The sequence below is a fragment of the Acomys russatus genome, chromosome 22 (assembly GCF_903995435.1).
Source record: "Acomys russatus chromosome 22, mAcoRus1.1, whole genome shotgun sequence".
NCBI classification, from domain to species: domain Eukaryota; kingdom Metazoa; phylum Chordata; class Mammalia; order Rodentia; family Muridae; genus Acomys; species Acomys russatus.
The window spans coordinates 30,106,889-30,251,067 of NC_067158.1; the positions used below are offsets into that span (position 1 = coordinate 30,106,889).

Here is a 144,179-nt window from a genome sequence, read left to right on the forward strand (position 1 = left end):
AGGGGGAGTCCTCAGGAGCCACAGAGAGTCAGCTTGCCTATCCCATGATGAGGAGCAACAGTAAAAAAGTACAGCCTACAACCCAGGAACTGCACACTCAATGACAGCAAATCTGTTGGTCCTTCTATGAGGTCCATGCTATGGTGCCAGGAATGTGGTAGAGTTGTGGGAGGCTGGGAGCTTGAAGAAAACGGGGAGTCACAGAAAAGATGTACTTTCTTCACTCCAGGTGAAGTCTGTGTGGAGGCCCACACAGACTATTAGGCAGGCACCCTGGCACACCCATGCCTTGGCACACCTGCAGCCTGCACACCTGTACCCTGCACACAAGCCACTTGGAGGTGAAGGCAAAAGTTCTAGTAAAGGCCCTTGTCTTCCACATATTTATGCAGAATCACACAAAAGTGGCACACTGCCCAAAACAGTTATGTAACAGATGACATCGCTCTTTTCTTAGGGTTCATGGGATGTCTGTTAACTGTCATTTGTGATAGCTCATGCCCCACTGCCCCTAAGGCTATCAGCCATGTTTTAGGTGTCTTTCATCAGACCCATATCAGTATTGTGTTGTCCAAATATAAACTGGCCCTTACAGGCCTCCGTTCCTTCGGGCTTTCCAGCTTCCAGGACATGAGTACTGTGAGCTTCCTGGAAGAAGTGTGTTCTGTTCCGGCAGCCTGACCTAAGCCCCACAAGCTGCACTTAGGCACAGGAAAACTGGGATGACTGATGATATTTTTCTAGGGATGTTGAACAGAATAGTAGAGCAAACTGATAAGAACAAAACAAAACAACAAATACAACAACAAAAACCCTGAAAAAGTATACAGTTATCATAGAAATGAAGTTAATACTGTAACTTTGCAATTCCACCCCTCCCTATTTTTGTATGTGTTTCTGCTTCTCAGTTGAAGGTGAAACATTCTAATATCCTTTTTAAAATGCTAATCTCTGGTCCTGTATAAAACGTGTAAGAGAAAGAGTTCTGGCTGAGGTCGGGGATTAGGAGTTGCCTCTGTACTGCATAGTGAGGGAGTGGGGATAACACAAATGAAACACATCTGCGGAGTGAAGCGAGGTCTGGCGAATTGAGGTGAGAGGACAGACAGCTCAGAGGGCAGAGAAGAGGAAGGCCACGTGACTCCAGGAGGGGTGGGGAAGGAAAGCCAGGGACTGGAATTTGGACCCTAGTGCCCCTATCAGGTGGCTTATTACTGCCTGATTCCAGCTCCAAGTGATCTGACACCCTCTTCTTGCTTCCAAGGGTCCCTGTGGACATATCCATACTTACACCATGCACATATACATGAATAATAAAATAAATCATAGTGGAAAAAAAGCTTCATCTTGAAGGAAGGGCAGGCCACACAGATGGAGAGGGCCGGCAGTGCTGCAGGGCCAACCCCAGTTCTCTCAAGGGAAAGGTCAGCATGGAAAGTTTTATGTCGTCATAATCCTGTGCTATGGCCAGTGGCCCATCTTGAGGAGAAACTTGTTGAAAACAGATCTAGAATATATTCACAAGTCAAGAGAACCCGAAGTCACTGTGTCATAGCTTCAGGGAGAGATGGAGGGCCTGACACTGTTAAGCCAATAAATATAGATAGATAGATAGATAGATAGATAGATAGATAGATAGATAGATAGTGCAAGTGGCAGGAGATTTGGCTGTCAGCAAAGCAGCTCCACCCCAAGTGGTTAGGAGCTGGGAATAACTTTGGACTTTAATAACCCTAAGCCTAATGCCAAGGCATAGACCAACCTTGGGGGCGGGGGACTTACCTGCTGTGGAGTCTTGGCACTCTCAGCTTCTGAAGAACTGGCTCTCTCTCCCTTTCCTGGAGGGAAGCAGGTGTGCACGCCCCATCCCAGGGCTATCTTGCTTTCCTTGTGTCTGAGGTATCTGGGAAACTTTCCCCAGGTAGAGGTTTAACCTCCACAGGGTGGACCTGCCGAACTCTCTTTTACACAAGAACGGGGCAGGTGTGTGTCTGTGTGTCCTGAATTGAAGACAGTTCTGTCTAGCATAGGCTTGGTGCCACTGCAGATCAGAGAAACGTGAGGTGGGCTCACAAACCCAAGCTTACTTGGTTTTGTTGGTACAACATTTTTTTTTTTTTTTTCCCTGAGTGGTAATAAGGAGTGAACCCTTGAGAGTTAGGTCACTTACTAAGAAAATCCTGAAATAAAACTGGAAGAGACAGCCAAGCCAACATATATGCAAATGTCAACAAACAGGCAAAAGAAACTCAAAAACAAAAGAAAGAAAAAAGCAAGGCAAGGAGACGCCTACAGAAGATAGAACTCCTTAATTAATTGAACTCTGTGATACTCTGGATGCAATGCCAAAAGTTCACTTGTAAAACTGGCCAATGACTTTTAAGAGGACACAAATCCTAAGCAGGTAAAGAAATCAATTCAAGAATTAGAGAAGAAAGCCATCAAGTATGATGTGAAGGGGAACAAGATGGTAGAGAAAGTCAGCAACATGAATGAGAAAGTAAGAAAAGGGAGGAGAGAAAGAAAAGCAAGAGTTTGAGAAAAAGAAACAGAAACACTGGAAATGAAAAATCCAATGAATTAAATACATTAAAAAAAAAAAAAAAAAAAGACCAAAGCCAAAAAACCCACAGACAGAATTCTGCCTAAAAATGAGCAAGCTTGGATACTTAGCCAAACTCTGCCAAGACAGGGTAAAGAAGTCCTCAATGGTTCCTGCCTCACAAATACGTCTGTTGGATATATTGGGCCAGAAGGCTGAAGATGATGCTCCAATGTTTAGAGAGTTTTGGGTGACTGTTCAGGCAGCAAACTATCTCTATCATTTTTTTTTCTCTCATTTTGGAAGCTGCTAACCTGCACTTCCAGTTCACTCAAGTAATTGTTTCATTCCTTCTCAAGTGTCTGATGGCGTTGAAGACCAGATAGTATAGTGTTAGAATTAACCTTGGCTATTTAGGGGTTAAGATGTTTTTAGGTCTAGATAGAGGTTTTAGTTTGACAGAGATGAGATATGACAGATATTGAGTCTCACTTAGAGTTTTGGAATCACCAAGATAGGATGTTTAGGTTTATAATTAAGCTTAGTTGTTTAGGGGTTAAGATATTTTTAGGTCTAGATAGATGTTTTAAGTTGATAGAGATGAGATATGACAGATAGCGATTTATACTCAGAGTTTAAGACTCACCAAGATAGGAAAAATGCTTTCTTCAAGGCTCCCAAATACAAGTAGCGAGAACACTATGAATTTAACATTAATGTACATTAATTCCTGATTGTTTTGTGGTTCTTCTTGCTGTATGTAGTTTATTTTATATATGTGCAATAATGTAAACATGTGTAAAAATATTAAAAGAAAAAAAAGCTTCTAAACTGAATTAAGGGATATGTTAAGAGGCTATACAGAGAAACCCTGTCTCAAAAACCAAACCAGACAAACAACCCAAGAAACCAAAGCCAAATCAAACCAACTCAAAGAAAAACAAAACATGGTCCCTGCCCCCCTCCCCCAAATCCAACAAAAACAAACAAAAACCCAAAGAACCTGAAGATACCAGAAAATGAAAAGACCTTCCAGGCCAATGAATTGGCAGAATCTGTTAGTAAAAGGGATCTGCACATCCAAGTCAATCCTCATTAGAATCTCGAGAGCTTCTTTCATAGAACTACCAAAACAAAATCCTAACATCGATATGGAGCACAAAAGGCCTCAAATAGCCAAAGCAATCCCAAGAAGAAAGGACAGAGATAAAGGCCTCACGATACTCAACCTCAAATTACTTTAGAGCCACATTAACAGAAGACCTGGTATTGGCACCAGAAGACAATGGTAACAGGATAGAGGACTGGAAAATAACTCCACACAGCCACAGCCTCTGATAAAGACATTAAAGACATGCATTTGTGAAAAGACAACCTCTTCAAGGAAAAGGCCTAAGCAAGGACTTTCTAAACAGGAAATCCCAAGAACTAGATTACATGAAATAAAAAAAAAAAAAACAAAAAAACAAAACAAAAAAAAAAACCACACACAGAAACTCCTGCATAGCGAAGGAAACATTCAACAGGTGGAAGAGACAATCTGTACCCGCTGACAGGAGATTAAGATTAGAATCTATGGAGAATTCCAACGCCCCCAAATCCAACCAATAAATAGGCTAGTGATTCAGACAGTTCTCAACAGAAGACATACAAAAGGGCAGGGAATATTTCAAAATAATGTTCAACACCTCTGCCATTAGAGAAATGCAAATCAAAGCCACACCAAGATCCCATCTCCTGTCAGAATGGAGATCATTCGGAAAAAAAAAAAAAATGCAAGTGGAGACAAAGGAACCCTTATACAAACTGTTGCCACCAAAGTGGAAATCGGCATGGAGGTTCCTCAGATATTTAGAAAACTACCATGCAATCCAGCTATCCCGTCTTGGACGTATACAAGAGACAAAACTGCCATGTTTACTGATGCATTCTTAACAGCCAAGACACGGAACCAACAGATGAGCGGCTCAAGAAATGTGTGGTAGGTCACATACAGGTTTCATTCAACCATGAAGGATGAAGTCACGCCATCCGAAGGAAAATGAATGAAACCAGACATCATAGTGAGTGAAACAGGCCAGACTCAAATGTTACTTTTTCTATCAGAAGAGGAATCTAGTAACGTATGAGTGTGTGTGCGTGTTTATGACCTGAAGGCAGAAGGACTTATGGGGGAGGAACAGGGCAGCAAGAGGGTGGGCTGGTGGAGCTATGGGGTGGTCAATGTGAGCAAAGCAGAATGCTACATATGTATGTGGGCATGTCATAAAGCTATTTGTGCAATTAAAGATCACTGAGGTACTTTTACAATATAAAGTGCTCATTTAATTTCAGATGAATTTGATTAGACGTCTATGGAGAAGGGATGACAGGGCATTGCTGGCACAGCCATTTCATTGGGACGCAGAGGAAGTAATATGACATTTAAAAATATTAAATTTGCACTTGGCAGTGCTTCTGCATATTCCTTCTTGTTTGCAATTTTTTCTCCTTTTCCAGCTTTTATTTTGCAATCTACCGTTTTTTAAAAAACTATAGTCCAGCTGGGCATAGTGGTGCATGCCTTTAGTCCTAGCACCGAGGAAGCAGAGACAGGCGGATTGCTGTGCATTTGAGGCCAGCCTGGTTTACAAAGAAGCCCAGGACAGCCAAGGCTACACAGAGAAACCCTGTCTCGAAAAACCAAAAAACCAAACAAAACATAACAAAAAAATCTATAGTCCAAATAAAGGAAATCAATTATAAAATGTCATTGGCCTGACACTATTCAATCTCTACTATATTTTCAAACAAATTACTCCAGTAAATGAGGATGACATGTTCACATTAATGCCAATTTTCCTTTAATGTGTCCAGTGTCTATGTCCTTTCATCAAAATTCAGTGTGGTTTGACCAACAAATTTACAGATGCTTAAGGAACATCAAACAGCCTAGAAATACTGACAGCTTCATGACGCATTAGAGGGTCTCTGATGGAAACCCTCTTATACTTCAGGGTCAGTATTAACTGACTTGTTCTTAACTTTGAAATGGGCCCAGAACACAGATCCATTGTAGATCAATACCAATACGAACTGCATATACATGTGGGGATGGCCCATATTGAAGCCAGGACTAGCTAGTCCTGCGTGCTAGAGAAACAATGAAAATCTACTTGCAATGGCCTTTTGTGAGGATCCATATAGAAAATAATCTGGGCTTACATTCTTGTGGAAAAGATGACTGCAAACCTTAAGACTGAGAGGTGTTTACACTGCTTATTTTGCCCACTGTGATATGCAGGTTTACTTTTAATAATTTAACATGAAAGACCCTGACTTTAAGGTAGAGAAGTATTTTAAAAATAAAATGGGAAACGAACAACCTTCTTGAGAGGTTAGACATACTGCAAGGTGCAGCACCCACCCCAAAGGCCACCAGGCAGGACAGGAAAGTTGCCACTGCTGTTCAAAGCAATACTTTTTGTAAATTTAAGCCAAACAGTAGCATGGGCTCACATCAGGGTTTGTATGACTTAGGTAGAAAACCCAAAGAGAATTTCTTTTTCTTTATGGCTTTCTTTTTCGGAGTCTAGCTTCCTCCCTCCGCCCCTTCAAGTTTGTAACAGTTTAATAGTAAAATGACCAACATATCTGGCTATTTACAGAAAATTCATGTCTAATAGCGACTAGCAGAGACATCATTTCATTAGTGTCAGGGGAGTGCAGAGGAGGGCAATACAGATCTTCAACTTTGTTGAAGTTCCCTCTTCCCCACGTCTTAACCAAGTTAAAAAGATTTAACATTCATAATAGCAAATGTATAGGCGTAAATGACAACGTATGCCCATCTGTGTGTGGATGGTCCAGGAGGTTGCTACATCCTTGGAGCTTCAGTTGTGCCTATGGTAGCCATTTAAGATGGAAGCACTGTGAAACAACTTCCACAATGTGAAACACTTTAGTGTTTTGATCAAATTGCTTTTGGCTGTAATTCAAAGATTTAGCATCAAAATTGAAAACTGAAAACATAACAGATTCCTAACTTATAAAAGGGAACTTAATAATCTGAGCATCCTGAAAAGACTTTAAAGGTACTGGCAAAGCAATCATAAATGACATCACCTTTTCTTGTTACTGACAGGTGGCCTCACACTGCCTTGTTTTTCCTAGGCATGCCATCTCATCTCAAACTGTCTGAGGTGGGAGCCATCAAAGTGAACAAATGAATGAGGGAACCCTCCAGAGGACGACCACCCATGCAAACTAGGTAATGAATTTGTTAGCAAGATTGTTGAATGGCAGTACTTTTTTCCCTCCTCACTTGGTCAATGCTTACCTCAAGCTCAATTTTCCCTGGGACAAGGAGAGGAATGAGATTAGGAATACTTTTAAAATAGCATAGTCCTTCTCAGTTTTATGTGGGAACAGGTTCAAGGGCTGTTAATTTTGACCAAAGATATCAGTACTGTGACACAGCCACCACCTCAGTGAAGTTGCCTGACAGAACTTTCTCATCTCATATCCCCTCCTTGAGAGGTGCATGGGCCACTGGGCATGGTAGGAAATCTGCAATGCCGTTCAAACGCTTGTGAAGTGGAGCCAAGCAGAAGGACCATGTGGGTTCACATCAGGGTGTGCACATCTGGCAAGGTGTTTAACACTCTGGTATAAACCAATGCCTGCACTGTGTGCAATGTATTCAGATCATTAGTGCAAGCAAGGCTTTGCACTCCACAGCCACCGTGCTTACTACCTGAAATGAGAGAGCAGGGAAGACCTTAAAAGTTGCTTTATTTAAACAAAATTGATGCCAACTTTTCTATCTATATACAAACGTGATTCTGAACCAGAGCAGCAGACACACAAACTGTTCACACAGGAACTGTAACGCTTGACATGTTAAGACCAAGTTTTGTTTCTGCTCATAAAGACATTCACAGATTCAAAAGTCATTCTGAAGGCTGAACAACACCACCATACCTTCATCTTCCGGGGTGGCTTATGGAAGTTCTAAAGGAAAGGGAAACGGAACTTTGGAGGGTCAATATATCTTGTTTAAGTTTAGTTAACAATGTGTGGCCCATGATAGGGGGCTCACAAAATGTCTTGGGTTACAGATAAAATCTGAATAAAATATAATCTATTGAGAGGACACTTAAGAGTCAGGGGCTTAAAAAAAATTTTTTTTAAAAACTTCTACTTGCCTGTATCATAAATATAAGATGGTCCTTTTATTTTTGGTCCCCCAAAGTAAGAAAAACTAGCTTAAAAAATAAGTTTAAAATAATTTTATAAGTACTATCAACAAAATGTAGTGACTAGAGATCCTTCAAAGTTAAAGTAAGACTACGGAAGTACCCCATTTCTGTTTTCCTTCCAATCTATTAGAAATGGGGTCCTTCCACACACCCACCTACACGGTAAGCTATGTGTAAGCTCTGTGTTTGAAAAGTCAGTCACTTTCACTTTTCCCATGCTTAGGACTTCCAGGAGCCCTTTGAGTTCCTCAACAAGGTTTGTAGTTCTGAAACCGGCCCCCAAGGATTCGCTACATATTCTGCTCACTAACTCCAGCTCTATACAGGTACTAGTTGTTCTAGATAATACTTGAAAACTGCTGCTGCTGCAGAGTGTAAATATTCTGTTGACACTGATCTGTGGCAGCTAGAGGCCCAGCCATTGGGGACAGGGTGGGGAGGACGGGACTGTGCAGCAGTGAGGTAGAAAAGGAGTGGATCCTATAGCCCCTCATGCCACATTACATGAGACTCGAGTTTGAGATGGAGGGTACCAGTCTGCACCATAGATCAGACCTCAGAACGCTCTGCAATACAGAGCCAGCGAGCACCAGGCATGACTAGATGCTACAATACAATGACCCACAAGGGTTGTCTACTCCCGTCTGCTCATAGGAATCAGGTCCCACCACTTACTGTGCTTTCATTTTCTAAAAATGAGATGAAACCATTGTAAAAATGTTCTTTCAAAATAAATTATTTCTAGAATATAAAAGCTTTATATTTCCCCAGCTCATGTATCATTATAAAATAGGAAATCAGAAAATTAGCAGTTGCAATTTGCATATGGTAAAAAATATTTATATGTGTACACATATATACACATATATAAAAATGCAACTTTTAAATTAAAATTATCAATTAAGAAACTGACCAGGTATTGAATTGTACCTAAGAAAAGCCAAGTATTTATAATGAAAACAAACTTGAAAGGAGTACAATCCCAACTGGGAGAGGATACGCTAAGACTTGCCATGTGACAAGGCAAAGTCAGGATGCCTGACTACGACGTAGATTAGAAGTCACTGGTACCATTTTCCAATCCAACCACCCCCCTTCCCCCGTTCTGCTCACAGCATTCATTGCTAAGCCCCTAAGAATGGACAGTCTCAAAGAGGGCTGGCCTGTGACTCAGCCACCTGTGCTTGGCATGGTCAGCGTCCACTGCCTTAGCTGCCCTTGTCCAGGAAGCCCTACCCATGCAGAAGATAGGCTTTCTCCTAATGTGCAGAAGTGCCTCGTAGATTGCTAGGTCTTGACACCTCTTAGTAGAGAGGAAGTCCTTCCGGCAAAGGTAAGCAAGAGAGAGCAGAGTATCTGTGGCCAAACTAGGAGCTGCCTGTTCCTCGCACTGAACACAGGGGTAGTGTTCCTAAAGCCTCCACAGACAAGTGGGGTTCTCTTTCCATGCTGTTGACTCCTGCGGTTGCTAGTGTTCATGAGGAAAATGTTTGCACAGACTATGTTCGTCCCCAGGAGGACCTTATCAGAAAGAGGAAAAGGGAGACCACACCTGGCCTGGGGAGCAGCCCTATGATCCTACGCTCAAGAGTGTGGTGGCATCCCTGGAGGCTCTGCATGGGTCCCCAGGTGAAAACCAGCCACGGAAGACCCTTCACAGTGGGCTTTCATGTCCGCCTAGAATGGCACCACCAAGGCTTTTGCTTTAATGAATCTGTTCCTTGATGTTTTAAAACAGTCATTTATATTTGATGCAGAGAACTGACTTGATTTTACATATTTTCCCTTCTTTACCTAAAACAAAAACCAATTACATATTCCCTATCCAACTATTACCAATCAAGTTATTTTAAAAGCAAGCAAAAAGCTAAATATGGAAAATTTGTCTCGTCTTTTCCTAACACCTGTTGCTGATACACAGCCAGTGTGGCCCTGCAGAACACTGCTAGTACTTGGAGGGGGAGGGGCCGAGCAATCTAACCAACAGGAAGACAACCCATCAAGTAGAAAAATGTAACTTCTATTATGTACCAAATACTCTGGGAGAGTCAAAGCACAAGTGGGTGTGTGCACTAGGACAGGCTTAGCTCTTCAACAGAATCTGCCTGAGAAACCTGCCACCCACAAACCTACCCCTCTAAATGGATTATGAAAGATGTGTCTACTCCTGAAAAATAAGCGCTAAGCAAGAAAGACCTCGGATTACATCCTTCCAACAGAAAGCACTAGAATTTCAGGGGCCTCCCACCTCTCCTGGTCCAGCCACAGAGCTCAGGTAAAGAAGGGGCTCTCAACCCTATGGTGACTCTGGGGAATAAGAACCCCCTTTCATCTACGGCACTGAGGGTCTAGGGTGTGACCCTAAGCCAGGAAAACTAGGAGAAAACCCAAACTTCAAAGACCCAATTTTACTCATTTGCCCTTTGAAGAAAGGACATCCCAGTCTCTGGTGGCCTCTATCAAATGCCGCTGGCCGTGACTCATCCATTCTTCCTGGTCTTCATAGAGGCGCCCGCAGAACCAACACTTAAATACACACTGGGCAGGGTCATCCGGCAATGAGCCCACCACCTGGTAGTTGTTTTTATGAACCTTTTTCAGTTTCATTTTCAACATCATCTGCCTCTTCATGTGGTTGGCTTCCTCTGCATTCTGGTAGGTGAGCCGCATATGGTGCCGGCGAATACCCAGCTGACACCTAGTCCTCTCAGACAGGACAACCTTGAGGACGTTGCCTTTGTATTTGTTGATCACCTTCATCACATTGGTCACTTCAGGAGAGTCGACATCGGGATGGTTTAACACAATGACTGGCTGGTTCCGACGGGGACATTTGATCAACTGATCCGGTTTGGCAGCGATTAGTCGCAACTGTCTTGTAACCTGAAAAAAGGAAGGGTCTTTGAAACAGCGGCTGGGATCAGCCTGCATCTTGTTTTTCTTCTTGGCTGAGCTCACTTGCTTAGTCTTATTCTTGCTTATAGTTAGGTTTCTAGAAATTGGCCTTCCTTGCCTGCTGCAGTCGCTGCTTCCTGGCTGTGTGCTGTACACGGGGACAATTTTCTTAGGGGTGGTACTGTAGAGTGTGTCCTCCTTTTTCAGTTTGGGCCGGAGAGATGTCTCGAGACTTGGGGAGAGGTCTGCTGGCCCACGTTTGCAGGTCAAAGGCTGGGAGCCTGAGCCTGTCCGTTTCATAGAGCAGAATGGAAGTGGTTCTGCTTCGCTGCAGGGTATGCTGACCGGTGTGTCACAGGTAGCCTCTATGATGTGAGCATCTTCAGAGGAGTTAAGGACCCTCAACACAGCCCCTTTGGGGATCAGCACTGGAGTAGCAACAGGAGTCTTTCTGGTCACTCTGCTTTCCATTTTCCTGTCCTCACCACTGACAAACTGGGGACAGATTTGCTGTTGAGCAAGCTGCCCAATGCCAGTAACACTGCCCTCGTTCTGAGGTTTTTGGAGAGGACTCACAGAAGGGCCAGGGCCAGTAAAGGACACACTCATTTCTTGAACAGCCCTGGGAGTTGCTTTTGAAGTCAGGTTGGGTGCCTGGCCTATGGAACGTCGCTGAGCACTATTGGCAGACAAAGAGGAAGGCTTGCCGCAAGACTCAATTAACTGTGCTATCTTTCTGCGCAGCAGTTCAATGGACTTTATTTTTGTCGTCGAACTATTCCATTTAATGCCCTCTGGCACATTTTCAGATCCAGAGCTCAGAGAAAATACTGAAGAGATGACTGGGCCTTCAAATGCGTTCCCTGTCTTCTCAGAATTCTGCACAGGTTGATCCCCAGGCTGTTGGGGTCTCAGTTTATCTCCCCCAGTCATGTTTATGTGTAAATACTCTTGTTTCTGTGCAGAGGAAACCTGGCCTGCATTTCCCACTGCCTTGTTTTCTACCTGCTTGTCTTCCAGCTTCCTGTCAGAAGAAACCATTGTTTCCGGATGACTAATCCTATTCAGGGCCGCTTCAAAGTCATTCTCACCTACAGGCAGTAAGCCCCTCTCCCCACAGAAGGACACCTTCGCAGGCAATGAGGCAAGAGGAAGGAGCTGCTGGGAGTCACTGCGGGAACCCCGGCCATCTTCAGCAAGAGAAACAGCCACTTTACTCAAGAAAGGATTTGCTGTGGCTCCTGGACCACAAGAAACACTGTTTGGCACAGAGGCTGGAGAATGACCTTTTAAGGCAACAGAAGGAAGGGCTCTGGGTGGACACAAACTGTGGGTTTTCTGCAAATCTTTAATGGTACCAGAACAGAGGAAAGAGTCTTGATGACTGTGCACACCAGAATCGGGCATGAAGAGATTGCAAGACTTTACCCACTTCACATTTCTAAGCTGTTTCTGAACCAAAGAGTGCAGCCGGTCAAGGCCCACAAACTCTCCAGTACTCCCTTCTGCCGCCAGTGACCTCACGGCTTCTGTGGAAAGCATTTTTTTCTGTCCCCCTGAGGCCTTCTCAGTCGTCACACACTCAGAAGGAACCCCATCTCTGCCCGCTTCGAGGCGGGAGTTTTCTTCCAACGGAAACAGTTTAAGCACAAGCTGCTGTGTGCCATTGACGACCTTCACATCCATCAACTGCGCTAGACAGTTGGTGGGGACCACCAGCTCCGAGGGTGCCACAATGGTCAGCGGCATACCTGGTTGCACAGGCTCCTTGGAGGGGGACAGCACTTCCACCTCAACATTCCTATTCCCCACCAGGCTCACCTCGCTTGGCTCGGACAAGGTCATTTTGTTGGGAATGCACACCACGTCCTTTTGATGCTTCTTCAGCTCAGGCAACAACATCCCATTGTGCGCCTTGTCTCTGTGTGCATGGAGAGAGAACCGAGACAGCTGGTCTGACAGCCTGTTTTGGAAGGCAGCCCTGGGACTGGGGGCCTTTGAGAGTTCCATGCTCTGCTTGGAGATGTTGGTTCTCTTGGGCTCCAGTTTGGTCACAGTCTTGAGTGGCCGTTTGGCACCAGCCCTCTCGTGGACCCTCCTCCTGTGCTTGACGATGTAGTCGTTGCGAATGGCACCGTAATCACAGTACTCACACCGATAGGGGAAGATGCCAGTGTGCTTCACCAGGTGCCTCTGGAACTCCCCCTTCGTGTAGGAGATGTAGCTGCAGTGGGAACAGATGAACTTGATCTCCTCATGCTGCAGTGTGTGCTTTCTGTACTGCAGCGGGTCCTTTGTGGAGAAGCGACATTTATCACAGTAGTATTTGCCCGGCTTGAAGTTCCTAACCTTAAATTTATTTACGGGACTCGAGATGGCGTCCGTCTCATTTCTAACATGAGCTGCACTGGGGTTACCGTTTGCAAAATGCAGCTGGGCGGGCCCCGCTCGAAGGCTGCATTTGAAGCAGATGAAAGCATCTTCCTTCTGGCTCTGCCCAAGGCCCTTCCTCAGGTCCTGAGGCGGGATCTTGTGAACAGTTTTGCACTGTATGCAAGTAGCAATGGTCATTGTGGCAGCCTCGGCCTCTGAGCCTTGGTACAAGAGGGTTTGTGCTTCCTGCCTATCTGGCCGAGTTGCTCTATTAGAATTAGGCTGTTTGGGAGACATGGTCAAGGGACTGGGTCCACCATTCACTTGCGTGGTATACAGCTGTTCTCCAATATCCTTCATCTTCTTTATCTGCATACCCACATGGCCAACTGAAAACCAGAAAGATGTCACTCGGTGAAATTCTCCGCAGACATCCTTCCATACACCCAGTGACTGGTGGAGCAGCAGGCACTTCTCATATGTGAATGACTAACAATCAATCACATTTTGTGTCCTTTCACAGGAAATATGAGAGCCACAGTATGACCGCTTTCAATTCTGTTTCCAGGCCAACACTACAAGAAAAAAACCATACAGATTAGTACAGGGGCTCAAGGGTTAGCTAAGCTACCACTGCTTCCGCTGTATTGTAACGGCTCAGTGGGAACTTCCCACAGAATCCCCACACATGTGAAACTACTATGCTGCAGCAACAACACACAGCCACATTGGCAAGCCTAAACTAAAGAACAATCTCTAGCGCAGGCACTTAGAAATCTCCACTCTAGGCCAACTGTGAGCCTGAGCTACCTGGAGGAAGAACATCAGCTCAGGGTCACCTTGGACAGGGGAACGCTTTGTTTAATTGACCTAAGTACATCCCAACAACTTTATAAGTAGCTTCATATGAGCCTCACAAAAACATCATGACGACACTGCCAACTCAGTTTTCATGTGCCAGTTACCACCAAGTGGTGGAGCCAGGGCTTAAGGTCAGTCATTCACACGTGCACCTGAATTATGCCACGTCTCACTCACACACTCACTTTGCTTCCACAAATGTTGAGACGCCAACAACACTGACTCAAACAGTGATTTCTTTATCATCTTCAGGGGCCTCCATCAAGTGCTAGGCGCCCTCTTGGTGAGCTGGAGGGCACTGACCAAGAGATGGCTCACTGGGTAAATACAACTGGTGCCAACACTGACGGCCTGGGCTCCACGCCTAGAACCCACATGGTAGAGAGAAGAGAACGCATTCCTGAGAGCTGTTTCTGACTGCCACACATGCCCACTGGCAGGTGTACATATGCAATGGTTTTAAGCATGGACAGACCACTGCCTTCCCCTTATGAAGCCACATTTGGGGGAGTGGGTCAATCATTTAGTTGTCAAATGCTAATTAAAACAAAACAAGACAAGACACCCAAACTGGTAAAGAAATATCAAGAAGCAAAGTGAAGGACAGGAAAAGCGCATGTGAGGAGGCTTCAGAGCTGGGTGGAGAGAAGACATCCAGACCTGTGGCAGCCAGGGACCAAGTTCTACGGGGTTCCAGAAAAAGGGTGTCTCAAGCAGAGAGAAGGCAAGATCTGTAGGAAACGGGCTTGGAGCACTTGGAGAATCAGCAATGGGGAGGTGGGGCTGCAGAATGGTCAAAATGGAGCCGGGTGTCGTGGCGCATGCCTTTAATCTCAGCACTATGGAGGCAGAGGCAGTCAGATCTCTGTGAGTTCAAGGCCAGTCTGGCCTACAAAGTGAGTCCAGGACAGAGAAACCCTGTCTTGAAAAACCAAAACAACAACAACAACCAGAATGGTCAACATGGGACACAGGACAATAGCTTCTCCTGTACATGTGACAGAGAGATGGGAAAGAGAGTGGGTCAACAGAATGACAGGCTCTGATTTACATCTCAACGACAGCATCCAGCTGACCTAGGAGGACTAGAGCCTGCAAAGCTGTGGGCCACGGTGCCTTGGATTAGAACAGGAGAAGAAACATGCAGCTTTGAAAAACAACATAGATCCCACACATAAGGACAAGCCAGGATGACACCTGCAGTCCTCTCTTTCCTGCCCAGCTCTGGTGAATGATGGTCATGTACACCCAAAGCAACTACCAGCATGTAGTCAAGCCCCTGTACCAGACGGCATCAAGGAGACAAAGGCCTTGGGGGCTGCAAGTGCTGTCTGAACCCTCCAAAGTCAAGCGTCTATGTATGCCAGAGGACCATGTCTTGCATAGGATACATGAATGCTCCCAAGTGGCAGCAGAGGCCAGCCTTCTGATTCCACTTTACTCTGGTGTAGATGTAAAGAGGCCTGTCAGGCATCAGTTGGGGAAGCAGACATACTCTTTCCTTTCCGGATCTGTAAACTGGCACATGTGAAAGGAGACAGGACCCCTAGAGCTCCTGCTATATACAAAGCAACCTCAAGGAGTGACCTATGTGTATCTGTTTTCTCGTCTACAGGGCAGAAGCCTGGACCAGGTGTCTAAGCCTGAGGCTGTTGGTCTCTGAAGTCAGACTTTATAATTTGAGAACCTGAGTATCTCCAACATGTTTCCCCCAGCAGTTTCATGCAGATGCCATCAACTGTAAGTAAGGTCCAGAGAAGCCACAGGGCCATAGAACGCAGAGGCTGAAGTCAGGGCATACAGCTCACATCCAATGGTCCTGAAGCTTGAGGGACCTAACAGCCACGTAAACACCGTAAACACCGACATTCCTGGGATGCATTCCCTCTCAGGAGAGATGGAGGGCTGTTAAAACAGCTTTGGTTAAGGCACCAGGTAGCCCTGACAACAGCCTGCAGGCAGGTGAAATTGCTAGCTTCCGGATCTATTCAAGTCCTTTGAACAACCCCACCTTCGACACAGTGGCTACTCTAAGCTCCCAAACCCTTTCCTCTTCAGGCAGAATTTTGTTTTCATTGTCAACAACTCAGCCTGAAGTAAACAAAGCAAAACAAACAAACAACAACAACAAAACCCCCAGCTTTCCTGTAACTTACCTTCTATTCAGACTTGCCTGTAAACAAAGGACTTTGTCGACAGGCCAACAAAGGACTTTGTTGATGGGCCAGGCCAAAGATCTGCATCCAGTCGCTATGGCAAGGTCTACTCTCATCTGCCAGCCTCATAACCTTACAGCGTGGGTAGCAGTGGTGCTGGGTGCGCTAATTTAAGCACAAGTTGCCCCACACAACTTGGCTATTAATGGTTTCAATGCAGCACCTCATTGCACGAACATTAGCTAACTGGTTAGTGAAGGACCCCACTTGCAAAGCTTCCTTCAGTGGAAGAACCACACCAACCAGAATTACATTTATACACGGTCAGTTTTTCATATCTTCACAGCCTCAAAGATTCAAGAAGGAAAACGGTCTTTCCATGTTCTTGCCTAGTCCTTTCACTTGGAGGCTCTCAATACTTTTAAACTTTAAATAGATTTAGCACGTAGGCTCATGACCATCAGGAAGAAGCAGAGAGCACCCCTAGACAATCAGGCCAGTACCAAGTGGCTGAGGAGCAAGAGAGTCCTGTGATACCATCTGTGCAAAACCATCTGGGCAGTTAGTTACGTACATTCCCCAACTTTCAAGGGGGTTATGACCCACCATACACTGAAGTGTAACACAAATTTAACACAACCTGGCCTACAGCACAGCACAATATAGCACAGCCCACTTTTAATTAAGAACGCTTGCTTACATTAGCTGGCACACAGCTAGACAGTTTATAAGACAATAACCACGTTATTTCATTTTTGAATACGGTTCATGGCACAGTACTGCTGGCTTACACTTGTGACAACATGGTTGGCCACGAGCTCCAGGTCACAGCTGCTGCGCAACATCACCACAGTGCTGTGCACGTGGCCAGCCTGGTTAAGAGGTCAAGAAACAAACTCAGAAGAAGTATGGTTCCTGTTGAGTGCACCCCCACATGTACAGTGTCATGAAGTCAGAGTCTTAGGGGGAGCTATCCGAAGTTGGGAACAACTTGTATTTTAAATTAGGAATCTTTGAGAACAAGTCTGGATGTGAGATTTGAGACTGATCAGTACACGTCCTAGTAGAGAGAAGACAGACATCTAGGCTGTAGGCCATTTCATTTTAACCTGGCCTTGGTACAATACCTCTGCTTCCCACTCATGGTGGACAAGAGGGGGGGGGGGTTCTTTACAATTCTAGCTGACCATTGCTACCTGTGTAGCAGGTGCAGGGCAGAACACAGCTCCAGTGTGAATACCCCAAGGAAAAGGTAAGTGGGAGCAGAGCATGGGCAAAGGGCAGTGGGTGGGACGGACATGAGATCACTTCTCAGGTACTGCCAACGCCCCTGAGTGATAGCTTCCTTCCTTGCACACACAGGTCCTTCATTTGGCTCACACTCAACTACCTGTTAAGCTGAATCTTTTCAGCAAGTTACTATCAATGGCCTGAAGGCCAAGGATGCCATAAGGCATTGTTGACAGAGGGTATACATGGACGCACTTCATGTGGAGGGCACCTAAGATATCAGTGGCAGAGTTCACTGACCTCCAAAGGCACAGCTCCTAGGGCACGATGTCAGTCAGTTTTTCCTCTCAGATAGCTCAGTACTGCTAACTTAATGGCCCAGTGGGAGAGCCATTTAACATTAAGTTGTCTGTTTCCCATAATAAATGGCTTAGCAGCATATAGAATTATCTATAGCAAAAGCCAAAGATGACAGTCATGTACCAATGTATAGGGACAATTCTGTGCACCACAAACTTGCTCTCGGCACTGAGGTAGGGTAGGAGTTATTTGCATGCACTATGGGTAAGGTTAAAAAAAATTTTTTTTTGAGCTCACTTATATTGATTTCTTACATATTTATTGCAGGAACACAAAGGGGGGTGGAATTTAACTTGAGGATCCAGTTCACTGAGAACTAGTCAAGGACATGAAAGTTTGTATTCATCACTAAGAAGGAAGCATATGGCTTCCTAATGCTTATTAGTGTTCAACAGATCAGAAAGGGCCAAGTAAGACTAGGTCTCATGTTATCATTATAGAAACAATGCGGGGGTTTTAAACAGCAGTGCCGGCACTTGTTAGTGCGTGACCTGGGGCACACTGCTCCCTGGCCTACACCACAGGGTTGGCAGTAAGGGTACCTGCTATAATGCAAGTGAAAGGGGTTGGGAAAGCAGGTGGCTCACCAGGTCATACTAAATGTTATTTTCCTTTTTTTTTTGTTTCTGTTTTTGTTTTGTTTTTTTCGAGACAGGGTTTCTCTGTCCTGGACTTGCTTTCTAGACCAGGCTGGCCTCGAACTCAGAGAGATCTGCTTGCCTCTGTGAGTCACCTCACCCAGCTGCTACTTTTGTAATGAAATTATGCCAAGCATAGGTTCCTCAGCTGCCTGACCGTGTTTCCAGAACACAGCTGAATCTAACTTTCAACTCAACACTGTTTGGGTGCACAGTCAAGAGTGACCCAGGTAGAAACTATGCATCGGTTTCGGTGGTACCAGAGCAGTCATCACCACAGGACAGACACTGCTGGATACACACTACTCTTGCTTTCATGTGTCAGCTACTTAACCAGGCTACCTTTCCCCATCCCCATTTGTGACAGCTCAGCCACACCATGAAACAGGCGTACAGCAAATGTCTCCTCTAGATGTCAGTGAGAAAAGAATGTGGCTGGACACTGTGTCATACCCATTGCTGCACATGACAGACGACTGGCTATATCTTTTTTGATCAGGACGCAAACTCATACAGCTCTTTTTTTTAGGCATGCTGATCCAGGACTCCTCCCTTTGCTGAGGCTCCACCCACATTCATCACTGGGGCAGGGATTCTGCTTAGGAACCCAAGAAGAACAAAGGAATATGCTGGAAGATTCACCCTTCATTGGCTGGGTCCTTTGGCAAGTGATTTCTCTCCTTTTCACTGCCAGGCAAGGGACAGTGTGCCCCTCACAAACTGTATGTATGCATTCCTTCTGTTTATGGCTTGTCTCATCTGCCCCCTCAGTGAACCCTTTAAACTCCATATAAGCCCGTAATGGTTAGAGGTATGTAGATGTAAGACTGGATGCGGAAGACACCACCATTACGCTTATTAACAGCATATCATCTTCCAGACCTTTAAGTAAAACAACGCCCGGCAAGTACTTCAACAATCACAAATCAGAACTGAGCAGATGGAAAAGCAGGCCTACACAGGTGCTGTCAACCGTGTGGTGGACTCTTCATGCCGAACCACCTTGTACTCAGGAATGATTAAGGCTGGCTGCCGCCTTGATGACAAGAAGCATGTCCAAATGCCACTGGAGAGCACATCGTCCCTGGGGTCCCACTGTCTTCAGAAAGCAGGTGTATAGCTAGGGCAACAGACCAGACGGTCTGTCTGTCTGCTTTCTCGGTGACTGCAATTTAAGAGCGCAGAGCACAGGACTTTGGAAAACCAGGGACAAAGGTCAAAGGGCAGGTGGGTCTTTGGCTTGCTACATAGCTAGCAATGTGATTTTAGACTTAGCTTAGCCTGAGTTTCTGCAGTTGTAAAAAGGGATAATTTACCACATGGCTGATGTGGGGATGAAAGAAAAGGAAAAAATGACAACCCTTTTGGTAAGACTCCTTTAAATGTGGAGTCCACCAGTAAAGCTCCACTGAGAAGTAGAAACTGTAAAAAAAAACACAAAACAAAACACACAGAGGGCTTGCTCAGAAGCTAGGAGCCCCTGGGTATCCTTCCCAACAGTTTATGAGAAAAGAAATAGTAAGACTAGGGCTAGAGTCTTTCAAGTTCAAGGTTTGTAGTTTAAATGTGAAAAAGAAAACAATTAATGAGAAAATACACTTATTAGCATTACACACACACACACACACACACACACGGGGCATTACAAAAAATTCAGCCTTGAAACATTCAAAGGGCTCTAAGGTCTCTAAAGATGAACACATTTTTGTATTTCCTTCCTTCCCTTTTTGGCCTCAGAGGGATGGGGTGGGGGTGGGGGACCCAAATTTGTAGAATTGATAATTTAAAAAGAGAGAAATCTTTCCTTCTCCATGGGGATCCATTGGCTTTGCCTGCATTAAGGCAAATATGGTCTAGATAAGCCCACAGTGTTTAAAGGAAATTACTTTAGGGCTTTGAAAATGCAGCTGCCAGGGCCCTATTCCTCAAAGAGTAGGATTTAATTAAGGTAGTGGCAGGGGTGGGGCAGAATCCAGACACGAGTTTACAAGGCTTCAAAAATGATTCTAATATGCAACTCAGGTTGCAAACCACCTGAATGACGGGCGCAGGAAAAGTTAGGGACAGCAAGCAAAACCTTGTCCCTTTATAGACCTCACAGTGGAGGTGGGGCTAGGTCAGAGTAGTGAGGTGCCTAAACACATATGAGTCAATGCTTTGCACCTGCCCAGCAGCAAGACCTTGGGGACACTGAGGTCTCTGTGAGGTGTGGATCTTAGCAATCTGAAATTTGAACGCTCCTCTTCTCCTGCCACAGTGTTTGGGCATGGCCAACTATAGACGAGGACTCTGCTAGTCCACCCCTATATGAGATGCTGTTCTGACTGGAGCCAGAAGTAAATGGGCAAATTCAATGTGGGTCTGTTATCAGGAAGCCAACCAGGGTGCTCCCAGTGGCTGGCCGCTTGCCGATGTTACAGTACCTTGGCCCTCCTCGTCAGGAAGGGTGCCTGTAGGAGCAGGCTCATATGTTCCTGGATGCGTTTCGAAACACAACTTCAATTACCTGAGATGGTATGTGGCTTTTATAGGTCACACTGAGGTGGAAACGGTGCTGGGCAGCATCCAGTTAAAACTCTGTCCTGTGAGCTGAGGACACAGCCAGGATCCTTAACCTCTTGGGCATGGTTCTTCCCAGGCCCAGAAGTCAAGAGTGTGGCAAGTCTCTGTGGCTCTTTCTCTCTCTTCTTTCAGCTCTTATTAGCCACTGTGGACCACAGGTCTCAGAGCCTCAGGCCGTGGTGTAGACATTTATGCTCAGAAGCCAAGGGTGCCGACAATAGGCCTGCAACAGAGTCAGACACTTGGATGTAAGTCTGGGATCTACAAGCTGTGGTCTTTTGGATACACACATATATATATATTTTGACAAACCTTTAAAACATTTCCCAGTGGCAGCCAGTCTAAGCTTAAGAAGGAAGGGTTTCCAGGAACCCTGTGACCTAAATGAAACGGATGGCTCCTTTCTTGGGGTAGGGAATGTCATCAAATCCTTCCCAGGCAATCCTGTGCCTATGACTCCCACCGTGCACGTCTGGATTAGATGGTCTACAGCCACGTTTTTACCAGTGGCAGCAGCATGCAGGGGGTGGGAGGGATCAAAGGCAGTTTAGGGACAATCAAGGCCGGGAAAATCCTCACTGGAAAGGATCCAGCTGACCACTGTAACAGCAGACTTGGTCACGAAAGGCCCGCCACTGGACTGGCTCAGAGGATAAGGGGATGGGTGAAGAAAATGGCGGCCTTCGCAGTGACAATTGTTAACCTGTTCTTTGTTCTGCCTCTTGCACAAACACTGTCCCAGACCCTCTTACTTAAAGGCAAATAGACAAGAAAGGAAATACAGGCTTCTTTAAGTAGGCTTAAAAATGAGTGATAATTTCGGGAGAAAGGCATAGAGAAGACAAAGCTCTCTTTTACTCTTTCATAGCCACCAGCACAACAAGGCTGGACGTATCGAATGTCCTTGTCAGGGCTAACACATCAATCCAAGATAAAAACACATTTTTAATAAATGCATGTCTTGGATAAAGGTAATGCTTACAATAAAAAAAAAAAAAGCTGAATATGGCACTTCAAGCATATAAATACTTTCTGGGCTTCCAGAATCCTCGGCAAAGCCATGCTCTCCTGCATAGCCCTGGACTAGGCTTAACTTTGTGTGTGTGACTCAGAGGGACAGAGACACCTTCCCAAGCTGGCTGGCTGCTCTTCTGTAGCTAAGTGTTGCAGGCCGCTGGCACTCAAGGAATTTTCTTCTTGGGTGATTTCAACTCTCAACTTAAGGTGTAATGTTTTAAGGCCTCAAACACAATACTGAGTTTGGGTTGGTAGGCTACTTTTCAGTTAGGACAATATACTTGATGTTTCACTTTTTTATGATAAATATCGTCCATATCCTATTTATTAATGGCCGAAGTGATTTAAATGGGTATGCTAAATACCCAACAAACATAAAGGGGGGGGGTTTCAATATTCTCTATCTTTTTGTTTTCCCTTTTCGGGACATTAACTTCGCATTGGTTCTTTCCCCTCTTCTGCACCCTTTCCCTAGGGTTAATCTGCACCACCCCTTCAATTCTTGTCATCAAGATCAAACTGAAAGGCTGGGATGGAGCTATCCCACAAAAGGTGACATCAACTCCATCCCACACAGGATTAGGTCCTCTGTGGACAGGCTCACCCCGACACCCGTTCCAAAGACAATGCCAGCGTGGTCCTCAAGTTTATTGTTGGCGCGCTCGCAGGGATGCACGCTCTCCCGGGCGAGGCCAGGGCGCCGCACAGCGCTGAGCGAGGCGCGGGTGCGAGTGCTCGCACCATTACGTCCCCTGGGGGCCGGCCAGTCGCAGATGGGGTGTCTTCCAAACGCTGAAAGCCAAAGCCGCGTCAAGCGGCCTCAGAGGCCGAGAGGCTTTAAAAATGGCCTCCTGACGACACTTCCTGCTTGGGGCCGAGGCATCATTTAAAAAGCCGGCTCAACCGCCCGGCGCGCTGAGTCGCGGGGCTAAGCCGGCGCTGCACAAAGGCCGCAGGGTGGGCCGTGGGTCTCCGACCTAACCAGCCTAGCCCGACGGGAGGCGCCTCAGCACGGAGGCGCGCACGCGGGACCGTGGAGCCACACCCAGCCGCGCCCTCCCGGATCCCACACCGTCTCGCCCCGCCACTCACCGGGACGCCGCGGCACCTCACTGTCCCAGATCCCAGAGGACCGACAGGCATCTACAACGCCGGCACCGCCCGCAGATCGCCGCCGCCGCGCCCGCTGTAGGTCCCTACCCGGGGGGGCGGAGCCGGGCCGGCGGCGCGCGTGCGCAGTGCGGCACGACTGCAGCGGAGAGGCGGGCGCCTGAGGTTGCCCCTTCACTGCTCCTGGGTTGTGGGCTCTGAGCTGGGGTCTTGAACAGAGGTGTTCACAACCACTGGGTGCAGAGCCTGCATCTCTCTGTCCTGCACGCTCCGCAGGCTCCTCTGCCTGGCCCGTATTGTGTCCTGCTGAGGTTGGATTTGGTGCTTGCCCTCAAGGAGCTTGAAGTTCTGCAGCAAGTAAATGAAGCGACAACAAAGGCGCTCAAGAATTCAGTCATTCAACAGCTTCTTGGAGCATCCTAGTGCAGGAGATGGGCCTGCAGCCCTAGTTTTGGATACAGCCAGCTGCTGGGCCTTGGCCATCGAAGCTCCGACTCAGTCCTTTCTAAAGCTAAGGAAGATCATATTTGAAGTCTCAGGCCCCATCTAGCGCATGTTGTGACAGTCAGAGCAGAAAAGGGATTGATGGCGGGGCAGTCATCAGATGCTATGTGGGAGTTTGTGTCTGCCTCCGGAGTTTCAATAATGTCTGCGGGTAAATGGCCCTTGTCCACACAGGCACACGCCTACAGTCTACGAGATAAAAGACAGCCTCAAATCCTCTCACTCAGAGGGATGGCCCTAAAGTATGTCACTCTGATGCTGCTCCTCACACAATAAAACTGTCCCCCTCACCCCCCAGCAAGGAGAGATGGTGGCATAGGGCAGCACCACTGTGAAGTACAGACCCTCCATGACAACAGCCAGAAGTTACCGCAGAAGCTCTAGAAAGAAAAGCCAGTTCTTTCCCCTAGGTGTTTGAGGTTAGCTCCTAGATATTGGCAAGATGCTGGGAGGATGATACAGGGCTTTGGCAAAATCTAATCTGGATGAATGGAGTTTGAGAAGAGCAGGTGGCCACAGTGGGCAGGCCCCCAGTCCGCAAAGGGGCTGGTGCTGGAGATAGAAAGTCGGGAAGAGAGCAAGTCTTTGTCCTCTGTGAGGCAATGCATTGGACCACACCCTGATAAGGGAGCTACCTGCTCCTGTTCCATCACCCCCCCCCCCTCCCTCTGGCTAAGTAAACTAAGGGATTTATTCTCAGGGAAAAACAAAATAAAATAAAAACAACAACAAAAACCCAAATGGGTTCAGAGTTCCAAGTCTCCCTTAAGAGTAGGCTAATGATGAGCAGAAGATTGAGAACGTATTCTGGTCAAGTCTGAGGACCTCTAGTGACACAAGGAACCACACTCAGGAAAATCAGTTATGCACTGGAGAACCAGAAGTCTAAGTGCCATGTTTCCTTAACATTCCCACCCATACATCACAGCCCCACCTTCTTTAGCCACATGGAACTGATAGAAGGTTGTCTAGACACTTCCCTGGGTTACTATAGGCCTGCTGCCTAGCCTGCCTGAGCCTTGGTTTCTCACATAAAATTTGGTCAACACTAGAACCTTCCCCACATGTAGAGGAATGCTAATTCAGAACATGGTTGTTGTGGCAGGAGAGCACATCCAAAGACCTTCTAGGTCTATGGGATCCAGCTGGAAAGAGAAAAAAGATCACAACCAAAGATCTTCTAGGTCTGTGTGATCCGGGTGGAATGCAAACACACCTTTAATCCAGGAGACAGAGGCAAACAGATCCGAGTTCAAGGCCAGCCTGGTATAGAGCAAGTTTCAGGTAAAGAAAAGCTTAGGTCCTGTTGTGGTGGCACACATCTTTAATCCCAAACAATGAAGGTCAAGTTAGCTTGTAGAAGGAAGCACCCATGTTTGAAAGTGATATCTAATTGAGTGGCAGAAAAGGTGATGAATCAGAGATCTGACAGAATAGGATATGCCCAACTCCCACAAGAAGAGAGGGAAAGGGAAGCTATTTAAGTGGCAGTTTTACCAGGGCAGTAATAGATAGGTTACAGAGAGAGAAACTCAGATGAAGATGGAACAAGCGAGAAAATGAGAAGAAGCCAGAAGAATAAAGCAGATTGCTGAGTTAGTTTGAGGCCAAGCAGAGCAATTCTGGCCCTAGAGAGAAGCCAGATTAAATAAATCAGCTGGAAGAAGAGTTTGAGCCAGTCTGGGCTAGAACAGCTGGGTTGAGCCAGCCAGCCCAGAGCTCAGAAAGAACAAGTAAGGCTGAGCTCATTAAGCAGTAAGTCTCAGAGGCTGAAAACATTCTAGGCCTAGGTTAGACTGTACAGAGACTAGAGGCTTCCAGGACCAGGTCTACATTAGCAGAAGGAGGCAGTAAGCCTCCCAGACAACAATTGAAACAGACGCGAATAAAAGTTAGTTTTTACATCCACAGGCAGCTGTCTGTGTTTAACAAGATAAGAGTCTAGACCAGCAGTTTTCAACCTGTGGATTATGACCTGTATGCCAGGTATTTACATTGCAATTTATAACAGTAGTAGCAAAATTACAGTTATGAAGTAGTAATGAAATAATTTTATGGTGAGAGGTCAAAACATAAGAAACTGTATTAACGAGTCACAGCATTAGGAAGGTTGAGAACCACTGGTTTATACTGTCATAGTCTCTGGCAGTTGAGAAGGGTCCGTAAACTCTCCCAATTCTCAGACACCCCAGTGTAGTAATGTAAAGTGGTTTCCAGAGGGTCTGGAGAAGGAACACTTGCAGCTTGGGAAAGGGCCAGGCTGGGACATAGGCTTCATGAAAGCATGAAAGTGGAAGTGTTGCTCCTCAAGGGTCTTTTGATGGGGAGCAAGATGAGTTAATCAGAAATTCTAAGCTGCGTCCTTACGATGCTGCCACTCACACTGTCTCCCCTACCCTATTCTCCACTCTCTAGAATAATTTGCCCAAGATCTTTTTTTTTTGTTCAAGATCCCTTCTGGGCTTGGGCGGTGCTGGTACACGCCTTTAATCCCAGCACTGGGAAGGCAGAGGCAGGCGGAATTCCAGGACATCCAGGGCTACACAGAGAAACCCTGTCTCGAAAAATAAAGACAAAACAAAACAAAAAAATCCCTTCTGATGTGGACTGAATTATGTTCTATAGAAAGATGCCAAAGCCCTCTGCCGTGTTTCCTGTGAATGTGGCCTCATTGGGAAATAGTCCTTATGCACAAAACCATATTAAACTGAGGTCATTAGGGTGGGCCCTTGAACAATATGGCAGATGTCCTTGGAAGAAGAGAAAATGAGAAGCCAGGAAAGACATAGTTACACGGGAGACAGCATTGAAAACAGGCAGAGACTGGGGTAACGGCTAAATAGTCAATCAAAACCAGCAGGGGCCATCAGCTGCGGCAAAAGCTTTGGAGGGAGCATGGCCGGGGCTGACAGTTTGAGCCTATCAGATTTGTTTGTTTTGTTTGAGACAAGGTGTCTATGTAGCCCTAGCTAGCCTGGAATTCAATGTGTAGACCAGGCTGGCCTCCAACCTAGAGGAACCCCCTCTTGCCTCTGCCTCTCAAGTGCTGGGATTAGAGGTGAGCGCCACCGCAGCCTCCTGCTTCTAACCTGCAGAAATGCTAAACAGATTTCTGTCCCACAAGCCTTCAGAACCGAGCAGCTGCCCTGGCTTGTAAGAGAGCTGTGAATGAACCAGTCTGGCTGCTAAGAGCTCAGAACTTCAGCCGGAGGAGGTTGGCCTTCCCTCAGGCGACATCCCCTTTGGGCAGGGTCTTGGCCACAGAAAACTGTACAGTAGTGCTCTGGGCCAAGGGGGAAACAAGATTGGGTAGTCGGACTGGAAAGAGTGCAAAGCAGGAGGAGGGATGACAGTGGGGCGCTAGAAGGCTCCCTGAAGGGCGATATCTGGTGGTCTGCAGATGAAAAGAGCCTTCTGCGGCAGGGGGACCATGTAGGAAGGCTCTGAAAAGGAGAGCAGGAGTTGTGGGTGTTTGGGGAAGAGAAGAAGAACAGTGCAGATTTAGATCTTTCGAGCACTTAAAAGTTCTGCCTTCAGGAGTTCTTTTTTGAACTCTGCTAAGAACACGTAGACCAAAAAGACGCCTATCCATGAGCCTTTGCGTCCTGTCAGCCTTGCCCTAGCTCTCTATCCCTTTACTACACACCGCACCAGCTGGTTTAAATTTCTCTAGTGGCCGCTAACACTCCCGGACTAACTCTCCAATGTCCCTTAGGAAAGAGCCAGTCTCTTGCACACAGGCCACAGTGTTCACAGTAGCGTTCTCATGCAGACACTATAAATCTCAGATGTTTTAAGACTGCATAAATCAAAAAGACCCACAGGAGCAACCTGCCCCACGTTTTTCAGACATTTCACACATTTCTAGTAGTTTCTTCCTGTCCAAGTTTGCTCACCTGTGAAAGACACAAAGCTCTTTTTGCCCAGGGTCCTCAAGTTGGCACATTACAGACCGAGGGCTCAATCTTATTGGCTATTCTCGAAGTCAATCGCGAGACAAGGGCAACAGACTCTGTAGGCTTTGTTCCCAGCTGTGTGACCCAGGGCAAGTTACCTCGAGTCTCTTTGATGCTGTTCCCAGGAGCAGATTTCCCTTGGGGATGTCCAGGCGCCGGGTGTGTGGACCACCTTCCTGCCGCCCTCTCGCACTGGGCCTTGGGGCTCCAGTCTCTTTGAGTGTACCCAAAGGCGCAACTCCTGTAGCTGCTGGAGCGTGCAGTGATAGTCGCATCGGGCATGCGCGGCGGGTGGAAGAGGAGACACGGCGCGTTGCAGTACCGGCAGAGGCCTGGGTTGTCGCCGCGGAGTCAGCGCTCCTGATTGCAAACTGTAGGGCTCCAAGCAGTAGAGCTCCATCCGCGGCGCATCTGGCTGCTTCGCTGCCACCTGCTGCGCAGATCCGAGCCCGTGATCCCTCGTATCTTCTCCTAAGTCTGAGCCGGGGAAGAGCCGCATGGCTTTATTTTCTTTACAAGGTCCTTCGAGCTGAGCATGTTTCGCTTGGGGATAATCCAGGACGCTCCTTGGAGCTCTTTTGGCATTCTCCGAGACCCAGGTTGGCATGCAAAGAGCATGGGATGAGTTCTTGATCTGCTGCCTCTGGGCTGTCAGCTCCTGGAAGATTAGGTCCATTTTGTTCCCGGAAGCCTCAGGATATACCACAGTGAAGGACACAGTGGCTTCCAGGGCAGGGATGCCAAAGCATGAGCATTCCTTTGACCTACGGTATGTGAAACGCTGTAGGTGACAGGGGCCCTCCTTGGATAGATACTGAGGCAGGTGCAGGTCCAGAAGGCAAGGAGAGTGAACGCAGGGGGTGGTGGTGGAGGTGGTGTTTATAGAAACCTAGTGAAATCTGTCCACACCATGGGCACAAGTTAGCACAGTCACATGAGGCTAGGGTTGTAGAGATTCAGGATCTGGGGGAACTCTGGGCCACGGCTATAGGGAAGATCTAGGCTCATCTCCAGGCTTTCTCTCACTGGTCATCGGTCCTTCTACAGAGCTAGTGGGCTAAGTCAGTCTTCTGCCTATCAGTCTTTCCTGCAATTTTAGGAATAGGCCCATGTGAGCCTCTCGAGTCAGTTCATTTTTTCTTTTTCTTTTTTTGAGACAGGGTCTCTCTGTGTACACTGGACTCGCTTTGTAGACCAGGCTGGCCTCGAACCCACAGCAATCCGCCTGCCTCTGCCTCCCGAGTGCTGGGACTAAAGGCGTGCGCCACCAGGCCTGGCTCGAGTCAGTTCTTACTCTCCCCTCCTCACTATGTAGGTTCGCTTTCCTGCTGGCTCCTCTCTGCACTACTGGACACCAGACTTACACTCCTGCTACCCGGCCCCCAGGGCTCTGACGTGCTTCACCTTTGACCTTCCAACCCTAACATCACTTTCTCAGAGGCTTTTCTACACCTTCATTCTGTCCTGTCCCCGACATCACATCCTGTGTTCCATGTTACTCATGACTGTTAACCGCCCATTTTCCTGTTTTTTTTTTCTCCTCCTCTTCCTCCTCCACAAAATAAGTCACCCCTGATCTTGCTTACCATCAGAGGGCCAGTATCTGAGTAGGAAGGCCTGAAACTTCATAGGATAGGGATCTCCCAAATTGAATCACCCTTTATAAATTTGGAAAAAAAAAAAAAAAAAAAAAAAAAGAATACAGTTTAAGGCACCAGAGCATGCCCATATTTGGAATTCCAGGTCAGAACCTGACCTCTGAGACCAGATTTGATTTTGTCATCTTTAGAGTTTCTTGTCTGAGGAAATGGTTTTCTCCATCAGGTTACCATGAGGATGAGATGGGCAAACTTTTGTAGAAAACTCTCAAGGGTGCCGCTATTGAGAGCTGAACATGGTCTCAGTATTGCCAGACTACAGGAACCAATACTCTCCAGATCTTGGTTGTTTAAAAAGACAAAGGTTTATTTTTCCAGTTACACTCCCTACCCACCGTGAATTGACTGAAGATACGGCTTGTTAATCTTTCATTCGGCAACAGGGCTGACCAAGTAAGCAGCCACTGGTTGATGTGTGGCCAGCTGCTGGGACAGAGGAATGAATCTGCCTTTACGGAATATTCTCACATTAATTGGCCACAGCCAGGCACATGACCACATTAATCTGTAAGGAAGGAATGGAGAATTTTAGCTCCTTACATTGAGCATTCCCACGTCTCTTTGTGAATACCATGAGGTGAACAAACCAGTGCCAACCCCAGGGAAGACGATTATACACAGATGACTTGGCCTGGAGTTTTTCCTTGCTCTTGGGTGTAGCCCAGTTCTGCCCTGATTGCAGAATGTATATGTTGGTGAACAGGTCCTATGGCGTTCCCAAATAGTAATTTCATGTGCTGGACAGTACTGATAGCAGGAGCCTCAAGACCAAACATAACATTTATCTTGCTCAACTTTCATATACCAAACTCCATGGCTGGCATGTTATTTATTGAATGCTTTGTGGACTGTCCTGCAAATATCTTTTATGGCAGTAGAATTTATCTTTTTCATTTATTGGAAGCCCCTAGAAAACAATGTCCTAGGGTTACCACGCCTGTGATAAAACACCATGAACTTTGGAGGAAAGGGTTTATTCGGCTATACTTCCGTAGCACTGTTCATCATGGAAGGAAGTCAAGACAGGAACTCTAGCAGGGCAGGAACCTGGAGGCAGGAGCTGGTGCAGAGGCTATGGAAGGGGTGCTGCTCACTGGCTTGCTTCCCATGGCTTGCTCAGCCTGCCTTCTTATAGAATCCAGGCCCATCATCTTAGGGCACCACCCATAATAATGGGCTCAGACCTTCCCCATCAATCACTAATTAAGAAAATACCTTACAAATGGATCTTATGGAGGCATTTAAAAAATGATTTATATATTAAATATGCATTGGTGTTTTGCCTGCATGTGTGTTGGTGTGAGGATGTCAGATCCCCAGAACTGGAGTTACAGACAGTTGTAAGCTGCCATGTGGGTGCTGGGACTTGAACCTGGGTTCTCTGGAAGAACAGCCACTGCTCTTAACTGCTATGCCTTCTCTCCAACTATTGAGACATTTTTATCCGTTGAAGTTCTCTCCTTTCAGATAACCCTAGCTTCTGTCAAGTTGACGTACGACTAGCCAGCACAAACTATTTTGAACCGTTCATTTATTTACAGAGGCCAGAAGGATGACAGCATTGTTCCCTCAGAAACAGGCTGGAGAATGGCTTTGGAAGAGAAACTGGCTCTGCTGAGGAGAGTAGGATTGAAGGCCTTGGTAGCTGGAAATGGAGGAGGGGCGCTCTCACTTCCCATCCTGAAACTGAGTGTCTTAACTTCTTGTGCAAAGCAGTTCCTTGGGATTTGAGGCTCATAAAACTTAAAGAGGGAAGGCCAGGGGCTAAAGATGTGATGGAGGAAAAGAAAGTCTACACAGGGGACAGAAGGATGTTCTGTGGTTAAGTTCCCAGGTTTTGTCGTCACAGACTTTTCAGACTACACTTCGTATAAGACCTTTTCAGTTTTGACCTGATAAAATTTAGTGTTTATGATTATGCTGCAAGCTACCAAGTTTCTTTCAGTGACCCAGTGTCCACGCTCCTCTTTGCCTCTAATGGAACCCCATGGCCAGCTATTTTTGAAAACCCTGTGAACGAGAACCAGTTGCCAAAGGTGGGATTTACTGAGGCAAAGAGATTCACTACTGTTTTCTAGGGCCTTAGAGACTAGTAGGATAGATCACTCCAGCTTGAGGCAGCAGGAGTTGCTTCATATACACTAGATACACTAGAACTAACTGTGGCCAGCCAGAGCCCTTCCAAAGACTATTAACATACCAATGGCTCCTTAAGAAACAGCCTGGGACTCCTAGGGGACTGAACTGACAATCTGGGAGCCTGAGTAGGTCTGATCTAGGTCCTCTGCATACATGTTACAGTTGTCCCTAACAGTGGGAAGCAGGCTGTTTCTGACTCTTGTCTGCTTTGGGGGCCTTTTTCCTCCTACTGGGTTGCTTCACTGATAGGAGTGGATGCGCTTCGTCTTATTGTAACTTCTTGTGCCATGTTTGGTTGATGTCCCTGAGAGGCCTGCCCTTTTCTGAAGGGAAATGGAAGAGGACAGGATCTGGGGGAGGGGGGGTGGTGGGACGAAGGACTGGAAGGAGAGGAAGGAGTGGAAACTGTGGTTGGTATATAATAGAAGAGAGAAGAATAAATTTAAAGGAAGGAAGGAAGAAAGCAAGGGACTCTCACGCTTGGGTAAGCCAAGATGGCAGTTCCTGTGTTCCAAGCTGCTCTGCAGGATCGGAGGAGCTGAGAGTCCTGTAGAGCTATGGGAGTCAGAGGCAGCTGAGCCAGACCCAGGGACCTCCTGATAACTCCTGTGGAGTCCGTGGATGAAGACTATTTCATGGAGCACCTGTTCACCCTTACCAAAGTCCCAGAGCCATCAAAGCATAAACATTATCCCACTCCTAGTGGGTGGCAGCCTCCCAGGGATCCCCTTCCCAGCATGCCCTACTTTGCTTGCCACTCCCAGGTCTACAACATCCCTGTCTACAAGGACATCACACATGGCAACCTACAGATGACCACGATTTGGAAGGTGGAAGGGGACATCTGGGCACTACAGAAGGATGTGGAAGAATTTTTGAGCCCTGCCTCTGGTTGCCGTTGGTGCAGTGTGATCAGAAGAAGTCGGAGAAAGACACCTGTAACCCACCCTTCGAATCAAGGGCTACTTTGATGAACAGCTTAAAGCCTGGCTTCTTGAGAAAGGCTTCGGAGGCCTGATGATCAGCCCGTGTGGCAGTGGCCTCCACAGACTGGCATCCAGAGAGGAAGTTGGAGTCTCTGGAATGGGATACAAAGAAAGGGGTGTAGTATCCAGGGCTAAAGGGCTGTGTGATCAGGACTTGCTTTCATAAGGGGGAAAAAGAACTCTATGTCTAAGTGTCCACTTGGGGAGAGCTGTCCAACACGGGAGTCCACAAGCAATAGTCAAGCTAGCAAGGGAGACATTAACTGTTGTCCCTTTATGTGCTGTTGTGGTGGAAGTTTTGGGTTCTCAGTTATGTAAACATGCTTTTGTTTTTAATCCCCGGTGTGGGATATGAGATTGACCACAGCAGCAGACTATTTGCCTCATCCAGCTCTGAGAAGGGCGTGGTCTTTGCCGGCTGCAGTTTAATTCTGAGGACTCTTGAGAAAGGAACGAGTGCCAGAGCCTAAAGAGAGAGATTGGGAGGGTGGGGTGGTCATTCGAGGAAGAAGAATGCTGCTGCTACCCCCAGCTGCTTCTGGTTACTGTTGGTGCAATATGATGAGAAGAAGCCGGAGATATCCTCAAAGGAAGACTAGACTTGCCCCCAAGGAATGCCGACCCTAAACATCAGGAAGCAGCCAAAGAGAACTATGTCTTCTCCCCACCAACCTTTCTGTCCTACATGGTGTTGGGTGTTGGAAAGGATTGGGGTGGAGAAGGGAGAAAGAGAAATAAGAAACCAAAATAAAATAGGTTGTAAAAATAAATAAATAAGGAAAGAAAATAAAAGAAAGAAAGAAAAAAAGGAAGGAAGGAAGGATGAAAGATAGAGGACCAGCCCTGGGGTGTCACAACGCTACTGCATTGTTTTAAGGGCTTTGTTTATCCTATAGAGTTTGTAATGTGCCCAGTGGGCAGATAGGTAATGCTCACATCCAAGATGGCTGTGGTCACACCAAGCTGCATCCTCATCCTGCATAGAAGGGCACCAGCACCCTTTGGACCACTGTAAATTATCAGAAGTCTGCCCACCACCCACCAAACATAATTGGTCCCAGAAACAGTGAAAGCAGAGTCCTGCTCCTGCCTCTGGATCTGTATCTTTCTTCCTGGACTCTTCTCCAGTTTCGTGCTTAGTACATAGCTTCTCAGAATGAAAGGCTAAAGGGCAGTCTTACTGGAAGCGAGACACAATCATGTGGCTGAGTTCTAGTGAGTAGGGAGTAAATGTAGTGCTCTTAAAAGAATAGGCATGCGTTGTTTTACTTTCTCCATCTTGCTGCCTTGAATAAAGGGATGAAGAGGTACGTGATAGCTGGATCTGGAACAGACACCACAGACCGTGAAGTGCCATTTCAGTTGGTGAGGATGGCAGAGCTACAGGGTAGAGGGAACCTGGGCCTCCTGCTAATCACGGAGTTACTATAATTTAGGTTGATTGCCACTTGCCATGCACTGATTACCTCCTTACAACTTCCTTCAGAGGGACATAAACTGCTATTTTGTGTAAAGTTGTGAACAAGGGAACTTACACGTTCATTTTGCATAGCCCCTGAAATTTGTGGACCCATTAACAACTGAAGATATATTTTGGGCATGAGTTGATTTTTTTTTTTCCTCATTAACATTTTCTGTACCAATTGGGAAGTCTTTGACAATTCCAGGACACTTCATACCTGAAAAATTCACTCCTCTCAGCTACTAATAGTGAACATTGCCTCTGCATTTACATTGGAAAGGGTTAGGAGTGCACACCTGCCATCCCAAGGTCCGGGGGGGGGGGGGCTACCAGAATCCACATGCAGTGGACACTACACGTATAGAATAAGGCATGAACATGGCAGAGCAAGGACTAGCTTTATGCTATCTTTGCTGTAGGTTTTAGAATGAAGCACCCTGTCTAGATTTTACTGTTTAGTTCCCTACTGTTTAGTTCGTCTCTGTTTTGCACAGCTGTGGTATCAGCTAAGACAATGCCACCAACAATACACAGAGAATAGCAAATCAAATCTTTTAATGAATGATCCCATCTATCAGGAGGCTGTTGACAGGGGAACCCAGCAGTGGCTAGCTAGAGGTATGAGGCCCCACCCCAGTTACAGGTTCCGCTGTCTTTGGTATAGCAGTACTGTCCTCGGGCCAGGGGCAGCAGCCCTGCCAGCTCTACCAGCACAAAAAGCAGAGGCCTGTATATCGCTTGGTAATGAGGGACATTTGCTAGACATCTTATAAATGCTTTTTCCCTCCTAGGTCACCGAACAGCACAGCATCGCTATGCTTCAGTTAGGACCAGAACTGGCATCACGTGCTGGAGCCTGGTGTAATCCACAAGACTCTGTGCTCTCCTCTCGTTGTCACAACATTCTCAGTACTTTTGGGACATGGGGCTCTATTTTTGCTTTGCCCCGGAGCCTACACTTTCTGTATCCAACTCTCACTAAGATGGCCTTGGACTGGAGATGGGGACACCCTTGAAGAACATGAGAAGAAGTGGATGGTTGGCCATGGTGGCAATAGTTTCCCACAGCTTTTGAAGATAGGAGGTTGGCTGGGTCCAATAAAAACTGATTACAAGGGCACATTTCAAGGAGATGCGCTGTGGTAGCAGCACTTGGAAAGTGCAGAGACTCATCAGACCCCACAGGGAACACTCATGTGGAGCTTTCAAATAGGCTAAGAGGTGGTTGAACAAGAGGGAGAACTCAGAGAGGTTAGAAATTTCCAGAAGGAGCTCTCAGGGCTCTGTTTAGTCACACAGCTCTGGAGTCACCATCAGACTGTGAACCACCAAAATCCATGAGAGGCGCTCTGCTCTCAGGGGATAACTCCCTCGTGAGTTTAGGAGGTCATGCTGGCGAACGGCAGCGTTAATGACAAAATTCTCCTAGTTATTTGCACTGGGACCTAAGCAGATAAAAAAGCCATAACCAAAAAGGTCTGAGTGAAACATGAATAAAACCTGCTCCCCAGGCGAGCTGTGCAGGTGACGTTGCATGATACCGATTATATGAGATAAAAGGCAATTCATGCCCCAACAGTCTTCACTTCTGTGCAATTTTAATCCATTAAATAGGAGCAGTACTTATTTTTCTATATAAATTCTCCAATTTCAGCTCTTAGTTTAACACTTCTGAATCTTATAAGAAATTTGGATATGATTTTAGACTTCAGTTTCGAGACGAAGTTGAGTTTTTCCAAATTTTACTGATTCTTTCTTAGAAGTTCTAGAGGGCTAGTAGCAGAAAGCTTGCTCTAGGTCCTAGTTTGATCCATGGTAACACACACACACACACACACACACACACACACACACACACACACACACACACACGCGTGTGCACGCGCACGCGTGCCACAGTGGCACATGTCTGTATGCTTGTAATCTTAGCACTTGTGAATGGGAGGCAGGGGGATTAGGAGTTCAAGACCAGCCTGGACTACGTGAGACCCTGTCTCAAGTAAACAAACAGGGAAAATGCTAGCTATGTTGTCAAAAGACAAGGGGGAAATGAGCTAAGATTTTGGTTTCTGTGTACATGGTTGCGTGTTGTGTGGGCGTAATATGTGAATGCACACATGTGTATACAAGTTTTCTCACTCACATGGATACATTCAGAAGCCTGAGGTTGACATGCAGAGGTCTTTCCTCAGTTGCTTTTCCATCTTATTTTTTGGAGACAGGGTCTCCCAACTGAACCAGAAACTAGCTGTTTTGGCCAGGTGGGCTGGCCAGTGAGTCCTGGGATCTTCCTGACTCTAATCCTCAGAGCTGAGCTGAGGCACAGTGCACACCATTTAAATAGCTCTACATTTATTATCTCACTGTTACTTTTGTGATAAGCACACCTTAAATTTACTTATTGAAGGGATAATAATTGAGATGTAATCTGAATAATTATTTAAATAAAAAATTTAACAAAACCCATAAAAACAAAACAAAACAAAAAAACCTATCTGGTCTTCAACCCCATCAGAAACTTGAGAAGGAATAAAACTTAATTACCTGAGTATACAGGGAGTACAGGATACAGCTTCCCAAATGAGAAGATGACAGAGACAGTTTGCTGCCTGAACAGTCACCCAAAACTCTCTATAACATAGGACCATCATCTTTGCCCAATATATCTGACAGACATATTTATGAGGCACCAACTATTGAGCACTTGCTTAACCTGTCTTGGCAGATTTTGGCCATTGACTTTGCCTGCATCCAAAATTGACCATTTTTAGGCAAAATTCTGTCTGTAGTAGAACCGAGGACATTTTGTCTAGTGGCTTTTTTGCCACATTTGAAGCCATTTCCATAAGGAGGTTCTTTGATGCTCATCATCTTTCTTTGAGGTAGGCTGAGTGTTGCCAGAAGTTAACCTGTCTCAATGTCAATGAGTCTTTAAAATAATAAAAACATGCTTAAATGCCAAAAGAAAAGAAAAGAAAATTCCCAGTATAGCCCAATTTAACTATAGCGTACATGTTATAAACACTAGGTCTCTAATTTGTTCTTCTTCATATCTGATTGTTTATTTGGTTAAATTTACCTATTTCTTTCCACTCTGCCCCCAGATGTTAGTAACTTCTTCACTTCATCTCCTCTTGGGTTTTTTCCTCCATCTTTTGTCTATTTCACCACTCCCTTCTATTTAAGAAGCTACATGGAGATGCTATTATGTGGTAGTTTTAGGCTTTTTCTACAGTTTTGGACTTTTTTCACTTTGAAGCTTATTATAGTTAGCATGAACCCCCAGGTTCACCTATTTAGTGCCAAGTGGCAGGGTCTCTTTAAAAAAATGTTGCATTTTAGCTAATTTTATTTCTAATCTAATTTTATTTCTGTTGTTGTGAGAGGAGAAAGGGATTATTTTAGTTCACAATTCCAGGTTACATTCCATGATAGCAGGGAAGTCAAGGTGGCAAACTTTAAAACAGCTGGTCACATCACATCCATATTTGGAAACAGATAGAAATGAATGCATGCATGCTTACTTAAATGCTTGCTTGCTTTGATTGTGCTCAGCTTGATTTCTCTTTATGCTTACACAGTTCAGTTAGCTAGTAAGTGGTGTCACACATGCAGGGCTGGGTCTTCTCATATTAATTAACTTAATAAGACTGTTCCCCATAGAAATGCCTATAGGCAAGCCAGACATGGTGATGCACACCTGTAATCCCAGCACTCTGGGAGGCAGAGGTTGGTGGATCTCTGTGAGTTTGAGGCCAGCCTTGTCTACAAAGTGAGTCCAGGACAGTCAAGGCCACACAGAGAAACCCTCTCTCAAAAAGAAGTGGAGGAGGAGGAGGAATAAGAAGAAGAAGATGAAGAAGAAGAAGAAGAAGAAGAAGAAGAAGAAGAAGAAGAAGAAGAAGAAGAAGAAGAAGAAGAAGAAGAAGAAGAAGAAGAAGAAGGAGAAGAAGAAATATCTATGGGCCAACTTGATGTAGACAATCCTTCATTGAGACTCTCTTCTCAGGTGATTTTAAGTTGTGTTAAGTTGATATATTACAAAGCATATATATATTTCTCAGCACTGCTTCCCCCCCCCCCCCCACTGATTGTGGCTCCCATATACTGGCTATTAAGAATAGATGAACATGGAATACAAAAATCTTTATGAGATGGTGTTATCATCTCCATTGATTATACACACAGAAGAAATACAGCTGAGTCATGTGAATTCTACTTTTTACTTCTTTAAAAGTTTCTATACTGTTTTCCATAGTGGCTACGGTGGCCTACATCCCCATCAACCATGCAGAGGGAAAAACATTTATTATCTGTTGTCCTTTTGGTCATAGTCTTCCTAGGGAATATGGAGTGGCATTCGCAGTGGTTCGAGTGTGCTTCCTCATAGCCAGCAGTATAGAGTGCCTTTTCATGCATCCATGGCCACCTGTACATCTTCACTTAAGAAACTTCTTTTGTCCATTTTTCAGTTTGTTTACATTTCTGAGTTGAGAGGACTTTTTATAATCTTAGATATTAACTCCATATCAGACAGCTTTTTTAGAACATTTTTCCCAATCGATAGGATACCCACTTTGAATTGTGCATAATAATCTAGTATAGTACTATGTTGCTTTAATATAAAAAATTAGCTAGATATACATTCTAGGGCATTGTTCTCCTATAAGCACAGGATAACTTCATACCCTTCTTCAAGATGTGTATGATTACATAACATACTACCATAGGTCTAGGAACATGGGTACAATCTGCAAAACCCTATTAAAATAGACACATGATTCTGCAGCATGGGTAAATTCCTGTTAATTTAACCAATCTTCTGTTGTTGTTTGTTTGCTTGCTTTTTGAGAAATAGTTTATTTTACATAGCTTTGGCTGTCCCGGAACTCCTTATGTAGACCAGGCTGGCCTTGAACTCACAGAGATCCGCCTGTCTCTGCTTCCTGAGTACTGAGACTAAAGCAACACCATACCCAGTCTTTAATTAAACTTTCCTTAGTAGATTTTACTTATGTGTTTCCATGGGCAGGTAACACTTTAATGAACACTTGTGATGGCCTGTCTTCATTGTCAACCTGATTGCAATTAGAATCACCTGGGAGACACATCTCTAGGTATTTCTGTGAGGGTGTTTTCAGAGAGGTTTGACATAGGAAGGAAGGTCTACCCTAAACGTGTGGAGCATCATCCCATGGGCTGGAGGCCCAGAATGAATGATGAGGAAAAGAGAGAAAGCCGGAGGAGCACTGCATTCTCTCTGCTTCCTGATTGGACACAGCGTGGCCAGCGCACTCATGACCCCTACCGTCATGATTTCTCTGCCATGAGATGGACTTCACTCCTTGAACCACAAGTCCAAACCTTTCTCTTGGAAGTTGCTTTTTGTCATATGTGGTCTCTGTGATGAGGAAAGTAACTGAAACATCACTCTTTGTATTCTTCCTACTTCTGTAACTATGATTTTAATTTTATACAGCCTAATTTTATGAACTAACTTTTCAGAAGTAGAAAGAGGATCTATATCTATATCTATCTATCTATCTATCTATCTATCTATCTATCTATCTATCTATCTATCTGTATCTCTGTGGGTGTAACTTTTGGTTTGAAGGTTTTGTAGGTAGATTGGTGGTCCCCTCCCACCACTATAGGTCTTGCCTGACTAGAAAGTGGCCTCCTATATCTTGTGTCCCCTGCTGCTAGGAGGCTCAGCTACAGAGACCTCCCCATATCTTCCCTGTAGCCTACCCTGTTGCAGGTCTCTGGCTTGTCTCAGTGATGACCCCACCTTCAGTTTCCCTTTTCTCTCCAGGCCCTCAAAATTGCCATACCCACTCTCCCTACATCTGATACCACCCCCCCATTTCCACCCCCACACCCTCTCCTACCCAGTTCCCTCTCTACTTCCTCTTCTATTGTCTATTCTATTTCCTTATCTAAGTGAGATCCAAGAAGGACCACCCTTGGGCCCTCCTTGTTAGTTGCAATAATTCTAATGTCCACTGTTAGGATAAATTTATACAGCCTACCATCTTACCCATCTTCCACTCCCCAACCCGTCTCCTTAACTTCTTGACACTTGTTGGGTGAATGCCAGTAGAGCCATTGCTGCTTTAACAGGCATGTCCCTGATCACCCTGAACTTGTGCTTGCTGCATCTGTCCATGAACAGCAGGCTTTCCTGGTTTCTCCTGGCTCCCTCCCCACCCCCCGACACCCCTCCCCAAGACAAGGTCTCTCTGTGTTAGCCTTGGCTGCCCTGGACTCGCACTGTAGACCAGGTTGGCTTCGAACTCACAGTGAACCGCCTGCCTCTGCCTCCCAAGTGCTGGGATTAAAGGCGTGCGCCACCACGCCCAGTCTTTTCTAGCTTTTATCAGGGCTTCTTCATAGAAAGGACACTGTCTTCTCTTCCCCATCTTTGGCAGTCAGTCATTCCCGACATGTTTATTTAAATTAAACCTCTCCTCCTTCTGAAATGTAATACTGTTTAGCACATACTCAGTTTCCTGTTTGTGGATTTTATACTACTTTTTAGTTACAGTGGCTTTGTATTTTAAATTTTTTTCAAAGCTGGGCATAGTAGCACATACCTTTAATCCCAGCACTCGGGAGGCAGAAGCAGGTGAATCTCTGGGAGTTCAAGGCCTGCCTGATTATATAGTGAATTTCAGAACAGCCAGAACTACATAGTAAGACCCTGCCTTGGAGGAGATGTTCTAACACAGCATTGGCTTGTACCCCATTTGCCAACAGTCTCTTTCATACTGCCATTTTTCTTGGAGATTTTTTGATATTTAATTCTCTATAGGAAACATGATGTTTTTACCTTTTCAAGCTGAAGGACTGCTGATTTGCTCTAGCATTTTCTTTAATTACTGCTGTGTTATCATTTTCAGTGACTTTTAATTCTCAGGAAGGAGAGCAGCCACCGAGAACTGCTAAAGATAGGCAGGGTGTTCCAGTGCGCTTGGTACAAGGGTCAGGAAAAAGAGGCTGCAGGGCAGCAGAGAATCCATTTGTCTCTAAACTATAAGGTGTGACATGCCCAGCTCCAATCCTTTCATCTCTCAGCAACCCTGTGCCTAGCACCAAAGCTGCCTGCAGACTCTACCCTTTGGGAACAAATCCCATACCCATCCTTAGTAGGGTTTTTTGGCACTTGAGGGGAGAACGCATGGTTTGCAGCTGTTGGATGGCACATTCTTATGTGCCTGGGGAAGCTCTCAGGTTTGGAGTTCAAAGGGTGGAGGCGGGGATGGCACCGAGGCAAGAGATTATTAGAGGAGTCACTAATGCAATAGGTAGACAGATGGTGGCACACAGGCTCTGAACAGGGTTCAGGCCCATGAGGCAGTGTGGTGGGGGTGGGTTCCTTCTTAGAGGCCTCTGGGGAAGGTTCTCTGCCAGGTGGTTCGTGCATAGTGCAGGCTGTCCCTGACTCCTGGAGACAATGGAGGGACTCTGATTTATTTATGTGCTCATCTAATTATGATTGTTATTATACTGGTCTCATAAAGAGAGTGCAGAACTCATTTCCCTTCTCTCTCTCTCTTTCTCTCTCTCTCTCAAATTGATAAGATTTGTCTTGGTCTAGAGTACAGCTTTTGTGGCAAAGCTTCTTTTTCTTTTTCCCCCTTGCTTCACTTTGAATATCTACATTTCTTCTTCTATTTATTCTGTCTGTGAAACTGCAGTTTTCCACTTGGCTAGTTTACCTGCGTTTCTGATACTCCTGTCTTGTGCCATTAGCATCTGTGGAATCTGTTATGTTGTCTCTTCTTTTGTTCTGTTAGTAGGTTGCCTTTGGTTGCTTGTTTATTTTGAAAGGGTTGCCAGCATTTAGGCTAACTAACACTATTGGCCTCATTTCTTTAAAATTTTATTTAATTCTGCTCCTTATTTTTAATTTTTTTTCCTTTGTGCTTAGTTTATGTTTCTTTGTAGTTTGTGGTAAAAAGTATGTTGCTTAATGGTAGGGTACTCTTTGCTATTGTGTACAGTTAAAGCTATAAATTCTTGCCTTCTTTCTTTCCTTTTTTTTTTAAATATGGAATTATCCATAAATTTGCATATCTTTCTTGTGCAGAGTCCATGCTAATCTTCTCTGTCTTATTCCAGTTCTGGCCGGTGGGCACCCAAAGTGAACACAGCTACGAATTCTTACATTAAATCTTCATGTAAAAGGTTGTCACATCCCTTAAATTTTGGAGTGTAACATTTGCTCTGCTGTAACATATTTTTAATGTTCTTTTTAAAATTTTTCCTTTGCCTATAAATAATAAAGAAATGTATTGCTTTATTTATAAACAGTTGAAGAATTTTTCTACCTAGATTGGCTTCTAATTTAGTTTTCTCCCCCCAAAGAAAATAATTTGTGGGTTTTTCTTTTTCTGTAGGATTTTAAACTTTACTGAGATTGCTTTAGGTCTCAGAGGATGGTCCCTTTGGTGCCTTGGTCTGTGTGGAATAGGGGAATATATGCACTCTGTAACTGTCTCAGGAATGAGTTGGTAAATGACACTTAGACCTCAGTGATTGATAGTGATGGAAACAATTCCTACGTCCTTACCATTTTCATTTTCTCACCTAATTGTTTTGTGTGTTAAGATTTCCAACTCTCATGGTGATTTTTGCCTATTTTTCCTCCTGGGTTTCATTCTAGGTGGCTGTTGACTTAGGCAGCATTCTGACTTTCCATGACATGTCTTTTCTCTCTTGGGGATGTGTAGTATGGTTCTCTGTGTCTTCTGCAGTTTCCTGCATCTTTCTCTTATGCTCTTTACTTTTCTTTTTCTGGGTTGCAGCGTTTCTTTCACAGTGGAAGCTTTCTCCCAAGTGTGTGGCCCTTCATGTTTAAAAAGCAGGGCATAGGAAGGTAGACTGAAGCTGGTCTGTGCGTGAGGTTTCCCTGCAGCCCAGTGGGAGGGGTCTGGTTCTGCCACCATAGACCAGCTGTGTCAGGACCTGCATCAGGACTGAGTTCTCTTGGCTCGTGGTTGAAATTCTTTTAGTCTTCCCAGGAGGCCAGTGTTTACGAGGGGTTGGTGCAGCAGACACAGGGAGGATAACTTTTACTAAGCCCTACTGTCCAGCACAGTTGCAGCTGAATCTTACAGGCCTAATTTGAAGCATTCCCTGAAGCTGTTTCCTTTTAGTGGCCATCATAGCTAGGGTGGCTGAGTTAACCTTTGACCCTTGTTAAGGAAGTGTTAGTCATAATGGGCTCTTAAGATTGTAGATGAAACTCTTTTTACCCTTACTCCTTTACCTGCATTTAATGGCAAGTCATTATGTCAAACTTCCTAGTCCTTTCACATTTTTGTTTTGTAAACCACCTTATATTTTTCTTAGTTTTACTGCTTTTTGGCCAGTGGTTCTCAACCTGTGGGTCGCGACCCTTCTGGGGACTAATGATTCTTTCACAGGGGTCGCATATCAGATATCCTACATATCAGATATTTACATTATGATTCATAACAGTAGCAAAATTACTGTTATAAAATAGTGAAACAATTTTGCAGTTGTGGGGGTCACTATAACATAAGAAACTGGATTAAAAGGTCATGGCATTAGGAAGGTTGAGAACCACTGGGCTAGGCTAACACTGATAACTGTTCTGACAACCCTACACTCAGCAAGGCTGCATGGCTTAACTTTCAGGCCTGGAGGTTTGTGTGTGTGTGTGTGTGTGTGTGTGTGTGTGTGTGTGTTTTCTCTGAGTTGTTTATGCCCTTTGTATATACATGTCATATTGTTTAATTGCCTTTTGGCTTTGCCTGACTTTTGCAAACATTTGCAATTTTGATGTAATGAATCTATCAATCTTTTTCCCTTTATGATTTATGTTTTCATCTTGCTGAAGAGTGCCTTCTCTATCCCAAAGTCATAAAAATTACTAGATGAGAATACAGGACTCAATTCCAACTTTGCTTGCAGCTATTTGATTTATATAGAAAATATTTTGTTATGACTTGAAGGAGAGACATAATTACAGTTTTTTTTTTTTCCTGGTCAAAGAGTCAGTTTCCCTAGAACTATTTAATGACTCACCTGTTCCTTCCCTGAGGATGCTGCTTCTGTTGTCGTCATCTAACCCCTCCCCCCACCAACACATGGCCTTTGCTTGGCTCCCCAAAGCTTAGAATAGTGTTCTTGGGATATAAGGTCCCCACATGGACTAAGCACTTTCCTAATTCTAGGGGTACCCTTCAAGCCCTTGCCTGAACCATTTTTGCAAATCTTCCCTGGCCACACCTCCCATGAGTCTGCTCCCTCTAACCAGGACAGGGACAGACAAGGAAAGGTCTTACAAATCTATTATTCTGTCTTGCTTGAATTTGTTAGTTTGTATACTTCTTTTTAAAAGATTGCTTTGTAGAAAAGTATAGCTGAAGGGGGGTGGGGAGCAAACAAACAAGACACATTTAATGTGTGCATATGGATATACTTGAAAGCATGCATACATTTCTGAAACCATGACCACAATCAAGGTAATAAACATGTCAATGACTCCCAACCCCTGCCCCCAGCCCTCCCTCCTTTCGTAGTAAGAATATTTAACATTTATAGTCTTTTAGGTGTGTAATACATTATTATTGACCACAGGTATGTGGTAAAGTACATCTCTACAGTTATTCATGTATACAACTAAAACTTTATACACATCACTGTGTGCGTTGTCCATCCATTTCATCCCATGTTGTTGCCTGTAGCCAAGTTTCTTTATTATGGCAGTAGAATACTTCCTTCTGAGGACTTAGGACACCTCCTTCTGACATATGTTTTTCTCCAGTGATGAACATTTAGTCTGACTTTTGTTTGTTTGTTTTGCTTTTTTGAGACAGGGTTTCCTCTGTGTAACAGCCTTGGCTGTCCTAGATTCACTCTGTAGACCAGGCTGGCTTTGAACTCATAAACATCCACCTGTGTGTGTCACTATACCTGGTGACAGGTGATTCTTAACAATACCAAAATCCATTCTGTATTCAGCAATCTGTTGGTACAGAAATTTGGTTTTAATCTTTGCTGCTGTGAACAATTTCTAGTCAAACACAGAACTGAAGACAGATCTTCAAGGTTCTCCCTTCAGTACTTACAGATAGGCACTCAGGAGTTACCCTGCTGACTCTAAGGGTATTTCTCTTTTCAGTGTTTGGGGAGACTCTACTGTCTTTTATCAGCAGGTCAAGTTCCCCGCTGACCTAACTCCCTTGCTAATCATTTTATTTTGGATAATTCAGCAACAATTTGCCTGGCTCTGAGCTGTGAGTCACATGGCTTGTGCTGTTCTCATCTTTATCCCTAGAATCTAGCACAGTACTCTCACACCAAGAGTTGTTCTAGAACTATTTCTCAACTTTGTCCTAAGTATGATTTCCAAAGTGCTGCAGGGGCAGAAACCCATGGAACAAAGAAAAACAAACAATGCCTTGAATCCCACTCTTCACTCAGTTTCAGAGACAGTAATAACATCAGGTTATAGATTTGCTTTCATTTAAGTTAGCAAACTGTAAACTTCAAATAGTAAAAGACAGATGGGCTGAGCTGGAGCACATATTGTGAAGGCCAAAACAATAGCTGTATGGGCATAATGTAAATCTTATATAGTATTGGCTATCTTTACAAATTGTCTGTGTTCACACACATGATGATAACTATATCTGACAATGAATGAAGTTTGGCCTTTTCATCATAATTAGAATGGATTCAATTTCATATAGCTATAATGTAGTTTCTTTCTTCTCCCCCAACTCCAACCTTTCTCTCCACAAAGAAGTTTCCTCTCAACTAAGTTGGTGAAATATTTCCTGGTTTAGGTACTTTTTGAAGTGACTTTAAAGGAGTTTTCTTGAAATATATAACATTATCCTCACCCCAAAGATCTCAACGCTATATTAACACAGAGATGCAAAAGAGTAATGGGAAACCAACTTGGAGTGCCTATCTATCTGGGCCCTTGTCTGTTTCTCTCACTCACTCCAATGTCTCTAGCATCTACAGAAGCACCTAGCAACCACGGCACATACAGCATGCAGTTACAGCGATGACAATGACACATGATAACTGGATGAGACCTAGATTCAGACTTTATGTATATATGGTTCGGAATAAATCTCTGGGACACACAGGTGCTATAATCAGACAAAGATGAAATTCCACGTCCTTCTGAGACTAGGCGTCAAGTGGCATTTTAAAAAACGGAAAATGAGATAATAGTTGGAAAGATCAAATCACTAGTGTGCTATCCACCACTGAAGGGATCTGATAAAATCAGTAAACAGAGAACAGAAGAACTGGACTTACCAGCCCCTGACTTAGTCACAAATATATCATCATTAGCTCTAGCCAAAGTGTTAGAAGTAGCTATTGTTAAGAATGAAATACATTTAATTTTCATATGCTATTCTTTCTTCATCTATTGCACGCAAAACACCATTATTGTCACAGACACTGAAAATAGTAAACACAGGAGTGTTGACCAGCAATTCAGTGGCCAAGTCCCTGGCAAGTACTTTTTGTGTCTGTCTGTCATCGAACTCAAGGCTCAGATATCCGGTCAGGTCAACGAGTTGGCATGGGGAGGCACCAGTCCTGGCCTTTTCTGCTCAGCATGACGCTTTAGTCCATGGGCAAACTCTGGTCTGGATTGTATTACAGAACGGATGTGACTCTCCAGGGATGTGGCTCAGCCTTACAAGGTTTCTGCTGTCCCTTTTCCTCTTCTCACAGGTGGCAGCAGGAAGCACAGTCCCATCTCCTCTGCTCATCCCCCTTTGTCTAGCTCTAGGAGGTGCTTTGCCATCAGCTCCTGTCCATCTGATGCACTGCTTCTCCTTGGCCTTGTGAAGGAGCCCACCAAGCAGGTGTCTGTGGACAGATGCCAAGAGCCCTCCAGGAGAGCACCTTGTTTGCCATTTTATAGAAGAGACAATCCTGGGAATTGCTTGGTCTGTGTTCACTTCTCTCTCTCTCTCTCTCTCTCTCTCTCTCTCTCTCTCTCTCACACACACACACACACACACACACGTGGTTTTATATAATCCAGGCTGTCCTTGAACTTGCTATGTAGCCAAGGATGACCTTGAGAATCTGATCCTCCCACCTCTACCTCCCACGTGCAGAGGTTATAGGCGTGGTGTACCACTACAGGGCTGGGGATTTAACCTAGGGCTCACTATGCATTCTACCAACTTAACTACACCTGTCTTCTGTCTGGTTTTATTTCTTCATGAAAACTCAAATTGCATAAATGCTCCATGAATCTTACATGCGGTGTTTGCTGATAATTGAAGTCATGGCATATGGCCTGCGTATTTATTTCAATGGCACCTCATTTGGTGAACTTAATGTACTGTAAGAGTTTAAGGTAGATAAATATGCATTTTAAAGCCTCTCCCCTTCCTTTCTTTCTTTCCTGCCTCCCTGCAGCCCTCCTCTAGGTCAATTTAAATATTCTAGAGTGGACAATATATCTTGAATGAAGCAGTGACACAGAGCAGGCAGAATGGTTTGTGGTCCAGGCTCGCTGCTTTGAATGCCCACTGCCTTATCTGCATTATGAAGTAGAAACACATGCAAATCGTCTCTCCTGAGAAGAGACAACACTATGATGTGTTGTGCTGCTGTGAGCATCAGTACCCATCTGAGGACAGCTTTCCTCTCAGTGGAAATGTACCATTAAAATATTCAAAATGTTTTCACTGTTGCTCACACGAATGCTTGCTTTATGGCTGGGATGAGCCAGTAGTCTCTGACTTCCACTGAAGTCATCGTTCGCAGAGGAGGCTGAAGTTTGGGCCTGTGGCCTCTTCATGTCATAGTCCACATATTTCTGCTCTGTCTCCATGCTGGAATTCTTCCTCACACCACACCTTATCCCTGTAATTGAATTTCTAGGATTACAGACAAGTAGAGCTAACTATTCACTACCATTGTCAGCATCTAGGACCATCCAAATATTAGCGTCCTCGGCCAAGAGGTTACGAAATACAGTCAGCCTGATGTCCTGAACAGAGCAGCACTTTGGGGGATCTCCTGCCAGCTGCAAACACTGAAGCTGTCAGATCTTGTCACATTAGCTACTCATCACTAATATATGACAGCCACAGCTGTAGTTTTTTTCTGTTTAGAAAATACTTCTTAAAAGCTAGGTTTACTTTGTGCAGGTTATAAGTATTTCTTCCACGACTTAAGCTTTCAAGTCATAATCAAGCTCTCATGTTCCATTACAGAATACTTTTCTTTTTTTTTTACAGTCAAAAAGTCATCCTTTGAAGACACAGAAAATAATAATTTGAGATAAATGCAGATGACAGAAGCACTGAGTCCGCTGAGCTGAGGATGAGACAAAGCTCCGGCTACTAACGTGGAAACATCTGGCTGGCCTACTTACTCATGGAGAGCCTGGCTGGAGTACTGAGTCAGGAAGTGCCTGGTGAGAGGCAGAGTCTGCGTGAGGTAGCACTGTTCCTTGTGCACTCCAGCCTTGTCTTTCCCATCTATTAGGACAATGGGAAAATACTTGTAGTGTTCGATGATGTCTTCCACAGAATCAAACATCTGAAACATAGGAAGCAAAGTGAACACTTGTGAACACATCTGCTGCCTCTAAGGCGCGGTGGACCACTTTCATAAGCTTGACATAGAGAGATGTGCTAGAAGGTGATACAGATGCTATTGTTTTGAGATAGAGTCTCACCCTGTAGCTCAGCCTGGCCGGGTACCCACTCTGTAGCCCAGACGGGCCTTGAACTTGCAGCCGTCCTCTTTGCCTCAGCCTCCCTCAGGAGGCTTAGCACTGTAGGCGTCAGCTACCATGGCTGCCTGTTTCACTTTGTTTTGAGGATGTAGCAAGCAAGCGATTGTAGGCTGAGCAACAAGCACAAGGAGATGATAAGGGGGAACCAAAGTACTTGTGGACAACAAGTGAGCCTCACGGTAGCTCTTGAGATTCATGTCCTAAGAGTTTGCCCAGGTTAGACCACCTAGCTCAAAACCCTCCCTGCTCCATCACTGCCTTCCTACTCCATGCCTTGTATGGATTATGTGTGAGGTCACTGGAAATAAAGGCCGTGAGTTTAAAGCCTGGCTGTCCTGCCATCTACTAGCTGTGCGACCTGAGGCCAACTTCTTGTACTCAGTTTCTCTGTGTACAAAGGACAGCATTTGGAAGAAAGCCTTCCCCACATTTCAGCACACAGCGGGGAGGGGGCGGGGAAGAGGTGGGGGAAGGGGAGGGCAGAGAGGAGGCAGTAGATATGAAACCTTTGGAGGAAAGGGAGGTTTTGAATTTCACATCCAATTTCAAACTAAGGATTTTCTTCCTTTTTGCTTACAGTCAACAAAGCAGCCAATGCAGAGAACCTTTCTGTGCAGAGCTTGTCCATTGAATGGGTTCACAGCCAGCTAAGGGAGATCTCTTTCCTGGCAAGTAATCAGTCTGATGCCAACAGGCCTACTACCTGGGTACTTTCTATGAAACTACAGTATTAGGGAAGCGAGGCAGGTGCAATGAGCCACTCTCCCGTCCCATTCTTAGCATTGCTAGTGCTGTACCCACAGCTGCAGTGCCGCCTGAAAAGGCCGGGACAAGAGCCTGTAATTAAGCTCCTATTTTTATCTTAGATTTCCCCCCAGGAGAACAGCAAATGTCAAGTGTCCTAGTATTAGATACTAAAGTCTGTATAAATCTTTTGTGTCTGTGCAAACTGTAGACAGCAGTTTCTTTTCTTTCTTTTTTTTTCCTTGTTAGAAAAGCAGAAGGAGAGAGGAAGGGAGGGAGGGAGAGAGGGAGGGAGGGAGAGAGGGAGGGAGGGAAAGAGAGACAGAGAAAGAAAAGGATAAAGAAGAAGACAGGGAAGGTGAGAAAGAAACCTCCAGGTTATTGTCAATCTGTCTTTTAGTCGTAAAAGCTTACATTGTCAGGTAAGCATCTACCATCATTTTTAGAAGCTCACAGCTTCTCAGGGGTTTGTGTTGAGAGGTGTGGGTACCCACAGAATGGTTGCTGGTCCACTCTATCCTGAGCTAAATGTTGTACCTTCAATATATTCATATTTGTGACCTAGACTCTATGCCCATTACACTATGTGTTGAAAGCTTCAGTACCATTTTATTTGGTAAAATATACTCTTGAGGGGCTGGGGAGATGGCTCAGAGGTTAAGAGCACAGACTGCTCTTCCAAAGGTCCTGAGTTCAATTCCCGGCAACCACGTGGTGGCTCACAACCATCTATAATGTAACCTGATTGCATCTTCTGGCATGCAGGTGTTCATGTAGACCACTGTATGAATAATAAACAAATACATCATAAAAAAAATATACCCTTGAAGGAAGGAGCTCATCCCAGGTTATCATCAGGAGGCGGACGGGTCCTCGACATAGTCATGCGTCAGTGAGAGAGTCTAATCAGAGAGAAACCTGTGTTTCCCATGAGGTGGACTGCCCAACTCAACGACCTCCCAGGTTTTTGTTTGAGGACACATGGCTTTGCTTGCCCTTTGTGCTGGCAAGAATGGCAGACAGGTAGGTAGACCCTTCCCTGGATCTGGCCCAGGTGCTTCTTATAAAGCCCATGTGGTATAGTCCTTGCTTTTGCGTGAAGTACATAGGCTCAAGGAAAGGGCTTTCCAGTGTCAGTTCAGGTGAGATCAGATGCTTCATAAGCACCTGACGTTGTGTCCCTGCCATGGTATTTTCATGATGTCATTTCACACTCAGATAGCACCTGTGAGTTAGGAGATACTGTCTTCCCATGCAGTATGATGCTCACCAGATAGAAGAAACTGAGAGAAAATGAATACTATCCCCAGAAGCCCTCTTCCTCATCATGTGCTTCCTGATGAAGAGGCCAATGATGCTGTCTGAGCGCAGGTGGCAGAGCTGGGCCTCGGCTTGCACTATAGCATAGATTTCTGAATCTGATTTTTCTGATTCTCTTAACGATGTGCTGTTCCTCAGTATGGCAGAAGGGTTGGACTATGGAAGGCACATGGGGACCATCTCATTCTTACTGCAGGGCTCAGTGCCTTCCAACAACACTGGGAAGGGTCTCTGTAGGTTGTGGTTTTTCACAAGATGCCTGGAGCCAGTAAGCGCCAAGTAGATGTTGCCTGTTCTCAACCTGCAGTGCTTAGGGGTTGTCACCAGGCAGGATAGGTTCTATGTAAAAGTCAAGGTGTTCAAAAGGGGAGTAAATCCCAGTACTGCCGTTTGTTTACCATTTCTGTACTTCACGCTCATCATCCATAAAATGCAGATGAGCAGATGAGAGCAGCACCTGCCTCACAGGGTAGTTCCGAGAGAAAACTCAGTGTACCCATGGTGCCTGTGCATAGGGCATGTATACAAATGTTCAACAGATACATGAAAAGGAGGACTCATGTTTGGAGGGTGCAAAGCATAGAATTATGGGCTCACACAGAAATGGGTTTTTAAAAGTAGGCATCGGTTTCCAGTTAATTGTAAGAGCTTGTGGAGATTCTGATGGTGGGGGTCTATAGGTGGCGTCAGTTGACAGCTCTTTATTTCCAAGGCAGCCATGGAGGGCTCATGAGCTGATAAGATGCAATTAGAGTGTAACTACAGAGTTACTGTGCAGCCTCTGGCATGCTGGAAACAGAGCTGAGGCCTTAGCACAGGCTCTGCTTCTCCCCAGTAAATGGCACTTGATAACACGTCCATCCCAGAGATGCTTCGAGGACCAAGAGAAAGAGAGAGAGCAAATTACAAATTACCCGGTAGAAGGAAGGCCTGGGAGTAGTTATTTCCTAGTTCTATAAGGGAAGGACACCAGGAAGCCCAAGCATGTAAAAATCATAGAGTGGTTGTTGTTTGTTTGTTTTTAAGATGAAAAAATTCTATGAGCTAGAAGAAGATTTTGAAGGATACAGTGAACTTGAGCTGGCTGGTCCCTTCACCATAGTACTCTATCTGCATGGGGCTGCACCTAGCTAATGAGACGACTCACTAATAAATACACACACACACACACACACACACACACACACACACACACACACACACACGTAATAATTATGGCAGAATCTGTCCCTGTCTGTCTCAGGTTTGTTCATTTGCATGCTAGTCATCATACAAACAAGCTGGCCACTTGCCCCTTTAGTTTTATGCAGTGCCTTTGGAATGTGGCTGTGTCTTGCCACTTTTGTGTTCACCTATTTACCCGCTCAGTTCACACACCTGGGGCTGAGGAAAGGCTGGGGGACTGTTCTCACTGTCTATCTTAGTTACAACCTCGTTGCCCTGATTAAATACCTGTCCCCCCAAAAGCATTTCTTTCTTTCTTTCTTTCTTTCTTTCTTTCTTTCTTTCTTTCTTTCTTTCTTTCTTCCTAAGAAGCTGGTCCTGTTGGATTAGAGCTTACCTATAATGTCATTTAACCTGAAGGACATCTGTAAAGGCTCTATTTCCAAATGTAGTCCCATGGTGAATGCCTTGGACTTCAGACTTCATCTTGTAAATCTGGGATAGGAGACACGCACTCTACCCATGTCCCCCACCAAGAGATGAAACAGTGATCTGGAGCTGTTGAATGCCTGTCACTGAATAACATGGGTTGAGATCCTCAGACCTTGCACTTGAGATCAAAGGCCAGAGGGGTGGAGGGGTATGCCGGAGCTCACATCCTTAGTAGATGGCGATGTATAATAGATTTCCTTCTTCCCCATTTTCCCACTTATTTTTCATCCAAAAAAGCCTGGGAGTACAGCCTCTGCTTACTTCCTCCAGCTCTGGCCATTTGCTTAATTTTCTAAGACTCAGAGCTTCTGTGCCTCTGAGATAGGAATGACCACATCAAAAGGTTGTTGTGGGCTGAAGCGGTACGATGCACACAGAACAGACCTGGAATATGTATTCTGTTGAAACATCTCCTAAATTTACTGATTAATGTTTAATTCATTTTTTTTGTAGTACTATAGATTGAACCTAGTACCTCACACAGTAGGCAACCACCGAGTCACATATTCAAGCCTGCTTTTACCTTTCATTTAAGACAGGGTCAAGGCGGGCGTGGTGGCACACGCTTTTAGTTAGTGCCAGCACTCGGGAGGCAGAGGCAGGCGGATCTCTGTGAGTTCGAGGCCAGCCTGGTCTACAAAGTGAGTCCAGGACAGCCAAGGCTAGTAGTCTTGAACCAGTGCTCTTCATCCTAAATATGTGGGATTATTGGGCTGTGCTACCAGGCCCAGCAGCTCACAGATTTGCCACTAGATGGCCTCGCATCAGTACACCTGTACCGAGAATGGGACCTTATTGTAGCACCGAAGCTACTGCTGAACACACACACTCATTTGGAAGACCCAATCCTGTGGATAAATGGATGACACTCGATTTCAGAACTACCTGTAGGCGAACATGGGGAGGTAGGAGAATAGGGCGTCAGCATGGCCTAGGAGAAGGCCTCCACCGGGCAGAAAGCAGTTGCTCCCTTCTCAACAGGTTCCTCTAACAGGTTTAAGAGGCCGAGGGGCATTCAGTGGCATGGTGGACTGCTGGCTTGGTGAACTGAACCCAGCATGACGTGTACCATGAGGGCCTGTAAAGAGGACCATAGCAGTGTCTTTCTTCCTGTCCTGTGTTCACTGGGAGTGTGTAGACATGGTGTAGTATCTCCCGAACTCTGTGTTTCTTTTTTACTTATAGCCAAGGAAAGGGTAGTGGTTAGATTGCACCTACCTCATTTCCTCTGCGTCCCGTGCCCAGGGCAAACTGCTGACTGCTCTCAAGGAAACGAATTTTCACATTGTAGACTTTGTTCCCATAAAACACCGCCAAAACGTACGGTTCTGCCTTGGATTTGGTGGAACAATCTCGGACCAAAAAAGTACCATCCTAAAGCGAAAGGGATCATGGTTATCTTCTCAGATGTGCAAGGACCTTGGCCTTAAGGTGATGTGCGATTCCTATGTGGATTTAGTTTTTGGCAACTCAGCTGTACATTCCATTTAACTCTGAGCTTTGCTGAGTGTCTGTCGGGGTTAGGATATGAAGTGTCCCCTCAAGAGGCTTATGTGTTAGCTGGTGGTGATAAAGGGAGGCAATCTTTATTATTATTTTTTTTTTAAATTACAAACAAAACAAAGCAAAACCAGAAATTGTCTCATGATATTTTGAGTAAGTTGACAATTTTATGTTGGCCTGCATTCATAGCTGTTCTTGGTCACATGTGGTCAGCTGGACAGTTGGCAAGTGACAAACCTGAAAAGCCAAATGCCAAGTCTAGCCCTTTAAGCATGGTAGCTTCTGTCTCATCACAGGTGATGAGGATCTATCTGCAACTTTCTCTGCCTAAAGAATTCATGCAGTAGGAAAGGGCTTACAACTCCAGTGCCGAACATTGCCAGAGATCAGGAGAAGGGGACGAGGGCCAAGAATTGGAGCCAAACTGGGGGTTTATCATCTTAAACTCTGCAACGCACTTGTCAAAATAAATCTGGGAAATCTTTCATTTAAGTTAAATTAGCTCTCATAAATGGCAAACACATTCTGACAAAAGTGATGCAAACAGAAAAGGAAGTTACAGCCTCTCAGCTTAGACAGCGTGACTCCGTGTCTTAGGAGGATACAGCCTAGGTGCAAGGTGAGGAAGGTGGCATCTGAGGAGCACCAAGCCTTGCTTGCCACAGTGATGCCAGCACAGTTCACATGTGGGCTTCTGCATCTCAGTCCTCGAAGGTTGTTTGTTGATGAAAGCCCAGCTGTGTGAGTGTGGTAGTGCACTGGGTCCTGATTACCTTGTCTGGAGCCTACCATTACCACTTCTCATCCAACACAGCAGAGGCCAGACATGTTTGAGGCCCGACAGTAGAAGGGACAGAGATCCTGGGGCAGGGGACCAGCTAACCACCCTAAATCTTTACCCTACTGCAAAGAACTGTCATGGTAGCTAGAGACAGCTGAGACTCGGTGAAATGAATATTAATGTCTCTGTTGTGACCGAGACCCTGGCCTTAGCACACACACATACAAACATAGACACACCCCAGTCTAGGGGATGGGGTAGTTCCAATTATTCCTGGTAGGGTCAGGATGGTTTGTTAGCCATCTCCTTAGTCTTCAAATGCTGGGGTTAACGAGGTAACGTGAAATTAGTAACAAAAATAAAGTCATTCTTGTATGGTCTTGGAGGTTGGAAGTCTAATGTGGATCTCACTGGGCTAGGACCAGCAGGGGAGGACGGAGTCTGTGTGTATGACTCTGCTGGTCCCTAGAGGTCACCAGAATTCCTGGCTTGTCGTGCCCTCACCATTCTGACCTTACTTCCACAATCACATCTGTTCTCTGGTATCCCTTCCTTCCTCTTCTCGGGAATCCTAAGGGGTACCCTCCCCATTGCAAGGTCCCCAACTTAACCAATATGCTAAGCCCCCTTTTCCTGTAGAAAATGGTTCATCCACAGGTTCTAGGATTAGGACATGGAAATCCTGTGTGTGGGGAACGGCATGAGTGGTTATCATAGCAACTGATGGAATGATTTAATTTTTTACATTAATTCTGAGTTTTTTTATATATGTTGGAGACCTATCATTTATTCATAAATTAACTGACTCACTTGTATTGTATTTTCATATTTAGCAGTGGTCTGGCTGAGGATTTAGTGGTCCTTAAGGCATAGAAGCTTTCTGTTATTTCTAAGCAACCCAATATAGACCTTTGCCTAGCAGAGTGGTCACCCAGTAGTCACTTGCTTTGTGATGAAGGCTGCAGCAGTCATTTGATTTGGTTACAGATATTCAAGTTCTTCTCTCTTTTACTCCCATGGTAGGTCGGAACCTCCCCGTTCGAACTTAGCTTTGGCCTCAGAATTTGGTCAAGGAAGAGATAAAGTCTGTTACTTCTGGGGAGATGTGTGAAGAGCCAGAGTGTAAAAGTGGATGCACACCATGGACATAGGGCCTCACATAGGCCAACAAATCTATCTTGAATCTGGTATGCAGTGAAGAAATAGTATCTTGGGATTAATGGCGGAGATCTTGGGGGTGTGCGTTACTGTAGCATGACCTATCATACACTGGATTGCAGCACCCATGACCCCTGCTGTGCTCTCGAAGAACTAAGACATAGCAATTCAACTGTACCGTAGGTGCACGTTTAGTAAGGAGATGGAATTTGAAGAGAGTAGGGGAACCACTGTCCGTTGTGACCACTGCACCCCAGATACCACATGCGATTGCCCAGTGGCTCCCTTAGCACTGACATCTCTAAGAACTAATTTTTACTTTTATGAATAAAGACTCAACAACTAACCTTGTTTAGGAACTTGGGAAAGTTGCTTATCTAATAAATGACAAAAACCAAGTCCTAGGTCTGAAACCATTTTACATCTCTCTGCATTTTAAGACAACTGGTCCACAATTTCATTTAGTGTTCTTTCTTTAAAGTTTTCCTGGAGGTAACTAGAAACCATACCCTATTATCCCTTCTTATTCCTTTCTTCTCCCATGGAACCCCTTCTTCCCACGTTCCCTACTGTGTGTGCCGGCATGCAGAACCGCACAGGATGGCCACAGGAACAATGCAGGTCATTACCTTTCTCTCTCTCATTAACACCTCTTCCACAGCCTGGCGACTGCATTCTCCAATGTACCATTCATACCGCTGGACATCCTATGGTACAAGCCCAATGAGGAATATTTTAGCATCAAAGGGAGGTATTCATTACGGACTAATTAATTCAAATTCTAGTTATGTTCCACCCATGTCCAATCACAGACTAATTGATAGACAGTCAGCAAAGAACATTTTGTTCTGGGACCTGGAAATGCCCACTGATGCCAAGAGAAGATGGACACAGAAAAAGCAGCTACAGCTGGGGATTCTGGGGCTGATAGGGATTAAAAAAAAAAAAAAGTGGTCACTGGGAGTGGCCAGAAACTGCCCATCAGTTAGGAAAAGTCCATCATTTGACTCTTAGGAAGCATAAGCCCTCCATATGTCAACGATTTTATTTAATTTTTTTTTTAGACACGGTGTCACATCACAGGCTGGCCTTGAACTCACTATACATCTGAGGATGACCCAGAACTTCCTATCCTCTTGAGTGCTGGGATTACACTCAGCTCTCAGTGGCGTCTGCCTATGCATCTAGTGAGGTTTATTAAGGATGTGTGTAGACTGTGACATTGTGCTGTGCTGGTCACTGTAAAACTAGTGGTCAGAGCAGCCTGCTGCAGCCCTGTCCCTGTGTGTGTGTGTGTGTGTGTGTGTGTGTGTGTGTGTGTGTGTGTGTGTGTCTCCTCCTGGGGTCGTGTGGTAAAACCAAGACTGTAAGTGTAACTTGGATGGCTTTCTCCTGTATCACACTTACTTGCCCGAATGTCTGACAAGCAGTTTTAGTTATTTCTATTGTAAAAGTACCTTAAGAGGGGAAGGCAGGGCAGCGAGAACTGTGTGATGTGTGGAGAACAGGCTGTGCTCTGCTGCTCTAAGATACTCCACGTTGTGTGGGCAAGTGTCTTTCAGACTGTCACTCCCCGGGCAACTTCACTTTACAAAGCAAAGTTGGGTCTGCTTTGAGGAAGGATTTGATGACTCTGCTCCTTGCTGTGCGCATGGACGCCACCACCTGTCCAGCACCAACATGAGGCATACACAGCTTGTTCCTACCTGTAGACCTGCCAAAAGTTGATTGGGAAGACCAGACCAGGAAAGGGTGCACTGCTCTCACTTGGACCCTGCCAAAGGAGGGACTCCTAAAGCTGTGACTGACAGCCCCCAGCGACTTACCATCTGACTATGGATGCCTGCCCCAAGAGACAACAGACAAGGGACTGCCAACTGAGCCAGTGTTCCAGCTCAGCTCAGTCCCACTATTTGCTTCTCACTCAGTTGCCATGGTCTGTTTGTCAGAACTTGGACCTAAAGCTCACCGTGGTGTCCTAGGCAGCTGGCTTGCCTCTGTTGCTCAGTGCTAAGCTGCCCTCTTGGGTCTGTGGCAGCTCTCCAACTGTGTTCCTTAGTGTGTCACTTGCACTGACTCCCTGCACACAAATCAATTCTTGGCCTCCACTGGGGCCTCTTTGAACTCTGTGACCTCTTTAATCCTTTGTCACCCCCTACTAGTTTATGACATTGGGCTGGAGAGATGGCTCAGAGGTTAAGCGCACTGACTGCTCTTCCAAAGGTCCTGAGTTCAATTCCCAGCAACCACATGGTGGCTCACAACCATCTATAATGTGATCTAATGCCCTCTTCCAGCCTGCAGGCATACATACAGGCAAAGCACTGGATACATCATAAATAAATAAATAAATTAAAAATTGTAATCCAAGTGTTAATATCAGTCATTCATTCACATTGGAATAAAAGAATTGGGGGTACCAATGAGCAATCAAGGGAAATCAGGACCACTTGGTAAATAGGAGCCAATGAAACTGACATAGCTTATGAGTTCATTACTCAGTGAGTTCTGGCCCTGTAATCTGCTCATTGAGTTACCAGGGTCACAATGTTGGGTCGCACCTCTCCAAGACCCTTCCTTAGTCAGTACCTCACCTTCCCCACACTATTTCTCTGGACCATTCATGATGCACAATGCTCATTCAACCAGAATGTATAGACAAGTGTAGCAGAGGCTCAGGGAGACAAAATCTGCCACATAGTTGGCAAGAAGCAGAGACATGCATCAAGTTTTGAGTTTCTCATTGCAGTCTCTGGTCTTCCCAGCACCACCATCCAGTGATGGGCACAAGTGAGCATGGTCTGGCCAGCATGCTCTGGTTCCTACCTACCTGCTGCCTCACTTCCTTTCAAACCATCTCATATCATGGGCCTGGCCAGTCAGACATATCTACTATTACAACACACACACACACACACACACACACACACACACACACACACACACACACACACCAGCTACCCTGAGCTAGGCACTTCTTAGAATCAACCCTCTAGTCTCTGACATTCATCTCAGGCCACGATGCCTGACAAAGAGTTCAACACAAAGGAAAACACAATGTATGCAACCACAGGGGTGCATCTCAAAAGCATTGTGCTCAGTGAAACAAAGCCAGGAACAAAAGAGCCTCTCTCTGGCTCTGTTTAGAAAGGATTCTAGGAAGGGCACAGGGTAAGGGTGGAAATGGAAGATGCTATCTGGGGCCTGAGGTGGGCAGGAAGGACGCTGCTGCGGTGTCGTGGAAATGTGTTTCCTGAACCAGGTTAGTAGCTAGCCTGGCGTTTTCATTTGTCAAAAGCCACGAGACTGTACATAACACTTGCAGTTTCTGATATTTATTGCATGTGAAGAATGTCTTAAGTAGTTCTTTTGTTTTGTAAACACAAACACTGAACCTAAAACTCTTATCTTGTCTGAAGCCTCCTTTGTAACAAGTCTCTTTACTTTATTCCTTGAAGTAGAGGAACTTGTTACAAAGGAGGCTTCAAACAAGCTAAGAGTTTTGAAGTGCTGGGATGGACCAGACCCCTACCCTAGGCAAAGCTCAGGCAGGCTCCCAGGAAGAAAGTGTCTGAGAACTCAGCTCCCTGCCAGGGTATCAGCCTGCTGATCACTGTGCTCACTGTGGTAGCAGCTCTGGGCCTCCTGGCCAGTCCTGGGCTTGGGAGGGTTCAGCCATGGTCAGCTTCCTTTACTCACTCATATGTTGTTCAAGGTGGAAGATGCTTTAAATCAGCGGTTCTCAACCTTCCTAATGCTGAGACCCTTTAATACCGTTCCTCATGTTGTGATGACTCCCAGCCATAAACTTGTACTGTTGTTACTTCTTAACTGTAATTTTGCCACTGTTACGACTTATAACGCAGATATTTGATATGTGATCCCCAAAGGGGTCATGACCCATGGGTTGAGAATCACCGCCTTAGATGCTGTAGCTAGGGCCTTCTTGAACTATCTCAAGATGTGGTACTGAGGGGTATATGGTGTAGGTTAGTGCTTGAGCAAAGGCCTTGGAGGCCACTGGGTGACAATGAGGAGGAGCTCATCTTTAGTCCTTTCTTGTCCTGTGAGTGTCCACAGGGCACTGTGCTGGTGTTAGCTGGTGTTAGCACCAGCATTTGTAGTCATCCCTGAACAGAAGACATGAGGCCTTTACTCTGGGAGCCTTTAGCAGGCTGGGGGTCCTGCTATGCCTTTTAAAACTCACAATAGAATATACACAGCATAAAAAGCCACCATTTTAGCGACGTTTGATGTGTAACTCATCACATTAAATGCATTTATATTGCTTTAAAACCACTGCCATTATCCATGTCCAGGAGTTTTTCCATCTCTCAAACTGAAACTCTGTGCTCACTAAATAACAGCTCTCCATTACTGTCTTCTCCTTTCTAGTCCTGGGGAGCTACCTTGGTACCTGATGTCTCTGTAGACCTGGCTGTTCTGGGAACCATGCGCAGCAGGATATGTTTGTCCTTTAGTGTCTTACTTCACCTAGCATCATGGTTTTGAAGTTTATCCATGCACAACACATTTTAATGAATGTGTGTGTGTGTGTGTGTATGTGTGATATTTTGTTTATCTCTCTGTCTGCAAATGCATACCTGTGCTCTTCCTACCTTTTGACTATCGTAAATAATGTCATAAACACAAGTATTCAAATCCTGCTAGGTTCTTCTCTTTCTTCCTAAGTTCTCTTGGGGATATGCCCAATAGTACAATATGGTAATTAGTTTCCACTTTACTATTTTGTCTGTGATCTGGAATACTGCTTTAAGAAATCATTAGCATAGCAATGCAAAGTGAAAGCAGTCACTTTACAGAACATTTCACAGACATTGTTATAGAGAGTATTTAGGTCTGTCATAAGTCATAAGATTTATTGAGCTGGACAGGCATTGGTGGCACACATCATTAATCCCAGCACTCAGGATGGGGAGGCAGGTGGATCTCTATGAATTTGAGGTCAGCCTGGCCCACAAAGTGAGTCCAGAACAGACAAGGCTACACATAGAGAATCCCTGTCTTGAAAAACAAACGAACAAACAAACAAACAAGAAATATTAGTTGAACTGTTGAAAATGGATCACCCTGATCTAGTCCAGGTGTTTCCTATTCCCATGGGAAAGGAAGTCAGGTTCTGGGAGGACTTTGGTCTCATGTAGATGTTGAGCGAGTGCTCAAGAATGCTAAAGCTTGTGAGAGTCACAGAGTGAAAAACATTCAGGTGCATGCAAAGGAGAAATGGTAAAGGATCCTAAAGTCGACAGGAGGAATGGGGGAGCTGTTAGAGAGTTAGGTAGGGGCTAATTATAAGGCCAACCAAGACATTTAAGATACAATGCGAATTACAAGGAATTGATCAGAGATCCAGATGTTTCGTGTACAAACCTTGAGAAGCTCTGGAGGAGGACACTCGTAAGACGAACCCTTACCATCTTTTTTGGTGCTGTAAGTAATGCTACAAGCGATGGAGGGAGGGGCAGATAAGACACACAGGAAACTCACTCTCCTTAGAGGATACCATGGGTGCAAGATGGACTGAGCAGCGGTTGAATGAATGGAGCCGATTTTAGGGAGAGATCAGGAAACACATGAAGGATAAATAAAGCTCTCTTCTCTATCAGGGTTCTTGTCTCCTCACTCTGACTGATACATATAATTAGTGCTCAAGAAATGGCTGCCAGCCTCAACTGAAGTTGAAATGTGATGTGTGCCTCTTTCAATGGGAATTAAACATTAACACTAAAATTCCAGCTAAATCATCCCTAAAACTTAACAAATACAAGTCTAAATTTCTCTCAATTACCTCCCCTCCCCCATAGTTAATAAACAGAGAATTCTGAGAATCTGGAAAACATGCAAGTCGAAAATCTGGTGAAAGGGCAAGGAAGTATGAGACAACAAAAGCTTTTGGAAACATTAAAACCCAAACATTTGTCATTGTATGGGAAAATAATTAGTGGCAACCACAATGATTTGCCTTTGGGCATTCTCAGCAAGCTCTCACTGGATGCCAAAAACAGCCAGAAGGACTTGCAAAGAAACTCCTGCCTCACCTTCTCTTCAGGCTTCGTGGGAACCGGTTTCCTCCTCGCATTGGCATTTTCACAGGGCAGCACATGATGGTGACCGTGGCTGGCTGCAGCCTGGGATCTCTGAGGAGGACCATGTTGCCTGATGCCTGTATGGTCTGGGAAGAGATCACACTTAAATGCAGTTGCATCACTGTCCCAGCCTGTCTCTCCTTCATCACACAGCTGGGCCCACCACTTCTGCCTGTCTGTGGCCATCTTTGTGGTCGAGACAACACCCTCTCACTGGGGACTGTAGTGTCCCTTGCACTATTCCCCTTCCACATTCACCCTCCCTGCTCTTTCTCCACAGGGAATCTGGAATGATCTTCCCAAACTGCAACTGTGTGGCTGGGAGATGGCTCAATACATAAACAAACAAACAAACAACGCTTGCCTTACAAGTGTGATGAACTGAGTTCAAACCCTCAGGACCCAGGGAAAAACCAGAGGCTACTGGGCAGCTGTAATCCCAGCATCCCTACCAGGAAATGGTAGGCAGACAGGAGAATCTCCAGAAGCTTGCAGGATAGCCACCTTGGTAAAAGAAAACCTCAAAGACCCTGTCTCAAATAAGGTGGAAGGTGAGGACCAACCTCTGCGTGGACACAGACATGCACACGCGCATGCACACACATACACACACACATACACACATTCACACACATAGACATTCACACACTCATACACACACTCACACACATTCACACACACACTCACACACACAGACATTCACACACACACACTCACATACACTCACACATATTCACACACACACACACACACACACAGAGAGAGAGAGAGAGAGAGAGAGAGAGAGAGAGAGAGAGAGAGAGAGAGAAGCTAAACTATGGCTTAGCTACTCATCCTCTCTAGAAATCCTTCTATGTTTACCCACCCCACCCTCAAAATAAAAATCGCTTCTCTTCTGTTTTCAAGGCTCCAAACTTCATCTTTTATTTCTCCATCTTTGTTGTATCCTTCCCCCATCACCCATTCCAACCTGGCTGTAGTGAACTCTTCTCAGTTTCTTAAACCTACGATGATCATTTCTAACTCAGGAAATATCATTAAGAAACTCCAAGCATTAGCTTAGGAAAGTGAAATATCATTTCCTTTTAACCTGGAAAAGCAACTGATGGAGAAGCCGTGGTAATTCCGACTTGGATATTTGACAGATATTTTATCTGAAGTAAATACATTTAAAAATCATTTCATGTTGCCAATCATAAATTTAAACCATGAAGGTATAAGTTTAGAAGCTGGGGAAATTTGCTTCGGACACAATAGTGTCCTCATAGACTTTTCTCGTGAAATTGGTGGTTAAACTTGCAAATATAATATAAGAATATTATATAATGACAAATTTTTGTGGTTGGGATGGTAACTTGATCCCCAAAGCATGTGTGTTGAAGGTTTGATGCCCAGCTTGGGATGCTCTTGAGAGCTGGTGAGGATTTTAGGAGTTGAACCCTAGTTGGAGAGAGTCCAGTTAGTGGGGATGTGCTCATGAACTGGATGTTGGGGCTGTGAACACCCTCTGTACTCCAGGCAAGCCTTGCGTCTGCAGTCCTCCTGCTGAGAAGCCGGGACTGCTAAGGCCGACGCAGAAGGCTGATTGTGTAGAATCTAAATTGCATTTGGAATGCTAAGTTAATTTCACCCACCAATTTATGATCCTAAGAACAAGGAGACAGCTGGAGAGTTCCCTCCCAAAATATTAGTTGATAAATAATAAAATTTAACCTTGAAATGGTACAGAATCTGTACTGCTAAAGTCTTTCTATTTTTTAGGAGCTGTTTGGACAGAGAATGTGACTTTCAGCTATTTTAAGTATCTATTTAAAATGCTAAGTAAACAAGAGGAGAATAATTTTGAGACGTATACCTCCCAGACAACAGGAAAACATGAGGCGTAAAGAAGAGGTGGATCCAGCACAGAGCGGGAAGAAAACCAACAAGTTAGTGAAAAGTTGAGCAGTTAAGAGACACAAAATGAAACAAAAGTAGACCCAAGTATCAGTAGTCACAATAAAGATCAATGGTGGTAACAGAGCACTTAAAAGTCAGACACAAGTTGTCTTAAAATCCCAGGGGTTGTGCTGATCACATATCCAGAATCTAAGGTCACAGGGACCCTGCACAGTGCAGTCTTAAGAGAAAGCTTACAACCTTTATTAGAGAGAAGAACATTGGCTTAAAACTTTGATGGAGGTTATGCTAGAGCAGAGTGGTGGCAGGTATTATTGAAATCACAGTGACTATCTTTCCACTGTGGCTCAAAGCAGTAAGCCCCGAGTTGAGAGAGGAAATCAGCGCTGTCAGCATTTCCTATTACTCAGTTTGTGCTTTGTGCCCAATAGAACTCTGAGATTATGAATTTTTCATGATGTTATGGCAACTGATTCATTATCGCTCAACCCTGTATGCCTTCCTTAAATATTTAAAAAGTCCTATTTTTAAAAAGAGCATTTGGCAATAATTATGCATTTGTAGTCTGTTTGCAGAACTGGGTTAAATGAAACAACTCAAATTTGCCACACAATTTTCTCCCGAATGCCACCGCTTTGTATCTGTGTCAGATGATGAGTGAATGGATGAACCATTCTAAGCACGCTGTCTGTGTCCCGCTACAGGGAGTCATAGGTCTTACTCCCTCAGAATGAGAGCAGCTAAGCATCTAGAGCCCTACCTACATGAGACATTGCATTTAAGGTTGATCATCCCACAAAGCCTGGACAAAGGAGGGTGACAATAGTGAAGATGTTGGTGCAAGGTCAATAGAAGAGTTTTTGGGGGCGTCCCGCTCAAACTAAGGCACCAGCCAAGGACAATACAGGAGGTAAACTTTAAACCCCTTCCCAGATCTAGCCAATGGTCAGAATATTCTCCACAGTTGAGTGGAGAGTGTGATACGACTTTCTCACGTAGTCTGGTGCCTCACATTTGACCATGTCCCCTGGAGGGGGAGACCTGGTGGCACTCAGAGGAAGGACAGCAAGTAGCCAAGAAGAGACTTGATACCCTATGAGAATATATAGGGGGACGTAATCCCCCTCAGGAACAGTCATAGGGGAGGGGAATAATGGGAAAATGGGGGGGGGGGAGGAATGGGAGGATACAAGGGATGGGATAAACATTGAGATGTAACAAGAATAAATTAATAAAAAAAAAAGAAAAAAAGAGAGAGAGAGAGAAAAAAAGAAGACACAAGCTTTTAAAGGAAAAAAAAAAAGAGTTTTTGGGGTAAGTGGTTGACACCTCAAGATGAAAAACAGCCTGATTAATAAGGTTTGGGGTAAAGCTGTACTGCTGCCAACAATTTCTAGTGCTTTAAAGTTCTTACGTAGCTACATGTCTTGGTACGAACTCTGATCCTTCAGCTAGAGGGTGCTAAGTTGGGAGTGCTGTAATTATCAGCATAAAAATTGCTGCACACCCTCTGTTGTCACTTATAGTGCAGCACTTGAAAATCAGGCATCATGTCGGTACTTATTAGAAGATGTTAACTTACATTTAAATACGATTAAGAATTAATTTTGTAGGAATAAAAGCTATATGTATGTTTTCAAAACAAAAAATAAACAAAAAATCATTCATACTTTCAAATCTTGGTGGATAATAAAACTCTCTTCTAGTAGATACATATAACACACATATAATCTGTTTACCTGGATTTTTTATAGTTTAGCTTGAGTAAGTTTGTCAATACATTCCGATTGTGTTTATCTCTAAGCACACTACCCAGAAACAAACTAAATGTATCCAAGGTTTTTTTCCCCATTTGTAGATAAAAGTAATGATGCCAGCATCTACAGAGATAGGGATCTCACTATGAAGCTCACCCCCTTAAGGCATCTGTAGGAATCCCAGCCTGGGAATGAATCCCACTGAACTGAGAATCCATGAGTGCAGATGACACACCGTCACCTGCACATGTCACTCTGCTAAGTCTGAAGAAACAGAGATGAAATTCCACTCAGCTGACTCAATATTCACCTAGAAGGGTCAGTGGAAAACAGGATGCAGCGCATATGCAGTGTGGGACAGGATGCACTGCAATTGCGCTGCTCTGGCTTTAGGGATTTTGAGTACTGATCATGCGTCTAGTGGGTGCTTGTTGGTGGAAAGAGAAAATAATGGAGGCAAAACATCTCCTCTGTCCCCTTGAGGCTTTCTTAAGAAGCCTAGCTTCCTCGGTGATGTCCTTTGTCCCCCAGCAGCCTACGTAGCCCCTTCTGGCACTATGAAAGCTAAACAGCAGGGAGGAAGCCAAAAACATTTTTTTCTGAGATGTTTTCCTTAGCATTATTTCATTTATGTGTGTTTATATTTTGCCTGCTTCTGTGTCTGCACACCAATCATGTCCCGGACTCCTGGTGGTCATGGCCATTCGCTCAACACTGCGGTTCCAGACTGTGCTTGCTTTGCTTTGCATCCAGGCATGCTTTGATCTTTAAGATCAGGGCTCTCTGATCTGCTCTGAGTTATGAGTCTCTCTAACCCTGAAGCAAACTTTCAAAACCCAAAGGTAAGCCTTTTCTGGCCCTGGCCATCCCACATGGACACTCTCCCATCCCACTCTCCACATGCATGCCACAAACCCTCTCACCTTTACATCCCTGAATCTGACCTTCAGCATGCCTGTCACTGACATTTGAGTTCTAGGGCAGGAAGGAGGCCAGGAGCTAATTACCGCTCTCTTTGACCATTCAAGCCAGGTGTGTAGCAGCTCTCATCCTAATATTTAGGAGGTAGAGACAGGAGGATCAGGAGTTTGGGTCAGCTTAGGCTACATAGTGAGTTCAAGACCACTCTGAACTACATGAGACCCTGCCTCAAAGAAGGAAAAAAAATCCCCTTTGTGGGAGAGTCTCATTATCAATGCATTGAAGAAAATAAACTTATCAACTGGGCCTTAGCTGTTTCAATGTAGGGCAAAATGAAGTGAGGCATGATGGGAAGCAGGCAGGTGGCTCTGAAGCTCACTGATGTCATTTATGGAAGAGAAAAGGGGGAACAAAAAAAAAAAAAAAAGGAAGGAAGGATATTAAAATAGGGATGTGTCAGCCAGGCGCCGTGGTGTACGCCTATAATCCCAGCACCTTGGGGGACAGAGGCAGGAATATCTATGCAAGTTCGAGACCAGCCTGGTCTACAAAGTGAATCCAGGACAACCAAGGCTACATGGAGAAACCTTGTTTTGAAAAACAAACAAACACATGAAAAACAAACAAAAAATAAGGGTGTGTCAAGAAGAAGTAGACGACTGAGTGTGCCTGTGTGCTGTATTGTACTGACACTAACATATGACATCTTATTTACATTCTATCAGCGGGAGAGTGAAGGCCAATGGGTTAACTGGACTTTGTGGCCCTACTGAAGAGAGAGAGGCAGAGCTGGGCCCAGGGCAGTGGTTAAGCTCTCAATTTCTCCACTGTACCCTATGTCGTCTGCTGCTCTTAGTCCCAAACTCATTTCTGGCTCAACGGAGAGACCTGAATGCAACATTTCCATGCTGCACAGAGTAGTCAAGAGGACAAATGAACATGAGACAAATGGCACTGATAAAGCCAAGAGCCACTGGGCAGGCACAGATCTGTGTCTCTATTCAGCCTCATGTGCAGATCTGTTAGCCTTTTGAGTTTTACGTCACGATCACTAAGGGGAATTATTTAGTTATTAAGGTCATTTATTTTTCATTTTACAGATCTCTTGTCTTGAGATAAATCTGTATTACACGCAACGTGTTGGAGAAAATTGTCTACAATTGTTGGAGAAGATGGAGAGCACAGAGTACTCATGAGCTGTGGGTGACAACTGGATGGATCCACCTCCCTTCCGGCGAAGACCAGCTGTAGTATGCTCTTACCAGTTTAATAACTAACTGCTATATCTACTTTGCAAATACACCTGAGGCAGCTAAAAAGACATATGTCTTAAGACCCAGATATTTCTCTTTTAGAAAGAGCTGAGTGTATTGTACTTCTGGGAAGACGTAGATACTATGGTTTATAACAATAAGGCTTATAAGAGAACTATTTCATCATGAGTTGAAACAAAAATTAAGTTATGTCACGTAAACACAAATGAAATACTATTAGCCAGTGGAAATGACACAATCATAATTGCACACCTCAGCTCAGTGGCTCCACCAACATCAAGTCACCGTGTGGGATGCTCCCAGAGTGCTGGCTTACCTGTTTGTATCACGATTCTTACCTACAGTGAAGCCCTTACCTCTGGCTTGTATACTGTGCTTTCCTGGTACATGGGAAGAGCTGAAGAAAATGTCAGAATTGGTATGTCAGCATCCTGTGACAGACAAACATCCCACTATGGGCGAAGTTAATGGCAACTAAAGTGACATTGATAAAACACTCCTATTTTACTGAACTTGTTCAAAGAACTGTCAGTTTTCTATATAGAAAAAGGTTGACTTTTCTGCCCCTCTCCCAAGTCTGGCAAGTATTAGACACGGAATTAAGGGACTAGTGGGCACAATGTTTCCCTTCGTCATTTCTGTGAGAACATGCCATGACTCTGTGCTTTGTTACACTGAGTGTAGTTTGCCTCACAGCATCTGTGCATCAGGGCCTCATATTCTATAGGCCTTCTAGCAGTGGAGAGTCAGGTATGGATGGGGGGAGGAGCATAGATATCCACAGCTTTTGAGAATGTGGGCTGGATGGGAAAATAATCCAGGAGACCATAAGGAACTCCACACACAAAAGTGGGGATTAGGAGCCGGGCATGGTGGTGCATGCCTGTAATCCCAGCACTCAGGAGGCAGAGGTAGGTGGATCTCTGTGAGTTCAAGGTTCAAGCTGGTGTACAAAGTGAGTCCAGGACAGCCAAAGGTTACACAAAGAAACCCTGTCTTGAGGAAGAAGGAGGAGGAGGAGGAGGAGGAGGAGGAGGAGGAGGAGGAGGAGGAAAGAAAGAAAGAAAGAAAGAAAGAAAGAAAGAAAGAAAAAAGAAAAAAAATGAGGATTACAGAAACAGAACGAGGCGGTCCAAATTTCTAACTACAAAAGTGGTGCAGGCAGGACTGCTCACCCACGTCTGTACTGTGCACCTTACTCTAATGTCCTACTTCGCTTTGTGTTACAGTCAGCGCCAATGTAAGCTCCAGGTGCTAATAGAATTTCATCTAATTACACGAACCATGCTATATCCCAAGGATTGTGCTATTGACAGGAGCCTCTGGGCTAATTAAAAGCAACTTGACCTTTTCCTGGTGCCAGTGAAATCAAATGCATACACATTGGCTTTTTGCTGTTTCCACAGAAGCCCAAGGACCTTACAGTTGGCTTTATAATGGAAACTTCTATCAGGTTATCTGAAGATCAGACAGTGCCAGCATCACTGGTTACATGCCTGACACCCAAACTCTTGACTGCCAAAGCCCACATCCCCTTGCAAGGAGCCAGTGGATCACTTCTCTTAAATGTCTGAGGAAAAAAAAGTGAGCCACTACATTTCTCTCTGATTTTAAAGATTTGTAGGGAATGCTAAAAGAGGCGGAATGTCCTTCCAGAATATTTTAGGCATTGAGCACAGTTCATAAAGGACCACACAAAATCCTAAAACAACTAAAACCGACATAAAAGTGATGACTCGTGTAACAGAAGTGTTGTGCACATTTAAATGAGTTTGGGGGACATAGAATGAAGGAGACCTAGTTTCCGCTTAGTGGGGAGGAGTTTATGCAGGGAAGCCGTGACTTCAGTGAATCTTAATGGACCTGACAGATGTCCCAGAAAAGGCATACAGTGTCAGCACCCATAGAGGTGACAGGTCGCACAGGTGGAATTGCTCAGACTGTAAAGGATAGGGAAGCACATTTGGGGAAAGCGGGATAGCATTGTGGGAAAGCTCAGAGGCAAGAAGCCATAGGCCATTCTGCAAAAGCCCAGGAAGGAGTTCCCACATGGACGGGATGGGATGGTGCTCTCTGTGTAAGCAGAAAGGTGTTGCAGTAGTCTTGGCAAGAGTTGATGGGGTTAGTCTATGCAGAGGCTGGGAGGAGAAACAGGTATATCCAAGATATGTCTGGAGATAGAATTTTTGAGTTAGAAAGGGGTTGGAGGGGAAGCATGGCAATGCGAGAGAGAACTTCTCATTGAAGGGCTGGGAAAGTCTGGGAATGGCATGAGGAATAGGAATGGAGTTACTTTGTGATGCCTGGCAGGTCTCTAAAGGGAAGGGCCTACTGAATAATTGGATGCACAGGTCTAGAGCCACGCAAGGGGACTTGGTCAGGAGATGGGAACTTGGGAACCATTGACACTGGGCGGGGGGCAGGGGGGATGGGGGGAGGGATGACATTTGACACCGAGACAAATGAGATTCAGGCCTTCCGTGACTGAGGGGGGGCGGTCATAAAATGAGCTCAGAAATACCACCAGCATTTAGGGCTTTACTGGGAGATAAGTCCAAGAAGAAGACTTAGGAGAGCCAGCTAATTAAGAGAACAATTAAAGTTAGGTTTTGTGTAATAAGTCAAGCAAACAAGTAAGCTGAAACCACAGGAGGTAACTACCACAGGTAGAGGCCACATGGAAATGTGTGTTATCCTCTCAACGAAGTGTGACTTTCCCTCCAATTAGAAAATTGCAGTAAGAAAGACTATTGGGTCAAATTGTGATTTTATATAGCAAATAGCTTCCTGAGAGCTATAGAACAATGGCTTCTGGTCTCTGATGGCCAAAGAACGCAAAGTTACTGAAGGTATAAAATAGGACACATTAGAAAATGGACAGGGGCCAGGCATGGTGGCATACCCTTTAATCCCAGCACTCGGAAGGCAGAAGCAGGTGGACCTCTGTGAGTTCGAGGCCAGCCTGGTTTACAAAGTGAGTCCAGGACAGCCAGGGGTTGTTACACAGAGAAATTCTATCTCGAAAAACAAACAAACAAACAAACAAACAAACAAACAAACAATAAAGAGGCAGGGGAAGGGAATGGGGCTTGTGATGCTCTAAGGTTTGCAGCCTGGGAATTGTACAGTGAGAAGAGACATCTATTAGGCTCTTGCAATGTTCCAGGCTCTGTTTTAAGCTTGGAGACCAACAGCATACAAGTCACACTGTTTACCAGTGGTGACATCTGTCAGTCTAATAGCTCCCACCTAACAGCCCTTATCTTCTACCACTAATGTGGACACTTCCAGTTAGATATTTATTATAAATCTCAACTATGGGTGTGCAGCATGAGAGCCATGATTGTTGGGCAGAATTGTTAGAATCACATTGTTAGGACTCCGGGCTTCAGGGTTGCCCTTAACTTGAGTGGTCAAGGACTCTGTCTCTCTGGACTTCATTTTTTTTACCATCAGAGGAATGGGTGGAGTGATGTCTTGGGTTCAGTGTGGTTCTAACTTTGGATGTGTTGGGTAAAAATAAGTTTTCCACACATGGAGAGAAGTGGATACAGGGGACAGTAGACAGAGGAATGGATGTGCAGATAAACTTCTGAGAGGGATAGTGTGGGGGCAGGAGGATGTTTGATGAGGGTGTGGTGTGTAAGGGAAAGGGGCTGAGAGTCAAGATCACAGCTGTTAGCTAGAGCTGCATAGCAGCAACTTACAGGCAAAGAAACTTGGCTTGGAAAAACCACTACTAATTTACATAGAGTAGGCTTGGTCAAGGAATCGCCTTTGTTTCTTCCTCAGTGAAGTTGACGGTGCCACAATCCACTGATCAGGGGAGTACATCGTTAGGAGTAATTATATCAACACCTGCTCACCCACAATGCACTGTTCAAATGTGTCTGGGGGCTTTGATGCAGTCATGAGCTGAGAACAGCTAGAGGTGACCTACTTTTCCGGCAAGACTGATCAGCATTCATCCCATTCGGTTCATATTCATTTTCACACCCCCTTGTTTGACTGTGACATCCATTCATTTATAAATAGCCAAAAGACTACTTGTAAATATATAAATGCTATTTAATAAATTTATATTTACTAAATTATTAGATACTGTGGCAGATGAAGCTGCCCATGCTTTCCTTGAGACCTATCTCTGGGCTTCAGAGTAGAAGGTCAAACACTTCCTGTACCTTAGATGTCTTGTGTGTCGCTGTCTAAGGTCTAAGGGGACACATGTCTGCTGATCTGAGACCTACCAGGTATTCCTGCCTCCTTACCTGGCGATGGCATGCGGACTCTTCTGAGTGTTCTGGTTTGGTGATGGGTGAAAATGTTCTGGCTTTGCCTGGTGATGAGAGCCTGGAAAGCATGACATGCTTGGGTCAGATTGCACAGTGACTACAATGCGGGCTCTCAGGAGTTCACTGGGAGGGCTATAATTTAAGTAATCTCATCATTATTAGGGGGATTTTGGAAACTATAAACTCATATAGTCTAAAGCTCTCTCCAACCCCAGGAACACCTTCTGGAAGCTGTAAAAATTGCATGGATTTTTTTACAATCTAGAGCACCCATGACTGGATTTTTCCTGGAAATACAGACTATTACATCAGAAGGCATTGTAGGGGTTATTATAGATGAATTAGTTTAAAGAGACTTTGGCTTTATCATACACTCATTCACTCATTCATTCATTTGTGGGTTCATTCATACAATTCACCACTTACAGCATACTTGCTGACCACTTCCAGGATGGGTTCTCTGCTAGAACCTGGAGTTACAGTAGGGAAGACAGATGGAACTCTTAAATAGAAGGAGACAGCAAGCAAACAGAGCAGGAAGAACGATTTGGACAGAATGAGTGACATAAAGAAAATAAAGAATGCTTTAGGATGCTGGGTTGACCTTGTGTGGCTAATGAGGGCCTTTCGAGAATTGTCTAGTGAGTGACATCCTGATGAGGAGAGCGTTAAACCAAAGAAATGCTGTGGAGGCTTCAGGGTCTAGGGATGCCCACTGCCTGCACAAGCCACTTGTGCTCTCATTCCCATCCTGTGATAGAACCACTGAGCTTCCAAGGTTCTGACGGAGGCCAGCAGGTACCAACTGGCTACAAACAGGGATCCATTTTCTCCACGTTTCCTCCTTGATCATCGTTCTAAGTAAGTTTAAGTGTGTCAACTTCACCCATCCTTCCATCATCTGAAGGAAGAGCCTCAGCCAAGGAATTGCCTACATCAGATTAGTCTCTGTTCACATCCTTAGGGGAATTATCTCTTGCTTGTTTATTAATGCAGGTGGGCCCTGTCCACTGAAGGCAGCCCCATGACCAGGCAGGTAAGACTGGGCTACCTAAAAAAGCTAACTAGATATAGCCTGGGGTGGGTGTGGTCAACAAGTAGCCTTTCTCCATGGTTCTTGCCTCCAGATTCCTGCCTTGCTTTTCTGCCCTGATTCCCTCAATGGGTGACTATGAGCTTGAAGTGTGAGCTCAGTAGCGCCTGCTCTCCCCACCGCAAGTTGCTTTTGGCCAGAATGTTTAGGCACAGCACTAGAAGCCACCAAGTGGAAAATCACCAAGTTCAGCCATGCCTCCACACTGGAGTTACTCAGCATGCTCTTCCTACTTTTCATCATGGATAGATTTTTAAGCAGCCGTCACTACTTATGAAGGACACAGAATCTACTCCGATGCGAGGCCCGTAAAGCACTTTTCGTTGTGATGGTGAGCCATAAAGCTGTGCAAACATGCATGCACTGACTGCCCTGTTTTAATTTGAGTTGTTAACTCTACAGTCCGCCCAAAGCTGATCACAGACTGAATACCTCTGATTGAAGGAACTGTGATTCCTTGAAATGGCATTTGAGTCGGTGATAGGTCCATTAGCCACATACCCATACAAGTCATTTCTTGTCATCAATAGCCACCTGGAGCATCTGCCCCTCTGGAGCTTAATAGTGCCACCACACTGTTACATTACTAAAAAGCCTGCTGTCTGGATGTCTTTGTACACCAAGATCCACCATAGGTTTCATTCGGTTTTACAATTACTTCAGTTCGCTAATAAATCCCCAGTTCTCTATCAGAGAACTGAATGGGTTCCTCTTCCATGTGTTTTAACTTCTTCAAAGCATATGGCAGAGCTGACTTGAGACCCACACAGGAAATACAACTCAGACCCACATAGTTTTATTGCAACTAGACACAAGCTGGAGGGAACCTCCGTTGAGAAGGTGTCCTCCACAAAATTGGCCTTTGGGGCATTTTCTTGATTCATGGTTGATGTTTAATGTAGGAGGGGACAGCTCACTGTGGGACGTGTCACTCCTGGACTGGTGGCCCTGGGAGCCATAAGAAAGCAGGCTGAGCAAACCACTAGGAACAAACCAATAAGCAGCCCCCCTTCATGGCCTCTGTATCCACTCCTGCCTCCAGGTTCCTGCCTTGTTTGAGTTCCTGTCCTGACTTCCCTCAGGAATAGAGTATGACCTGAGAGTTTTAAGCTGAAATAAACCCTTTCGTCCCCAAGGTGTTTATGGCCATGGTGTTTCATCATAGCCATAGAAAACCTAACTAAGACACAGGGTGAGTTGGAAAGAGGTCACAGAATCCAAGTTCATTGCTCCTTCATTGAGCAGCATTGTGTTTTGCTAACTCTCTGGGGCATGGGGCTGGCCTTTTGAATGATAAATCATCACTTCAAACTAATGGGAAACAGGAATTTAAAGGAGGGCATGAAGACATGTGAGCTGCTCGGTGCCCTGCTGCTTAACAAGGTCTGGATTGAGTGTGTCTGCATCCGGAACACCAACAGCGTGCACATGTGTGTGTATGAGGGCATGTGCATGGGGGACATTGGCCTCAGAGACACACCAAGGGTTTTTCAAGGACAGTGGACAGCAGTGCATCTGCCTTGTGGCAGGAGGTTACTGTGTGGCTTCTTTTGGTTAATGCATGTAGATAAAGATACTGTTCTGCTCTAAATTTTAATTGTTCTCCTTACAATAGAAGATGTTGGAATAGCCTACAAAGTCTTACAGTCATCTGGATGACATCATCACATATCATCCCCCACCTCCATCCCAGGCATCAGACCCTCAATTTCCATACAATGCTAACCCTACAGAGCTAGACACAGAACCCAGTGTGATAGTATTGGGGTAAGAAAACCAATGTAAACACTTACCTTCTTCTGCTCCAGGTACCTGTGTTGGATTAAAAAGGATAACAGTGAATGGCTTCACAAAGCAGAAAATTGAACCTAACATCAGGTGTATTGGGAATTTTGTTGATAGAGTTTGGGGGAAATTTTTGTTAGTACAGACTTTTAAGGAGATGGGCAAATACTTTCCTAACAGACTACATAAAAACCAGGGTTTTATCTTCTGTATATAATGTAACAAATAATATAAGTGGCCAATGGTATTAAAAGTTGATTTGACTACTAGAGAAATATTTGCTCATAGTAATCAAAAGTCTTTAAATATTCTTATTTGAACAACAGTCTTGGTGAGACACATTTTCTGAGAAACCAAATCTGGCCAAGCTGCAAGCATGTTCCTTCCATCCCAGAGCATTTGAGGATATTGTCTGCAGACCCAGATAAGAAGAAGTGCTTCCCCCAGGAGCTAACAGTGTTTGCTGTGCAAGTGTGAGAACCCTATCGCTCTTGTGAATGTGGGGGCATGGCTGCATGTATCTGTAACTGCAGAGATGTGGGAGCAGGGAGCCAAGATAGGCAGATCCTGACAGCCCTCCAGCAAGCTGGCCTTCCTGAACTTCAGCGTGTGAGAGAGATCTTAAAGGACTAAGACAGACAGAAAAAGATGCTTAACGTCTTCCTCAGGCCTTCACATGCACATACGTGGGCTTGCACATCCACACATAGCTGTACAGCCCGCCCCCCCACATGCACACAGGAATGGTTAACTTTGGTGTTATATGTGGTTACTAAGATATTATGCAGGCATAGCAGATAATCCACATAAAAAATGAAATAAGGTTGGGTGCAGTGACACATGCCGGTAATCCAGCACACAGGGAGGCAGAGGCAGGCAGATCTCTGTGGGTTCAAGGCCAGGCTGGCCTACAAAGTGAGTCCAGGACAGCCAAGGCTATACAGAGAAACCCTGTCTCAAAACATAACATAACAAAACAAAACAAAACACAAAAGCCAACCAACCACCACCATCACCAACAACAAAACAAAAACAACCCCCCCCCCAAAACAAAAAACAAAACAAAACAAAACAAAAAACCCAAAAAGAATGGAATAAGCGTACATGATTCACAGGTTGCACGGGGCTTTGTTTTAAATGTATATATACCTGTGAGTTTGAAGAAAGACTGTAAAGTAATAGAGGTCATGTTTGAGTACAAAGCTAAGATTTCTTTAATTTTTGAAATTTTCATTTAAAAAAGCAAATGGAAATTTTTTTTTAAAAAAGACACAGTTATTCTTTTTCCAGACATTTTCTTTCTCTTTCTTTGATATAAAGTGGTAGACCTGGAGGCTGGAGAGACGGCTCAGAGGTTAAGAGCACCGACTGCTCTTCCAGAGGTCCTGAGTTCAATTCCCAGCAACCACATCGTAGCTCACAGCCATTTATAACGTGATCTGCTACCCTCTTCTGGCTTGCAGGTGTAACATGCAGGCAAGCAGTCTATGCAAAATAATAAATAAATAAATCTTAAAAAAAAAAAAAAGTGGTAGACTTCCTGAGTGCGATGAAGAATCTACACATTCATTGGGCTTGCATTCTGACCACACACACACACACACACACACACACACACACACACACACACACACACACACAATCTAAGTATAAACAAATCATACTTTTTGTGGCCATAAGGAAGATTTATTATACCTTTCATCAAGATTTCAAATGGCCATGAAATCTAGAAATACTAAGCATCGCTGTTTTACGAAGAGCTGGGGCTCTCTGACCTGGTTCCCAGAGTCAGCCTAATGGAGTCAGAGCTGACCTTGAGCCCAACTCTCTTGATTCATGTCGACTTTGGAGACAAGAAACCCTTAGCAGCAATTTGCTTAGAGAGGCATCCTGTGTGTCTTGTCTGAAGCTAACCAGCTGAAGGCCCTTTTGTTTTAAAGATCTCAGCACCCCCAGGCTCCTGGAATGAGCCTATGTGTATTATGGATGGCAAATCAAAGCTAATCCACAGGCCAGATATAAAGGGTAATGAATCCATTCTAAATGAGGGGTTTGAAAGTCTCCCCACTGAGGCTTCCCCAGCAGTTGAAAGCGTTCAGTCTGATACAGCAGGAATTCTCAGGCTTGTCAAAGGTAAGGGGAAGGAGGCTAGCAAACACTGAGAGAAGGCCACTTCAGGGAAAGCAGTTGCTTTATTTTGTTGGGGCCCAGCTGATTGCTTTGCTTGAGGGCTCTGAATTCCAAATCAAATACAATTAGAAAACCACACTGAAATCTCTCTGGTTCTGCTGAAACTTTTTCCTCCCCTGTTAGCAAACACATGCGAGCGATATAAAAGTGTTTCCTGGTCGTCCCCCTCTCCCCTCTTTCTTTCCTATTTAACCTTTAAAAACTTATTTTTCACTGTCTCTGCCTTTTTCAGGCAGAGTCACAGCTGGAGGAGTAGATCTGGATGGTGGGATTTCAGGGCAAGGTCCTCTCCTCTGCGGGCTGGCTCCTCCCCTTGCTTTCTTTGCTGAGGATTTTGTGACAAGCACACGGGGTCCAGTGTGCAGTGACTTGGACAACTAGAAGTTTCATGTGAGAGCTTGAGTCAGCTCAGGTAGCCTGCACTTAATTTCTGCTGGAGTATATTCTTCTCGACACCACCTAGTCAAGCAGGGCCTTAGTGCCCACATGCATGGCCTGTGCCCTTTCTGGAGGGCATTTTGTTTTTGTTTTTTGTTTTTTGTTTTTTCCATACTGGAGGAGAAAAGGTCTCCAGTTGCTGTGCACACAAAAATAGGCAAAGAGCCTGGTAAAATGTAAGCGTCTGGCTGTGAGGATGATACCAAATTCTAGTGGAAGGAAAAAAAAATTACAAAGAAAGTAGGCAGCCTCCTCCCCCAGGGCCGCACTTGAGCTCCCCCATGCTCCCCACTACAGTGATCAGAATCTTGCTGGTTACAGAGATAATGCACACAATTCCCCCTTTGTTACACAAAATAGCTACTTACCTCACTGAAGTCTTTTGAGCTGATCTGCCTGAAAGGGAAAAAAAAAAAAAAAAAAAAAAAAAAAAGATATAAAGTGTTAAATAAAAGGCAATTTATCATGAGCAAGATAAAATCATTCTGAACCTTATAACCCTTTGACTACATTTTTATGGCCAAATTAACAGCCCATAGTCCAGTATGATATTCATCACTGTCCTATAAGACAAAACCAGGCTATTTTTCTTGTAATCTTCTAAGGGAGAGGAGAAGTGCTAAGCCAGTATGGCAGCCAGTAAGCAGAAGCACATGGGCATGCTCGCTTCTCATCCCCTCATTCTCCCTGACACATGAGCTTCCTTAGACTTCTGCTTAGCCAGCTCTCAGGTTTTCACTTGGAGAAAGACTCTTAAATACAGAGTTGTCAGAGGCACCTAGATCCCAGGAAGGCCAGAGAAAGAATGCAGGCGATGAAGAACGAATGAGACAAAAGAAAAGCCAAGGTGAAACTGAACAGGAAGGAGAGAGTGCAACAGGGTTGGATAAGATGCAGAGCGTTCAACATGTGGAGAAGCCTTCAGTACTCATTCGTGTGTGCGTACGTGCGTGCGTGTGTGTGTGCACGCGCGCGCACGCACACACACAGGTGTTTGCAAGTGTGCACGCGTGCATGAACACATGCGTGGTTTACACACGTGTGCTTGTACACGTGGAGTCCAGGGCTTGGCAGTGGGGTCTTCCCCTATCACTTCTCTGCCTTATCTTTTTTAAAATTAATTTTTATTTTTTATTAATTTATTCATATTACATCTCAATTGTTAGCCCGTCCTTTGTATCTTCCCTTTCCTCCCTCCCTCCTGCTTTCCCTCTACTCCCCTCCCCTATGTCTGTGACTGAGGGGGACCTCTTCCCCCTGTATATGTTCATAGCGTATCAAGTCTCTTCTTGGTAACCTGCTATCCTTCCTCTGAGTGCCACCAGGCCTCCCCATCAAGGGGACGTGGTCAAAAACGGGGCACCAGAGTTCTCATGAAAGTCAGATCCCACTCTCCACTCAATGGTGGAGAGTGTCCTGTCCATTGGCTAGATCTGGGTAGGGGTTCGAAGTTTACAGGATCTCTCCCTGGTCTGCTAGGCTGGCCTGCCTGTGAGCCACAGGGACTCAAGTTTGGTTCCCACCACCCACAAGTATTGGGTGGCTCAAGGTTGCCTGTAACTCAAGTTCCAGGGGGATCTCATCTGATACTCTCTTCTGGCATCTGCAGGAATCTGAGTGGAAGCGACACACACACACACACACACACACACACACACACACACACACACACACACACGCACACACACACAAGTCCTAGCACTCGAGAGGCAGAGGCAGGCAGATCTCTGTGATTTTGAGGCCAGTCAGCTCTACAGCGTGAGTTCCAGGATACCTAGGACTACACAGAGAAACCCTGTCTTGGAAAACCAACCCCTTCAAAACAAAAAAGCCTCTCACTCCCAACAACAACAACAACAACAACAACAACAACAAAAACCCCTGCAACAACAACAAACTAAACCAAACCAACCAACCAGCCAAAAACTGTAGAAGTGATTTGAAGTTGTAGTTTTAAGTTATAGCACTCATGGAATCCAGCTCTGAGAAGAGTGTGCACTGTGTGTATGTGTGTGCGTGAGGTCCTGAAGTTTTCTATATTTGCATATTGACTTTATTAAATCAACAAAAAGGGTGAAGAGAAATTTGGTTTGCTAGGATTTGAACCTGCATGGTCAGCAGGAGTAGTATTCAAAAATCAAATACGTTCCATTTACAAAGGCCTTTCAAATATTTAAGTGGATTTAACTGAGTGTGTAAGCAAATCTTGCTCGCTAAGATTCCATCCAGTCTCTTGCTTGATTTCGTTTATCTTTGTTGGATAGGCAGAGTGGCGGTCCTCCTGTTAGATAAAGCCCTCAACGAATAATATCACTGATGTACCTCACAAATTGAAGGAGACTCCAGGACAGGTCAGCTTTGGCATCTTCCAATGTTAATAAATTGAATGCTCAGGCAGAACCCCAGCTCTCTGAGTCCTTTCTGTGCAGAGCAGGTGGGGCACGCTGGTACCTGGATGGCCTTTTGTCCTCAAAGGGGCATGTTGTTTCACCAAGGGCATCTTTCAATTCCTTTTCTCGCCCATGGTCTATCTGCCAGATCACTAAAAAGTTACCACAAACTATACAGGAAAAGACCTAATATTTGCCTGCTCTATATAATGGATGCTTAGTAGAACTTTAAAGATGTTGCTACCTTCTACAAATATGGACTTTCTTAACTATTGTTTAGTTTATGGCTTAGTTTGAAATGGATTGGATTAGCATCCTTGCTGTGTCATCTATGGCCTCTGCCACTCTTGGTAAACTAAATTTCCTTTCTGAACTCCAAATTAAGAATGTAATGAAGAGGGTTTTTGAAAGTTCTACTGAAAAAAAAAAAAAGGTACATGAATCTGTTTAGAATAAGTTAGTACTTTGTGTCTCTGGTCACTCTGATGGTCGCACTTGGTTTCAGATGAAGCTTCTATTTTGAGTTCACTATGGGATACCCAGTGAGGTTGGAAGTGACTCAGAGAGAGGCCATGTTTTCTCCACTCAGTTTCTTGTAATGCATTATCTTGTAAAACTATAATAATAAAACTCCATATTATAATAATGTGTATTAATAATATGTATATATAATAAAAATGCATATAACAATGATGGTGGTGATGGTGATAATAACAACAATTTATGCTTTTAAATCATTAGTTTACATTCATAAATATGAATTGGTATATCTTTGAAACGCACACTTTTTTTTTCCTTTAAAGGGCTGTACTTCTTAATATTTATAAAGATTTCTTTCACTTCCCAAGTCATCATATTATACTTTTTTGGTGAACTGGATTCCTTGCCTAGATGTGATTCCAGTGTGGCTGGTAGAAAAGGGAAAGAAAGCCGCAGCCAGTCACCAGGCTGTTTCATGTCCTAAATATGAGATGTTCCATTTAAATTATGTTTTGGCTCAACCCCAAAGCCCAGTGCATTTAATTCACTGAAACCTGAATGACACACCGTGGTACAATGAGCTCTGTACTTCTGTGCCCTCAGTATATGGGCTGCAATAATACTGCCTTCCACATAGTATATCTGAGTAAATACAGAAGCCTGCACAAGGGGCTTGAAGCGCACTGTAGCTTACATTGCATGTGCAAGGGCTTTGGTTCAATCCCTAGAGACACACAAACAGACTCCACCTGGGGGTGGGGGAGGGTGGGGTGGGGTGGGGGAGGGGACTTGTGTGCAGTTAGAATACAGAAATAATGTTACTACTTAGAATGACGCTGTCTGATGTGTGGACAATTGAATGAAAGTAGCAGAGGATTCGCAGCCACAAAGTTATTCCCCTTTGAGTTTTCTTTGGGGGTACGTCAGAGGAGGGTCTGCCTATGTTGGGTTGAAAGTCACAAATGCCTATTCAACATTTACTATCTTCCTTTGTGATAGAAAGAATTTTCTCCAGGTTCAAAGTTTTAGCTTGAAACAAACTTGTGCTGCAGGTCTTTATGATAGGATGTAAGCCTCTCTTCTGAGAAAAGTTATTTTAAGTGGAAAAAACCAAGTTAAGGAAAAAAATGTGTGTGGATATTGTCAGTTTCCTAGCATTAACTGTTGAAAATACCCAGCTAGCGTTCCTCACCATGCCATCTCCTCTAGATGGATGACTTAAATGTGACACCATCCTTTACTGATGGGATTCCACCCAGTATTGTTTTGTGAAATCAAGACTTAGCTGTAAAAGAGAGAGTGGCAGAGCTGGCGGATACAAGCAGAGCCTGAAAGACAAGAGCTAGAACCACATCTACTCTCCAGGAAGAACAAAGTGAACAGCAGAGGCCAAGCTACATTGCCTGCAATTGATGCCGTGGGAGCCAGAACTCATAGCCTCCACCTTCGGGCATCTCTTCCCTGAGTGATTTACAGAGAAGTTGCTAGAAAGAAAGGCACAGCATTCCAAGGAGTCCTCGCTGATGCTCAGAGCTCCTGGGCTCTGCTTGCACAGTGACAGCCTCACATGCCTGTTGACGCATGACCTGCATCATTGGTAATGTTGTCTGGCTACTTCCATGGGCTCTGATGAAAGCAAATCTGAGGGCAGTGCTCTTTCCCTATAGTAAAACCCTCCTGTCCATGGCTGTGGTCCCCACTCTCCTCCAAGGCTTTGCCTGTGTGCACTCATCAAGGTGCCCACTTGATTTTCTTTCTGAACTCTAGAAATTTATGATGTAATGCTTACTAAGGCTATGTGCCATCTGATGGCCTGGGCACCTGTTCTTCTCGGCCTTGGAAAATCGTTCTTTTTGGCTCTGCTGGGAGGTGTCAATGAAATCAGATATAATTGCTTTTTGGGGCTGTTTGTGATGGAAAGATTTTTCCAAATTCTTATTATGTCTAAAAATGACAAAATAAATATAAATTATATTCCCAGGGACCCCAGAAATACAAGGCATCAACATAGAACCCAATAAAATGATAATATCAGAACTGGAAGCATAAAACTTTCTACTCAAAATTCTTTTTAAAAAGATGATTCATTTTTCAATGTAAGAGTAGTTTGCAAGCATGAGTTTCTGTGTACCTCATGAGTGCAGGAGCCTCCAGAGGCCTGAAGATGTCATCCAGTCCCCTGGAGTTACAGATGGCTATACACTGCCATGTAGTGCTGAGAAATGAACTTGGATTCCCTACAAGAGCAGTCAAGCTTTTAGGCAAGAGCTCTTCACTGTTAACCCACCTCTTTAGCCCTCAGGGAATTCTTGACTAAATAATTCGGCATGTTAAAAACATATCAAAGTTCTGTGGCCAGTGCTTCTCTGCACAGATACTGGTAAGACCCCACTGCCGAGGGACTGCAGAAACCCCGGACATTGGAAACAGAACAAGAAGGAAAGAGAAAGGTAAAGTAACAGTAAGGCTATCTGAAAATATCATAAGGATTCATACTATTAACTATCTACCTAAAAATACTTATGATGCACATAAGTCTGCATATCCATATGCACATATAGTTCAAATGGAAATTTCCCATCTGGGCTGGAAATGCTCCCTCCAAGAGCCAAAGATCGTCTGATTAAAACCCCAACACCACACATGAAAAATTCTTTCAAGTTGTTGGTCAGGGTTGTTCAAGGGGCTCCCAAAATATTTCAGGCTGTTTCTATTGCCCTCTGTTGCCCACCAGAGGTGGAAGGGAAATCCCTGTTGCTGAGGACACCATGCCCTTCAGATGCAGAGCCCAGAGCCTCTTGAGGCAGAACTGACCCGAATGTTTCCTCCCTGAGGACTGGCTTTCATGGTATCAGAAGAAACCATGAAGCTAACAAAAGAAGGAAGCAACTAATAGTTCTTCTACCCAGCTGTGGTGCCTATAAATCACATCAATAACCATCATGGCACACTTACCTTAAGAGTGCAGTAATGGCACACATGCCTTGGTGGTAGCCAACAGTTCTATAATGGGACGTAAGACCCACTGAACAAGAAGGAAATTATACCCAGCACTAGAAACCTAGTCAACTACCCAGTAGAGAAGTAATAGATCTTGGAGGAAAACCTACAACTGCCATTTCACTAGATTAGTATAATCTCTAACTGCATCTCAAACATTTGTCCTGATGCCCACAGCCCTTACCCTTCATCAAGGAAATGTCTTATTGCAACAGACAGAGACAATTACAGAAAACCACAACCAATGCAGAGTCGTGGAGCCTAGTTCCAGTGGATACATCTACAGAACAATCAATCGCTCACTTAAGGCTTAGGGAATATTGTAGAAGACGGGATAGAAAGATTGTTAAGAGCCAGAGGATCAGGGAGTTTGCTGTGAGACTGTGTCTTCTAGTAATGTCAGAAGTTACTCCCATAAAGTCCCTGTAACATGACTTTCTGCGCATGATCTGAACAAGGACAAAAACAATAGACATGACCAAGTGGGTGGGGGAAAGACCACGTGGTTTCAACCCTACCCACTGAAGTACAGGAAACTAAGAAATTCTGAGAGTTGGGAGAAATAGTTTTCCTTAGGGAAGATCACACCAACTGGTCATCCAAAACCAAATGGTCAGCCCAGAAAAACCACACATACAAGTAGCATCATATAGACTGAGAAGGGTATATTTTATATACATATATGAATGTAACAAGTTAAAAATCTACCCTTGCATTTGAAAGAGAGCAAGGATTGGTACATGAGAGGGTTTGGAAGGAGGAAAAGGAAAGGGAAAATGATGAATGATATAATATCAAAAAGTAAAGGAATTAGTTGAAAAATGTCTCTTTTGGTTGTCGTGTTTTATCACAGCAACAGAACAGTAACTAATCCAGTGGTTGTTTTTGGAAGCTTTCATGAACTTCTAAACTACTTACTTAGTCAACATTGGCCACTGTCCATGCCCGGCAGTGTGCCAGGAAATGTGGATTAACCTTTCCTTTTGGAGTAGATGAGCCTGGCTCAAATACTATAGATGTAGAATCTACAGTGCATGTTGGAGTTAGAGTTGAGATCTGTGTTATTTCCCAGGTGCTAGGCTATGGGTCATGGGGACAGATGGAAAGGACTAATGTATGGGTCTATTAAAAGTCGAAAACATATGAGGGGACAGTTCAGGGTAAGGGCTAATCAGAGAATTGTAGTCATCTAGTATCCATGTTAGAGCTGAGAAGGCGTTTTCACAGATGCTCAAAATGGCTTGAATTTCAGTATTCCCAAGGTACCATTCTACCTAGTCATGCCCCTGCTTCAACAGCCTGCTGACTCAAGCCTTCTGTGAGAAATTCTCATTCATCCTGGGCCAGAGGGAGGAGAGGCATGCTCCATCTTCCATTCCAAAATGGGGGACTTTTAGAAATCCACTCTCTTGAAGGAACTTTGCTGACACATTTGTGATTAGTGCCAGCTGGCACATTTCTCTGGCTGGTGGAGGGCTGGCAAACCTGTGTTTGTTAGCAAGGCAGTGGTGTTTTGGCAGAGGGGTATTAAAGATTGCTTATATTCCAGACTGGGTATCTGGACATTGGTAAAAGGGCTGTTCTGGATCAGTTCTGGAGTTTTCTAGGCCCACTTTTGGTTTTTACTGAGTCCTGATATCATCCTGGCATTTCATATTTTCTGAGATGACGAGTTTAGGTCTTAAGAGAACAGTTCTATCAATGGCTTATTTCATTGCACAGAGATGTGAAGAGTCCATCCCAAGTCTGTCTTTCCTCTATGCTTAGTGCCGATCCCCCACCCCCATCCTCTATCCTCCAGAGCATTCAGAAAGGGAATCTGTGATGTGTTTGGTTTCTCTCATCTCCTCCCCACAAGCCACCAATCCTGGTTATTTTACCATGGCAGTGACAAGTGTCTCACCTGGGCCCCCTCTGGACTTCTGGAAAGGTATGCCTTGGAGGAAGGTATGCAGTGCTCTCCTCTGGTGGTGCTGGAGGTAAGGGTTGATACTTCTTGGGGAGGGTGATGGCAGGGCTGTGGGAAGAGTCACATGGGTAAGGATTGAGCAGGTCTTCAACCAGGCCTTTCTCAGCGAGTTCACTCTGACCCCCTCCCTTCCCCTCCTCTCCTCTCCCCTTTCCTCCCTTGCTGTGGGCTGAAGGTCAAGTGTTGAGGATGCTTTCTGCATCCTGGACCATTCTGGGCATCTTCAAACCTTAGCATCCTCACTCTTCCTAGAGTAGTGTGCTGTGATGCTTGGTTTTCTGTAGTGTGTGTTGCAAATTCCTACAAGGATCATATGCTTTTCAATTTGCCACCTATTTGGACTTTAGGAAGCCTGTGGAAAAGAAAATAATGATCTCCCTCTTATTCCACACTGCATGACCCAAATTTCAATAACTCCCCGAAGAATCATGAAAATGTCTACAAGTCAATAAAAGCCTCACTCACCCATTTTCTCCAGCCATTCATGTATTCATGTACAAAGTGCATCATTCAGTTTGGTGGATGCGGGCAATGCGGATATACTTATATATTGTAAGTCCTTAACTTGGATTATAAGTCAATTTAGTTATGAAAAGTCCAATTTCTGGTTGCCTATTGACTTATTGATATATATGTTCAGTCTGTCCTAGTCTCATGAGTCTGGGCAGCTAGGTGTCCTTACAGCATACTTGGCCAGAATTTTGCTAAAGAAAGGAGCATGCTGTGTTGGCATCTATGGAGGAAGATTCTGGGAAGAGAGAAGAGTTAAGTGTAGAGACACTGCTGGAGAAATGGAGTTGGGGAGAACTTGGTGGTAATCAGAAGGTTGTAGGTCACTGTTAGGTATTCACCAACATGGTTTAACACTATCTGCCCAATACCAGATTGAACAGCTTGGTCTTAGGCTGGTGAAATGGCTCAGCAGGTAAAGGCACCTGCTGTCAAGGCTAATATCCCCAGTTTGATCCCCAAGACCCACAGAGTGGAAATAGAGAATCAGCTCACAAACGTTGTCCTCTGATCTCCCATGTGCACAGTGGCAGGTACACACTACCCATCATAAATGAGCAAAGGTTAAAAAAACAAAAACAAAACAAAACAAAAACAAAACCAAAAAAACAAAAGGAAGCTACTGGCTCCAAACATCAGTACTAAGAAAAGAAAGCTGAGTGGAGGGAGGATGCCAACAGCAGGAGGACTGTCTGATGTTCCGAACGAAGAGAGGCATGCTGGGTCTTGCTCACAGACCTGTTTCTCTCAGGCCAACTGCTCGTGCTTCTCCTTTGCAAGAGCTGGCACAAATCACTGAAGTTTATGGCGAGACAAAATGATCACACTTAAAAAAGGAATTGAATTTATGTGTATGAGTGTTTTGGCTGTGTGTTGCCTGTGCATCACCATGTGGGTGCAGGGCCCGTGGAGGTTACAGGTGGTTGTGAGGCACCATGTGGGTGCTGGGGACCAAGCCTGGTGCCTCTGCCTGAGCAGCTATGCTCTTAACCCGGGAACCAACCACTCCAGTCCCACAAATAAGATTTTAAATGTCTTACCGAGGAGGTGGCAAAGGAATCTGTAAAATGAAAAAGAATCAGAAGTTAAAGTCACTCTTTTTGGGGGCAGGGCGAGTAGTTAAGATTTTTCTTCCTTCCCCCCCCCCCCTTCCTAACTCCCTCCATTCCTCTCTCCTTCCCTCCCTCCCTCTCTGGCTCCCTCCCTCCCCTTCCCTACCTCCCATTCTACTACTGAGCAAAAAGTCCCTAGCCCCAGAATGTTTTGATTTACAAATGGAAATGAAAAAACGATGACTAAAATCCCAGGACACAGTTTTCAAGTGACATTTAAGTTGCATTTCACAGTGTCCACACGCCTGAGCCTTTGAAGAGGAACAAGTGCATTTTAATATTTTTCACTCACCTTGCTCACCTCTGGGTATTTGAATCCTAAAATGTAAGACAGAGAAACCAGTGAGCCCTGTGGAAAACGTCATCAAATACTGTTGAAGGGAATCTGGCCAGCATGGCTATGGCTCACCTTGCCATACTCCCAGTTCCCTCTGCCTTGCCAACCTTCTGAAAGCTAGCTCACAAGGTCTGTTCCTTTAATTTCGCCACTTCCTCTTCCTGAGGCTGATTGCCAAGATCTAGCTATTGGACTATTAAAGTTAAGCAATCAAAAGCCCCTGTTTGGCTCACCCAATTAACACGCCTAATTAAAATTAAACACCTCATCCTGACGCAGTGTTTCTCCTTTTGCCTTTATAAAGCACCATTTTCTTGTGTGCCATGTCTGTCTCCTTCTATCCAGAGGCAGTCCTTTGTCCCCCAGGATAAATACCCCTCCTCCCTCTCCCTGGCTCCCTTCCCCTTCTCCCTCATCCTCTATCTCCTGTCTTTGTCTCTTTATTCTCCGCCCTCTGTCCTTTTGGGGTTAATAAATCTTCTTTGTGCTGAGAACTTGGTCTTGGGGATCCTGAGCTGATACTTTTCCTTTCAGCTCTGACACATGGTTCTATGGAAACCACTGTTAGATTTAATAGGATTGATGCTATTGTCTAGTGAGACTTATTGGGATCTCTTTAGTTGCCCAGTGTGATGCTGAACACTTTAGTTTGGGGATCTTATTGCATTCTCACCCTTGTTATGGAAATGAAGAGCCTAAGATGTGGGGAAAGTCAACATCCCACGAGCTAGAAAAAAAATGTAGGAAGCAGATGTCACTGTGAGTGGTGTGACTCTCAAGGTCCCCCAGACATCACCCTCTCACCATTCTTCATCCTTGCTCCTGGAAACCACCTTGTACTTTCTGTTACTATGAGCTTTGCTATTTCAGTTCATCCAAGTGACAGCGTGTAGCATTGCATCTGCCTGTGTCTTGTTTCACCCATCCATGTGGTCACGAATGGTAGAGTTTCCTTCCTTTTGGGACTGAATAAAACTCCACTGTACATATATACATCATCTCTCTACTCAGGCTGCTGGGTACCGGCAGATTGCTTTCACGGTTTGCTTTGTGGGTGATGCTGCAGGGACATGGAGTGGAGACAGCCCTTCAAGATGCTAATTTCGATGCCTTTGATGGATCCTACAAGTAGGATTCTTGGGCCACAAGCTGGTTCTAGTTTTAAGTTCTATAGGAAATACTATACTGTTTTCCCAGATGGCTATGTCAACTTGGGGTTTTGCCAACACGCAGGGTCTACCCCACGCCTTGTAACAACAGTTTAGATGGGGACCTCGTGCCTGCAGCATCATTCCTCATTCCAGGAAGCTGGTCTGGGTCCTTTGTGGTCCACATGGCAGGTCTTTCTGATGCCCTGTGTATATATTCTGTGTCTCTATTAAAATGTTGGGCTTTCTGCAGCATTGCTTTGTGTTCTCTTAAAAATTTTGTAGTAATTCTATCAATAATAGCAACAAACCACAGGTGTCCAACCCATGGTCTTGGGTGGTTTGTAGTGCGGGATAGCTTGTTATGTCGCAGTGTCATGCAACAGAATTGTAAGTATGCATTCACAAGCCATGTGCTGCAGGTTGCTCATGGACTTCCTGTGCATCACAAGACAATGACATTTCTTTGCCCTGTGTGATACAGAAAAACCAATAGCCTGGGTACCCTTACACCCCGTCAGTGGCAGTGAGGATGTGTCCTACCTACTGCCTATGCCAGGGGCTGCCCCACGCTACTGATTTAGACATCAACATTACTCAAGGCAAGTGTGAGCTTAAGGGTAAGCAAACTGGATCACACAGATGAAGTAACTCATCGTATAGCAGACAGCTTTTTGTGGTGATTCAGCTAAAATCCAGCAAGGTTCTTTATTTTCCAGCATGGGGTCTTGTTGACTAAAGCAATAATGAAGAGAGAGAGAGAGAGAGAGAGAGAGAGAGAGAGAGAGAGAGAGAGAGAGAGAGAGAAGACTTAGGGTGGTTTTTTTTCAGACTGACCTTTTAAAATTTGTTTTTAGCAGTGCACAGATCAAGCTCAGGACCACGCTACGCCAGCATTCTGCTCATATCCGGCCACATCTCCAGCCCGGCCTTGCCTCCTGCTTCTGTTATCTACTACGGGCTCAGTCCAGCAGTAATGAAACTCCTGGACTGAGGAAGGGGCGAGCATCCTCACCCACAAAAACAGGGAGATTTTGTACACTTCTGTGAAATTTGCATGTGGGATAAATTAATTAGAGCGTGTCAAGGTATATTTCCTGTCTTTTTTAAAAAAAAGATTTATTTATTTTTTATACGGTATTCTGCCTGCATGTGAGCCAACAGGTGAGAAAAGGACACCAGATCTTATCAAGGATGGTTATGAGCCACCATGTGGTTGCTGGGAACTGAACTCAGGACCCTTGGAAGAGCAACCAGTGGCCCCCGCCCCCCAATCTCTGAATCATCTCTCCAGCCCCATGTTTTCTGCTCTTAAAACTTGTTATTTATTACACTCTTTCTGCCTCCTCTTCTGCGGAGTTCCCTGAAATCTGTGTGTTCCAAGGTCTCTCTTTGTGCAATGTTGGGCTGTGGGTCTCTGTATTTGTTCCTCTCTGTTGCAGGAGGAAGCCTCTCTGATGCTGGCTGAATAAAGCACTCATCTATGAATGTAAGCACACGATGGGATGGAGGGCACCAGGAGAACAAGGCCCTCTAAACCAAGCGAGCAAAGCTCATATGAACTCACAGAGACTGAAGCAGCAAGCCCAGGGCCTGCACGGGCTTGCACCAAGTCCTCTGAGTATATATTGTAACTTTCAGTTTAGTGCTCTTATGGGACTTCTGTATGAATGACTGGGTCTCTGATTCTGTGTTTTCTCTTTGCGATCTTTTCCCTCTGTTGGTTTGTCTTCTCTACCTTCAATGTAATCATTTTTGTTTTGACTTATTACATACTATTTTGTTATGTTTGGTTGTTAAAAATTACTATTTAAATTTTTTTTTTTTGAGGCATAACTTTTGATGAACAAGTTAGTTCCTAATGTGCAGTGGGAGACTAGAGGGGCATGCTTGGTTGCTCTCCTAACGAAGTCCACAGACGTTCTTTTGTACTGGGAAGTTTTTCCTGTCTGGCCAAGCAGACAGAGGACACACAGTGACCAAGAATGAGGAGGTGGCTGACATGTCTGCCCTCTGGTGGTCAGTGCTGTAATCGGCATCATCTGCCTGGTGACTGGTCCTTCCGGTTTCAGCGTACAGCGCTTCCCTCAGCAGCTAGGCGTCCTGTTCCTAGGGAGGTGATTGGGGAAGAGTGCAGAGCCCAGCCGGAAGCTAAGGGATCTGGGCAGCACTATTTTAGGGCTAAAGCTTGAAGAATCTAACGACACAGTGTTACATGAAGCTGAAGCCGAGCTTCCTGGAGAGGGGGCAAGTTTTAGACTTCTTCTGTTTGAGAAGTCCAAATGTGAGGAGCGGCTTGTAGCACACTGTGAAGCCTGGTTGTTCAACGAGCAAGGATTTTGTAAGTTGGTGACTAAATATAGCCATTGTTAAAAATAGATCATAGAATTGTACACTTCAGTCGTACCAAAACAAAGATAACGGACTTCCTGTGAGCGTGCTAGCATGTGTTCCCGTGCTATGAAATGACATCACTTCCAACTCCAGGCTCATGAGTACTCTGGTATTTGAAGCCTGGCATGCTGGGAGTATTTCCACCATGGGAAATGTTACAGAAACCAGTGAACTTAACTGTTCTGCCATTTGTCTGGATTTAAGAAAGTTGCAGAGAAAGTGTTAACCAACCATGCCCTTCCTGTAGTTGTATAATGCCCATAGGCTCCACACTCTGAAGAGGGTGCCTGAGAAATTGTTCAGTCGAGGACTGAATTCGAAAGCTGGTTTTCAGCTTAGCTTAGGTAAGAAACGCTCCCTGTTGCTATACCCTGGAAGTTGTGACTTCGCTGCTGATGCAAGAGCTTGGCAAACGTCAGTCAGAGCTGGGTGTGGTGGCTCACGCCTGAAAAGCCAGTACTTTGGAGGTGGAAACAGAAGGATCTTAATTTGGAGGCCAGCCCGGGCTGCAGAATGAGTTCAGGGGCATCTGGGCTACGTAGCAAGGCCCTTAAAACAACAAAACAAGCAAACAGCATCATGGTGTCTCCCCTGCCAGGTTAAGTCTAAAACCAACCAAACAAACATAAAAGCAATTGGCTCTATGAGATTGGGATAAAGGGTATTTTATCTCCCACTGTTAACTTTAAAAGTGTATGTTACGTATCTCTACATCAGTAACACGTATGATGACCTCATTTGCATATGTATTTAAATTCTCTTCTTCAGACACCCAACTGGTTTGGTGTTTCCCAAGGCTTGCGATTGAGTTTTGCTGTTACTGTCAAGGAGCTGTGCAACGTGGGCTCCTTCTATCCTTATCTATGATTTTTAAAAAGATGACAAAACAAGACTCACAGGAGCCAAGTCTGTGTGTTAATAGAAGGCACAGAGCAGAGTGGCCACAGATGAGACCTGAGAAGCCATCAAGTCGGGTACGAGCCTGTCAGTTACCGAACAACCTCAGGGACTTAAACGCTCAAGTGTAGATCATAAAGTCTAATTCCTTGGGGTTTCACTGTTAAGTAAAATAGTATTTAGTTTCCACCTCAGCATCTATCCAATTTGTGCTGAGCACTCTCAGAAACAGAGCACCCGTGTTACGTTCTATAGTTACAGAAACAGACACGGGACAAAATTAGATAAAACTTAGCCTCAGTCACAAAATTTACCATGTCTAAGACTTTTGTGACGCAATGGACCATTAGCATTTTGTGTGTTGGTGATTAATTATGGAGGAGCCCAGAGAAGGCACTTATAATCCCAGCGACTAGCAATGTTCATTTGGCAGGGCCTGCTGGAGAAGCCTCTTTAAGTCCATGAAAACCTTCAGAAATTAATTGCAGGAGCAAATTACTGAAGCCGTCCTTGGGGAAGCAGTGGGATGGGATCATGTTAGGCAGAGCCAAGAATGTTGGAGGAACCGACCATCTCTCACATTTCCCTTGGATAAGATCAGAATGTGCCACTTTCAGGAACAAGTGTTTCAACAGCTTTCAACTTGGGCCAGTAGGAGATGGAACAATTCTCCCAGCACAAGCCCAGAGGGAGGCGTGTTCTGTTGCTATGGGTGTGTGTGTGGATGCAGAAGAGCAGGCAGGCAGGGTAAAGTGGAGGATGAAGGCTAGCCCGGGCTGGTGAGGATTCACAAAGTACTAGAGAGAAAGAGTGTTGTTTCCGCAGCTGAGATGTGAGGGTCCAGCGAAGGATTGGGATGCAGCTGAGTTCAGAAGCACAGACAGAAATGGAGCCAGAAATAACCAGAGCTGCTTGACCTGCCCCTTTTCTGTTCTCCCACCTAATGAGACTTCATGGCACAGGTTCATCCCTGGTGGTCCTGCCTGTGACACTAGATAAGGTGGTGAGCTTCTCTATGTACTGTTAGCACAAGCTAAGTTACAGAAGGGAAGAAGGGAATCTTATAAATAAAATTTGCCGCGTGTTCACCATGTGTCCAGCATGGTTCTGTATGTTTGCCGCGGGGGAAAAGATAAACCCTGAACTGTGCTCTCTGTGACTGAGGGCTCTCACTCACTTTTAATCAATTTCTCCACAATGGATTTACTTGCATACTAAAAACTAAACTGCGTACACAAAAGGTGGTGTTAGCCTGCAGAGGGAGTCAGGAGAATGGTAAGGTGCAAGGGGGCAGGGATCCCGGATGAGTTAATATGGATCAGCACTGGAGGGCTCACATCAGCACAGTGCTGTGTGGATTTCCCATTTGTTGTTTCCTCCGAAGCAGGCGTTAGCCCTGCCATGCAGTGCTGTCGATGTGAGAAATTTAGCTCGGGTTCCCAAGTTTCTTTTAGGTCTTCTAGCTGGGAGAAGTACAGTCAGGATTTGAATCGAGGGCCAAATGTCCCAAAATCTAATGTATAGCTAGTCATACTGTGGCTTTTAGGCATAAAAAACAAAAACAAACAAACAAAAACAAACAAAAAAAACAAACAACAACAACAACAACAAAAACTGCTTTCCTCCCCTGAAGTCATTGTCCCATGTCTCAATTCCACGTCCCTTGCTCCTGAGACACTCCTGGAAGACACAAGGCTCTCCTCTAGTGAGGATTAGTATGTTTTTCTTAGTTGCCTCAGCTTCTAGCACAGAACTCAACGCACTATGGACTCCTGTGGTCTTGAACGTCCCTGGCACCCAGGACCCCGGTACAAAGCAAGTTTGGAAGTAGAGCTCTTCTGGTACTGCTTGTGTCAGTAATGTGGATGCTCCCTCTCATTCAGAAATCCACCCTCTGGCTGGAGAGAGAGAGCCATGCGCATGGTGGGTTGTGAGACATGGGACTCACTCAGCAGTTTGAGAGATGGGCACATGCCAGGTGCAGAATGTTAGTGGCTCACGGCTTGTGATGTCAGCCCATCATCACGCTTTCCCTCGTCTACCTCTCACCTGATCACCACTCTCTGGGCAGTCTAAGGCAATGGGTTTTTGACAGATCCTCATGGATACCCATGTTTTCGGATACTCAAGCTTTTTGTATAAAGTGGCATCACACTTTTATTTGCCTATGGCTAGATTGGGTTATACTTAATTTCTGGATTATTTACAATTACCTAAAAGGGTGCTATGCCAGCAGTGGCCTACTGTATTGCTTAGTGAACAATGACCAAGTTTGTACAAGTTAGTACAGACTTAACTTTTCAAAGACACTCTCAGTCTGTGGTGGAACCCATTGGTGTGGAACCCGCAGAGGGCTGCTGCGTGTGTGAACTGAGCACACTCGCCATGTGTGCCCTTTCCTCACTCTGTACTAAGGGGGAAGGGACAAAACACAGCTGCCATGCTCCATTCCCACCTATTCCCCAGAGGCTGGGGGGAGAGGAGGGAAGAGGACAGGGAGGGGAGGAGAGAGAGGGAGGGGAGAGAGAGTGACAGAGGAAGGAAGGAAGAGGAGGAGGAGGAGGAGGAGGAGGGAAGATGACAGAAGGGATTTGTGTTCAAAAGCCTTTTTATATAGGTTGAAGAACATTTGCCCTAAACAGCATCTATGTTCATTGTGGTAACATCCTCAGCAGCCAAGTTGTGAAATCAGATTAAGTGACATCAATAAGGAATAAAGTTTGGCATATATGCACAATGGAATATTACTGAGCCACAAAGAAGATCAAGATCCTGTCACTTGCATAAAAGGATAGAAATAGATGATACCATGTCAAGCAAAACAGGGCAGGCAGAACCTAGATTTAAATCTGTGTATATGTGCATGTGTGTGTGTATGCATGCGTGTGAGGGTATATGAGTGTGTACGCATGTGTGAGCATGCATATGTGTGTGTGTGCTTGTGTGCACATATGTGTGTATCAGTGTATGTGTGTGTGTGTGTAGGTGTGTGTATGTATGTGATGGGACTAGTAAGGAGACCATGACAGAGGGGGAAGAGATTTTAAGAGGAGGGAAAGAACAATTACTAGCATGTAATATGCACACAGAAGGGGACCATTATGGGGAGGAAGGGGACCAGAATCAGGAAGAAAGGGGCTTGGGGGAGGGGAACTGGGATAGGTGTAGCTAAGGTTCCAGGGCTTGGGGAGAGAGATAGAGATAGATAGATAGATAGATAGATAGATAGATAGATAGATAGAAAGAAGTTTGGGAGGAGGAGAGACCACTGGAGAGGAGAGGAGGAAGAAGGCTGCACCATGGGTTAAGTGGAGGAAAAGCACATGGCTGGCGTGGATGGGCATTTGGCTCAGATGATGATAATTAGCAAGTATTTAGGATTATGGATGGGATGCAGCTTGATAGAAATTATTAGAAGCAGTTGGCATGGGATTGGGGCAGGTATCCCATACTTGCCCCACTATGGGAAGTAGTTTAGAGGATTAATATCTGTCTTTCCTCAGGTTAACCAAGGCTATTTTAAAATATAACAGATGTCTGTGTCTTGATTGATTGCTAGTGAGTTAGAAAATACTGTCATAATAATAATTATAGGCCTAATAAAATAACTGCATCAGGGAACTAATTAGAATCAAATATAATGACACATATGCATGGGTGTACTGTAGTTAAAACCATTCTTTGTATGCTGGCTTAAGAAATTTTGAAAGTCCCACTAATGTGTGATTTTTAGTTTAAAGCATTAGTTTTGGACCCAGCATGGTAACTGATACCTGCATTGATTTTGGACCCTGGGTTTTAACCGAAATGAATTTAAATCTAACAACACCAGTCATTCTTTCATTTCTCTCTTACCAATCTGGGAGCTAAAGTTTATGATTTTTAAGGATGCACTTCACAGGATATCCAGTTCCATTGTGTTCTATGTTGTCATGTATGACCACTAGGGGGCAGCATACACACCTGCAAACTGTTGGGTCCAAGGTGTGCATCTACAGGGAGCTGCAGATGACTGAATGCTCACACTGGCCAATGGCCTTAGACCCGGTGAACCACGGGAGCTGATGTGAACACCACACCAATGTAGGCTCTGACTGCTTGCTGGGTGACCCTGAGCTGAGTCTCAGCATGGACCACTAGGGCCTTGAGCCAGATTGCTTCAGCGTCTGAGTTCCTTTAGAAGCAAATTCCCATGATCCCTCTGGAGGGCACCAAGTGGAATCTGGTTTGCTACTTTCAACCAGCCAGGCTTGTATTTCTGGATTTACTTGTTCAGTCGCCTGAGTGTAATTCTTTTTCTTGGATGCTTTATTGGATTTCTTTATAAAGTGATTCCTGAATAGAGAATGCAAGTCACTTCAAAGAAAACTGGTTTAGAGTTTGCGCTTGGTTTACATGCCAGGAACAGAGACCCACATTTAAGCTGCTATGTTCTTGGCTGTGGCTCTCCAGGGAAGCTGTGTCTAGTGCAAAGTTAAAGCTCTCCTGGGAAATGAGGAGGTGTCTTCTAGAGCTGTGCTTATCACAGGTGGTTTATCACACACACTATAATGACTTTATCTCCAAATAAAACTTTTGCCTGTTTCCAGGAGTAGGGAGAAAAAAATAGAACCCTCCACCTTCAGGAAAGGTAAGGTGTTGAAATTTGATGCTTCCCCGGTAATGGTCGCAAGAAAACTGACCGGAGACGTACATTTACATAAAACTGTAACTGCTCAACTTGATGAAAAATATCACCATCAAATCCTCCTGCTCCTGAGTTGATGGGTGTGGTTTCTTTTTCCTGTGACATTTTGTGAGACTAAATAAATTATCTGAAAATTTGTGCTTGCATCAAAAGTGCAGAATTTTGTAATGAACACAAATCATCCTAATGTGTCTGATCCAAAAAACAAACAAACAAACAAACAAACAAAAAACAGTGACACATCTGTATTCATTTCCTTTTTTTCTGCCTGTAGTGCCCAAGTGCCCAGGGTGATGCTGGAAAACTGTCAGTTCTAGAAGTGTGGGGAAGGGCTGTGGTCAGGCAGCAACCATCACAGAAGAAAACTTTCCCTACACCTCCCCTGAGGTCAGTGAACCTTGCTCTCTCTGAGTGATGGCTTTAGGTGACACTTGGGGCTCACTTTCAAAACCAGTTTGTCACTTTTCTGTTGCTGTGATGACCACCTTGACTAAGGCAACTTCTAGAAGGAAGGGCTCATTTGGACTTATGTTCTAGAGGGATAGAAGTCCACCATGGTGGGGAAATGGGTGGCATGTTGTACTTGGAGCTGCAAGCTGAGAGCTCATGTCTTGAGCCACAAGCACAAAACAGAGAAAGAGAGAAGGAGAGGGAGAGGGAGAGGGAGAGGGAGAGGGAGAGGGAGGCAGAGGGAGAGGGAGAGGGAGAGGGAGGCAGGGGGAGAGCGAGGAGGAAGAGGGAGGGGGGAAGGGAGGGGGAGGGGGAGAAGGAGAGGGAGAAGGAGAGGGAGGCAGAGGGAGAGGGAGGGGGAGAGGGAGGGGGAGAGGGAGGGGAGAGGAAGGGGGAGAGGAAGAGGGAGAGGAAGAGGGAGAGGGAGAGAGAGAGGGAGGGGGAGAGTCAGAGAGGGAGAGAGGGAGGAGGAGAGAGAAACTAGAAATGCTCTGAGTCTTTAAACTCTCACAACCTGCCCCCTGTCATACTTTCTCCAGCAAGGCCACACCTCCCTAAACAGTGCCATTGATGGAGACCTAGTACTCAAATGTCCAAGAACATGGTGGACCTTTCATTCAAACCAACATACCATCATGTTGTTAGTCAGCATCCTCTATAAAATAGTACCATCCCATCCCTGAGAAGAACCCTCACGCTCTTCCCCTGAGGAATTAGTTTGCAGTTTTGTTATGGGAAACTAATACTCCATATGGGAGCTTGACTCTTTTTTTTTTTCCTAAGGCTACTGAGATGCTCTGAGGCAAGCTAAGACAATCTCTATTTTCCCTAGGACCTTTATCTTCCTCTATTTTACTGTTCAAGGTTTTATTTTCTGTTCCAGGAGCTTATGAATTGAGCAATGTTAAAGAAGCAACAGTAGATGTTTGGAGAGATAGACAAAGGCCATTGAGACCACCCTCTTGTTTCTTGTCCCAGGACTCATTTCTCATGACAAGAGTAGAGTGTGCCATTGTCATCAAAGACTTGTGCGCATTGAATGATCAAGTCCTGGCCTGTGAGCTGTTGGGGCTTCTGTTCCCTTTCCCTGCCAGAAGAAGTGAGAAGTCTTTGCATAATTCACCTCAGTGGTTTTGTTTTGTTTTATTTGTTTTTGAGGCAGGGTTTCTCAGGTTGGCCTTGAACTCAGAGAAATCTGCCTGCCTCTGCCTCCAGAGTGCTGGTGTTCAAGGTGTGCACCCAGCTCACCTCAGTGTTTTTAAGGATGAAAGCACACCAGCTGATAGAGTGGAGCTGCAGTCAAGTGGACAGGGCAGCCATTCTTAAAGGACCTAAGATGCTCTGAAAAGATGGCTACCCTATATGTCATGTTGGGGCAACCAATGGAGTCAGATAGGAATCTGGGAGGCTGTCCAGGCTGCAGGTGAACTGAGGTGTTAGAGCCCTCCCTGCCCATGTGTCACTGGGCCACCCATGCTGCCACAGCTGAAGTGAGTGGGCATCAGGTTGGCTGCTCTTGATCTTGAAGAGGCATGCTCATCTCAGGAAGGCTAGGCACCTTCTGAAGGTCTCATGGCAGGCAGAGGCTGAGCCCAAGCTGCTGACCTTGCTCTGTCCACTCTGCTTTCTGCTGTGTGCATTCATCTCTTCCTTCACAATGCCATCAGCATTGTGGCCCCAAGTGGGCTGTGCTGGGAAGCCAGGAAGAGATGCAGAGGGAGGCTGGGCCTTTGCTTAGCTGGCTCAGGTCATGGTTTATAGCCTTTGTATATTATATGCCCACCAAAGACTCATGGGTGGAGGCTTTTGTCAGCCTGTGACACTATTGGGGAGTTTTGGGGATCTTAAGAAGGAGAAGAGAATTAGGGGAGGAAGTTAGGTCCTTGGGGTGGGGTGGGGGGGTCTGTCTTTGTAGAGGATGTTGGTCCTCTGGTCTCTTCCTCTCTCTTCAGTTTTCCAGCCATCCTCAGATCATGAGATTTTTTTTTTTTTCCTAACACACTCTGTCTGCATGGTGCTCGGTGTTATCTGCCTTGCACAGCCCCAAAGCAGCAGACTCTCCCAGATGTGGCCTGAGATCTCTGAAACTGTGAGCAAGTGAGAACTCTGCCCCTTCTAAGTTGGCTTTCTCAGAGATTTTTGTTGTAGCAATGGGACAGCTGACTAACACATGTCCTTCCCTGGGATCCTCTATCCCTCCCCACCCCAGCCCCAGCCCCTACCCCTGCTCCCGTGGCTTTTAGTAGCTCCTCCCCATCTCTCTGGGCCTAGAGTGGGGATTGCCCTCTTTGGGTTCAGCCCTGCCTCTACAGCACCATTCTTTGGGTTTTTTTTTTTTTTCCTGTGCCCAGAACACTTCTGTAAATAGCTCTCTCTCTCTCTCTCTCTTTCTCCCCCCCCCCCAACTTCTTTGTTTTTCAAGATGATTTCTCGACATAGCTCTGGCTTCCTGGAACCTGCTCTGTAGACCGGGCTTGCCTCAAACTGGGATTAGAGATATGCACCACCAACACTGTCTGGCTTAAGCATACTTTCTTAAATGACCTTACTTTGAGTTCATCGTCTACTTTCCATTGGGAGCTGTAGTGCTGTGTGTAAGACACTTTGGGATTCAGCTTTAGGCACTTGATTGGTGATGTTGGTGGCCTTTAGTTATTGTGGACCATAAATCACAGGAATGGAATCTTTTTCTCTGGACATCACAAAAGGCAATAGGGACACAGGAAAACGATGGGACTGGAAGATGATGGGACTGATAATGGATACAATCCAAGTGAATTTCTCCAGCTGCCCTTAGTTTGTGCTTCCAGCACTGGTGGAGTTGATTACTTCCTTTCAGGCTTGTACCTGTGCTTCTGTCGTCAAATTGAGTTGTTTTGCCTCAAGCGCTAAAGCCCATTTTCATATTCATTAATCAACATTTTAAAATTAGATTCCTAACTTGCGACTTTTTTTTTTTTCTTCAGGGCTTGTGCTTGTAGAAGTGACTTATTTGAATGCAATTCGTATGTTTTTGAAACAGTGCCTTTTCTCAAATGGTGGAGAGCAGAATGAGTTTTCACCATCAATTTCTTGGTCAGTAAGGTAAGACTGTAAGAGAGTCGGGAGGCAGGCCTGACTGCAGAATTGGACAGTCATTTCTCAGTGCACAATTCAGCAAACTCTTGCTGTATGGGAGCCTTTGACCACCAGCAGAACACAGCCCATGGAAACAGGGGAGGTAAAAAAAAAAAAAAATTAAAAAGAAAAAAGAAAGAAAGAAAGAAAGACAGTTTACTTACAAAGGTACTATCTACAGAAGTATGCTGGGCATGAGGAAAGAAAAAAAAAAACTGGGTGGTGTAGATGCAGGACTGACCCCAGTCGGCGGGGGGGGGGGGGGGGGGCATCCCACCCTAGGGATTTAAACCCACGAGAGTTTACCTTTTAAACGTTGGCTTCTGACATCCTTGAAGATGGGCTTGTCCACCTGTAAAAGATAACACATCACCATTAGCTCATGTCACAACCAGGTGTCCATCTCCTCTGTATGCTAGAGTCCCCAGCATGAATGCATACATATGTCCCTGGGCCCACTGATCTTAGAGACTGCTGGATGCACATGACTGGTAGCTGTTAAATACTGTAAGTATGTGGATTGCCACCAGAGAAGCCTGTGATGGGCTGGGTGCTATTTGGCATGAAATCTAAGGTTTGAAATCCCACTTTGCGCCTTTCTGCTATGAAAGCTTGGAAAGGGCACATAGTGGCTTCATGGTGTTTATGATAGAGAAAATAGCCAGTGGGTGCCACTGGATTATAATGAAGACCAGTGTACATGGACAGGGGTGTGGAAGCCACTGGGGGGTGCACTGTGGAGTGTGACCTTCAGTGACAGCTCAGATGATGTCACCTTGTCTCTGTCATATGGCAACTGTGAGGGCATGGTGAGTCACTCAGTTCTTGTGGTTTCCTTTCTGTGAAAATGAGGCAAAAAAAAAAAAAAAAAGCTTCTTGCTTCCTTGTGAGGATGGTGTGTGTGTGTGTGTGTGTGTGTGTGTGTGTGTGTGTGAGACACAGTGGGCAATGCACCTAGAATGTGAGGCACCACAATGATGACACAGCACAACAGTCATCACAGGGGCATAGTGAATTGTTAATGACAATGGGATTCAACAAATGAGGGAAGATGATGAGGATGGGGTGATTAAAGCCCCAAGACCTTGGCAAGCCTTTCTGCCCAGCCAGTAGTGGGACATTTCTGTTTACCTTTACAAATGCTGATTGAGCTGGCCAAGGTGCCTGAGGAGGCCTGAATCTCATCCATGCATACTGAGCCCCAGTCCTTACAGTCCTTGGAGAGGCTGTGGCTGCTGTGGTTCTGCAGTTTCGTCCCTTTGGGGTCAGCAGTGGCTAGCGTTTCCTCAGTGTCCTTGCTTTTGTATTCAAGGTTTCAGTGACCTCTGATGGTGAGTGTGCAAGCATTCAATTATGTGTGTGTGTGTGTGTGTGTGTGTATGTTACGATGAATTGGTGTGTGCGTATTATGATGTATTAGTGTGTGTTGGTATGTGTGTATATGTGTGTGTGTGGTATTTTGTATGGTGGTGTGTGTATATATTATGGTGTGTTAATGTGTATGTTATGACATGTCGGGGGGTGTGTGTGTGGTGTGTATATGTATGTTTGGTATGGCGTTTGATGTGTATGTATATTATGATGTGTGTGATATGGTGTGTGTTGTGTTTTCCCTTGGGCAATGCTTAGCGGTATCCATTCTTCACTCTAATAGCCACATATGTCTCCAGTCTCTGCCAAAGGTCCTGGGGGCCAAAATCGCTCTGTTGAGAACTACTGATGACAGTGCACATAACTGTGGGTGAACAACTGCTTTGCACACTCTCTCAGACATCAAAGCCACCATCTCCTGCCACTGCCTCCTCCCTTAGACTATATGCAACCCCCCCCCCTCCAACCCGGTGCTGACAGGCTTTGGAAGACAGTAAGTGCTTACTGGGTAGAGCGCTAGTTTAGGGCAAGATAGTTACAATCATCCCAAGGAACTGAGATAAGAAAGGGCCTCTGTAAGGGTTATTGAAGATCCAGTAGACAGATAGTTTAATCTCAAAACTAGTAAGAAGCGGCCCCTGGAAATGAGGTTCTTAATGAGATAGATAATCTACTTGCCACACACACACACAAAATCTTCCTTACTTCATCATGGATGACTAAATTAAAGCTATCTGAACTGAGGCCAAGGCCTTGCCTAATTTGTAAGGACATTTCTCTCCTGGCAACCATTTGTCCTTGTTGTACCCTCTCCCTCATCTCAGTTGACTTATAGTAACGGGAGAATGGCTCTGCTGTGAAGTGACCTGCCGTAAAGAAGAAGCAGAGGCAATACAGAGGCCCGGACTGTAGGAAACTCGGATGCTGCCATGGTTGGATTTTGAGGCAAGGTCTTAAGTAAGCACACAGAGGTGTATGCATAGGTATTCTGTCCCGTCAGGACAAGACAGGCTAATGTGTGGTCAATACTGAGAGAACCTGCAAGTCTCATGAGCAGAATAGACGTGCCACCCAGGAGAGTTGGTGGATATGCAGAAGCATGCTCGTATTCACTAGTGAATGGGGTTGTGGAGAGAATCTAACAGTGAGATTTCCCCCATTCACAAAAACCCACAACCACACTGGTGGAATCCTGTGTTGAGACTTCCTTGGGTTGGGTATGGTTCCTTAGAGCTTCTGGAAGGGCACACATTGACAAGACTTTTACATAAGGTCTTTAAAACATAGCCACACAAGTGGTGAGTACATTAAGCAAAACTCTAGGTGGGGGAACTGAATGGCTCTACAACTCCTGCGGATGAGCCCTTGCTCACCACATCGAGACTTATTTTATGAATGGCCTCAGTGTGAAAAGAGAGGAGCACCGCCATGTTAATGCAACTAGTATTCCTTGAATGACTCTATCTCTAGAGGGAAGTCTATCACAGTATTATCACCAATGACATGCAGACCTAATGTGAGTCTTCTTTATTTTATGGATGTCTATATTAAGAGTATTAAGCATTATACATTTTATTAAAAATAAAAACTCATGTACGTATTTAGCACATTTTCACTTGTAAGATGTTTCCATAAAATCATCTGCTGTTTCCCTTAGGACAGCACATAGAAAGTCCCTATGTGGACAGTACAGGGATTACAGAGGTTCAGAAGGTCCCGAGACTTCTCACTGCCCAGGTTAACAGTTGACAATGCTCGGATGAGAATCTTGGCAAAAGGGTAATTTATTATCAGAAAGATTCAGGTTCTAGTTCAGGGTCTGAAGAATGCAATGATAATTGGGTATGGAGTAAATTCTTTAGCCTGGTGCCTGGCTCAGAGTAAGTCTTCAGCAAATGTAGATTCTCATTCCTTCTAGACTCTTCTAAAGGCCCGTGATCCCATAAGCCGCACTACCCAGCTCTGCCGAGCCTCCCCTGACGCCTTGGGGAAGGAGACCTGGGGCATATGTCTGTGAGCTGGGCAGTGCCCACCTCATGCCAGGTCGCTAGAGTCCCTTTTACTCACTTCTTCCTGCCGCCTCGTCCTTGCATTCCAGGTTTGCCTTTCAGTGGGGATAGAAGCCTTGGAGGGAAGCAGAAGGGCAGCCTCCGCCATATCCTTGAAATAGCGTGTATCTGTGGGAAAAGGAAGCTAGTAAGCTCGTAGCGGGTGAGCTGGCTAGACTTGGCACATTTCAGCTGATAAAGTCATCACACACTCTCATAGTCATGGAGTCATCACAGCTCAGGGACCAGGCAAGCAATTGTTGCGGGGGCTGGGTGGGGGGCGGAGCTGGGGGTAGGGAGGAGGAGGGGAGAAGACAGGCAAATCGTGTTATAGCATTATCATGTGCTGCTCTCAGAGGAAGAGTGGGCAACGACCAAGGGGACTAATGTGCATAGTGTGGCCAGAGAGATCACTGTGGAGGGAAATAAAATTCTCTCACAGAGGTAAGCAATCCCACCTGCACCTGCCAGAGGAGGAAGCTGAGGCTCGTGTGACCTGTTTGTCTTGGTTCACAGCAATCATACCAAGGATGGCCTTGACTACGTTTCTTCTATTTTTTTTTTTCCACCTGAGAAATGCTACTAGCTCTTGAAAATTTATGTTATGCCATCTACTTTTATTTGTGTATTTATTGGTGTCGGTTCTCTCTCTGTCTCTCTGTTTCTCTGTCTCTGTCTGTCTCTGTCTCTCTCTCCCCCCATCTAATTAACTTAACTAACTAACTAACTATTTACTTATCTATTAGTTTTTGCCTCATACAAAGTCTCTTACCGTGGCTCAAGCTGCTCTGGAACTCACTATATAACTCAGGGTAGTCTCGAACTTGTGGCCATTCTCTTGCCTCAGCCTTCTGAGTACAACTATGAAAATGAGCCAGTACATCTTCCATTGGCGCTCATCACCAAACCTACCCACTCTTTATCCTGGTATGCCCTTACAGCATTTTCCTATTATTTATGTATCTCTGGATACATTCTGTAATGGTGACCAATGCAATGCGATGTAGATATTCCGTTAATGTTTTTGAGCACTGAGTACAGGGTTAATTATTACTATTATTACTTGTTGCTGTTGTTGTTTTGAGTCAAGGTCTCACCATGTAGCTTAAGCAGGCCTTGAACTTGGGATCTTCCTGCCCCAGCATCTGAGGTTCAGGGGTTTAGGATATGTGTCACCTTACTTGTTTTACCAGCATCACATATAAGACACTTCCCCCTGAAGAAATTTCAACAGATTCATGTCTGTGAGCCAGGACCTCAGAAATCAGGCATGCCTCCCCCTTTGCTTTACAGTGGCATGGACAACCTATTGTCACTGCTCTATGTGCCCCAGGTAGAAAAGGCAAGGATGGGTGGTACATTACTACAGGGTCCATTGGTAGGCTGGCAGCCTGCGGAGCAAATCAACTGAGTTAAAGTTTTCTCTTTCCCTGCTCTCTCCCACCACGCAGTCTCTAACCTCACAGGCCCATCTTCCTGCCTGTCCACTTCTCTCATGCTTCCAGCACAGGGACAGGTCTAAGGCTCAAGTAGAACGCTGCCCTGACAATGACAGTAAGCGGGAACAGAGTTTGACCCCATATGCTCCTCAGGCAGTCTCTAGAGGAGCTCTCTGGGGTTAGTTGTACCAGGAAGACTGAGTTTTAGAGTGTGAGCCTGTAATCACTACGCGACTCTGCACATGGATACCCATCATCAGAACCCCAGGCTACCTGCATATTCTGATTCCTCTATAGGTTTGGCTGGTAAAATCTTCATCAATGGCCATGCCTTTAGCAGCTGGAGCTCAGGGTCTTCATAATCATTGTCACTTTGGCATTTTCCTCCATCTGGGACAGCAGCCAAGTTCCTTCTCTAAGTGGGAGGAACATGGGAGTGAGCTCAAGGGTAGGAGCATGTGGACAAAGGTGGCACGCCTCAGTGCTGGCTCAGGGAGTGAGGGCGATGCTTTTGCAGCAGATGTTAAGATTCGGGGGTCTAGGATCTTACATAGAATGTAATTCTTGTCATAGAGAGACTTCTAAAGATGTCTTCCAAATATCCTCATCTCTTTGTTCTTTCAATCAAAGACCTATCTTGCTCTGTTGTGAGGGGATATGGCAGATAGAAGTTGTTAATGAACTGACTTTAAAACACAGAGGAGTCAGCCAGGCAGTGGTGGCATACGCCTTTAATCCCAGCACTTGGGAGGCAGAGGCAGGCAGGTCTCTGAGTTCAAGGCCACCCTGCTCGATAGATTTAGCTCCAGGACAGCCAGGGATACACAGAGAAACCCTGTCTCTAACAAACAAACAAACAAACAACTCAAACGAAACCAAACACCACCACCATCAAAAACCCAACCCAAACCGAAAAACTCCCAAACAAAAACAAGAAACCAAAACAACAACAACAACAACTACAAAACCCCTAGAAGATTCTAGGTTGGCTCAATGTTTTCATGAGCCCCAGAAATCAGAAAGGTAAACTGCCAGTGTAGTGAGATGTTACATGTGGAAAATCAAGACCCCGTGAGAATGAGGACAGCGTAGGGCTAATAAAAAGTTTGACCATGTCCCCTGGAGGGGGAGACCTGGTGGCACTCAGAGGAAGGACAGCAGGTTGCCAAGAAGAGACTTGATATCCTATGAGCATATACAGGGGGAGGTAATTCACCTCAGTCACAGTCATAGGGGAGGGGAATAATGGGAAAATGGGAGGGAGGGAAAAATGGGAGGATACAAGGGATGGGATAAACATTGAGATGTAACAAGAATAAATTAATAAAAATATTTTTAAAAAAGTTCAGCAAGTATATATGATCAATCCCATTAAAAGTGCAGTTTGTATGCAATGGTAATCATAATTAGCTTTAAAAAGATATAAATTACTAAGAACACTTTGAAATTTGAAAAGGAAAGAATGACTGCAAAATAGCAAGAAGAGCAGAACCCTTGGGTATCCTGTGCTCCGGAAGTGAAGCTTGTGCTAAAACAGCTGGAGGAATCCTGCCGATCATGTAAAAAGACATTAGTGAGTGCGAAGGGACTCACTGTTCATGAACTGAGGACCGATTGTTGTTAAAAGAATTCTTCAAAAATTGATGTACACTTTCAGTAGGATTCATGTAAAAATCCAAGCTGCGTTTCTCAGTAAACCGACAGAAAATTTCTAATGAAACTTGACAAACAGATGCTCAAATTCCTACGAAAATGCCACTACCCACCCCAATCACATCCAGGTACCAAGGGAAGGACAGAGAAGATGCCTGCAGTCCTTACCAACCCTTTGGCACCTCGATTGTGGACTGAGGTAAAATCATGACATTGCCAATGATCTGGATTCAATGCACCTAGGCCAGGGCATCTTGCTAGGGTAGCACAGGAAGGCTGCCAGGTCCTCATCACAGGTCTCGGGTCTGAAGCTCGGAGGTGGCAGGAAGGGAACTAGGTCATAACGCATAAACTCTCGAGTTGCCGCAACCCTTCCTGAGTGTGCGCCTTCGGGTTGGGTCTGCAGCCAGCCAGCAGCTGCTCTGTGTAAGCATGGGCCTGGCAACCATCATATAGAGCCATCAGGAGTCACTTTTACTCCCTGCATCTCAGAATGTCCAACTTTACCTAGAACTGACCTTAGTCTTCATTTGAGCCTAAGGCCCTCCACCTGACCCCAGCCCCTCCACCCAGACCCCTGCCCCCTCCATCTGACCCCAGCCCCTCCATGTGACCCAGCCTCTCCACCTGACTCCAGCTCCTCCACCTGACCCAGCCTCTCCACCTGACCCCAGCTCCTCCACCTTACCCAGCCTCTCCACCTGACCCAGTCCCTCTAGCAGACCCAGCCCCTCCACCCGACTCAGCACCTGAATTAAAAATTATCCTATATCTTGAGATGAAGGTAGAGAGTTCAGGGCATTGCACAGATGGATCACTCACTACCCAGTCAGCAGAGTCATGGATGGACAGTGTGGGCCTCAGTGTGGATCCTTACTCAGCAGAGAGAATTCTGCTTCACAGATGGGGCAACCCTGGAACTCTTTTTTTGGATCTTCAACATTTTATAGTCAAGGGTTTAAAAAAAAGTGTAAAATTGAAGTTGTTGCTTTAGAGCCTTGACTGTATTTGTGGTTTTCCATAGTAGATTATTGATATATGGTTGATGAATAAAATCATCGAGTTTAATAAGGCTGAGGATATAATTATCCCTAAGGGTGTGATTTAAAAATATTTATGCTGTAATTTGTCTTGTTATTAGGGTTCAGCTTCATCCACTCTTGGCTTAAATGGCCAGATACACACTTTCATGGGTGACCAGAGTAGTTAGCTACAACTACATATGCTTATCAAACCCGGAAGTGGAAGTAAGACTACTTATGCACAAAATCCCTCTCAGTCAAGGGGCAATGTCAGAGAATGTTGGAATCTGGGGAGGAGCAAGTCCGGCCAGCAGCACTCTGCTGCTTCTCTCTGGAAAGGTAGAGAGCCATGGGGGAGCCTAATTTCTAGGTAGGTATCAGGGCAGGAGAAACTTGCCAGGTCAACCTGTGGAAGAATCTTTGGGATCCCACCTGTCTCAGAGCAAGGGTGCAGAGCACCGATTTGTAAGCAGTGTGCTCCGTGGAATAGCTGGAAGACAGGGCGAGTCAACAGCTTTACCTTTCAGTGTGCTCGTCCACATACCTAAGAAGTCCTCTACAAGGACCAAACAAGTCCTCCCCAAGGACCGAACAAGTGCTCCCCAAGGAAATTCCAGGCAGGCCATGTGTGAGCTGGGGACTCGGGCCAGTTACCAAGATCATGTTTAACAGGTCCTGTGGTGATCAAACTGGAGCAGGGTGAAAGAGCACAGCTTGGTCACCCACAGGAGAGGTGCTAAATCACCAGGCACAGAGGTGCATGGTGGCCTTGGAGCTGCTCCTCAGAGCCCTGGCATCACCACCATGCAGCTGGCCTTCTTGTTGGGCCTTCAGAGATAAACTGGGCTCAGATGGGTCATTTTGGTTGGGAGAGTGTTGGTGACTGCATGGCTGTGTTGCCACTATGTCCTAGACCCAAATTGTAGAGGTCATGGTCTGGCAACAGGAAGGTCGTTTTGTTTCCCTGATGCATGCAGATGGAGGTGACTAAACCAGTTTATTTGGCCAGAGGCCAACGATTCTTGGCATTTGTCCCATGACTAGGGCCAAGGACATTGGATACTTTTTTTTGGCTGATGTCTTGAGTGAAGCAGAGCCTAGTGAAACTATGACTGGATGGCACACAGTGCAGGGACCGGTGGGCATGGCCTTCCGAGTCACACCTGGAAGTGAGTTTAGGGAGGGGGTGCAGGCGTGGGGCTCCTGGGGGGTGCAATGTATAGAAGGACATTACTAAAGGGCACCATTTGCATCCAGTAAACTACTTCTAGTATTTTCTATGGAAAGCTTGGGACCTGCTAGAAGAACCAAAGACATGAACTAGAGTCAGTGTCATCTCATCCTTTTGCTGGTGTTCATGAGCGCAAGAGGTGGCAGGATGCAGAGTCCTGGCTGCTGTCACCATCACCTAGGGATGGAGAGAGTGGACTCTGACATCTAACTCACTGACCATAGGCGTGGCTACAAATGCCATGTTTTTCTGTAGCTTGGGGCGGGGGGCCTCGCTTTAAATATAATTGGTCGCATCTGTCTCTGACTTAGTATCCATTACATGTCTCTCTCTCTCTCAGGAATTCAAACTTCAGGCTTGATATTTTTACCCATGAGCCATTTACATAAAAACAAACACTGTGTGTGTATGAGTGTATGTGCATGTGCACATGTGTATTCATGTGTATGTGTGCATGTGTGCTCATGGGTAATGGTCCATAGCTTTAATTAAAAATTTAAAGGCACATGTCAAATACTAACAAGCCAATTTTTCAGTTATCATCTATAGCCTTATAAAATATGTAAATCATATCAATAAATAATTTAACACAATTACTTATAATGTTTGATATTTGAGCTAATGTTTTAATTTTTAATCTTTTTCTTTAGCTGTTAAAATTCTGGCCAGTGCTTCTAGTAGCTTCACCAAATGCTCATATGTCCAACAATTTCTGTATTATCAAATGTTTAGTGTAATTTCAACATGTGGTTATTTAAACTCTGTTATAAAATATCAGTGGGTTTGTTGAAATGTTGGTCTGAAATGTATGTTGCTTCTTTGTTTTAAATCCTCCAACATGGAATTCTAGGATTAAAAAAAAGAGGTATTTTTATATTATTAAGGGAACATCATTGTAAAATTACCTTTCAAAAAGTTTGTTTCAATTAAGAATTTCACCATGAATGTTGCAAAGCCCCTGTCTTGGGACACACTCGCCAGCCCTGTGTTTTAGTGTTTTCACCTCTGTCAGCCTTAGTAATGACCCTTACAATTCGAACAGGGGCTGAAAGCTGGTTCTCCTCCCCAGAAGGGAGGGCCACTGGGAAGAAGCATCTTCCTTTTTCAGTTTACCACGTGACATAAAAAAGAAGCCCAAGGGGTTGGGAATTTAGTTTAGTGGTAGAGCGCTCGCCTAGCAAGTGCAAGGCCCTGGGTTCACTCCTCAGCTCTGAAAGACAAACAAACAAACAAAGACAAAAAAGAAGCCCAAACAGCAGTACTTGCTTTGTAAGGATCAGAGACTGACAGTTAAGGAGCGTAGCAACACCAGACTTACTTGATCCGGAACTGGCTCCCGACACCGCCCTGCCAGAAAACACAGATCACTTGTCAGTGCAAACTCAGTGCCAGCTCACAGCACTCAAAAACCTGTGCCCTTGGCTCCTCCAGGAAGCTTGTGTGATTTTCAGTTCTTTTTTGTGACCCTAGTGCACTTCTCATGTCTCATATTCTAGCTATTGGTCAGGTGGAGCAGAGCGTGGGAAAGGGGTACAAAAATCAAACCCCAACTCAGGGGGACTATGGAGGCAAAAAACTCTCTCTTCCCAAAGCAAGTCAGCCTTCTCTCTCAAAGAGACTTAAATGCTGGGTGCAGTGGCACACCCCTGAAATCTTAGCACTCAAGCGGGAAGGTGGAAGCAGGAGGATCACAAATTCAAGGCTAATCTAGTTGTATAATATGACCCTGTTGTAAGAAAATAAAATTGTGTGTGATAGTGCTAGAACCTGCAAGGCCCTGGGTCAGTCTGTGTCACTGAGGTAACTGCAGCAGACAGGGCTGAGGAAATAGCTCAGTCAGGAAAGTGTGTGCCTGGCAGGCCTGAAGACCTGACCCTGCATGATGATGATGTCTGCTTGAAAATTCCAATGTCCTGGGCTTAGGGTCAGGGTGGAGACAAGCCCATCTCTGGGCTCCCTAGCCAGTCGGCCTGGTTTACTTGGTGAGCTTCAGGCCAGTGAGAAATCCTGTCGCAACAAAACAAAACCAAGCAAAAATGGTGAGTGCGTTCTGAGGTGTTCTCTGGATTCCACACACATGAGCACACACACAAACACAAGCCTATCTTCTCTGCACTACACAAACTAGAAAACAGACATCAGCAAACAAATGGAAAAACCGGGAGGACCGATGGAGGAGGATCCCACAGCATCTGCCCCTACAGTGAGACTGCACAGCTGAGGAGAAGGCCCAGCACAGCACATTTACAAAGCTCTGTCTGTGCACCTGCCGCTGCAACCAACTCTGTGGACAGAGCTCCCGTCTCTTCATGAATCTGTCCCCAGCTCCAGCCACATGTCCCAACGCCTAGAAATTGAGCCACTGCATTTTAAATAGACCAATGTAGTTCTGTTGAGGTTTCTCTCAGCTCCCTGTTTGGACTCATGAAAACGGCTTTGCTCAGGCAGCCTGCTCAGTAGGCTGCTCTCAAATTTACCCTCAGATTATACAAAACCACCTAAGAGCTGCTTGTAAGAGTGAAGAACTTGGGTTCTCCTAGACTGAATGCTCCTTAGCTATGTGGTAGTTTTGCAGGTATTAGTCTGTGTTGAGGAATATAAATGACTTTAAAAATTACATCTTTTTTATTAGCATATGTGTGAGACATTTCCTTAGGCGTCACGCCCGGCAATGGCGAGCTTCTTAGGAGTGAGCTCGCTTTGACTCAATGGCAAGCACTGTTTCTAAAAATGCATGCTCTTCCCTTTTCTTTTGGTGGCTGGGAGCTTTAGGACTCCTTATGTGTGGTCAACCCATCACTGCTCCACAGAGAACTGTCGGGTCTCACTCCCGTCCAGGCTCAGTGTTCCCGGGTCCCCCAAATGTGCTTCATGCCATGTTCCCTCTTTGTTTGCCTGAGTCTGACTCACCTGTAACTCTCACACACCCTTAGCTTCCTGTGCTAAATATCCATTGCTATCTGCTGTCCTTGCTTTTTGGAGCTTCTGTCTTGGACCACATAGGCCTCATTAATCTCACTGAATCTCCTCCACGACACACATAAAGACAGGCAGCATGCGATGAATTCCTTGTGGTGAATCTACCCGTCTTATCTAGGTAAGATCGCCTTGTTCTCATATGTCAGATATTTCTAACTGTGCTCCTATTGGGGCACAGTTTCCCTAACAGGCCACTTTGATCCCCAGTGTTTCGTCTTAGTAATCTTCCATCCTTGCCCCACACTCTGAGTCTGGCCTGTGGATTCCCATGTTTGCTGTTGTTGCATTCCTACTGAAGCCACTCTCTCTCTGCACAGCACACTCCTCTTGCTGTAGTTCCTCTCCTGTCCTTATGGAGGTGGAGACAGTCAGCAGTTTAAAGATATCTCAAAGCCTTTTTATTTGTGACAGTTTCTTCTCCCTAGACTCTACACAAGAGACTGCCCTTAAGGCCTCCGTCCTCTTTTGCTTCAATGACACAGTGAATTTTGGTCTGTCTGTCTAGAATAGTTTTCCCTCAAATTTACCTGTGCCTGTATCGTTTCTGGTCCTCAGGTCCCACTTAGAACACCATCTCCCTTGGTGACATCTCTGGACACCAAGCCCAGCTCTTAAGTCAAAGAGCATAGTTCCACTCTGATTCCTTGTCTGTCAGTGGTGGCTCTGCAGGCTCACTGCCTTTCCCTTCCTAGTGGGTACTCTGCTAGGGCACACTTCCCAGCTGTCTGGGCACTGGTCAGGCATGGTCTGAGTGGTATCTGCTGGGATTTGGAGAGGTGAGGTAGATGTCACTGAGGATGGCTATACCCTGCTGGGCCCTGCACATGACAGTTTTGCTTTAGTAGTGGCAGAGATAGGGACAGAGGGCCCCAAGGTCCTGAGGTATCTTGGAAGGTGTTAGGAAAAGGTGCATTCACATCTCATTGGGACGTGAGCAACAAAGCTGCCTTGGTTTTGTTTTATCCTGACATTTGTAGTCCATATAGATGAGAGTCCTAACTATTTAATACATCCTTTTACATTTCTCCATAACATCCAGGAATGAAGCCAGTAAATACATTTTATAATCACATATCATGATGCCTGCCCATTGATAACACCTACAGCCCAGGATAGCATATGATACATGGGTGGTATACGGTGAGTGCACAGCACAAGAAGTGTCTTGTCATATACGACATGTGGCTCAGTGGAAATATTCCAGACTGGGGCCAGTGACAGACTCTCAGGATATCATTGCTACATGAACTTGGAGTTGACCTTCGCTCTAGCCAGGCTCCAGATATCCACTACAGTGACTCCATCTTCCAGGAACTCAAGCACTGACTGATACTGTAGATTAGACATGAGTGCTGTGGTTCTACTGAGGGGTGAGGCCTAATCATTGGACATGTGCCCTTGGGAGGGATTTTGGGGGCCCAGACCTTATCCTTTCTCTATGTGTTTCCTAGCTGACAAGAGGGGAGATTCACAGTGTGCTCCCTGCTCTGCCCTTCTTGCCACAAGTCTAGAGCAACAGAGACAACTGACCATGTTGAAATCTCTGAAAGTAGGAGTCCAGACAAACTCTTCTCCTCTTGTGCTAATTGTCTCAGGTACTTTGTCACAGTGGCAAAAAGCTAACACACCTGGCTAGAAGGAGGAGGAGGAGGAGGAGGAGGAGGAGGAGGAGGAGGAGGAGGAGGAGGAGGAGGAGGAGGAAAATCGAGAAAGGAAGCTGCCTAGTAATTTTCCACATGGACTCCCAGACGTGAGGGGTGCCATGAGGATCTGGGGAGTCACCCATTCCCCATAGCCCCCGATCAACTGCAGGGAACACTTAACTCCTGTGTGCCCCCTCAAGAAAAAAAACATTCTTTTACAAAGAACATTCCTTTGTAAGTTATTTTTAAGAGGGCTGTGAAGATCAATTTGTGTGATGTAAAATGCAGGGGTCTGCAGGCAGCAAACACTCCAGCCCTACAGGCATTGACTTCCACGACTGTACTGTTGGTTCCAGAAGCAGAGCCAAGGATGGTGAAGGCACATGGCCAACACCTTACAGGGTAAGGTCCCGGTGTTCACGGCATCTGACTTATCTCAGGTGTTAAACGATGAGCTATGAAAGGAAAGAAAGGAGGGGAGATGGACCAAAAGGTGAGGCCCTCTGTAAACCTGAGAAACACAAGTCTTCATACACATTTCTATGGTGCCATTCATTCAACTTGAATTTCGAGAACCACTGACAAAGAAGTTGCTGCCTTTGCATAACATATCAGTCCTTCAAGTCAGACATAGACACTCATGTTCTGTTCTCATGTAGATTATCCTGGAAACACAGGTTTCTGGAACTGGTCCATCTTCTAACTTATCCCTGTTGGTTGCCATGGAGATAGCTACTTTTGAGGCTACCGGAGCAGGTCCCAGGACAAGGATATGCTTATGTAATAAATGAAATGCGAGGCCCGCAGAGCTTTAGAGCTGTCTTTGCCTTCAGGAAGTGGGACCACTTAGCAGGTCTCAGATAGGTTCCTTGTCTGAGAAAAACCAGCTTCCGCTTTGGCTTCTGTTATAGGAGACTTGGGGATGGAGAGGAGAGGGAGGAACAAAGCTTCAGGTTGAGTCCAGGGCCACAGGCTGCTGGTTAGACTTAACCAAATATGCATAGAAAACGGAAGGCTCAGAGAAGGCCTTCCGCCCATCTCTGAATGTGACACAGCAAAGGCATCTGGGATCTCCCTGGATCTACTTGCCACTTGAAGCCTGCCACGTTCCTGGCCACGTGGTGTGCTGACTGTGACCATGAGTCCAAACCCTGGTCAATGTAATTTAGGAAGAGAATCACCTCACAGCTGCCAGGATCCTTTCTTAACCTGTGACTCACTTTTGAGGGAGCAATAAGATGGTGGAATGTTTGGCTATGTAAAGCCTTTCAGAAGCAGAGATACCCATGGACCCTAGGCAGGTTATTTCTGGATTTGCCTTATGTAAGGAAAAAAAATATATAACAACTGTTTCTCATGCTTTAGCCTCTGTGAAGTTTTTACATGTCTTGCAGCCTTTAATGTTTTAGCTCCTTGGAGCTGTGAGCTTTGGAGTTTGTCAGTAACATAACGGAGCCCCTAAGCAAAGCTAGGAGAAAGGCAAATGCGTTCCAGTGGAGGATAAAGGGATGCTGCAGCAGACCCTGACCTGTCACTTCCTGACTGCACGGGCCTAGGCCACCACTGATGACTGGTTCACTGTTGTCACTCCATAGGATAGTCCAACAGTGTGTATCCCGAATGGAAGCTGGGAAGGTTTAGTGCATGTCATCAAGGTAGAAAATCACTTCACAGCTTCCAGGCAGTGTGTGATCCCTTGGCTCAGCGCCCACAGACAATGAGCTGGCTCCTGTGTTTTGTCTTTTCAAGCTGAGCCCCGCAGCAGCTTGGAGTTTCTCACTCAACCCATGTCTCTAGCCCGGATTGCAGCCCCAGCCTGGGAGCTTGCTCCCTCTGGTGCTCATTTGAAAGTTACCCGTGTGGCTTTCCTAGCATTCAAGTCCTTTGACATCCAAATGCTGACCTCCCACAGATATGCTTTAAGCCAGATCCTCCTCAGCAGTGAAGCTCAGGGATTCAGTAATGTCTGATGATGCCTTTTGTAGTGGATGAAAGACAGGACAGTATTGTTGCCTGTACAAGCCCAAGTTTATAGTGGTGGGTTTGAGCTCATCCCTACTGCTTTCCTGTCAGCCTGCCTACCTAATTTATGGGCCCAGTTAATCTTGTAGCCCCCCTCCCTCATCTCCTCCCAGTCCCACCCGCCCTCCCTCTTTTGCCCAACTCCTCTCCCCTGGGGGAGCCCTCCTCCGCACCTACCAACTGACCCCAACCTATCAAGTCTCATCTGACTGCCTGTATCCTCTTCCTCTGTGGTTTGGGAAGTGTTCAATGAGTGGCCAATAGAGTGCATGTCAGAGGCAGCCCCTCCTCCCCATACCATGGGGCTCACATGGAAACTGCAGCCCATTGACTACACCTGAGCAGGAGTTCTAGGGCCTCTCCACGCATGGTCCTTTGTTGGGGCCCAATTAATCGTATTTGTATGTGAGTAAAATAAAATCAGTCCTCCAGCTAAGCTAAACAAGATTCTAAGATGCCTGGCATGCATCAAGGAGAGAGGAGAGAGACTTGCGTCTTTCTGGGTCTCCCAGTTTTATTTGATGATCCACGGCCCCTTACTTTGATACCAAGAACTGGCACTTTGGAGTCTCAAACAGAGAGGAAGCTCATTAGGAGCCTGAGCACAACCCTGATGTTCTCACCCGAGGCTCCTGGAAAGTCGCTCCCTTCTTTGAGTTTTCATGTCTCCATCTGTGATGCGCAGTGCTTGGTTGGGTCTCTCACACTTTAGTGTTTTATTTCTCAGTTATTATGGCTGTCACATTGGACCATCTATGAATCAGTGGTAACATGGCTTTTTGGATAGACAGGTGAATGAATGGATGGTGAAGGAGAGGCAGCCCACCTAGACTCCTCACAGCTATGCAGAAACCCCAGCCTAAAACTCTGCCTGTCTAGACCACCAACAGAAGGTGGAGGCACTCAAGATACCTCGAGTTTTCTTTTCTTTCTTTCTCTCACCAAGCAACTCTCTAAAGAACATTCTAGAACGACCTGCATTGAAATTATCTTCCTAAGGATAACGCTTCCTTGGCTTATGCGGAGGCCTGCCAAAGTGTAAACCCGGAGGTGAGCTGTAGATTTTATGTGTTGCTGCTGTGATTCTAAAGTACACTGAATTTTGAAGGCGACTCTATTAGTCTTTGGGTTCACCAGTCTTTGGATGATCCAAAACTGTGTCTTGTGCTTCCGGGAATGTGGTGAGGGCCTCTTTTCTAGCTCAGCTGATTTGTTCCCGTTCACTAGTGTTGTGAAGTCTTGGGGAGTCTTGGAGAGTCTTGGACTGATAGAGCCTCTGGTTCTTAGCTCAGTTACTGCAATGCCTAAAATGGTCAGCAGGGGTCGCTGGAGGCCCACACATTTTGTTCCTGCTGGTTTGCCTTCTAGTCTTACTTTTCTTTTAAAGTGGGAGGGAAAAAAAAAAAAATCAAGCTTTAGTACTTGTTATGCTAGAAAACTAAAAGAAAAAAGAAAACCCAAATGTTTCTAGAAAAATGAAATTCTTGTCTCTTTAATAGAATCAACAAATATCTTGCTTTCTCCCAACCCAAAGCCTATGGGGACTTTGGACAGAGGGACACACTTTGTAAATAAGGCAGTCACTCCTCTGGGATTTCATCCCTCAGGCACCAAAAGGCGATAACTCACAAGCTGATCTTGTTGGACAGTATAACACCATGCATGCCTCTGAGGAGGCAGCTACATTGACACATCCCAGAATGTGTCTATTTTTTTCCAGGCCTGGAGGAATCTGTTAAACATTCAGTCGATAAATTGTTCCTACTATATAAAGGTGAATGTTTTGTGGAAGAAATTATAAGACACAGATATGAAAGAATGAGAAGCAATGTCACTTTACTGACATAACTCATAAAAATGTTTGATTGCAGACATCCCCTCACCGAGACATGCAGATAGAAATAGATACATACAGACACCTACAGTGACAACCCGAGAAAGACAGATACATGTACACACACACACACACACACACACACACACACACACACACACACACACACACAGAGACACACAGATATAGAGATACGCACAGATACAACACAGCAATATGCTGATGTATCTTTTCATATTGTAAACATTGGGTGAGATACACACACACACACACACACACACACACACACACTTACACACATACTCACACTCTTCACCATGTTCTTCATCAATTTACCTGTTCACATTATGCAAACCATTAAAAAAATTTTTTTTTTTTTTTTTTTGCCAGCTCTTTCACAAGCTGTCAACAATTTTATGGGCACGGGCAGGCTTCTCAATCCTCAGTCAAAATGGCTGCAAGGCATTCTCTTCCATGGATGGCCTACCATGTTTTGCAATGCAAATACCATGAAGAACCTATAGGGATGTGTGGCTGTCCTGAGACAGCCGTTCTCTGGTGTCAACCTTTGTGCATATCCTTAGTTAGTTACATCTAGTCTGTTAGGGCGTTTTAGACATCTGAGTGGTCTATGGTAGCACCTATGTCTGGGCAGGCCTGGACATATTTATCTGAGTTGACTTTTTATTTTTTAGTTTTTCAAGACAGTGTTTCTCTGTTATACAGAGCTTTGGCTGTCCTGGACTCCCTTGGTAGCCCAGGCTGGTCTTGAATTCACAGAGATCCACCTGTCTCTGCCTCCCAAGCGCTGGGATTACAGGAATATGCCACCATGCCCTGCTCTGAGTTGACTTTTTAAAAAAATCTCCTTTCTTTTCCTCTTGTTTCTAGAATGTTGTTAATGGAATATCCACTTTTCAGTTTTTCTCTGCTTCTAACCCAAGATGGAGGAGACAATTCAACTAACTACATTCACATGGTATTTCTCTCACATGGTTTCTGAGTTACCAGCTAATGTATCTCCCCCCCCCCCCCCCCCCCCCCCCCCCCCCCCCCCCCGCCGACAAAATGCCTTCGAGTGCTGTAGTTTCTTCAAGGACTCCCAGGGATGATGGGAGAGGATGAAGGATGGGAAGAAGATTGTGTATTTGAGACCAAAGACTCCAGCATGGTTTGGTGGTATGCACTTTTGGAGGACTCAGACCCAGAAGAGAACTTAGTGGGGGGCAGATTGAGTGCTAAGAACCAGGCACTATTCAGCCTCATACTTCACTTTGGGACTGAACTTTGGCTTTTGTGCTGCTTTGTTGCAGCCCGTGCTGAGTGCACGGTGCACACTGCAAGCTGTCCTGCAAGAACCTCTGCACGCTCGGCACAGGGCTGTCCGCGGTTCATTCAGGCCTTTGAACATTTCTTCTAGCCTAGTGCTCATTTTTCTCTCTTACTTGGAGCCTCACAAGCAAGTCCCAGTTGTTAGTGGGGTTCCGTGGGACTTTCCATTTTCCTGCTGCACCTATGTTTTAGGGGCGGGAAACCTACACTAGAGTTTAGTTGCCTGGATGCTGTTGAATAGCTTAGATCCCAAACTTGGGCTCAGAGTGCAGCACTCTTGCCCGAGGCTGCATAAGTAATGAGTGAGCACCAGGATCCCCACACATTTGCAAGTCTGTGGGCTTGACAGGCCAGCTGTGCTCTTGGACAGCTGCAGGAAGAGGCTGCAAGAAGCTAATGCATGTTACCGGGTGGCAAAGTTATGAGAAACACAACCATCTGAGATGAATGCATTTCCCGGAATCTAGGCTGACATGTGTAACTTGCCTGTAATCCAGAACTACATGGGAAGTAATGCTCCAGATATCTGAGGCTAGACCACAAGGAGCCTGTAGCTTCTGTTCTGGGCCATTGAGTTGCTGTTCTTTGGGCTTTCCATCTTGAGATGCATGCGTTCTCTTAAAAACCTGCCACCACCCTGGAGCCCAAATTAGGGGCTCTAGTCTTTCTGTTGTCAGTGTCCAGGCACCAGCCACCTTAGTGAAGGACCTCCCCTAGCTGTCTGGGTCTTTTCTCCACAGAGGCCCAGACGTCAGGGTTGTGCAGAGAGAGACAGTCATTGCTCCTTCACACTTGTGACAGTAAAAGAAAAAGAAGCGAACAGAAAGGAAAGCCCAGTAGGCCAGGCTGACGTCTTCACCCTTTAGAGGACACGAACCCACTACTCACCTTTGGCACTGCTGAGGTGCGGCCATGACCTAGGGCAGGGAAAGGGGCACAAATGTGAGCGTCAGCTTCTGAATTCATCTCCAGCTCCAAAGGAGCGGCCGCCCCAAGATGCATTTCACCGGCCCTGCTGTGAAAATGGTGCATGCATGTCCATCTCTGTGCAGGTGCATAGGTGTGAGTGACCATGCCTATACAGTAGCTGCATGTGTGTATGGATGTGTTGGGTATGGATGAGCGTGTCTGTGGAGGTCAAAGGATAGCCCAGCTTGGTCCTACTACTTTCTGCTTTTAAAGAAAATGTTATTTATTTATTACTAATTAATTAATTAATTTATGTGGGATGGTACTCAGGTCCCTATGTTTGCTAGGTAGTTGTCTTCCCATCTGAGCAGTCACCTACCCAGTCTGTGTAATACAAACATAAAGTGAGCCCTTCCTGTTTGTATTACTGTAGGCTTGAAACAGCAACATGTTGTTAAGAGACAAAGTGGGAAAAGAGGCGGCATATAGCAAAGAGCGGGGGCCTTCCCCAGTCCCTGGCTGCACATGTCTCAGATGCTTTCTGGATGGTTTTTGTATCGATTCCCATTACCTCAAAGCCTTACCCGTTGAAAACGTGAAGTGGCTGCCCACTGTGCCTCACCACTGGGCTTCACATTCCAGCCCCACTTTACCCACTCAACCTTATTGCTCCTGTTTCGTTTCAGAGACAGCTATGGAGTTTGAGTAATTACATGCACCTCCTGTTTGGTAAATCCCTTGTGCATGTCTTTGTTCATTTTCTGATGATAAGTTCTTGGCATAGTCACAAATGTCACCCTTGGAGAGTGTCCCCTTGGGTACAAGTTTTCCTTAGATTTGGGCTCTGGTTTGAAAAGCCCCAGGGCAATGGAAAGCTGCTGCTTCCGTGAGCTGACTTGTTTGCGCCTTTAATAACCCCTGGCTGTCTCCGCACACCTTCCCTCCGAGGCGCTCTAAGTGCGTCACAGCTGCAATTAATTGAGCATCGCAACACACGTTGCGTGTAAATATTTATGAGTCCTATCTTGTGGCTGGGACGTCAGGCACACGATAGTTAAGCGATGAAGCCTCAGTAACCAGGAGACCAGAGCTCAGGAGTCCAGATTACCACCTGTTCTGATGCTGTGTCCTTTTCCCTAACTTCATCTTCCAAATGACCTTGGGGAGCTGATGCCCTCCCAAAGAAAAAACAAGGCACAGGGATGCGCAACAGAAACTGAGAGGCGAGGAAATTGCCTTAAGCTCTGCTGCTACTCTAGCCTGGCTGTCTCTCTATCCATGCCTGTGGGATGTGGTGAGTCTCACTTGGGAGCCACCGTGCATCTGCAGCCCAGAGTCCCGTGGCATCGGTTGGTGCCCTTTCAAGTTTCCTGAGCTTCAGCAGAAACTAGCTGTAAATTACCTAGTGAGAAGCAAATCCTGTCTGTGGGGCCTGAGAGTACTCTCCTGTCCATCCTAGATATATGGTCTCTTCTCCCGAAATCCTGGCCTTTCATTAGGCCTCACAAGGCTCCCAGATGTGCCACTTATGGCATGCAGAAGAGGAGGAGTTTCTCTGACTATGTCCAGTGAATTCATTATGAGGGGAGCAAGTATCCCAGGGACCCCAGGCTGGGATTCCAAAGAGGGCCAGATGTAGGTGTGAACCCGGCACTGCTGAGCCAAAGGCAAGGTCTTCTGTAGGTCCTAGAGAGGATTCTGACTTTGCACCCACTGTCTTCTGACTTTGGCCCTCCCTAGGGTTTTAGAGTGGAACACTGGTGATCACGTGGTCAGATTTGCTAGGGTTTTAGACAGGAAGGCTGAGGCCTGAGCAGAGGCAGGTGATCTTCCTCTCTTCAGACTCTGGGCTGAGGCCCATTGGCACACGGTCAGTGGAACAAAAGAGGCAAACAAAACAAAACCAACGAAACCCACTGAGCACCTGTCTGCTGGGCACCGACCTGGCTGCTCTCCTTTCAGTAGAGTTTAACATACTGATACTTATTTTCTCAGTTTCTTTCCTCCCCAAATACAATGTTTTTGTTTTATATATATGAATTGATCAATTAACAGATTTTTTTTTTTTTTTTTGAGACAAGGTCTCTTTATGGCCCAGGCTAGTCTTGCTTTGAACTCTCCACAATCCTTCTGTCTCAGCACCTGAGGGCTGGGATTACAGACAGATAATAGCACAGGTCCGACTTTTACTTTTGACTCCCAGAAAGCCATAGGTGTTGCTGGGCAGATGTTGTGAGGAGACAAATGCTGCCCAGCACTGCTGTTCTGTTGACACAGTGTAGAAGAGTGGCTGCTGGGGGTGGGGGTGTGGGGGCGGGGAGGGAGGAGGATGGGGCATCTGTAAGGTGGCTTGGTTTCTACAAGAAGACAGGTCTTTAGTGATGACCTAGCAGCTGCAGCGTGCCTGTGAGTCAACGGTGCCCTGTGCACAGCCTGAGTGTTTGAGAGCAGATCTCACGTTATGTGTTTTCATGTTATACACAAGTGATAGTAATACACAGAGGGCAGAGGGAGTGTTTGGAGACAATAGATGTAGGTTTCTGGCATAGGTTTTTAGCCAATGGGATCTCTCTGTTCCACTCTGCAGACGTAACTAAAACTTAACCTGCCTGGAGTGGCATAAGAAGCTATTGGCACCGTCAGGTTTCCACTCGGAGTCCCTTGTTATTCACAAGCCTAGAGCAGCAACACAGCTTGCAGAGGGCTGTGCATCTGGAAGCTTCCTCCCCATTGCCAAGGCTGTCTTAAAGTGGCTCATCTGCTTCACTTTGGGTGGGACTCTGGCAAGACAGTTAGGTGTTCATATGTCATGTCCTTGGGGGGTGGGATGCTACCCCCCGAGGGCACTCTGTGCGTCAGTGCCAGCCTGTGAATTAGCAGAGGAGGCCTCAGCAAAACAGGGCAAGGAGGACTGGTACTCCAGCTGAGCCTGCTGCTAGGAGCCAGAGAGTTGGAGAAACGGGTTGGGGGTGGGGAGGCTGGCACTGTTGCCTGAGATGAAAGAAGAGGGAGGCTGGTAACTGTGGGTTTGTCTGGATGGAGTGTGGACATCATCCTGACACTAGCAGCTGCCGGAGCTCTCTGGAAAGGCTCCCCACGTTAATGCTCTTCGCAGCCTGACAGCCCATGGTGACAAATGAAAGATGCCGCTAAGCTGACTTCGTGGGGATTTGATGTGCTCTGCCTGTGCTCCAGTGAGGCCAGCATGTTAGCAAGCTGCCCCTTGCCAGGGATTCGCAAGATGCATTCTGGCTTCCTTTTGTCAACAGCATCAATAACATGGCCATGTGCAAACGGGCCGCAGCTGGAAGGAGCACAAGATTGGCAGCCTCCTCTGTTCTCACACTCTGGCTCCCCTCCACATCTGGGCCTGAAGGAAGCAGGTTTTCCTTCCTCTTCATTTCCTGTGTGTGTGGCAGGTGTCACCACTGTGGCAGGCAGCTTCACAAACTATCAGATGATCAGGGTTGGCCTTCCCCAAGTCCATGGTTTTCTGATATGTAGGCTTATTGCAAATCAATTTTAAATTCGGAATTATTTTTAATTTTTAATCCTTTTAAATAATTTAATGCATTTAATGAGCTTTAATTTTTTAAAGGATACTAAAACAAACTCGCCCCTCCCCCCACACCTCTCTTGCTGCCTGGCACACTGGATGGGAGGATGCAGACAGTGTGTTCCTGTGTCCCTCCTATCCATGGCAATACAGTGTAGATGGCATGTTATCTGGGTCCCATAGAGATGGGACTCAGCCCTGTCTCCGGGGTTGAGCTCCTAGAACAGAGACTAATAGCTCATTGCCCCCTGGAATTTGGCAGCAAGCCCCTGGGGAAGTGATCCCTGTGATCTTGCGTCATCAGCCTCCTCATCACCCAGGCTTCCAAGAGCGGCTAGTTTTAACTCCACATCTTACTTAGGCTCTATTCACAACATTGGAAGCTTCTTCCCGAATAAAATTCTGTAGCTTTTGAAAGACAACGGATGTATTTAGAAGTTACTAAACTCATTGTAAATACAAAGAGAAGTGGAAGAGAATACACATTTATAAATTTGGTCCTTGCCTTTTAGATTTGAATGTCTACATTGGGAACTGAGCATATTCCAAAAATGGTCACACACATTTGTCCTGGGGAACAGTATCTTCTTCACCACACTCGGGCTCTTAAAGAACACTTGTGTCAAATGGGGGTATGAAAGATATTAGCAACGCCTTTCATAGTGCAGGTGGATGAGTGTGGTTAGCTCTTCTGGGAGTCAAAGGTACTGTGCTTCAAACCCCTATTCAGAGGAGGGTGTTCCCACTGGAGAACCGTGGGGCTAAGATTTGGACACACATGGAATGTTCAGAGGGTGGAGAGCCTGTGGGGGCTCAGTTAGCAGAGCTGGTGTAATGAGAGGTACAGCAGAGAGGTTGGCATGGCGAAGATGTACAAAGCTGTGTCTCAGGAAGGGAATACGAGAACACAGAGGTTGGAACAGGGCCCACTGGCATTTCCAACAGTGTGAGGGAAAGAGCATAACGGATGGATAGGAATACCTTCCTTATTTCCCACGTGACCACAAAATTTCCTGTATTGCCTGAAGACAAACACTTGTTTGATTAAATTCAACCATGCAACTGGAATAGAGCTCATCTCCAGTTCTCAGACTAACTGTAGTGTGCCCCCGGAGGAGATGGGAACCTCATATAGTGCCTGGAGCTTGGCCCGTGTGTACAAGCACATTGGTAAATAAGCAGGAGTGAGTAGATGCCTGAGAGAATGCATGCCATGCGCACACTCTCAAGGGAGGCGTGGATCCGAGGCATCCCATGGGGATGTTGACCTGGAGATGCTCTGCAGGCCAAGCCCTATCCCAACAAGGCCAACAGGGGATCCAAACATAGTAGGACTCTCCTTTACGTGTCTATATTAACCTTCTGAATTCCCTTGGGATGGAGAAGGTCTACATATCACTACAGAGGAGGCCGAGGAGGGTCTTCCCTCCCACAGTACTTGAAAGCTGATGGAATCCTTTCACGGTGAAATCATCTCAGCGTCCCGTCTGATAAATGAACAAATGGGCCTGCTACTTCATGAAGACTTCCCTGGTGAGTTTGCTGAATCTCACTCTTTTACACATAATGACTGTACATATCTGTGGCTATTTTGACACATGCACATACTCTACACTACTCAAGTCCAAAGTCCTTTCATCTGGTTCATTTCTGTGAACTTTGGGGAAAATGCCTTGAGAAGTCCTCATGTTTGGCATCTCCCCTCCCTTCCCCCCAGCTTTCCCTTACCATTGGACTACCCCTCCCCCAGCTCTGTGCACCTTCTTGCTCTGGTAAATTTATCTCACATGTTACTCTATTGATGAACCTCCGAGGACAGGCAGAGGTCCTCGAGAGCCACAACTCTCTTCAGATAAGCAGGGGATGTCTCTGACTGAAAACTGAAGATGGAGCTGGTGGGCAGAATGATGGGTGCTACAGCAGGCAAGTCAGACAAGCACGATGGCTTGTCACACCCACTTTAGCCAGGGCATTGTTTCAGTGGACTGAAGAATTAGAAATACTTTTCACTTCTCTTTGATCCTCCCTGCTCTGTCTCTGCCTTTCATTCCTCCTCCGCTCTTTATTTGTCCCCAGGTTAGAGTTCTCTTTGCCATCCATTTAAGTATATCCAGTATACACGTGGCACTGGAAAGGGCTCTGGGCACTCGAAAGCTTGTGTTTTCAGCACTATAAAGCTGTCATGACTTTATCCTCTCACCTTCTTGGTCCTTTTCGTGAGATGCTTATCTGGAAACTACTACTAAGGTTGCGTGGCTCAGAGAAAAGATAACAGCCACCCCAGTGGATGCTTGCAACCTTAGAAATCATGTTGAATGTTCAGTGAAGATTTTGCTAGTGAGGTCACTTGGAAGCTTACCCTATCTTCTGTACAGTAGTGTGGAGACAGTAAGTGACCCTTTGGATCGCTCAGTGCTATGAAGTCCCAGAGCAGCTGTAATTGGCAAGCCAAAACCGGTGTCTGGAAGAGCAGACAGGCAGCAGTGCTAGCCAGTTCTTGTTCTTACACAGGGGCCCAGCAGGGGGCATCCTTGTGCATATAATAGAAGAGGCTCCTGTCTGCTATGGGTAAGGACTGCCCCTTCAGGGTGCTGAGAAGTCACAGCCATCTGCACCTTGTCCCCTGGAGAGCTGTTGCTGTAGGGTTGGAGCAGGAAAAGGAAATTCCATTGTGGAAAACAACAGGGATTGGAGTGTTGGATCTGCAACCTGCTGGGGTCTTGATTGGCTAGGCCATCATGTGACCAACAGATCCTATGTACCTGGGTCCCCACAGGGCCTGCTTTTCTTCTGCCATGTACAGGACTTACTGCCTTACAAGGGTGACATCTTTCTGTTTTTGCACCCCATCACAGATCGAACATTCTCATGGCCAGAGCTATGTGATGTTCATTTGTACAATCCCTAGGATCTCAGCACAGAGACCTTAAGGAAGTCCATGTAAAGAGTCAGAAATGATGATAGTAGGAGGGACTCTGACACCATCACACTTTATGACATCTTTCTCCTTGCACCCACTTCCACTGTTCAGCCAGAATGGATACAGGGGCGAGACCAGAAGAGCCTCTCACTCTAGCTCTAAGGCTTGAACTGCTACTGTTGAAACTTTGGACTGAGATTCTCAAACCTGAGTGGGCATATGAGTCACGAGAGGACTGACTTAAACACAGGTGGCTGTCCCTCAATGCTTGTATTTCTCATAGGATCTCGGAGTCTGAGAACCTGCCTTTTTGAGGTCTGAAGGATGGATGTTAAGATTGCTGGTGCCAGGCCCAGCCTCCAGGGACCACGGAAGGAGACATCACCCTTATCCTGGGTGTGGTTTGATAATCAGGAATGCAATGCCCACGCTCCTCCTCAACAGGGCATTTGCAACAGGAACTGATTAATGATGACTGGGAACAGAAAACCAAGCACACTTGTCACTGGTGTCTTCAGGGCACTTGTTCCTCATACTCACGGGTTCCAAAAGCTACTTTCATATTTGTGTCTATCTAGCCTTACACATTTCTCCTGTAGACTTTAAATCTATCTAGATTGCTTGCAACAACTAACACAATACAGGCATGATGCAAACAGCTGATAGACAGCAGGGCTTAGGAAATAAGGAAGAGAACACACTGCACATGCTCAGTACAGTATGCTTCTGTGGCTGGTTGAACCCAAAGATGGGGAACCACAGCAGAGAAGACCAGCCATGTACTGATCATTAAAGTTCAGTAGTGATGGAAGATTTGAAGTTGAACTCTGAATTCAAATCTAGCTCTTCTGACTTACTATTTCTGTGATGATGACCACAGCGGGCTGCATCCTTAGACTGTTTTCTATATGTATAAGTAGAAATGAAGATACCTGATTCAGATGAAACTCGTGAATGTTGACTTTACATATTCCTTTTGTTATGTGTGGTGTAGGCCAGCACCAGATACCGATTGAGTGTGGTCTCAATTGGAAAGCACTCACCGGTGTGTTTCTGTGTCTATGTTTGTGGGAATTGCACACAAGAGAAATGGTTGCTGTCAGTGCAGCCAAGCAAACACCTTGAAAGGCAGCAGGGTTCTCTTATCTTAGTTTTGTAGGTAGATTGAGGATGTGGGAATGGACTGCAAAGCCGGGGCCATGTGGTCCATGTGTGCCTCAGCACTAAGCTCAGCAATGAACCTTACCGAGACCTCGGTGGACACTTGAACGTGGAGAAGGATGAAGACTTAATACCCTTCATCAGTGATGTGAAGGTAGCAAGAGGTGAGCACCAGGGCTGTTTCTATCTTAGTAATGGTGGCTTGGTTGTTGATCATGATCATGTGACAACTAGCTGGGTAGCCTCACGCAGGATTTTTAGCCTTCTCAACTTTGAGTGGGAGAATAAGAATATGATTGGCAGAGTTCAGAGCTACTTAATAAACTCTTAAGGTGCAACCTAGCATATATTGAGTGCTCGCTGACTATTATTTATTGAAAGTCTACTATAGTCCAGGCACTACGGAGGCCACTGAATCATTCCACAAATATCACACTGTCTCGAGTTCTGGGCATTCAGCTATAAAGAAGAAGCAACTTTTCCCAAATAACATTTGTAAAGTCCATAGCTGAAGATAGCTTCTGAAGCCGCACCATCATCGGTCGGCAGGACTGGATGTGCACTGTGACACCGCCCATCAGCAGCTTCCCCCTCCTCCGCTGCTCAACGCCAGTGATTGTTGTTTTATGGGAAATGAACACGTTGGTTTAACTGATACTAAAGTAAGAGAGTGGACCGAAATATGTCGTTTTCAGACATTTTAATTTGATTTATATATCTCAAAAACTAATTTATATTCATATAATGCTTTCATTATAAAATATGCAGTGGTACAGAGATTTGTGTGAGTATGGGAATTTTAAAAAAATTGGTTTATAAATGGCCTGGAACAGGTTGCAGAAGCATCATCAGTTGCTCTTTTTAATATATCTTGAGCATGCTATGACACATCCTGAAATAATTTGCTTCTGGGGGAAAAAAAAAGAAGACTACTCTCTTCTCTGTCTTCCCCCCCCAAATGTAACTGTAAATATTACTTTGATGTATGTAATTGCTTCAACCCTCTCTCTTGGAAGGAAGGCTTCTAACCCTTCCATTTCCCATCTCTTGCTTTTGTCAAGAATAAGAAAAACAGACTTAAAATGCATTATTCAAATGTGTATAATATAAACATTAAAGAAGTCTGAGCGCTGCTACAAATTTCCCTTTTTTAAAAAATGTTTGTGAAAAATAACTTGTCTGTTCTGTCTTGAGGGCATTCGCTTGCCCTGCAGAGGGAGTTGACTTACTCCAGGATGCCTTAGGATGGCAGAGCTACAGTAGACTGGTACATAGGAGGACCTGGAGAATGCATGGACAAGATTGATTTGAGGTAGCTGAGGGATGCCAGCATAAGGAGACCTTTGGGTCCTGCTGGGAAGAGAGGCCACTCCTGGAGGACTCGTACATGAATCGTACGTTCCAAGCACCAGGCTTCATTGTTATGGTCCACAAACCATTATCCCAGTCACTCAGGAGCAGAGGGACAGCATGACCCATTCTTCCAGTCACTCACGGGGAGAGGGACAGATGGTCCCCAAAGTGTCTTTCTTGGCATGTCTAGAGACTTGGATGGACTGTGGAAGACTCCCTGGCCAGCAAAGCTGTGGAGACCAGGGCCCCTCAGTCCAGGCATGTATCCCACACTAGCTTGCTGGACAGCCCCCTCCCCTGAAGTCCATTTTTTAACTTTGTGAAATAATCCAATGAAGATAACTGTTTTTGTGTGTATGAGGCTGTGTGTATGTAAGCCTGTGTGTGGGAGTCTCTCTCTGTGTATGTGTGTGTCTGTGAGTCTATGTGTATGTGAGTGGTGTGTGTGTGTGTGTATGTGTGTGTGTATGAGGCTGTGTGTATGTGAGTCTGTGTGTATGTGTGTGTGTATGAGGCTGAGTCTCTCTTTGTGTATGTGTTTGTGTGTATGAGTCTATTTGTATGTGAGTCTGTGTGCATATGTGTGTATGTGTATGTGTGAGTTTGTGTGTCTATGTATGTGAGTCTCTGTGTGTATCTCTGTATGTTTTCGTGTATGAGTCTATGTGTATGTGAGTCTCTCTTTGTGTCTGTGTGTATGTGAGTCTCTGTGTCTCTCTTTGTATATGTGTGTGTATGTATGTGTATATGAGTCTATGTGTGAGTCTCTCTCTGTGAGTGTATGTATGTGTGAGTTCATCTTGTATGTCACTGTATACTGAATGAGTGTGCGTCTGTGTGTGTGTGTGTGTTTGTGATGGTCAGTTTATCTGTCACAGAATTAAAACCTTCATTCCTTTAATAATAAATAAGTAAGCATTCTGACCTATTTTTCAGCAGAGAGAAGTTCTGGAATCTCAAATCACTGAATCCTTCTTTTGTTGTCCTTTTATTGCCCCTGGGAGGAGAGAAAATAGATTATAGCTGGGAAACAGCGAGGAGCTGGAGGAAAAAAAATTAATGAAGTGCATTCATTCATAGAAACAGCCCCCCAGTCGGATTTGAGTAATTAATGCCTCACACATCTTTCTGACGTTCTCCTTGCATTTTCACTGGGGCTAAAAACACGTTTAAAGAAACTTAATTACTTAAAATTGTGTTTTAGAGCACCGTTTTACAGGGCAGGACTGTGAGATGGAGGAAGTGGCCAGGTCAAGGGGAAGCTGAGGCTGTCTCTCCCACGTCAGTGTCTTACCCATAGTTGTCTTCTTCAAGTTCCCTGAGTCCCCCTGCCTCATCTATATGGAGAGAAGCACAGATGTCTGCTGTGCTGTTGACAGGAGGCTGCTAAGCTACTGTGAGGGCAGTGACTTGAGCCTAGCACAAGTCAAGTCGCTTTACTGCGTCAGCTGAGTTTGAGAAAAGTCTAGGAAACAGCATCCCACGTAGAGGCAGACTATTTAGCAAGCACAGCTCTGCTCCAAGTAATATTTAGGCACTCCACTAAGGCATTTTCTACAAAGAGATTAAATGATTTTAAATTGAGTTAATTTGTTAAAATTCATTAAATACATTTACTATCATAAGCCATCATTGTTATGCATCCTGGACTCGTCTCATTAGTCCGCTCCGGCATAGTCTCTTTTCTTTGCAGATATTCCCCGGGCTTTATCAAGTGCTTCCTGCAAGATTTCTTCCCCCCTACCCCCCACCACCCCCACAATTGCTCTTTGACAACTAGTTAGTTAGCTGATTTAATGTCACAACTCTCCTGCTCTCTCTGCCTGGGCTAACCTTATCCCTTGGTCCTTGAAACTCCTCTACTCCCTGGCGTGAAGCCCTTTCTGTGACATGCCTTGTCTTTTCTCTTCAGCTTCTGCGTCCACATCAGTTCCATCCCGAGTCTGCCAAGCATCCCATCCGCACTCTGACCTCTGACCTTGCAGGCTGCCTCCTTTGTGGCTCCTGGTTGAATTCTTATTTCACACTTTTATTTGTGTGTGTGTGTGTGTGTGTGTGTGTGTGTGTGTGTGTGTGTGTGTGTGTGTGTGTTTACTTGCTTGTCTAAACACGCACATGTGGTAGCCAGAGGTGAACACCAGTGTCTTTATGTACTGTGTGCGTATATCTATCACACACATAACATGTGCATGGAGGTCAGAGAACAACTTGAGGGAGTTTTCTCCTTCCATCATGTGGCTTCTGGGAATGTCAAATTTGGCATCAAGCACCTGCACCCGCTGAGCTATATTGCCAGTCCCACCAAGGTGTGTGTGTGTGTGTGTGTGTGTGTGTGTGTGTGTGTGTGTGTGTGTGTAGGGCAGGACTTCTCACCAAACGTGGAGCTCACCATTTCAGCTACTAGCCTCCCGTCTCTTCCCGTCTCAGTGCTGGGGTTTTGGATATGTAAAGCTGTTCTTTGTTTTAATATGGGCTCTGGGGATCCAAACTCAGGTCCTCAATCTTGCATAGCAAACACTTTACCCACTGAGTCATCTTCCTAGCCCCTCACCTTTGTTTTTAACGTATAACTTGTCTGACAAAACCATTGAGCTTCTGTCTCTTCCACCATGGAGACTTGAAGATGTGTCTTCCTGGGCCTGGGTTTGTGCCTGACCTACAGTGAGCTTATGTGGACACGTGGGAATGCACATAGGACTTCTGGCCTTCAGGACAAACCTCAGGATCACCCAAGGTTCCCTCCCTACCCACCTGGCACCTTGTGTCCAGAGCACAGGACGCAACACATGTACGCTGTGCAGGGGATTGTCACTGTGGAACTTGGCCCTTTAGAAGATGACAGTGCTAGTTCATGATTTCAGTTTTTTCCCTTTATTTAAAACTGGTTGTATGATTGTAATGATTGTATCGTTCCTTGTATCTTTTTATTTTATTATTCTTTTTCCTTCTGAGTAAAAACGACTCATAAGTCTAATTTACATATTGAAATTTCTTCTACATTCTGGACATGAATGGCCATCAGTTTTCTAGATCTTTCTGTTGGTGACCTTCTACAGACCCAGGCCTTCATCCTTGGAAGGCTCCATGGTGCATAACTTAACTTTTAACTGAGCATCCTGGGCACTGAGTGGGGGTGTCCCCTCCATCCCTCCACTCACTCCATCTTGCGGATGTGTTACTGCATCCTAACATGCCCAAATGGCCTTTCAACTCTGGACCTTCCTCTTTACTCCCACAAGCCAGTCTCAGTTTTAATTCTGCTTTTTATATCACCAGTTCAGTCACTAGCATTTACCCTTTCAGCTACCCTCTTATCTATCATCGTTTTTCCCCTGGCCTCCTGGGCACTAGTCCATCTTCAGAGTCACTGCAAGAATGATCTTTCTATGTACCAGAGCACCAGCAAGTACTCGCACCCAACACTCCCTTAAGATTCTCCTTCAGATCACTGCTCCTGCAGGATAAAATGCAAGTATTCAACCACAATAGACAAGATTCCTGTCCCAGATCCTCAAAGCCACTGATATCACTGTGTTCTTTAGCTGTCCCCTCTGTTAAGTCCCACGCTGTGGCCCGTGAGTGGTCCTTTCTCATACCTCCACACCATAGATCAGCTTACTCTACAGTTCCTCCATATGTAGAATTACATTCTTCTGGGTCAAGTTCAAATACATCTTTCTTCTCAGGTCCATCAACTATTGCTTGTTCCTTTGGCACTTCTACATTGCCATTTATTGGTTTGTAAATTCATTCATTCACTTACTTATCAAATAGCTACTGGACTCTATCTATGCAAGGCAGTAACTAAAGGAGACAGCAGGAGCGTGTGCACGAAGCTTTCATTATAGTTGGAGAACAGGCATTAACTGACTAAACAATCTTATCAGTATGACTTGCATTGCTCATCTTGCTCATCTTCCCACTGAGTAGCATGCTGAGGGTGGGGCATCCTGGGGTATCTCCTAGAGCACACAGGCTGTGTTGTCCCTACCTGCCCTCAAGAATGCTTGGATGATAACTAATATATTCCCAGATAACAAGTAGATAAACCATCTGCCAAGGTTCATATGCAACAATGAAGTATTTGGCTGTATAATCTTCTGTGACTAGGGGATTCTGATTGGTCCCTGCACTGAGCAGGATGTCCTGTTTCATCTCTCCTCTGGGTCATGAGCATCCATTTGGAGCTCTGACAATGCACAGAACACTCTTTTCAATGGTTTTCAGTGGACACATTTCCTTCTTAGCTCTGCACAAAGGTGAGGAGGCAGCAGGCTAAAAGCAGAGATTTGGCTGCAGGCAAGTAGGCTGGTTGCTGGCAGAGCATGTGCTACATGTGCAGTGAGTGGCTCTTCTGTGTGCTGTGGAGGAGGCCAGGGCTAGTGACTGCCACAGGTCAGGTCAGCCCAGGAAGGAAGTACAGGAAAGAAGGGGTTGGGAGAGGGAGCCTTAGTGAAAAATTAGTCAAGGCAGATAGCAGCAAGCCTGGAAAACAAATGGTTGTCTGCCTTGCATGGCAAGTAGTTAAAATTTGTTTTTAAAATGGTCTCAGAGGACAGAGGTCATCAAAAGGCTTACTCCCTACCAAGCTGCTCTCTGCCTTAAATCAATTCTTAAAGCTCAGATTTTAGACACATATAACAATCACTACCACTACAACCGCTACTACGATCACCACCACAACCACCACCACCACCACCAACAACAACAAAAACATATAAAAATAAAGTCTCAGATAGCCCAGAAAATGTTATCATGGGATTCCAAGAATGTTTGTTTTATATCCAGTGGTCCTCTGACTTTGCACAGGCTTGGGCACTGATATTAAGGATGCCGGTACTACTTGCAGTAGTCTTAGGAGTAGACGTGCATCCTGTTAAAGGCCTCAGTCATTGGGGTCCAGCTGAACTCCATGGGGGTCACCCAGTGCACCCCACCTAAGTAGTAAAATAAATCACGTTTGCATTCTTAAAGTGCAGGCCTATTAACTTGTAACTGACTTTACATGTCCCTTAGGGAAGGAATCCAGACTGAGTGGTTACATACAGGACCCTGCATGTTCCAGAAAAGCTGGAGGTGTCACAGCCTTACAAGAAAACAGGCAGAGAGTCAGGGGTCAATTAATGAATTTCATGGCAATCGCCTCCCACTCTGTGGAAACGTACATTCCTCCCATAACCCCCAGCTCAGCTTCCTTCTGACTACCTTCCTTCACTCCAGATTCAACACTTTCTGGCTAGGCCAGCTTTGATTTCCTCTTCCCCATGAGTAGTCCTCTGCATCATTGTGCACTGGGGTCCATCTCGTACTCCTTTACCACCTGTGGTGATTTCAGTAAGAATGGCTTAGTCACCAGGGAGTGAAACTCTTTAAAAGGATTAGAAGGATCCAGGTGTGGCCTTGTTGGAGGAAGTGTGTCAATGGGAGGTGGGTTTTAAGGTTTACAAGGCCCAGTCTCTCTCTGCCTCTTTTTGCCTGTTTGTTCTTGCTCTCACTAGCTAGATCATTCCTTCACTGGCATTAGAGCCTATTTCTTCAGGATTCTGGCATATACTGATGACTGGCTGACACATCCAGCCTCGTGGATCAAGCTACTACCGGATTCTTGAACCTTTTGATAGTGCACAGCTATTATGGGACTAGCTGGACCACATCTTGTAAACCGTTCTAACAAAACCCTTTTCTCTCTATGTCTATCCATTCTATCACCTTTTTTTAAAAAAAATGTTTCATGCTTTTCATATATTCCTTCCCTATGCAGACACTCATTACTGTTGGATGACCCTAGCAGAAACCAACTTGCATGTACTGGACTCAGTATATGTCAGTTGTCATGGGGGTGTGGCAGCACCACAACAGCTGTGTTCTCGGGGTCCGGGTGTGTGAGTGGAGAAAGGGGTATCTGAAGGTGCAGTTAAACTAAGGACCTTGTTGTATAGTCTGAATGTGAAGTTTCCCCCATTGGCTCATGTCTGAAATCTTGGAGCCCAGCTGGCAGGAGTGAGAGGGCATCTGAGATGCAGTTGGAGAAAATGGGTCCTGGAAGACGAGTCTTGAGGTTACTTAGGCTACTCCCACCCATTATCTACTCTCTGCTTCCTGACCTCAGAGACACAATGTCACCAGCCACCCCACTCTCCTGCTGTCATGCCTTATCTGTCAGGTAGCTTTTCTCTTAAACTTCTTAAAGTTGGTCCTTAGTGCTTTCCCTCTTTGTGGTGAAAGTTACTCTTTTGCATGGACACAATAGACTGTTTAACCAGGCGTGAGGTGTGAGTATCAGTTACCCAGAAATGAGGCCGCATCCCAGATCTCTTACCTAGTTTATTCAGCCATAGAGTTATTCCTATTTGTGTCTCTTGTTTTCTTAAATTTTAACTTCATGTCCTTATTGTTTTTATAAATAAATGGATAACAAAGCACCTTTTCACTTGAGACCAACAAAATAAAAAAAAGACAGGTGTGGTGGCGCACGTCTTTAATCCCAGCATAGAACTCGAGGCAGAGGCAGGTGGATCTCTACGAGTTCAAGGCCAGCCTGGTCCACAGAGCAAGTCCAGAACAGCCAAGGCTACACAGAGAAACCCTGTCTCAAAAACAAACAAACAAGCAAACAAAATCAAACAAACAAACAAACAAACAAAAAAAGAATGAACTTTTGCCAACATGGGCTTTTCCTAGAGTGAAACTGAGTTGTACAACTGTTTTCATCTTCTAGCCTTTTCTGTACTTGGGGCTGTGCCCTGAAAGCTCTTCCCATGGGACTCTGGCTTTCTCCAAATGCAAGAATTGTATCATTGTTAGCTAGCTTAATTGCTCAATATTTTTGCAGGTAAACTGAATTCCGTATTCCACTGTGTTCTTTACAGCAGGAACTGTGGCCTTGTTGGCTAATGCTACATCCACACTAAAGCTTAGGTCCTTGTCCTTAATTGGGGTTTCTTCCTAGTGTCTGCTGACTGGCTTCAAGTGTTCCAACAAAATTCTGTATAGCTTCAGCAGACCAGAACACATCTTTCTACATTATGATGTGCTCAGAAATTCTTTGTCACCACTCTTAGAGGTACAAGACCCTCATCTTTCATGACAACTCCCAAAAAATACTGACACTATTATTGACTATGAGCATGGGATAGCCTTGGTACACACTGTGCTTGGTAGAAATCTAAGCCTCTCTCTCCATGCTTACAACAATGCCCAAGGCTCTGACACAAACAACTCCATCAGTGGCCCACGTATTCGAGTCTGGGGGAAGGCATTTCCCCATGAGCAGCAATGTCTCCTGGGATCTCAGTTTGAGTCTCATGTAGCCAGTACAATCTCATAATCACTCATACAAGCTTCCCAGAGCTGAACCCTTCACCTTGCCACCTGTCACTGTATTTTTCTAGCATCACCACCAGACTTTCTCCGTCCACACACGGGAATTCTTCCCCATAGAGTCCATGACGTGGAGGGAAGTCCACAATGGAGCAATCAGAAAAGGAGTGGGTCTCTGATGTCAGCCTCACTCAGAAAGCATTCCCCAAGCAGAAAAGTTGTAGCTTTCTTCCTCCCATAGAGCAGAACAGCAAAATGGCAAAGTCAAACAAGTTAGTGGTCACCCCACACTACTGCTATGATGCTGTTATTTGTGTGGCAGGAGCTGTACAATAAAAAATGGCAGGGGGCTGGAGAGGTGGCTCAGAGGTTAAGAGCACTGGCTGTTCTTCCAAAGGTCCTGAGTTCAATTCCCAGCGACCACATGGTGGCTCACAACCATCTATAATGTGATCTGGTGCCCTCTTCTGCAGTACAGGCACACATGCAGGCAGAACATTGTATAAATTAAATAAATAAATAAATCTTTCTTCAAAAATAACATGCAGTGGAGCTCCTCTTAAACACCCTTACTGCACAAAGGGGAACTGCATGTAGAGTGTGCACCCCCTTCACCTAGGACTGAACACTGACCAATCTGGACTACCCTCATTGTGTGCTTGGGAAGGGCATACACAATTGGCTCATGCTAACAAAATAGGGACTTGCCAAGACAGCACCCCCCTTCCAGCCCATTGCCATCTGTAGGCAATTGCCAGTTGCTGCTACGCTCACTGTCATCACAGTGTGCTGAGTAATCTTCTGCGTTTTCTTACTCTGGTCTTTTACCACCTAACAAACACCGCACTCCAGGAGAGCCTTTCTATTCCCTTGAGAAGTCTATGTGATTTTCTTTCTTATAATTCCTCAAGGTTTTCCCCTCTTTAGGCAATGTGTCAAGTCTCTTGTTGAAATTGGCGAAGGCTACATACACCCAGCAAGAAATTCTCTAAATTTAAGTGTTCAAGCTATCTTTTCAGGAAAGCTTCTGGAATCTTCTCAAAGACAATTGGAATCCAATGTTTCAAGATGAGATGCACAAAAGCTAGCTCACTGGACCAGTGGCTTTTAAAATTTTGTTTGTTTGTTTGTTTTTTCCTTGTGAGATGAGGTCGTTCTATGTAGCCCTGGATGTCCTAGAATAAAGCTGGCTATGGACTTAGAGAGACCAGCCTAGGTCTGCTGGAATTAAAAGTGTAAAACAGTATTTTGTCTCATAATCTCAAACTTCCCAGCTCAGAGCATGGCAACTCTGCTGTAAGGAAGCCCCCTGCCTTTTTGTCACCCAATAATCAAGCACTGTCCCTCCTCTCTCTACCATGCCACCAAACCATTGGGGAGGTAGAAGGGAGCTTCTTCTTGGCTTCTGGCCTCCTTTGGTCATTGATAGCATTGATAAAGCATTCTCTTTCTGTAAAGCCTTGGTGTATAGCACCGGCTTTCCTGTGTATGTCATCTTCTGCACACGTCAGGCAAGGAGCCCTTCCTGGATATCACTGTTGTCAAGGTTTTTCCATTGCTATCTGTGAACTTTAGTGCATTTTGTTTTCTTCTTAGAAATTGCATTCTGTACTAGTCCTTGGTGGCTACCTAAGGGCATCACCCAAGCTGGGAACATAAAGAATGCAGTCAGCAGCTCCAGTTTTCTCCTTGGAGGCCATGGCCAATGGGTGAGCTGGGGCTGGGTTCTCATCTGAAAGCTCACCAGGGAAGGGTTTGCATCTCAGCACATTTGGTGTGTGACAGGATGTAGTTTCTTTCAGCCCATTAGACAAAGGGTCTCATTTCTTCACCAGATATTGATTGGAGGTTGTCCTCTACTCTTTGTATGTGGGTTTCCCTGACTTGGTGGGTGACTTTATGTCAAGTCCCTACAGTGTTTCCTACTTCAATCTGTATTTTTGTCTCCATCCACCGTTCCTTAGGATTTCTTATGTGACTAGATCAGTGGATCTTCTGTTAAAATTTTTGCCCATTGGCTTCTGGCTCCCAAGACAGCTTTAGAACAGGCAGGAGGCCTGGTGGTGTCTTTGTTTTTCATTAGGAGGGTTTATGTTAATGAAGTGGTTCTGGAAATTTTCTAATTTAGATGCTCACCAAATAAGACATGGGGATGGTTGCCAGGAGAACCAACCATGTGACTGAAGGGTTAAGTCATAGCTTTACTTCTCAGCCTGGGAAGAAAAGGGCCTAAAAACTCAACTGATTAAAAATGGCCACCGTTTAGTCCTTGCTAACCTCAGGCTTTGGAATGTCAGTCACCAGGCCACACCCAGGGGCCTCACCTGCCCACATGCCTGCCTTGTCCAGCTCAAAAGAGCATATACAGGGCGAGGTAATCCCCCTCAGGAACAGTCATAGGGGAGGGGAATAAGGGGAAAATGGGAGGGAGGGAAGAATGGGAGGATACAAGGGATGGGATAACCATTGAGATGTAATAAGAATAAATTAATAAAAAAAATAAGGCACAAAAAAAAAAAAGAGTAAAGAGTCACACAGCCTACTTCTTAGCAATTTTTCTTGTCTATTTGTTTGAATTCAAGCACATTTATTTATCTTTTTCTTTTCTTTTCTTTTTTTTAAATTTATCTTTTAAAAATCTTTAAATTTTTTAAATGTACATTGGTGTTCTGTCTGCATGTATGCCTGTATGAGGGTGTCAGATCGCCTGGAACTGGAATTACAGACAGTTGTAAACTGGCACATGGGTGCTGGGAATTGTACCCAGGTCCTTTGGAAGAATAGGCAGTGTTCTTAACTGCTGAGCTGTTTTTCCGGGCTCACTTATTAATTTTTAAAAATATTTATATCATTTTAAATTACATGTATATGTGCCGGTAGGTAGGTAGGTGAATGTGAGTGCAGGTGTATACAGAGGTCAGAAATGTTGTGTCCTCTGGAGCTGGAGGTACAGCTGTGAACCCCCCAACTGAGTGTTAGGAATTGAACTTGAGTCCTCTGCAGTATCAGCAGACTCATAACTGCCAAGCCATCCCTCCAGCCCCCTCAGTATACTTACATACCACATTCTCTCAAGTTCATGAAGCCCTATTGACCACTTCCTACTCTCTCATAGTTTTCCATTAGTGGAAATGTTGTTGGGGTTCTTCACAGAGAAGCATGAGAGGAAATCTACTTGATGGTGGACTTACCACAGTGAGAGACTTTGATTTTTACACCTCTTCTATTTATCATTTTCCTATTTTGTGATGTGATGGTTAGTTTTATGTGATGACTTAACTCAGCCATGGTTTCCAGATGCTTCTGTGAACATGTTTTTCTCATTTTAATTGACATTTCCAAGCCCCCTGCCCCCTCAGTAGAGTCTGAGTCTAGAAGGTTGTTCATGTAATGCGCCCCATCCTCTAAAACTGAAAGCCCTAAGAGAAAAGACAATTTTCCCTGAGTACTATGTTTGAATCTGTAACAGGCCAAGTGCTAAAGGCTTTACCACCAGCCTGTGATGCAACTGGGAAGTAGGGGAACTCTTAGGAGGTGGGATCTAGTGAGAGGAAGCTAGATCATTGGGAATTGCCTTTGGAGGAGAATATTACAACCCCAACTCCTTCCTGTTTCTCTCTGCTTTCCAGTCTCCAGGAGGTGAACAGACTTTTTGTTGGGTGCTCCTGGCATAATGCACTGACCTGTCACAGGTTCAAGCTGTGGGGCCAGGTGATTGGTGGCTGTTTTTTTCTGAAACCATTAGACCCAATAAGCCATTCCTCTTGGCAAGTTGATCTCAGTTACTTTGCTATATTACAAAAAGTTCATTGACATGATAAAGCAGGAATTCTCCATCAAAGCGGACATATAAACAGCTGCCAGTAAACAACCTGATGCCCTGAAGAATCTGGATTCAAGATGACAATATCAACTGCTACCTAAATCTCTTCAGTACAAGGCAGGCTGGCAATCATAGACTTGCCAGCTTCCATAGACTTGGGAGCTAATCCATAATGATCCTTGACTTCATCGTTCTGTTCCTTTTGTGTACATGCTATCACTACCACCACCACCACCAGGAGCATCACTATCTTTATCATCATCACCACTGCCACCTCCATCCTCACCATTATCTCTCTCTAATATGTATCTTTATCTATATGTAGATCTATATCTGTCTACACCTTGAAGATTCATCTGCTGGGAGCTGCATTCAGGCAGAGAGAGGGAGAGGAAACTATATCACTAGGTGAGAAACAGCTACCCTACTACAGATACTGTTCTTTGTGATCTGACTGCCTCCTCACAAGCCCTCAGTGTGGACACTCATCCTGTCCCTATTTCGCAGAAGTAGAAACCAAGACTCGGCCTCTAATCTCTGAAGTTATGTAGTTAGATACCTCTCCCCATAAAGTCTGTGGCTGTCCTTCATAGACCCCCAAACCCTAAACACCTGAGGGGTGGGAGGCAGGGAAGGCCACCTGAGAGTTGTGTCAGGACTTATGCTGAGAAATCACAATCCACCAAAAATGGTAGCTGTCTCCATCTCTGCCCAGGAACAGAGTTAGAGCAGAAAGTGTGAGTAACTAACTCCACTAAATTCCTGTTTTGAAACAGCTTCAATTTTGGGTACTACTCAGTGGTCCAGTGCCTCTTATCTGTGCTGATTATATCACAATCTGGACTATGAGGTCAGGGAGGGACAGCCAGCTAAAATGGAGAAATAGATTAGTTGTGTGACACAGCAACAGCCCTAACTGTTCTATTGACCTGTGCCATATCAGTTCAAAAATTCTGGGTCCTGTTACCTTACCTTTAATGCCAGGGATGGGCCAGGTGTGGGGGCACATGTCTTTAATCTAAGCAGTCTAGAGGCAGAGGCAGGTGGATTTCTGTGATTTCAAGGCAAACATCATCTATAGAGTGAGCTCCAGGACAACCAGAAATATACAGAGAGACAGTCCCGACAAAAAAAGAACAAACCACAAACGGGCAAAACATAAAACAAAGTCAGGGGATGGGGCTAATTGTGTGGATAGCTACCAATCATGTCTGTATCACACCATGCTCCTGACTCTGCTTTAAACAGAGACCAGTGAGAAACCTGATTCATAAACAGCTGGGTGAGGCAGAGAAGTCCCAACGCCCTGTGCTAGGAAGGGTGTGTAAGGGAACTGGCTGAGAACTCAGCAGCATTAGTCAGCTCAAGTGTCCCCAAGTTACCAAAGCTTCCCTGACCTTTCATTCAGATGAAAAGGCTGCTTCATTGATCTTGACACCAATCCCTTTCTACTCAACAATCCTCTGCAGATTTCTCAATCATTAATTTCACCTGAAGCATTCTTTGCTATCTTCTCTGGCTGTGAATCCATTTTCTTCTACTCCCCTTTGCCCACCTCTAATTCTTCAGTCTTCTCAGTTGTCTGGCCTCTCTAAGAACCTAGAGGTGAATGTACAATGCTTACTCCATCAGCTGGGGCGGTGCTTGCTCTTTGTAGTGATGACTACCATGATTCCCAAGACCCTACCCGCAGCTGGGATCTGACCTCTCCCCTCTCTGTCCTAGAGTCAAGGGTGGACAGCATCCTTGAAGTCTGAAGATTTTTCTCAGCTGGACTGAAGTGGGATACAAATCTCAGTGCCCTCCTCCAGCCAAATAGTTCCTGGCTAGTGGCTAAGAGGAGCACTGTATTGTCTCTTGTCTCCTGCTGCTCTAACAAACCATCAGCCTAGGGCCTTACACAATACACATCTATTGCAGTCACAATGAAATGTATTAGATTCCATCTTTCCACTGAGAGAAGGAGGTTGGGCTACTTATGCTCTTTCCATACCCACTTGCTGAAGGTGTAAAATGAGATGGATTGGAAACAAGAAAGCTTGCATCACGTGTTGACCTGTGGTCAGGAGGTAGCTCTCTCTTCAGGCTTGCTTTCTTCCTCACAGACATGCTTCCTCCAGCTTCCCTGACTCAGAGGGATCCCTGTGTTCTCTGTGGAAAGGAGCCAGGCCCTAGTTCTTAGTGTTTCCACCTGCATATATCATCCACGGTAATCTCTTCCACCCTTACCTCTGGGATTCTCAACATTAGGGCCTCTTGCTATCATCCGCCTCATATAGAAGAGCAGTAGAGGAAATGCGGGTACAGGAGAAAAGAAACAGAAAATAAACTAGAAGTTCCTGCTTGCTAAGGCAAAGAGTAGGTCTAAGATGTTCTAGACTACACCAGCTCTGCTTTTGTGAAGCAGGACAGAAACAGAAGGAGGTATCTGAACTCAACTCTTGCCTTCCTAGAGTCAGTCTCTAAAACATGGATTCTCAGATCCCAGGACTAGGGAAAGGTGCCATGCCGCCTTCTCATTGTCTGACCCTACAAATGAGAAGGGGAATGAGCTGTTCACTCAACCACGTGCTGGCAGAGAGAAGGCTGCCCAGTGTCTTCAATAGTCTCTTCTTTTGGCCTTGATTTCCTTATACTTCTAACCATGCCTCCTTGTGTCTTTCAAGTGAATGGGCCTCACTGTAACTCCTGTGATGCAAAAGAAAAACTAAGAAAACAAGGAAGGGAGGTTGACTCATTCATGGCAGGATTCAAGAAACCCCACAAACCCTTTCCCACTTCCTTTTCCTCCTCCTTGTTTAACTTCTGGTTCAGCAAAAAGAGAAATGAACCAAGACAAAGACAGCCTATGGCTCACGCTCAGCACTGCCTCTGCCACTCTCTCGTCTCTCTTTTCTCTTGGCTGTCAGAGGATGGCAAATGGACCATCAGTGTGTGCACGAGCACATAGGAGCACACAGTCACAGATGCAGGCTACCCTTTTCACAGGCCTGAAGATATGTTCAGAGTAGAAGTTACTCTGTAGATGGCCATGTCCCCAAGATCCTGTGTGCATGGCAGAAAACATAGAAAAACCACTATGTGTCTTAAAAAAACAAAACCTTTGAAACACTCCCCCAAAATCTCCTTGATTTGTGCCTGGTGAGTGTATTCTAGTAACACCTCTCCTCCTCCAAGTAAAAGGACACGACTAACCTGTGGTATAATGAGTGCTGGGGCATGTTGAGAGAACGGGTGGAACTTCCAGAGAGAGCCACCTGGAGAACAGCTTTCCCTCTGCCCCCCAGTACAACACTTTCTGACGGCAGAGGGTCCAAAGAAAAGAAGGAAACCAAGGCCAGGGAGGGAAATGGGAAGCCCTTACAACAGCTGCTTGCCTCAGTTTACCTTCTCTCCTTGGAGGTCTCTGGTACTCACTATGGGACCCTCTCACTTTCCCAGCACCCTTTGTCTCGCAGGATCTCATCCATCCAACATGAGGTGGTCAGGAGCCTCACTCTAAAACTTTGCATTTCCACCACTCAGGGACTGAAGATGGTGTACAGGCCTTCCACAGTCTGGACCCTGGCTCCTTAGCTTGACTTCACGCCTACATGGCAGCCGTTGTGAAGAACTGGCCTATCTGAGGTGCATCTGGCTTTTCCAGTGTATTCTAGAAACCGAGGAATGAGTCTGAATCACAGTCTGAGTCTTTCCATAACATCCACAAGGTCCATGGATTAACATTTAACACACGTTTTCTTGTTCCAGACCCATCTGGTTTTAGCCTCTCAGCAACTGAGTGCTAAGGGAGCTTAAGTCACCTGTCCTTATCTTTCAGTGAAAAGATGACATTTAATGCATGCCCATGTTCCCAGCTCTGAGGATGGGGACTCAGTCACAGGAAGATGACCAGGCTTCTGCCCAACAGCACACAGTCCAAAGGAGGAAGCGTGGCTTTAAAGTGGGTCCCTGAACTAAAAGGTAAAATATACATTGACCCCAGAGAGGTAGTTTACTGCAGCTTTTTTTTTTTTTTTTGGTTACTGTTGTTTGTTTTTTGTTTTTATTGTTCCTTTCCTCCCAGTCCCCATCCTCTCCCTCTTCCTCCTATTCTTCCTCTCCTACTCCTTAGAAAAGGGGAGCCAACCCACCCCAGCACATCAAGTTGTATTAAGACTGAGCACATCCTCTTACCCTGTAGCCTGGCAAGGCAGTCCCACAAGGGGGAAGTGATCAAAAAGCAAGCAACTGAGTCCGTATTAGAGAAAGCCCCTGCTCCCCTTACTAAAGGACCCACATGAAGCCAGAGCTGGTTATTGGCTAGATCTGTGTAGGGGGCCTAGGTCTAGTCTATGCATGGTCCTTGGTTGGTGCTTCAGTCGTGTGAGTCAGCCACTTTTCTCAATTTTTCTTATTTACAGCATTATTTAAGCCACATTTGTACTTTACAGATGGGGAAAAGAAGCTTAGAGAGGCAACACACACTGTGCATGACTGAACAGCTGTAAGGGCCACTACAAGATTCAAACTCAGACCCATCTGCCTCAAAGACCATTTTTCTCAATTGTATCGTACTGGGCTTCATGGAAATGGAAAGTGTCCAGGGTCCCAGAGTCACCCCAGAATTTTTATATGTTTCTTTGAATCAGTTTCTTTCCCATACTGGTTCTGATGAGCTTTGCAAGAAGATCCATCTTATCATGTGTCTGGCAACACCAG

General features: G+C 45.3%; 2 protein-coding genes, 1 non-coding gene and 1 pseudogene across 3 annotated transcripts; 1 reads left to right on the forward strand and 3 right to left on the reverse strand.

Annotated features, from left to right (window-relative positions):
- Nucleotides 1–9,534: 9,534 nt before the first annotated feature.
- On the reverse strand, nt 9,535–23,113 carry Znf518b (zinc finger protein 518B). Its single transcript, XM_051164821.1, has 3 exons — nt 22,967–23,113; nt 20,802–21,080; nt 9,535–13,625 (listed from the first exon to the last, which is right to left on the reverse strand). Exon 3 carries the CDS (start codon nt 13,423–13,425, stop codon nt 10,195–10,197), a length of 3,231 nt encoding a protein of 1,076 aa, XP_051020778.1. The 5' UTR covers nt 13,426–13,625; nt 20,802–21,080; nt 22,967–23,113; the 3' UTR covers nt 9,535–10,194.
- Nucleotides 23,114–31,735: 8,622 nt separating this feature from the next.
- LOC127205725 (39S ribosomal protein L49, mitochondrial-like) lies at nt 31,736–32,393 on the forward strand (annotated as a pseudogene).
- Nucleotides 32,394–41,736: 9,343 nt separating this feature from the next.
- LOC127206087 (U6 spliceosomal RNA) lies at nt 41,737–41,841 on the reverse strand. Its single transcript, XR_007832772.1, has one exon. It is a non-coding gene; the product is annotated as a U6 spliceosomal RNA (small nuclear RNA).
- A 5,514-nt stretch (nt 41,842–47,355) lies between these two features.
- Nucleotides 47,356–119,438, reverse strand: Clnk (cytokine dependent hematopoietic cell linker). Its single transcript, XM_051164995.1, has 15 exons — nt 119,325–119,438; nt 104,994–105,135; nt 103,301–103,410; nt 100,169–100,214; nt 87,125–87,150; nt 86,761–86,780; nt 85,145–85,258; nt 77,740–77,767; nt 74,752–74,770; nt 71,842–71,923; nt 67,930–67,970; nt 61,675–61,808; nt 56,245–56,322; nt 53,392–53,547; nt 47,356–48,254 (listed from the first exon to the last, which is right to left on the reverse strand). The coding sequence occupies exons 1-15, from the start codon at nt 119,436–119,438 to the stop codon at nt 48,084–48,086; spliced, it is 1,281 nt and encodes a 426-aa protein (XP_051020952.1). The 3' UTR covers nt 47,356–48,083.
- Nucleotides 119,439–144,179: the final 24,741 nt, after the last annotated feature.

Excerpts from the sequence above, each read along its gene's own strand:
- Znf518b (XM_051164821.1), bottom strand. The coding sequence starts at position 13,425 with ATGCAGATAAAGAAGATGAAGGATATTGGAGAACAGCTGTATACCACG.
- Clnk (XM_051164995.1), bottom strand. The coding sequence starts at position 119,438 with ATGCATCTTGGGGCGGCCGCTCCTTTGGAGCTGGAGATGAATTCAGAA. Across the intron at positions 86,781-87,124 it reads AATACCCAGAGGTGAGCAAG|ATTCCTTTGCCACCTCCTCG; the intron begins GTGAGTGAAAAA and ends TTCATTTTACAG. Across the intron at positions 67,971-71,841 it reads AGTCCGCATGCCATCGCCAG|CTCTTCCCATGTACCAGGAA; the intron begins GTAAGGAGGCAG and ends CATTTTCTTCAG.